The 144179-nt window shown below is 38.1% G+C and overlaps 2 protein-coding genes across 3 annotated transcripts in view; both read left to right on the top strand.

Annotated features, from left to right (window-relative positions):
* Nucleotides 1–12534: 12534 nt before the first annotated feature.
* SCYL2 (SCY1 like pseudokinase 2) lies at nucleotides 12535–82497 on the top strand. 2 transcript variants are annotated; one of them, XM_043562297.1, is made up of 19 exons: nucleotides 12585–12785; nucleotides 29086–29284; nucleotides 38192–38349; nucleotides 42204–42348; nucleotides 48447–48596; nucleotides 49910–50131; nucleotides 51410–51526; nucleotides 52101–52226; nucleotides 53043–53219; nucleotides 55131–55142; nucleotides 55254–55376; nucleotides 59793–59906; nucleotides 63571–63703; nucleotides 65516–65634; nucleotides 76040–76140; nucleotides 77719–77785; nucleotides 77921–78016; nucleotides 78997–79116; nucleotides 80418–82497. In XM_043562297.1, the coding sequence occupies exons 2-19, from the start codon at nucleotides 29108–29110 to the stop codon at nucleotides 81060–81062; spliced, it is 2802 nt and encodes a 933-aa protein (XP_043418232.1). In that variant the 5' UTR covers nucleotides 12585–12785; nucleotides 29086–29107; the 3' UTR covers nucleotides 81063–82497. The 2 variants fall into 2 exon arrangements, with proteins under 2 accessions (XP_043418233.1, XP_043418232.1); XM_043562298.1 differs by lacking the exon at nucleotides 55131–55142 and having other exon boundaries at nucleotides 12535–12785.
* Nucleotides 82498–95381: 12884 nt separating this feature from the next.
* The window catches only part of SLC17A8 (solute carrier family 17 member 8), a 50213-nt gene continuing 1415 nt past the window's right edge, over nucleotides 95382–144179 (top strand). Inside the window, exons 1-12 of the mRNA XM_043562299.1 lie at nucleotides 95382–96133; nucleotides 111560–111812; nucleotides 119652–119770; nucleotides 121622–121736; nucleotides 123850–123937; nucleotides 127923–128009; nucleotides 128603–128742; nucleotides 128869–129018; nucleotides 129987–130119; nucleotides 136571–136681; nucleotides 141271–141398; nucleotides 143411–144179. The exon at nucleotides 143411–144179 is cut by the window's right edge and continues 1415 nt beyond it. Coding sequence (XP_043418234.1) covers nucleotides 96033–96133; nucleotides 111560–111812; nucleotides 119652–119770; nucleotides 121622–121736; nucleotides 123850–123937; nucleotides 127923–128009; nucleotides 128603–128742; nucleotides 128869–129018; nucleotides 129987–130119; nucleotides 136571–136681; nucleotides 141271–141398; nucleotides 143411–143755 — 1770 coding nt within the window. The 5' untranslated portion in view covers nucleotides 95382–96032 and the 3' untranslated portion in view covers nucleotides 143756–144179. The remainder of the gene's footprint in view (nucleotides 96134–111559; nucleotides 111813–119651; nucleotides 119771–121621; nucleotides 121737–123849; nucleotides 123938–127922; nucleotides 128010–128602; nucleotides 128743–128868; nucleotides 129019–129986; nucleotides 130120–136570; nucleotides 136682–141270; nucleotides 141399–143410) is intronic.

Genomic DNA, 144179 nt, shown 5'->3' on the forward strand with positions numbered 1-144179 from the left:
TCATGTCTTTTGCCCATTTCTTCACTGGATTATTTGTTTTTTTTTTGGGTGTTGAGTTTGATAAGTTCTTTATAGGTTTTGAGTACTAACCCTTTATCTGATATGTTGTTTGCAAATATCTTCTCCCACTCCATTGGTTGCCTTTTAGTTTTGCTGATTGTTTCCTTCACTGTGCAGAAGTTTTTTTATTTTTATAGGGTCGCAATAGTTATTTTTGCTTTTGTTTCCTTGCCCCTGGAGATGTATTGAGTAAGAAGTTGCTGTGGCCAAGATCAAAGAGGTTTTTGCCTGCTTTCTCCTCAAGGATTTTTAAAATTTATTTTTTAATGTTTTTATTTATTTTTGAGAGAGAGAGAGACAGAGCATGAGCAGGGGAGGGGCAGAGAGAGAGGGAGACACAGAATCTGAAGCAGGCTCCAGGCTCTGAGCTGTCAGCACAGAGCCCAACACGGGGCTCGAACTCACGGACCTGATCATGACCTGAGCTGAAGTCAGATGCTCAACCGACTGAGCCACCCAGGCACCCCTCTCCTCAAGGATTTTGATGGCTTCCTGTCTTACATTTAGGTCTTTCATTCATTTTGAGCTTATTTTGTGTATGGTGTAAGAAAGTGATCCAGGTTCATTTTTCTGCATACTGCTATCCAGTTTTCCCAGCACCATTTGCTGAAGAGACTGTCTTTATTCCATTGGATATTCTTTCCTGCTTTGTCAGAGATTAGTTGGCCATATGCTTGTGGATCCATTTCTGGGTTCTCCATTCTGTTCCATTAATCTGAGTGTCTGTTTTTATGCCAGTACCATACTATCTTGATGATTACAGATTTGTAATACAGCTTGAAGTCTGGGATTGTGATGCCTCCTGCTTTGGTTTTCTTTTTCAAGATTGCTTCGGCTATTTGGGGTCTTTTCTGGTTCCATACAAATTTTAGGATTGTTTGTTCTAGCTCTGTGAAGAATGCTGGTGTTATTTTGATAGGGATTGCAAAAATCAGGCTTATTTTAAGGAAAAATCAAAACACACCTAGTTAAAGGTCTAAACAGTCCCCATTGCAAGCAAAGAGGAACTCTGCAGAGGACCGACCTGTGGGAAAGAGCAACCAAAACACAACAGCAAGATGCACACAGCATATACCAGTAACACTTCCTGAAGCAACAGGCCATGGACAGTGTATGACCCCTTCTTAATATAGCATTACTCTCAGGAGCAGGAAACATAACAAGCTTTCAAAGCACACAAAAGACAGAAACCTAGACAAAATGACAAGATGGAGGAATTCTCCCCAAAAGAAAGATCAAGAAGAAATCACAACCAGGGATTTACTCAAAACATATATATGTAATATATCAGAACAAGAACTTAGAACAGTAATCATAAGAATACTAACTGGGCTTGAAAGAAGCATAGAAGACACCAGAGAAACCCTTGCTGCAAAGATAAAAGACCTAAAAACTAGTCAGGCTGAAATAAAAAATGCTATAACTGACATACAAAACAGACAATGTAATCACAACTAGGAAGGAAGAATCAGAGGAATGACTATGTGATAGAGAAGATAAAATTATAGAAAATAATAAAGCTGAAAAGAAGAGGGAAAGAAAACTATTAGATCACAAATACACACTTAGGGAACTCAGCAATTCCAGAAAGCACAATATTATCCATATCATAGGAGTTCTGGAAGAAGAAGAGTGGGGAAAAGGGACAGAAGGTTTATTCGAACAAATTATAGCAGAGAACTTCCCTGATCTGGGGATGGAAACAGTCATTCAATCCAAGAGGCACACAGAACTCCCTTCAAAATAAACAAAAACAGGTCAACATCAAGACATATCATAGTGAACCTTGCAAAATATAAAGTTAAAGAGAGAATTCTGAAAGCAGCCAGGGACAAAAGGTCCTTAACCTACAAGGGTAGACACATGAGGTTAGTAGCAGACTTGTCCACAGAAACTTGGTAGGCCAGAGGGAGTGGCATGATATATTCAACATGCTAAATGGGAAAAATATACAGCCAAGAATACTTATCCAATGAGGCTACCATTAGAATAAGAGACATAAAGAGTTTCTAAGACAAGTAAAAACTGAATGAGTTCATGAACACTAAACAAGCTCTGTGAGAAATATTAAAGGGGAACCTTTGAGCTGGAAAGAGACCAAAGCAAATAAGACTAGAAAGGTACAGAGACAATCTACAGGAATAGTGACTTTACAGATAATACAGTGGCACTAAATTCATATTTATCAGTGATTACTCTGAATGTAAATGGGCCAAATGCTCCAATCAAAGGACATACAGTATCAGAATGGATTAAAAAAAGAAGACCTATCAATATGATGCATACAAGACACCTCTAGATTGAAATGGAATGGCAAAGCATTTATCATGCTAATGGACATCAAAAGAAAGCTGGAATACCCATACTTGAATCAGAAAACCTATATTTTAAACCAAAGATTGTAACAAGAGATGAAGAAGGGCACTATATAATAATAAAGGGGGGGTCTATCCAACAAGATCTAACAATTATAAATATTTATGCCCCCAACTTGAACACCCAAAAATATAAATCAATTAATAGCAAACATAAAGAAACTCATTGATAATAGTGTAATAATACAATAGTGGGGACTTTGGGGCTCCTGGGTGGCTCAGTCGGTTAAGTGTCCGACTTCTGCTCAGGTCATGATCTCGTGGTTCACGAGTTCGAGCCCTGCATCCGGTTCTGTGCTGACAGCTCAGAGCCTGGAGCCTGCTTCTGATTCTGTGTCTCCCTCTCTCTCTGACCCTCCCCCCCATTCATGCTCTGTCTCTCTCTGTCTCAAAAAATAAACGTTAAAAAAAAATTAAAAAAAAACCAACAATAGTGGGGACTTTAACACCCCACTATGGCAATAGATATATCATCAAAGCAGAAGATCAACAAGGAAACAATGGCTTTGAATGACATACTGGACCAGATGGACTTAACCGATATATTCAGAGCATTTCATCATTAAGGAGAAGAATACATATTCTTTTTGAGTGCACATAGAACATTCTCCAGGATAGATAACATACTGGGTCACAAATCAGGCCTCAACCAGTACAAAAGGATTGAGATCATATTATGCATATTTTCAGACCACAACACTATGAAACTTGAAGTCAACCACAAGAAAAAATTTGGGAAGACCACAGATACATGGAGTTTAAAAAGCATCCTATTAAAGAATGAATGGGTTAACCAGGAAATTAAAGAAGAAATAAAAAATACATGGACGCAAATGAAAATGAGAACATGATAGTGCAAAACCTTTGAGATGCAGCACAGGCAGTTATGGGAAGTATATAATAATATAGGCCTTACTCAAGAAGCAAGAAAAGTCTCAAATACACAACCTAACCTTACACCTAAAGGAGCTGGAAAAAGAACAGCAAATAAAGCATAAAGCCAGCAGAAGAAGGGAAATAATAAAGATTAGAGCTGAAATAAATGTTATTGAAAAAAAAAAACAGAACAGATCAACGAAACTAGGAGCTGGTTCTATGAAAGAATTAAAAAAATAGATAAACCCTTAGTCAGACGTATCAAAAAGAAAATAGAAAGGACCCAAATAAATAAAATGAATGAAAGAGGAGAGATCACAATAAACAATGCAGAAATGCAAACAATTATGAGAGAATATTATGAGCAATTATATACCAACAAATTGGGCCATCTGGAAGAAATGAATACATTCCTAGAAACATAAAAACTACCAAAACTGAAACAAATAGAAAATTTGAATGGACCCATAACTAGTAAAGAAATTGAATCAGTAATAAAAAAAATCTCCCAACAAACAAGAGTTCAGAACTGGATGGCTTCCCAGGGGAATTATACTAAACATTTAAAGAATAGCTAATACCTGTTGTTTTGAAGCTTTTCTAAAAAATAAAAATAGGAAGGAAAAGTTCCAAACTCATTCAGTGAGATAGCATTACCTTGATTCCAAAACCAGACAAAGACCCCCTTTAAAAGGAGAACTGCAAACCATTATCTCTGATGAACATGGATGCAAAAATTCTCAACAATATATTAACAAATCGAATCCAACAGTACATTAAAAGAATCATTCACCACGATCAAATGGGATTTATTCCTTGGCTGCAGGGGTGCTTCAATATATGCAAATCAATCAACGTGATATACCACATTAATAAAAGAAAGAGTAAGAACCATATGATCCTCTCAATAGATGTAGAAAAAACATGACAAAATACAGCATCCTTTTTTTTTAATGTTTATTTATTTTTGAGAGACACAGAGAGACAGAGCATGAGTGGGGGGAGGGGCAGAGAGAGAGGGAGACACAGAATTCAAAGCAGGCTCCAGGCTCTGAGCTGTCAGCACAGAACCCGATGTGGGGCTCGAACCCATGAACCGTGAGATCATGACCTGAGTCTGATGCTTAACCAACTGAGCCACCAGGAGCCCCTACAGTATGTATGTATGTATGTATGTGTATATATGTGTGTGTGTGTGTGTGTGTGTGTGTGTGTGTGTGTGTGTGTGTGTATTGGGAGAAAGAGCAAGGGAGGGGCAGAGAGTTCCAAGCAGTCTCCACGATGTCAGTGTGGAACCCGATGCTGAGCTCTAAGTCATAAACTGTGAGATCATGACCTGAACCGAAACCAAGAGTTGGATGCTTAACCAACTGATCCACCCAGGCGCCCCTTTATAGCATCCCTTCTTGATTTTTTATCAAGAAAGTAGGGGGGCGCCTGGGTGGCGCAGTCGGTTAAGCGTCCGACTTCAGCCAGGTCACGATCTCGCGGTCCGTGAGTTCGAGCCCCGCGTTGGGCTCTGGGCTGATGGCTCAGAGCCTGGAGCCTGTTTCCGATTCTGTGTCTCCCTCTCTCTCTGCCCTTCCCCCGTTCATGCTCTGTCTCTCTCTGTCCCAAAAATAAACGTTGAAAAAAAAAAAAAAAAGAAAGTAGGGATAGAAGAAACATACCTTGCCATCATACAGGCCACATATAAAAGACCCACAGTGATCACCATCCTTAATGGGGAAAAACTGAGAGCTTTTCCTCTAAAGTCACCAACAGGATAGGGATATCCATTCTCAACATTGCTATTGAACATAGTACTGGAAATCTTATTAGTTTCAGCAATCAGACAACAAAAGAAATAAAAGTCACCCAAACTGGCAAGGAAGAAGTCCAACTTTCACTCTTCCCAGATGACATGATATTCTATGTAGAAAAACCTAAAGACTCCACCAAAAAAAAAAAAAACTGCTAGAAGTGATATATGAATTTAGCAAAGTCACGGGATATAAAATCAATGTACAGAAATTGGTTGCATTTCTATACACCAATAATGAAGTAGGAGAAAGAGAAATCAAGGAAATGATCCCATTTACAATTGCACCAAACCCCAGAAAATACGTGGAATAAACCTAACCAAAGAGATAAAAGATCTGTATGCTGAAAACCTTAGAAAGCTTATGAAAGATATTGAAGACACAAAGAAATGGAAAAACATCCCATGCTCATGGATTGTAAGAACAAATATTGTTAAAATGTCTACACTACCCAAAGCAATCTACACATTCAATGCAATCCCTATAAAAATATCAAAATAACAGCTTTCCTTCCCTACTGTGTCTTATTTATTTATTTATTTATTTATTTATTTATTTATCCTTCTAAGTCTCAGTTTCCCCTACTATAAAATGGGAGTTTTACCTCTTACTTTATAGGCCTATTGTTAGATTATAAACAATACATATAAAATGTTTAACAAACTGCTTAAGAAAGGGAAAGGGCAGGGACGCCGGGGTTGCTCAGTCGGTTGGCTCAGGTCATGATCTCATGGTTTGAGTTTGAGCCCCATGTCAGAGCCTGGAGGCTGCTTCTGATTCTGTGTCTCTCCCCCACTCATGCTCTGTCTCTCTCTGTCTCAGAAATAAACATTAACAAAAGAAAGGGAAAGGGCCAATGACTGGAAATTATTTTATTAGCATATTTACTGATAAATTACATCCATCTGTAGTTGGGAATTTCTAGAGGTACCCTATATCCTCAGGGGAAAGTAATAGGACAGTTGGGTTTTTCATTTGTAGTAGATAAAAATCACTTTTGTTTGGCTCTTCTTCTGCCTGTCCACTGGTCTTCCTCAGAGTTATCTTCTAGTCCCTTTTCTCTTCTTATTACCTTTCCTTTGGGCCCCTTGTCTTTCCCTTATCACACTTTTCCTAACTGCTGTTGATATCTTCTGCACCTCCAAGGTGCAAATTAGGCTTGTCTTGCTTCTGTCATGGTTTGACTAAATGCAGTAAAAGATGTAACCATTAATGAATTGGGTATGTATCCCTTCTGACTGTCCTGGGGATGGGGCTCTTCTTTGCACCTTTTGTGTCATCAGAAGGAGAAAAAAACCACAAGTAAGTAGGTGAAGTAAAAAGAGAAGAGGAGTAGAGTAACAGGTTGCCTATTTTTTTTCCTGAAAGGTGAAGGTTAGGGAGATGTTTGGGAGGGAGGATGGAATGGAAAAAGTAAATGCTCACAAGAAGATGGTCTAGGATTATAAATAGTAAGGAGTCTATATGTCTTTTTTTCTGGTAGTATAGACTGTAGCACCTCCAGTTAATCTGCTCATGGTCATTGTAAAAAATAAATGTTATTGGATCTATGTTGCCTCACCTGTCTTGTCTGATATAATCGCTAGGTAGAAGGAAACTCTTACAGAAGAGCAGAAAATCAATACACCAAACACAGTACTTTTATCATATCTGAAAAGTCAATTCTTGGAGATCAGTGGTTACCAGGGGTTGGGGGGAAGGGAAGGATGAATAGGTGAAGCATAGACTTTTAGGTCAGTGAAACTATTTCTGTATGATTCTCTGATGGTAGATACATGTCATACATTTGTCAAAACCCACATAATATAAAACACAAAGAGTGAGTACTAATGTAAACTATGAACTAATGTAAACTTGATAATGATGTATCAATGTATGTTCACAGATTGTAACAAATGTATCTCTTTGGTACAGGACGTTAATAGCGGGGAAAATATACTTACGGGGGCAGAGGATATATGGGGACTCTACTTTCTGTGCAATTTCTGTGCACTTTTTCTGTGAACCTAAAACTGTTCTTTTTAAAAAAATTTTTTTTAATGTTTATTTATTTTTGAGACAGAGAGAGACAGAGCATGAACGGGGAAGGGTCAGAGAGAGAGGGAGACACAGAATCTGAAGCAGGCTCCAGGCTCTGAGCTGTCAGCACAGAGCCCGATGTGGGGCTCGAACCCATGAACCGTGAGATCATGACCTGAGCTGAAGTCAGACGCCCAACCGACTGAGCCACCCAGGCGCCCTTGAAACTGTTCTTTTTTTTTTTTAATTTTTTTTTCAACGTTTATTTATTTTTGGGACAGAGAGAGACAGAGCATGAACGGGGGAGGGGCAGAGAGAGAGGGAGACACAGAATCGGAAACAGGCTCCAGGCTCTGAGCCATCAGCCCAGAGCCTGACACGGGGCTTGAACTCCCGGACCGCGAGATCTTGACCTGGCTGAAGTCGGACGCTTAACCGACTGCGCCACCCATGCGCCCCTGAAACTGTTCTTAAAAAAAATAATTAAAATATCAGTTCTTCCTGAAAAAAAATTATGAAAATGAAATTACCTTCTTTTGAAAGTGAGAGAACAGGTTTGTCACAGATTTGTGATATTTGGAGGTATAACCACATTTCCACTTACTGTATGGATAATTTCTCAATTATTTATTTTTATTTATTTTTAATTTGAGAGAGGATGGAGGTGGTGCAGAGAAAAAGAGAGAGAGAGAGTGAGAGAATCATAAGCAGGCTCCACACTTAGCTCAGAGCCTGGTGCTGGGCTCAATCCCACAACCCTGGGATCATGACCTGAACCAAAACCAAGAGTTGGATGCTCAACTAATGGAGCCACCCAGATGACCCAAGTTCCTCAATTCTTGTGCTATAGGATTCCAAATCATTTCATCTCCTGGTCTGTTAAGAAATAATATGTGGACTTTTCTATTATATTGTATAAGGGATCAAAATTTCAAATATATGTTTTAACTTATTGAAACTTATTTAGACATTCCCTATTTTCACAAAGGATTTCATGGGGATAAAAATAAAAAACACAAGTAATACATTTATTAGATAATAGGATATCACCAAAAGAGGACCAAGTAGGGTTGTAAATAAAGAGAAAGAATATATGCTAAATGTAAAGTTAACATTTTTGCAATGATTGAATAGAAAACTTTTGTTCTGAGTTCCCACATACTGTTGGCTCTTTTTACTTTGGCTAAGTCATGTTTCAAAATTATAAAGCATACAATTCATCAAAGAAGGTAAAAGTTTTTCCTTCTATAAATTCTGAAAAAAATTATGTGGTAATGTCTTCCACAGCAGTTTTAGAGCAGACATGGACATAGATTAATTTCTACACAGCTTTTCTTTTTTTTTTTTTTTTTTTTTCAACGTTTATTTATTTTTGGGACAGAGAGAGACAGAGCATGAACGGGGGAGGGGCAGAGAGAGAGGGAGACACAGAATCGGAAACAGGCTCCAGGCTCCGAGCCATCAGCCCAGAGCCCGACGCGGGGCTCGAACTCCCGGACCGCGAGATCGTGACCTGGCTGAAGTCGGACGCTTAACCGACTGCGCCACCCAGGCGCCCCTACACAGCTTTTCTTTTACTGGCTTCTGAATAAAATGGAAAGTATAACATTGAAGTTTAACTCAATGAAGACTGTTCTGTCAGAGTCTAAATACAATATATTATAGTATTTTGGTTAACACTAACCTTAAATATTTCTTTGCTCTTATTTCATCAGTTAACCCATTCCCAGCATCCCAGCATGCTTTTTTCTTTTGCAAAAAAAAAAAAAAAAAAATATATATATATATATATATATATATATATATATATATATTTGATGATTTATTGCCTAGAAACTTGTTGGGACTACTGTTTTAATCTTCAAATTAGAGTTCCTTTTCATTTTTCAGTAGCTTCATTCCTACTGGTTCAAGTACTTGATGATTCGTTAGAACTTGGGAAAGACAAACTCCTTTAAGAAGAGAGGTGTCATTACTACTTAAGCACATGTTTTGCATAAGATGACTTGATGCTACATCAATAGCATCAGAGCCAGTAAAACAGTTCTTGTATGTTTGTCAATGATGCTTCTTTTTTTATTTCCACCTGAGTCTGAAGGGAGTGAATAATATCATCCCATAGCTGAGTAGCTTGAAAGGACTAGAGCATCCTGAAAAGAAAAGAAAAAAATGAATAAACAGGTTTCTTACAATTTAGATTACACAAAAATATGTAAGTTTCCCAGTTTTGACAACCTTATGCTTTTGTGTGGCATATCTGTTGCCAGTGTCTCTCTTGTTTCTTCTCCTCCCATCCTATGTAAACCGTAATTTATTTACTAACCCTGCACCATGTTTGTCTGCCAATAAAAACAGAGTAAATCTAGGAACTTGCTTTACTGATATCAAATGCATTATTATGTGAATTTATATAGCCTTAATATTACATGATGACTAGCTATACTTAATCTTGAAGAATACTTTTTAATTTTTTTTTACATTTATTCATTTTTGAGAGACAGAGAGAGACAGAGCACAAGTGGGGGAAGGGCAGAAAGAGAGGGAGACACAGAATCCAAAGCAGGATCCAGGCTCTGAGCTGTCAGCACAGAGCCTGATGCGGGGCTCCAACTCATGAGCTGTGAGATCATGACCGGAGCCGAAGTCAGACGCCTAACTGACTGAGCCACCCAGGCGCCCCTGAATAATACTTTTTTAAGAAAATATTTAAAAGGAATGCACACACACATTGGAGTCTTAATTATGACAGACCTGTGGCTTCATGAGGCTCTTTTCTTTTTCTTTTTGCCTTTTTTGACCAATGGCAAGCCCTTCATGAAAGAGATCTAGGGCAAGCAGCTGAATAAAACTAATTGATTTATCTGCCAGTTGATCTGTAAGAAAAAAGTTTGTGAGAAATAACGGAAACCTGAAAACAATAAAAATGTCCATCACTTGGGGAACATTTAAATAAATTATGTCATAGCCTCACTGTGGAATATTTAACAGCCAGTTTGGAAGAATGAGATTTATAGCATGGAAGGATTTCATTAAATAGAAAAAAGCAAAACAGGGGCGCCTGGGTGGCGCAGTCGGTTAAGCGTCCGACTTCAGCCAGGTCACGATCTCGCGGTCCGGGAGTTCGAGCTCCGCGTCAGGCTCTGGGCTGATGGCTCAGAGCCTGGAGCCTGTTTCTGATTCTGTGTCTCCCTCTCTCTCTGCCCCTCCCCCGTTCATGCTCTGTCTCTCTCTGTCCCAAAAATAAATAAACGTTGAAAAAAAAAATTTAGAAAAAAACAAAACAAAACCAAAAAAACTTGCTAGTTTTTTTGGAGAATGTGTATACCATCATCTTAGTTATATATAAATGAATTCTTGAATTACATACAAGTATATGTAAATAAATGGAAAGGTATAGAAGGCTAACCTTCAAACTATTAACCTTTGGGAAGTAGGTTTATAATGAAAAAGAATGTTCACTTTTTATTCTATTTATTTGTGGGCTTTTAAATAATATACATACTTTGTTCAATTAATTGGAGACAGTAAAATTTTTCATTGAGATAAACTCACATACCGCAAAATTCACCTTTATTTCTTTTATTTTTTAATTATTATTATCTTTTAGTAGGCGCTAATGCCCAACATCGGTGTGTACTCACGACCCCCTGATCAAGAGTCATGAACTTTACCAACTGAGCCAGCCAGGCACCCCAAAATCCACCCTTTTAAAATGCACAATTCAATGGTTTTTCAGTACACTCACACAGTTGTGCAACATCACTATTATCTAAATCCAGATCATTTCATCACTTCAAAAAAAAACCTCAGACCTTAGTAGTCACTCCTCATTCCTCTCTACCCCAGTAAAAATTTTAAAATAACTTTCTTTTGTTTTAAAAATTTTAATGTTTTATTTATTTTTTAGAGAGATAGAGTACGAGCGGGGGAGGGGCAGAGAGAGTGGGAGACACAGAAATGGAAGAAGGCTCTGGGCTCTGAGCTGTCAGCACAAAACCGGAAGCAGGGCTTGAACCACCAGATCATGACCTGAGCTGAAGTCAGACGCTTAACCGACTGAGCCACCCCAGCGCCCCTACCCCAGTAAATTTTTAATTAAACAATTTTAAGAATGATAATGGAATAAGTTGAAACATCTAGATTGTTGTTTCTAGGTCTTTTGTTGTTAGAATCCAAGAATTTAAGCTGTCTCCTCCTTTGGAAACAGGATGCCCAATTTTGCATAATAGTCTGATGTTTATGACAAAATGACAGAAATAAAAGTCCATCACCTTCAGGGCGCCTGGGTGGCCCAGTCGGTTGGGCGTCCGACTTCAGCCAGGTCACGATCTCGCGGTCCGGGAGTTCGAGCCCCGCGTCAGGCTCTGGGCTGATGGCTCAGAGCCTGGAGCCTGTTTCCGATTCTGTGTCTCCCTCTCTCTCTGCCCCTCTCCCGTTCATGCTCTGTCTCTCTCTGTCCCCAAAAAATAAATAAACGTTGAAAAAAAAATTAAAAAAAAAAAGTCCATCACCTTCAAATGCCTTTAGTAACAGAAGCTGTCTGTCCTTGAAATATTAGCCCAAGACCCTGTGGACAATGCGGAGACAGGAGTAGGGGATAGGGGGTGAATAGTGGAAAGGGAGGAATTAGAGGAAGAGGGGACCAGGGAGTGATGGGCGAGTAGGGACGGGGGTAGGGTGGAGTGGGGCGGGAAAGGCTAAGTCTATGATCGGTGCAGACAAGGGTGCGGCCATCTGCTTCTCTAACTTTCATTAAATAAGTAGTCTAGGTTAAGAAAATAATTCTCCTGATGCCACCTTGTACTTTAATCCTTTGTTCTTCTGAGTGCAGCCTGCTGACCAGCAGCAGCATTGGCGTCATCTGGGAACTTACTAGATATGCGGAGTATCAGACCCAATCCCTGAATCCAAACTACATTTTAACAAAGTCCCCAGATGATTCGTGTGCATATTCATGTTTGTGAAGCACTGCTTTCGTGGACACCTTGGGCAGAGTAGCTCCGGAAAAAGCCGAATAGCGAGCGATTCTTTACCGCGGACCTGACAGCAGGTGGGCTGAGAAAGGGGCGGGGTCAGGAAAGGGCTGGCCCTCTGGAGGCAAGTCCAAACCACCCGCTCCTCTCAGCTGCCGTTCCCTTCAGAACATATTTGGTTAGTATCTACAGGGCTACCTGTCCTCCTTTTCCGGCAGAAGCCACCTTTAGGGCTAACGAAACTCTGCTCGCTCGGTCCTGGCCCCGGAAGCCTACTCCGGCTGCCAAGGCTCCGGAATCGCGGAGTCAAAAGGACCGCCGTCAGCTAGCGCTCGGGTTCCTCCCCTAGCTCGTAACACCGCCCCCACCTGGCACTCGGTGGGCGGGGCCCAGGGAGCGTAGGCCCCGCCCCTCCAAGCCTGACGGAAGTGACGTCATGCCCTGGCCGGCTGGTCTTTCGGTCTTCTTCCCCCTCCCGTACTCTTCCTCCCCAGTCCCTCCCCTCCCCTCCCCCTTCCCTCCTCCGGCTCCAGCCTGTGAGGCCGCGCGGGTGGAGAAGGCTATGGAGTAAGCCGGCGGCCGCGGCAAGGCTCTGAGGCTGAGCAGGGGCAGCCAGGAAGCGTTTGGGGGGGCGGGGGAAACGAGCCCCAGCACCGCCCCTCCCGGGAAAGAGGGAAGAGGTGAGTGACCGCCCACGGGCACAGGGCGATCTCCTTCACCTGCCACACTCCCATCTGGGCTCTCTAGGCCAGCAAGGAGGGAACGGGGAAGGACCCGCACCCGGGGTAGGCCTCCCAAGGCCCTTGGAGCTGGTGACTGTTGCCTGGTGACGGGCCTGCCGGCTGCGGGCCGGGACGGTGGACGCCCGTGTGTAGCCGAGCTGGGGGACTGGCGAGCTCCGGGGAGGGGATCCGAGAGGCCCGAGTTCCCCGAAGAGGCCTTGAGGCGACGGGAGACCGGGGCCGGAGCCATCTGTGGGAGGGAGAACCCTCTTTCAGGCCTTGGAGCTCGGGTTTCCGTGGTGGAGATCTTGGTTCCCTTTTGGGAAATTGGATACTACTCCGCGACTGGGTGAGACCGCTCCAGTCAGTTCTGAGGTCTGCACCTCATTACCTGGGTTACCAAACAGCGCCCTACGGCCCGGCGTCCTTTTCAGACAGTAGCTCTAGTTCTGGAACGGAAGGTTATTGTGGGTGAGGTGGGTGGGGCAGGTGTTTTGCGAAGACTAACACTCCCCTCGGTGGCTCCCTCTCTTCTTTTTCTAAGCGGGAGAGAAAGGGTGGAGGAAGGTTTAGATCCGTAAAGCTTGCAAAAACTTCTTGGGATCCGACTGAATACATACCAGTACTGTCAGGTCAGCCCTTATGACAGTCATTTCATGAGACACTGCACTCGAGCCACTTAAAAGTGCCGTGTCAATAGTGACTTAAAATTGTAAGTGCAAACTAGTTTTTTGTAGATCAAATTCAGGAATTATTTGTATGATGACTTTTTTTTTTTTTTTTTACAATTTGGATTCTGTGAATAATAATTTTTTAAAGTAGCTTTTGCATCCCTCTCCATTCCGGAAAATTAACATAGTCTAACGAAAATGCTCCAGACCTGCCTGTCACTTTAAAAGCCAGTTGTATTCTGGTAATGGCTTGAAAGTCAGGTACTTGAAGCTTCCTTCTTTACAGGCTTTTTTTTTTTTTTTTTTTTGGTTTGGCATTTGTCTTATTCTTTAATATAAAAATATTAATTTTAAAGTTTAAATATGGTTTGTCATTTTTAAACTAGTCGTAAAAGAAACTTTTGGAGGATTGTTGTCAAGGAAAGGAACCTAATGGAAGGTAAGGACCTTCATTCTTTTCAGATCCACTTTACACACATGCTGAAACCTAGTCTTCTAAGATCCGTAAACATGCAACAGAAACAGACATGTATCATAGAATACTTCTGAACAAATCAATTATCATTAGGAATACCTACCGAACTCACATGTTTGAAATTCATTATTTACCCCCCGTCCCCCCAAAATAGGTCCTCTTACTGTGTTTAACTCAGTGACTAGCTTCATCATCCATCCCTTTTTTGTAGGAGTAGAGTATGACATCTTCCTGTCTCTCATGACTCATATCACTCTCTCTTGATGTCCTGTTAATTTGGCTTCTTGAATGTGTCCACTCTTCATCGTCACTACTAGTACTCTCATTCCAGCCATCATCATCTCTCATCTGAGGTATAACCAGCTTCCTCATTATGGTCTACTTGTATTTTCTGTGGCCTGCTCTGTAGTTTTCCACACCAGACTGAGTGACGGTTTCAGAATGCAGATCTAATCACATTGTCTTCATGTTTAAAACCCTTCAGTGGTTTCCATTGTTTTTTAAGAGAAACTAACATCCTTAACAACCTGTTTGGCCTCCCAGTTGCCTTTTGAACCTCATCTCCACAGTGCTTTCTGACATTCCTTTCTCCCCTAGTCACCTTGTTCTTTCTGTTCTGCTTCAGGTACATGGCTTTTGGTTATGATGCTTCCTCTGCTTGGAAGTGCGCTTCTTTTCCTTTTCATCCAGTTCAGGGAAGACTTTCCTGGTTCAGGGAAGACTTTCCTGGTTAAGGTAGAGTCTCATAATTATATGTTCACATGACCCCATTGCAGAGTTGCCATATTTATTAATACTTAATAAATTAATGAGATGTTTCTCATCTGATACTGTGTAAGTGTTTAATAAATGTTTGTTGAATGAGTGAATGAATGAATGAATGAATGAATTCAGTGCTTACTAAATGTGCCAGGAATTGTGTTAAACATTTTATGTGTCATCATCTTTAATCCTCTGAACAACCACATGATATGTGGGTGGCATTTCCCCCTTTTTATGGATTAGAAATAGTGTTAGGGAGGTAGTTGGTGGTTACAGTGCTAGTAAGTATTAGAACAGGCATTTGAACCCAGGTTTCCTTGCCACTGAAGATTGTGTACTTAGTCATATCACATTTAATTCTCACTCTGTGCATCAGAACACCTGAGGAGCTGCTCAAAATACAAATGCTGCCCTGACTGCACATTTATAGGTTCTGATTCCAAAGGTTTGAGACGGTAGATAGGCATCTATGTAATTAACAAATTATTCAGTCCTTTGGATGTTATTAGATGAATTTAGATGTTCATCAGAGTTTGAAAACTGTTGCCTTAGACAACAGTTCAGTGCTTTATGAGTTTCAGTTTTCACACATTTTACTCCATTGTATTTCAGATTTTGTATATTCTTAAATCAAGAAAGAACTGTAGACGTAAGAAAGTGACCTTAGTGGTCATTTAGTCTGATTTCCTACCTGATTATTCCTTTTCCCCGTTCTCTAGCTGAAGGGGCTGAATAGTGAGATGCTGCCACCCCAGTGCTGCTACTTTTTTGAAATTATGGTAATTTCAAGAATCTGCTTGACTTCCTGTAGTAAAAACTACACTAAGTACATGGGGTTGAAGTGCCTTCACAAGAATTGGATGCAATCTCTCCTCAGATCTTACTGTTTAAATTGCTGATTTGATGTTTAAACATATATTGCCTTGTAATTTCTTATGTTGTTTTCAAAGGCTTATTGTACAGTGGTCTTAAGTTTGTAAATAGTGATGGAATGTTTTACTTCTTGTTTCTCTTACTGTACCTAGTATGGTGCTTTCTACCTGGTAGGTAACCACTAATTTGTTGAACAGATGTGTGCATCATTGTTCATTCCTAAGTCTCTTTAGTGTTTTATGTTTTTCCTAAATCAGCTTGTCTCCTGTAAGTAATCTGTTCTAGCTCAACTGATAATAATTAGATACTTTCTGTAGTTGTAAAGAGAATGATTATACTCTGCTTGTGTAATCTTTGTTTTCTGAGTAGGATTAACCATGATGGAAAGGCTAAAGAATAGTGTCAATCATTTTTTTTTGAAAACGATATCTTTTTAAAGCTTGTAGTGATCTCTGAGTGTTCTCACAAGAAAAAAATGTATTTCAAGAATATATCTCAGAACCATCTTACTTTAGATGTAAACAGATACACATTGCATATGGGAGTGTAGGTACGACATTTTTTCTCAAATTTTATCAATCATTTTACCAAAAGCATTTGTGTCATGTTAATGTAATTCTTATTTTGAATTACAAAATTTCATTTTACGAATACCTAACTGTATAAATCACTGTATAAGTGGTATTCTTTTATATTCAGGCATTTATATGGAGAGAAATCTCAGACCCTTGTGCTTCTTTAACGAATAAAGCAAACTATTTTGAGTTCATTGGTATTTATTTGTACTGTTCACTAGTGGTCAGTGTGTATTATTTTGTGCTTATTGAAAGTCTCGTTTCTGCTAGGTGCCGTGAGACTAACAAGTACTAAACTTTATTTCATTATCAGATGTAATTATAGTAACTTTTAAATTTGCATTACAGTATTTACAACATAAGTGTGAGCTAATTCTACTTTTTGATATTTTATTCTTGGGGAAGTAAGGGATTCTTGGCAGTTGTGTTACTTGAAAATGTAGGAATTTTTTTAAGTTTAAATCTAATTTTACCTACTCTATTCCTGCTGTATCTAGAGTTTGTAAGTAGGCAGAACTGAAAGAATTGCCAATTCCTTTCAGCTACCTGTACATCAGGTGCTGTAACAGTCAACCCACTTTCTGCCAGCTGCTTATAAAATCTGGTATTATAGCAGATTTACCTTCTAGTTCTACCAAAAACCAAGTGATGACTGAGCCAGATACAGGGAGATATAATCTTGGAATCATAATTAAGTTGTCCCAAATCTTATTTTGCCTGGATTCAGGAGGGAAAGATGAGTGAATTTCACATGTATTCTACTAAATGGTATACAAGGGGAAATGGCTTATATGAATGGATATTTCTATCATTTGTAACTATCTTTTGAAAAAAATACTGGCTATTTTTCTTTATTCAACAATCAAGTGAAAATTTGAAAAGCTAACATTTTAAGAAAAAGGATATTTGGGCTCTAGTTTACTTATATGTCAGAGGAATATTGCTAATAATTCAAAATCTCATTTAAGTTCAGGTCTTTTTTTTAAAGTTTATTTTTAAAAAAAATTTTTTTTTTAACGTTTATTTATTTTTGAGACAGAGAGAGACAGAGCATGAACGGGGGAGGGTCAGAGAGAGGGAGACACAGAATGTGAAACAGGCTCCAGGCTCCGCGCTGTCAGCACAGAGCCCGATGTGGGGCTTGAACTCACGGACCGCGAGATCATGACCTGAGCCGAAGTCGGCCACTTAACCGACTGAGCCACCCAGGCGCCCCATATTTTGAGAGAAAGAAAGAGAGTGTGTGAACAGGGGTGGGGCAGAGAGAGAATCCTAAGCAGACTCCACACTGTCAGTGCAGAACCAGATGTGGGGCTTGAACCCATGAACCATGAGATTATGACCTGACCGAAATCAAGAGTTGGACGCTTAACCTACTGAGCTACCCAGCTGCCCCGGGTTCAGGTTTCTTTCTTTTTTTTTTTTTTTTTAAATTTACATCCAAATTAGTTAGCATATAGTGCAACAATGATTTCAGGAGTAGATTCCTTACTGCCCCTTACCCATTTAGCCCATGCCCCCTCCCACAACCCCTCCATAAACCCTCAGTTTATGAGTCTCTTCTGTTTTGTCCCCCTCCCTGTTTTTATATTCTTTTTGTTTCCCTCCCCTTATGTTCATCTGTTTTGTCTCTTCAAGTCCTCATATGAGTGAAGTCATAAGATTTTTGTCTTTCTCTGACTAATTTCACTTAGCATAATACCCTCCAGTTCCATCCACATAGTTGCAAATGGCAAGATTTCATTCTTTTTGATTGCCAAGTAATACTCCATTGTATATATATACCACATCTTCTTTATCCATTCATCCATCGATGGACATTTGGGCTCTTTCCATACTTTGGCTGTTGTTGACAGTGCTGCCATAAACATGGGGGTGCATGTGTCCCTTTGAAACAGTACCCCTGTATCCCTTGGATAAATGCCTAGTAGTACAATTGCTGGATTGTAGGGTAGTTCTATTTTTAGTTTTTTGAGGAACCTCCATACTGTTTTCCAGAGTGGCTGCACCAAGCTTGCATTCCCAAGGTTTCTTTTAAAAGCTCTCTTTGGCAACCTTTTTCAAGCTCACAGCCTTAACTACTGTACTGCTTTATAAGCTCATGGTGCCCAAAGTTTAGTCTTCAGTCAAGACTTTTTTTCTAAGTTTTGGCCTATATATCTAAAAACCTACCAGATCTATCTCCATGTGAATGTCATTCAGGCAACTCAACTTCAAAATGTCAAAAATTGAATTCTTCCTCTCAAAAACAGAGTTATCTCTTGTAAGTCTTATAAGCCTTGGTGAATGGCTTCACTCTCCACCTAGACTCTGAAATGGGAGACCTGATTGGGATTCCTAGTTTTGTCCCTTTCCTTTATCTAATTGGTCACAAAGTTCGCTTAGTTCTAACTCGTACTTGTTTTTTTTTTTTTTTTTCTTTTCCTTCCTTACTGCTATTATCTTACTTCAGCAACCTCTCCCTCTGTTTTTTTTTTTTTTTTTTTTTTTTTTTTTTTTTTTTTTTTGAGAGAGAGAGAGAGAGAGAGAGCAAGTAGGGGAGAGGGGCAGAGGGAGACAGAATCCCAAGCAGGCTCCATGTTCAGTGCAGAGCGATATGGGGCTTGATCCCACGACCCTGGGATCATGACCTGAGCTGAAATCAAAAGTTGGACGCTCAACCAGCTGAGCCACCCAGCACCCCAACCTCTCCCTCTTTTAAAATTTGTTTAAAATTTGATGTATGTAAAAGTGCATAGCAAAGTTTAATATGTAGTTATAAAATAAGCATCCATATAACTAACACCTTTGAAACATCCCCTCTTCCTGCCATCCCTTCCCTGTCTTCCTTGTCCTTATTTCCAGGTGTCCTTGTCCTTTTCTTTGTTTTCTTGCTTTGTATACATTGTAAATTATATCATCCCTCACTATGTTTTTAGTTCATCACACTGATGTTCCCTTTAGTCTTGCCATATTCCCTCCTTCCACTTCCTAGTATATCTTTCACTTTGCTTGATAGAGTGATTGATCTTACTCATGCTTGAAACCCTTCTGTGGCTTATAGCTTGATTGCTTACTACTAATTGCTCTTGGTGAACTGGCTTTTATAAGTCTCTTCTGCCATACTTCCCTGTTTCCTCCAGCTTTATCTGAACTGCTTTGTTTTTACTCTTTGTCTTTACTCCTACACTTCTCCCATTCTCTACCTAGTTCATTCCTATTCACCGTTAGAGACATCTCTAGCTTTGCTTTACTGTTTTGGGAAAACTTCCTTCCCTCTGTTCCTGTTTGTGTTTTGTTTTGTTTTTTGATTTTTTTTTTTTTTTTTTTTTTTGCTATGTAAGACTTTGTATGTGTATTCTGTAGCATTTTATCACTGTAGGCTAATGCTATGGATGGTTTACTTCTCTGTCTCTTGGCCCTTTGATGGTAAGATCTTTCATGGCTTATTTTTCCTTCTTTCTCCCCCACTTTCTTATATGGTATCACGTACACAGTGGGTACTCAATAAATATTAAATAATTTACCAGGTGAATTTCCATGTCTGTTCTCATCATGTGTACACACACTAGTTTTGGCTCTGTTTGGATGATGGATGGGCATCTCAAGTTTGAATATTACCTCTGAAAATATCCTTTGTTTTCATACTGAGCTATTTGTAGTTCTCAAATCACATCATGGTCTTGCTCCTCTCCTGGAGCATGGCACGTATGTCTTGTTAATTGCTGTAAACCTTTGCAGGTTTGAGTTAGCTACAGGACTGAGTCCCTAAAGAGAGAAGTGTTTCTATTTACATCTGCATTTCCAGTGTATAACCAGCACATGGCATATAATACGTAGCGACTTAGGCAGAGTTAGAGGAATGGGTATGTAGGTTTTAAATAGGGTTTTTATGTCCCTTCACCTCCCCCATCAAAATCAGCAGCAGATGTTCATAGAGAACAACTTGGCATGCAATAAATATTTTCATAATGCCAACAGCAACATTTTCTAACTGCTTATAGAAATGCATTAAATTAAAAAGGGAAAGTGAGTCTCTATTTCTGTTTATAGATACTTCAAATCTGTCATGGAAGAAAGTAGGTCATATTTACATCAACACAATTTAAATTAACAGAGAAAATTAGATATAAACTAGTGCTGCCTTAGTCCAGTGGCCTTCCAAATATTTTTGCTTGTGTGTTCTCTAAATAATTTTGAAAAGCAATATACTCCTTTGCATGTTTTTAAGTTGATGGTATCTGAAATTTTTGTCAAGAGTTTAGATAGTTACAGGGCACCTGGATGGCTCAGTTGGTTGGGTGTTGGACTCTTTGATTTCAGCTCAGGTCGTGATCTCATGGTTTATGGGACTGAGCCCTGCATCAGGCTCTGTGCTGTCCACACGGAACCTGTTTTGGATTCTATCCCTCTCCCTCTCTGCTCCTCTCCCCCTCTCATGTGCTCTCTCAAATAAACATAAAAAAAAAGAGTTTCAGTTGTTAAAAAGGATCTAATTTCTAGACTTGCATATTGTGATTATGTTTTACTTTTATCAAAACCTTGGAGTTTTTGCCTGTTGATTGAAATTAGCTTGTTCTTATATATCCCTATGACAGCCATCTTATTTCTTAATTGTAAATCTGTGATAGATAAGGCATGGGGTCTTGCTGTTAATATCTGGGCTGGAAGGAATAAAGCACATACATCCTCTTTAGTATTTTTTCCCGAACTTATTTTTGCATTTATTAAAAAAACTTTTTTTTAATGTTTATTTATTTTTGAGAGACAGAGAGAGAGAGTGCAAGAAGCAGGGGTGGGGCAGAGAGAGAGGGAGAACAGAATCCGAAGCAGGCTCCAGACTCTGAGCTGTTAGCACAGAGCCCAATGCCGGGCTCTACCTCACGAACTGTGAGATCATGATCTGAGCTGAAGTCGGATGCTTAACTGACCGAGCCACCCAGGCGCCCCGATATTTTTTGCTTTATTCTTAAGGGACTTTCAGTATTAATGCATTCTTGAATTGCATTTACCCTACTCTTCAAAGTTTTTTATATCCAGGGAAATGCCCTATAATAAGACTGGGATAGCTGAGAAAATACTTTTCTTTGGTCAAGTAGGAGAAAATTGTAAGGAAAAGTGTGGGTTAAGGAAGATTTGTAGGACACAGACTTTGTCAGGCAAATCAGTTTTAGGAAGGAGTAAACACAGAAGTTGAAGAAAGCTATAGGGTTTAGACCTCTTTTTGTGCCATGGACTCTTTGACAATTTAGTGAAGCCTGTATCCTCAAGAGTATTATTTTTGCAGTCAAATGTTCTACCACTGAGCTTTACCCCTACTCAAGAGTTATTATTTTTGGTTCAGCTCATCAATTTCTACAAAAGCCTCAGGGATTCCACTGGGATTACATTGAGTATATAGATCAGTAGGGAAAATTGGTATTTTAACATTATTGAGTTTTTCAATTCATAAACATAATCTTTCCTTTTTTTTTTTTAAGTTTTTTATATTTATTTATTTATTTATTTATTTATTTATTTATTTATTTAGAGAACATGCACATGCATATGCATGGAGGAGGGACAGAGGGAAAGACAGAATCTTAAGCAGGCTCCACACCGAGTGAGGAGCTGACATGGGGCTCAATCTCAGGATCATGAAATCATGACCTGAGCCAAAATCAGTAGTTGGTCGCTTAACCAACTGAGGCACCCAGGTGCCCCCACAATCTTTACTTTAAGTCTTCTTCAGTTTTTCTCAGCAGTTTTTGTTATTTTCATTGTACAAGTCTTATATATCTTTTAAATTTAGATAGGTGTTTCATGTTCTTGAGATGGTATTTTTGAAATTTCAGTGTTTGTTTCTAGTATAGTTTTTAAAAAAATTGTTTTTAATGATTATTTTTGAGAGAGACAGAGCGTGAGTGGGGGAGGGGCAGAGAAAGAGGGAGACACAGAATCTGAAGCAGACTTCAGGCTCTGAGCTGTCAGCACAGAGCTTGACTCAGGGCTTGAACCCGTGAACCATGAGATCATGACCTGAGCCGAAGTGGGAGTTTAACGAACCAAGCCACCCAGGTGCCCCAGAAATAGTCTTTTTTAAAAAAATATTCCATTCTTACATTCTACTGTAATGCTAAACTCATATTCTAGTAGCATTTTTGTAGATTCCTTCTGACTTTCATTGTACATGATCCGAATACCTTTTTATTTTGTTCTCTTAATTGCTTTGGCTAAGACCTCCATTAGAATTTTGAACTGAAGTGGTAAAAGTAAATATTTTTACTTTAGGAAGAAAGCAATCAATCTTTTATTTTTATTTTTTTTATTTTTTATTAAAAAAAATTTTTTTTTCAACGTTTATTTATTTTTGGGACAGAGAGAGACAGAGCATGAACGGGAGAGGGGCAGAGAGAGAGGGAGACACAGAATCGGAAACAGGCTCCAGGCTCTGAGCCATCAGCCCAGAGCCCGACGCGGGGCTCGAACTCACGGACCGCGAGATTGTGACCTGGCTGAAGTCGGACGCTTAGCCGACTGCGCCACCCAGGCGCCCCAATCTTTTATTTTTAAATATAATAGTAGCTGTAGGTATTCAAAGATTCTATTTATCAGATTGATGAAGTTCCTTTCTTTCCTTCTTTACTTCCTTCCTTTTTTAAAGTAGGCTCCATGCCCAATGTGGGGCTTGAACTCACAACCCTGAGATTAGGAGCATCATGCTCTATCAACTGAGTCAGCCAGGAGCCCTGAGGAAGTTTTTTTTTTGTTTTTTGTTTTCCTGTTCTAAGCTGAGAATTTTTATTGTGAATATGTATTGAATTTTGTTAAAAATCTTTTTTTTGCCTTTATTGAGATGATCATACGCCCCTCCCCCATTATGTAGTTAGTATGGTGAATTACATGAATTTGTTTAAAAAAAAATTTTTTTTTAATCTTTATTTTTATTTTTTGAGAGAGAGAGAGAGAGAAACAGAGCATGAGCCGGGGAGGAGCAGAGAGAGAGAGGGAGACACAGAATCTGAAACAGGCTCTAGGCTCTGAGCTATCAGCACAGAGCCCGATGAGGGGCTCTAACTCACAAACTGCGAGATTATGACCTGAACTGAAGCTGGACACTCAGCCTACTGAGCCACCCAGGCGCCCCTACATGAATTTGTTTTGAGTGTTAAATCAACCTTGCATCCTTAGATAAATCTCACTTGGTTATAGGGTTGGGTTTATTGGATTTGATGTGCTAATATTTTGTTAAGGATTTTTGCATGTTGATGAGAAATATTGGTATGCAGTTTTCTTGGGTCATTAGTTGTTGGTATCAGGACAATACTGACTATATAACATGACATGAAAATTGTTCTATGTTCTAGAAGAGCTTGTACAGGTCTGGTTTTTATTTTTTCCTTAAATATTTGATAGAATTCAACAGGGAAGCCATTTGAGCCTGGAGTATATTTTGTGGTAAAGGTTGTAGTTATGAATTGGATTTCTTTTATGTAGGACTATTCTGAGTTCCTGTTCCTTCTTAAGTCAATTGTTTTGGCTTTCAAGGATTTTTTCCATTTCATCCAAGTTGTTGAATTAATTGGCATAAAGTCACCTATAATACGTTATTGTTTAAAATCTGGGATTTATATAGGATTAGAATCTGTAGGATTTCCTCTATTTCTGATATTGGTCATTTGTGTCTTTAAACATTTTCTTAATGTAGCTAGTGACTTTTTAAAGCCATAGTTTTTGGCTTCATTGATTTTTCTTTTATTTCTGTAAAATAGAGTGTTACATTAAATTCAATGTGTTTCATTGATTTCTACTCATTATTTTCTTTTTCCTACTTAATTTGAGTTTAGTCGTTTTTTTGTTTGTTTTTTTTTTCCCCTAGCTTTCTAAGATGGAAGGTGACAGCACTAATTTTGGTGTTTTTCCCCCCTCATATAAACATTTAAAGTTGTGTATTTTCCACTAGTCACCAGCTTGCCTACATCCCACAGATTTTTACTTTTCAGTCACCTCAAAGTATTTAAAAATTTCTGTGACTTATTTATTTTAGCCCTTGGGTTATTGAGAAGTATTTAATACATATTTGAGAAGTTCAAATATGTTTTGCATTTTTTTAAAAAGATATTTACCTACTACTGATTTCTAGTTTAATTTCATTGTGGTCAAATAATGTATTTTATATTTCAGTAGTTTTACATATGTTGAGATTTGTTTTATGGCCAAGAATATAGTTAGTCTTTTTTTTATTTTTAAAAAATTTTTAAATTAATTTTGAGAGAGAGAGAGAGAGAGCAAGCAGGGAAGGGGCAGAGAGAGGGAGACACAGAATCGGAAGCAGGCTCCAGACTGAGTGCTCAGCACAGAGCCCGACGCGGGGCTCGAACTCACAGACCGCGAGATCGTGACCTGAGCTGTATTTGGCCGCCCAACTGACAAAGCCACCCAGGAGCCCCAAGAGTATAGTTAGTCTTAATTAATGTTCCATGTACACATGAAAACAAAATGCATTCTGCTCTTGTCAAGTAGGATATTATGAGTCGGTCATGTTGTTTGATAGTGTTGTTTATGTCTTCTATATCCTTACTGATTTTTTTTTTTTGTCTGCTCAGTCTATATCCATTTACTTCTGAAAGAGGATCCTTGAAGTCTCTAAGTATAATTATGGATTTGTCTGTTTCTTTCAGTCATTTTTTGCTGTCTTTATTTTAAAGCTCTTATTCAGTATGTACACATTTAAGATTTTATGTTTTCTTGATGAATTGACATCTTTGTTATTATGAAATGTTGCCTATTCTGTTTGTAATTAATATAGCCACTCTTGCTTGGTATATTTTAACATTTTTTCAGTTTTAAGTCATCCTGTAATGTGGACTTTTTTTTTTTAATGTTTATTATTTATTTTAAGAGAGACAGCAAGAACGTGCATGAGCTGGGGAGGGGCAGAGAGAGAGGGAGAGAGAGAGAATCCCAAGTAGGCTCCAGTGTGGGACTTGATCCCACGACCATGAGATTATGACCTGAGCTGAAATCAAGAGTCAGACACTTACCCGACTGAGCCACCTCGACACCCCTGGAGTGGATTTCTTGTTAGCAGTACATAGTTGGGTCTTGCTTTTTAATCTAGTTTGACAGTCTCATCTTTTAATTGGAATTTTAAATCATTTACACTTAATGTAATTATTTATAGGGTCAGATTTAAATCTACTCTCTTGCTATTTGTTTTCTACTTGTTACAGTTGTTCTTTGTTCCTTTCTTCGTCTTTTCCTACATCTTTTTGTATTCATCTTACTTTAGGATTCCATTTTATTTCCATTATTGACTTTTTAGCTGTATCTATTATTTTACTTATTAGTCTAGGATTTAATGTGTTTTTAATTTGCTATAATCTATTTTCAAGTGATGTTATATTACCTGAAATATAATAGAAGAATCTCTCAAATATATACTTCCATTTCTCCTCTCCTGTGCTTGTTTTGTTTTGTCATATTTTTTACTTCTACATATACCTATATATATATATATGTGTATATATATATATATATATATATATATATATATAGGTATATGTATTTTGTTTTTTTGCTTTAAATGATCAGTTATCTTTTAAAAATAACTTGAGAAGTTTTTTTTATAAACCCACGTAATTTTTATTTCTAGTGTCCTCCATTCTTTTTATGGATTCACATTTCCATCTGGTATCTTTTTCCTTCTGTTTGAAGGACTTCTTTTAATATCTCTTCTAGTGAATATTTGTTGGCAACAAATTCTCTCAGATTTTGTTTTCCTGAAGAAATATTTCACATTTAGTTTTGAAAGTTTTTTTTTCCCCTGCCTTATAGAATTCTAGGTTGACAGGTGTTTTTGTTTTTTTGTTTGTTTTTTTTAGCAGTTTACAGACCTCCATTCAGTTGTTCCCTGGCTTGTATATTTTCTGATTAGAAGTCTGGGGAAAATTCTTATCTTTTTTCCTTTCTATGTAATTTTCCTGTTCCCTCTGGCTGCTTTTAGATTTTCTCTTACTGACTTTTAGCTATTTAATATGACATGTCCAAACATGGTTTTCTGTTTATCCTGCTTGTGGTTTATTGAATTTCTTGACACCTTGTATAGTTTTCATCAAATTCAGAAACATTTTGGCCATTATGCTTTCCAATATTATTTTTCCCTTTTCCTTCTTACTTTTGGGATTCAGTTATATATGTTATTACTGTGATATTGTCTCACAGGTCATCAAGACTTTGTTCATTTTTTTTTCCCAGGCTTTTACTCTACCTTCAGGTTTTACTAATTTTTTTTCCTACTTTCTCTAATTTGTTAATCATATCCTCTAAATTTTTTATTTGAAATATTTTACTTTTTATCTCTAGAATTTTCATTTGGGTTTTTAAAAAAAGACTCTATTTTCTTCATTATGTTCGTGTTTTCCTTGAAATACTTAGATATGTGATAGATTTTTTTTTTTTAAGTTTATTTATTTTGAGAGAGAGTGAGTGAACAGGGGAAGGGCAGATAGAGAAGGAGAGAGAAGATCCCAAGCTGATTCTGTGCTGCCAACACAGAGCCCAATAGGGGGCTCAAACTCACGAACTGTGAGATCATGACCTGAGCCTAAACCAGGAGTTGGATACTTAACCAACTGAGCCACCCAGGTTCCTTTATGATAGCTTTTTAATGTTTTTAATGTCTATAATCTATCATTTTGGAGGATTTATTGACTGATTTGTTCTTGATTATGAGCACATTTTCTTGCTTCTTGGCAAATCTAATATTTATTGATTGCATGGTGAACATTGTGAATGTTACATTGTTAGGTTTCTGAAATTTTTTTTGTCTTTCTTTCATGAGTATTGGGTTTCATTCTGGTCAGTTAAGTAATTCATGATTAGTTTGATCATTTGAGGCTTACTTTTAGTTTTTTAGGGCAGGTTTAGAGTAGATTTTACTCTGAGAACAGTTTTTCTCACTACTAAGGCATGGTTCTTTTGGGGTTTCTACTGAATGCTTTTGGTTGAGCATTGAGTACTCTACTCTAGCTGGTGAGAAATTAAATGAATTGCAGCCCTGTGTGGACTCTGGAACTATTCAGCTTACAGCTCTCTAGTTGGTCCTTGCCTGACCTGGTGGAGTTTCATACCATGTGTGGGCATCTTAGTGTTCAACAGTGTATCAGATTTCTCTGAAAATTTCTGAGCTCTTTCTTAGCATAGTTTCCTTCTCTCTTTCTCTTTCTTTCTCTCTTGTTCCCTAATTTTCCCCTTTCTCTTTGAAATTGTATCCCAGAACTCCTAGGCACTTCTGCATCCTTGAACTCCAATTTGTCTCAACTCTTTTTTAAAAAAATTTTTTTTTTGTTTTAACATTTACTTATTTTTGAGACAGAGAGAGACAGAGCATGAACGGGGGAGGGTCAGAGAGAGAGGAAGACACAGAATCCTTAGCAGGGTCCAGGCTCTGAGCTGTCAGCACAGAGCCTGACGCGGGGCTCCAACTCATGAGCTGTGAGATCATGACCTGAGCCTCAGTTGGACGCTTAACCAACTGAGCCGCCAAGGAGCCCCTCTCCTCAACTCTTTAACTCAGCTAGACCGCTGCTCAGAATTCTGCTCTCTACTCTGTGGTTTGCAGTGTACCTCTAGGCAGAAAGCTGGAGCAATCCTGGGGTTCACCTTGTTAGTTTGCTTTCTCATTGGGATTACCTACCTGTGCTGCCTGAAAACATTTATTTCATACATTTTGTCTAGCTTCTAGCTGTTTAAGGTAAGAGGATAAATTCAGTCTTTGTTCCTACATCATGGCCAGAAGTGTGTAAAATTTTAAAAATATTTTATGAGGGGTGCCTGGGTGACTCAGTCCGTTAAGCATCTGACTCTTGATTTTGACTCGGGTCATGATCTCACAGTTTATGAGTTGGAGCCCTGCATTGGGCTCCGCACTAACAGGGTAGAGCCTGCTTGGGATTCTCTCTCTGCCCCTCCTTCCCTCTCTCTTTCAAAAATAAATAAATATTAAAAGAAAAAATATTTTATGACTTACTGCTTGTGCATGTTTTACTGTCCTTTTGCCATCAATGCTTTTCTTTTAGAAGATATTCTTGAGTGATTTCATAGGTCAACAGTAGTTATTTTACTTATTTTTAAAATTTCTCCAAATGCTTCTCTTTGTCTCTCTTTTTTTTAATGCTTATTTATTTATTTTGAGAGAGAGCGAGTGTATGCAGGCATAAGCTGGGGAGAGGGGCAGAGAGAGGGAGAGAGAATCCCAAGCAGGCTCCATGCCCAGCACAGAGCCCAATGTGGGGCTTGATCCTATGACCATGAGATCCTGACCTGAGCTGAAACCAACAGTTGGATGCATAACCAACCAAGCCACCAAGGCGCCTTATATCATTATTATTTTTTATTTTTCTGAAGTTTATTTATTTATTTTTGTAATCTTATACCCAACTTGGGGCTCAAACTTACGACCCCAAGATCAAGAATCACAAGTTCTTGTGACTGAGGCTGCCAGGTGCCCCTCAATGATTATTTTATTAGTGAATGAAACTTGTATCAAATACAAACTTCTTGTTTAGTATAGATAGCATTAGCTCCTTTCAGGTTTTATATGGCTGTTTTTAGTCTGAAGAAAGATTTGGGCCCTCTAATACCCTTAAAGTATTGAGGGTTCATGTTATATAGTTGAACAACATTCATGTCAGCGTCAAGTGTCTTTTCTCTTCCTGGTCTATAATAATTGAGGTTGAAAGAACAGTTTGGTTCCTAGATTTAAATTGCATTAGAATGTATTGGGTTCTTTGAAGACAAAGCCAACATGTAGCTTTTATACTCTAGAATTGTTTCATTCCCTTTTTGGGGTATATTAAGTTTTCAGACTAAATAATGAATGTTAAGTGCTGAAACAAGTAAAAACAAATGATCAACGTTCCCCCGTTCCCCTGTGTTTCTAGGTAACTACTCAATATTGCAGCCATGGAGTCCATGCTTAATAAGTTAAAGAGTACTGTTACGAAAGTAACAGCTGATGTCACTAGTGCTGTAATGGGAAATCCTGTCACTAGAGAATTTGATGTTGGTCGACACATTGCCAGTGGTGGCAATGGGCTAGCTTGGAAGATTTTCAATGGCACAAAAAAGTCCACAAAACAGGTAAGTTTTAATTCAGAGTCCATTGGCAAAAAATGCACATGTTAATAAGTAGTATAATGTGCATATATGTTTTTATGTTAAGAAATGCCAAAAGTAATGGGTTCTTTACTTCTCATTTCCATCTAATGAAGTCATACAAAAATAAACGCTTTTAAACATGCCCTGAATCTCCTGGTTACAAATATATTGTTTGATATATCACCCCATCTTGTAATTTAATTTTGATTACTTAATAAAATAAATGTTTCTGTTGAGTAAAGGAGCATATTAGATTTTTAGCAAAGTATTTGTTTTGGAATAAATATTGTGTTCCTTTTCAAATTTGTCAGTAAGCTATTGGCAAAATACTCAGTTAAATTTTCCAACATTAAATGCATTCTTATTTAGTGCATTCTTATTCCCCTTTTATTTTATATAAAATAAAAGTCTATTTTCTGGAAAATAGACTTCTGTAACATTCTTTTGTGTTTAACTTGATTTTATTATCAGAAGGGGGTACATTTGTGGAATAGTCGGTAAATGTGTTTTGAGACATACTGATTTCAAAGTTATTTTAAAAGTAACTGTTCTTTTAGCAGAGTCATTTGAATGAGTTGCATTTTTATTTTTTATTTTTTAATTTGACTTAAGAGAGCAACAGATGGTTCTCAGAAATGTGGAGGATTGTTAGTGTTAAATTTTACTAACAGTTTTCTGTTGGAGTTTTTAAAGGATTGAAAAACCTCCAGGTTTAAAACCTCTGTAGAAATATATTCTTTAAAAATAAAAATTACTGTTTCTAAAAGTACTTTTATTTCTCTACAAGTGAAACATATGGATTGTAAGGCGTTTGGGATTTATTACACATATTTTCCAGTAACTGTCACAGTCATACAGTTGTGGATATACATTACTTGTGACTTTTCCAAAATCAGCTTATTTGCCAAACAAGTATATTAAAGACTCAATTGGCTTTGGTTATCCTTTTATGAAGTAGGAACCTTGGTCTTGTGATAGATTGCTGGTATGTGGTATGTATCTGACTGTAAATCTTGTTTTTATTGCCATTTGGTTGGAAGTCTTTAAGTTCAGAGCTGATCTTATCTTAAATGCTGATTGATTTGTCATTTTTCAACATTGTTTTCTCAGTTCACCAAGCTCACTAAAAAATAAGTGGTTTCTGGAGTATTGAATGCTTAAGCTATTAATGAGGCCACGAAGTTATGTAAATGATCAACCTCCAACACTAGCTTTTATAATCAGTTATATTATTGGCAAATCAAAGAACACCAAATGTACTAAATTTTGCATTATTTATTAAGGATGTAACCTAATAGTGTCTTTGTGCTTAACCAAAAGAGTTTCTAGGTGTTTGTGTTTATATCAGCAGTTCATATGCTGAAATTCTCTGATAATGTTGAAGCTTCTTTTGTTGTTCATAGAACATGAAAACCAGGCACAAATAATAGGTAATTAATTAGATATTGCACAATAATACAGCCATTCTCAGTGCTCACTGCCAGAATTGGGTTCTCTTAGGAAACCACTATATTCCCCACCCCCCACACCCAAATTTATTGCTTTGTGGAAGAAGATAGTTTTGGAATGTATTTGTGGTTTTGTAGATGGATCTACATTCTTGGATGTAGTTTTGAATCTTCTTTCTTTGCCTCTTTCAAAGCCACCGTGTTTTAAACTGAGTATCCTATCTGGACTACTGGCTAGTTCCTTAAGGAATAGCTACATCTGTAACCACCTTGGAGTTGAAGCCTCATTTTAATTTTTCCCTTACTCGAAGTTTTAATTCTTTTTTAGTTATCTCATTTTTTATTAAAAGGGAATCATAGAAGATAGATAATCTGGAGCTGTGCTATCCAGTATGGTAACCACAAGCTACATATGCCTATTACAATTCATAAAAATTAAATTTGGTTGCAGTAGTCACATTTGGAATGTTCCTTAGCAATATATGGCTAGTACTACCATATTAGACATCGCAGGCATAGAACTTTCTATCATCACAGAAACTTATGTATGACAGTGTTGATCTTAGAGAAGCCAGGAGAAAAATAATGAAAAGGATATTCTTCTTGGTCTTTTTCCCCCCACATAAAGGGACACTGAGACTGAGAGCTTTTTTTTTTTTTTTTTTTTTTTAAACTCTCTCAGTCTTTCTTGATCTAGCATACAGTGTACTTGATTGAATTTGTGTTTTATAGCAGATTATACGATCTTAAATTTGACTTTGAAGTAAACATCAGGTTAGGTACTAGGGCTAGGAGATTCTCTTTGTGTACTTTTTGCCAAAGTTATTTGAAGTTCACAACAGTACACGATGAATTATAATTTCGGATCATGTACAACTTTTGACTTTTTAACCTAAATGAAGGTTTCTGAGAGGAGTGGAGTAGTAATAAAAGCACCTACAGAACAGATGAAAAAAAGTACATATTTATGAAACCTGGAATGTAGCAAGATAAAAAGAATTGGTAAATAAAAATTTACTTGTGTGCATGGTAATGTCATTGTACCTGATTGGATGTCTGTTATTATTATTATTCTGGCTTTATGCTTCCAAAACCAGTTTTTGCTAGTTTTTATTGTTTTTCAAAGACATTCATTGAAGAAACATCTCATAGTGAGTAATTCATGAAGTGCAATGAACAATTCCTAAGAGTTTCGAGAAAAGTGTAAAGTTGATTTTTTTTTTTGTAACTAAATAAGGTGTTTAGGCTAGGTTTGTATGCAAAATTAAGATTTTTAAAAGCTATTATTTGGGTAAGCTTAACCAAACACAACTTGTAAACATGTTAAAATGGATAATTAATTATAGCTTCTTAACATTTGAAGCTACTATTTAGACTTAAATACTATTTATTTTTTACTAGTATTTAGGCTAAATACTAGTAATACTAAATACTAGTAAATACTAAATACTAGTAAAATACTAATAAATACTAAATTTACTAGTTTTTAGACTAAATACTATTTAGTTCCTAACCCTTACTCTTTCTAGAATCTCAATAGAGACGTAAGACATTTCAGGGTGACATTTATGGAATGAAAATTGTGCCTATTTAGAGTTTTAAATATAAATGTATTTTTAAGAACTTATGCAGAACAGTGTACAAATCATGAGCGTATAGCTTGATGAATGTTCATAGTGAGCACACCTGTATAACCAGTATCCAGATCAAGGAAACATTGCTAATATTCATATCTTCTCGTAGTCATTATCTCTCCCCACCTTCTCTCTAGGGGTAACTGCTATATGGTCCTTTGACACTTGAGAGTAACTTTTCCTGTTTTTGAACTTTATTTAAATGGAATCATGGTATATGTGCTCCTGTAGTTTGGCTTCCATTCCTTAAATGTAAGTTCATGGGATATATCTATGTTGCTGAACATAGCAGTTTTTCATTAATATATGGGGAACTGCTATGAACATTCTTAATGTGCCATTGGTATATATGACACATTATCTAGACATGGAATTGCTGGGTAATAGCGTTCGTGTTTGTTCAGCGTCAGTTTTTCCAGAGCGGTTGTATCCATCAGCATTTATAGTTTCTTCACATTCCTGCCAAACTTTTTTGTAGTCTTTTTTTTTTTTTTTTTAATTTTTTTTTTTTCAACGTTTATTTATTTTTGGGACAGAGAGAGACAGAGCATGAACGGGGGAAGGGCAGAGAGAGAGGGAGACACAGAATCGGAAACAGGCTCCAGGAGCCATCAGCCCAGAGCCTGACACGGGGCTCGAACTCACGGACCGCGAGATCGTGACCTGGCTGAAGTCGGACGCTTAACCGACTGCGCCACCCAGGCGCCCCTGTAGTCTTTTTTATTTTAGGCTTTCTGAGCAGAGGATCTACTTTTATCTTATTTATTTAATTTATTTTTTAGCGAAGTATAGTTGATACACAATGTTAGATTATTTTCAGGTGTACTACTTAGTAGTTCGACAAATCTATACGTTTTGATGTGCTCACCATAAGTGTTGCTACCATTTGTCACCGCACAATGCTATTTACCATTGACTATATTCCCTATGCTGTACCTTTTATCCCTGTGATTTATTTATTCCATAACTGGAAGCCTGTACCTCCCACTCTTCACTCATTTTGCCCATCTTCTCATCTGGCAACCATTAGTTTGTTCTCTGTATTTATGGGTCTGTTTCTGCTTTTTGTTTGTTTATTCATTTGTTTTGTTTTTTAGATTCCACATATAAGTGAAATCATATGGTATGATTTTCTGGTCTGACTTATTTCACTCCTCATAATACCCTCTAGGTCCATCCATGATGTCGCAAATGGCAAGATCTCAGGGTCATTTAATTTTTGAAAATTCAGTGAAATATTCCTTACTCCTCTACTTCTGAAACTTTTATGATGTCTGATAGGTAGTTAATTACTGGGCATTGAGTTTGTTCTGCTGTGTTTCTGTTATAACTTTATAACTGACTTTGTAGTTCTGCAGAGTAGCATGTTTAGGATTAAAATGGTATCTAAATATAGGTGTTCTTTTCAAACATATTCTTATTTCCTTTATAAAAATATTTATTTTAGAGAGATTTCTGAGATAAATGCCTTTAATTGGATTTCGTTAACTTTTCTAGTTTTTAAATTCTACTTTATTACACAAACCATTAAAGGGAAATCTTTGGCCAAATTATATGTATCAATCATAAGTGAGAAATGGTTGCTTTGTGTGTGTGTATATATATACACACACACACACACATATACATACATACATATCCCTTAAAAATTGAAGTATCATCACCATCTCTGTTAGGTAAGAATATTATAACTATCAAGGCTGCTATTATATTTAATTTATAATAAAAGCACTATATAAATATAGTTTCTGTCTCACCAGTATACCTTTTACTTCCTTTGAGTAGAAAAATAACTCTACATTTTGAAAAATCTTTCAATTCTACTGTATCAACTTCGGGCATTTATTTTGGGGGAAGATTTTTTTTTTTAAAAGAAATATTTTAAAAATATTTTTTAAGTTTATTTATTTATTTCGAGAGAGAGAGAAAGCACAAGCTGGGGAGAGGCAAAGAGGGAGAGAAAGAGAATCCCAAGCAGACTCCATGCTCAGGGCAGATCCTGATGTGGCACTTGAACTCACGAACCATCAGATCATGGCCTAAGCTGATGTTGGATGCTGAACCAAGTGAGCCACCCAGGCACCCCGGGGGGAAGATGTTTTTAAAAAAGAGTGTATATGTGGGTGTGTTTACTGTTTAAACATTCATTTATTACTATTAGTATTTCTGTTTATTTTGACACAAGATTCTCTTGCCAGGAGACTACTCTTAAAATGAATTTAACAACATTTATTAATAGTCTTCTAGTCTCATATTTATGATTATTTTTTATCCAGTTTCAGAATAGACTTTTTTTTTTTTAAATAAGTCAGCTGTAATCTTATTTTTGTCTTAAAAGTTACATTTGCTGCCCTGTTTCTTTTGCTTTGACAGCTGTGTAAGCTTTAAAACACCCTCAGTTAAATGACTCTTCCTATGAAGATAATGAAGATAGACTGATTTAAAAAATATGTAATAAATATTTAACTGATATTCATTATTCTAGCCGCTCTACCAAATGTAGACTTGGACATAGTCACTTCCTTACTGCAAAATCTACATTATGTTATACAAATGCCAGTATTCATGGGTGAGGCTTGCTGATATTGTGTAGGCAAAGGCATAATTAAATTATTATAAAAAGTTAAATGATAATAAATAAAAGTTTTAAATAAAATAAATGATTGTAGAAAGCTGAAAGTGTTAGTCAAGTTGCTTAGGTCAATAATGACCATAGACTATCTTTAACAATTTTAAGGTGTATATCTTGTTATCTCTGAGTCTTCTTAAATAACAAGTTGTTTTTAATTTAATCTAAATAAAAATTAGGTTTTGTTTTATCATTTTGAGAAAGGAACATTGTCCCCAAATCATATGAAAAATACAGTGCATGATGGTTGTCACCACTGACCAGTCACAAAAGATCTGTAAAATAGAGATTCACAGGGAATATCTATGTCTCAGAAACCATCCCTGGTGGCTTTGAGGGATAGGTTACTGGAGGTCATGATTACTATTAGGAAATCCTAGACACATTGGTGTATATCTACTTAGATTTTTATTACTTAAGCTGTCTGGTTTTCAGCAAGAGTTCAACTTTGTAGTTAGCAAAATAGCTTTAAAAAATTATAAATTCGGTTTGTATCAATATGTAGTTTACATTTTGACCAGTAGTTTTTAGAGTAGGTTATTTTACAGCCATTTTTTGCTTAAAGATAGATAGGTTGTTGAGAAAAAATACTTTTGAGTAGGTAACTTTCTTTGCCAATCTATTTTAAAGAATATGAAGTGAATAAGTAAACAATAGAATGCAAAAGATTGTCTTACATTTTGTTTTAGTAATTTTTGTATAAAAAAGAGCCTCAAAATTTAGAGTTAACAGTTGACTCTTAAGTGGAAAATATCCACTTAAGATACCTTTATCTTTTCTCAGCTTTTCTATATATTTGAAACTTTTCATAATGAAGAGTCAAAAAAGGTTTTAATTTAGGACAATAATGGAAAGCTTCCAGTAACTGCTTATCTTTATTGACCGCCACGGGGTAATAAACATCTGAGTGTCTTCTAGGTGTAAATCCTGTGGTGGATACAGAGATGCTTAAAGCATGGTTTCTTTCTTTTTTTTCTTTCTTTTTCTTTTCTTTTTTTTTTTTTGTTGGCATGGTTTCTTTAATAAGCTTCTTTGAGAAGCTTGTAATACTTCTAAGGTGAGAGGACTTTAACACAAATGATGTCTTAACAGGGTGGGTAGTGAAGTAGCAGAAGGAGAACATAGAAGTTAGGTGATTGTCTGTTCTGAAGAAAACTTTTGATGTGCAGGCTAAGAGTTTTAGGAGATCAGTATGAGGTCTAAGTGTTAGTCACAACTTTGTTGAAACTGGTTAATTTCAATTGATTGGAACAAAGAGAAAATCGTTTTAATATAGTTGATAATCTATTCTGATCTATGTAGAAATCTTTTATCTGTGACCTAAAATAATAAATGAATGTCTGAGGGAGAGAATTTGGTGATGTGTCTTTTTCTCTTGAACTGTAGTGTTTTTCCTTAAGAGCGGTGAAATTGCAAGTGCTCAAAGAGCCATTTCATGTGATCTTTTTTTTAAGGACTCAAAACATCTTGAAAAAATAAACGCATTAAATTAGATGCATTTATAAAATGTGTTATAGCAGAATACTTACTAAAATAAGATTGTGCTCATGAATAGTGAGATAGGAACTTGAACTTCTAGGTCATTTGTTTTTAGTTCAAATTAATATTACATAATGCTCTTAGCTCTTTCTTGACAGTTCTGTGTCTTACAATGATCAAAAGCGCTAAGATTATGTATTTATATATGAGTGCTATTTAAATCTCTTAAATGATTGTTTTCCTGAAGGCATGTGTTATGTTTTACTGGGGTACTCTGTGTTTATTGGCTCTATTATTTCTGGGGAGACAGAATGTGGCCCTTAGAGTTAAAATGACTGGATTCAAATCTTGATGTTACCAATTGTGAGATCTTTAGATAGTACATTTATCTTCTCCACAGTGTCCTCATCTGTGAAGTGAGGGTAATAACTTGTAGGATTATTGTGAAGAATGAAACAATTCCTTAAAAGTACATAAATGCTTTGGGAATGGGATGTTCAAGTTGAGTTACTAAATAGTCCCTTTATGTTATCACTTTTCAGAGACTTAATCCTCTAAAACCTTTAACTTATTTGTATACATTTAAGGAGCCTCCGACCTAAAACAAGTTGTGTTTGAGAAATTGATTGGTTTGGGATTCTCCAGTGAATCTCTGTTAGGTAATTAGGTTGCCAGGCTAACTTGTGAAAAACAGTAATCCTAATGTAGCAGAAATAATGAGGAGAGAACAATAAAATGGAAAGATACTGTCTTAGATATTGGTAGTTGAGCAGTAGTAGGTTTAATTAGAGGTTTTTGAAAGAGATTTCTATAGACATTCTGAAAGTCATTCAAAATCTTGCAAAGAATTTTGGAAAGCTAGCATTGATTCTTTGCTAATTTTGCTTCCAGCTTTATCATTTTTCTTTCCATTTAGGATGGAGATGTAGCATCACTGATGCATTACACAATGGTAATATATCAACTATTAATACAGCTATTTTTTGAGTGATTTGTTAAGACTGGGTAACTGGATGGGAACTATTTTTCCTTGGATAAGAGAGAAAATGAAAGGAAGAAGATAGTTAAGTACAAGATGTGCTTTTAATATTGTAGATAATAAGCTATAAATGATCTCAGAGTCACAGTGGGTGAGCAGCTTCCTGTACTCGTCCCATTCATTCCCAGTTACTACCCATAAGATGGGGATAGGGTAGAAGGAGAGAGTGAATATAGGTTATTCATATGTGAAAGGTGCTTACAAAATGGGTTTTTGTGTAAACAAGCATTTCCTGACATATATAAGCTTTCTTTCAAAAAGTGATTCAAGATTTTATAGTATACTCCAGGATTATCATTATGAATAGCATTTCGAATTTTTAAACATTTTAGCTTTTATTTGAATTCTCGTTAAATAAGAGATTACTACATGGGATATAACCCATTACATGCACCTTTTGTGTACCAGAGTTCAAAGATGGAGATTTTCCTATGTTCTCCTTAGATGAGGGTTCTGGGTCTAATACTTTTAAAAACATTTAGATTTACTAAGCATGAAGAAACCAACTTTTTGATATCAGGGAAGTATTACAGTGGTGCTATAATTTCTATGACATTAGATTTTAGTTATTTCCATTTGTAGACTATTGTGACACTCGGGTAAAGTTTTATTACTTCTATATACTCTTGATTAAAATTAGATACACTATTCTTTTATTAGGAAGTGGCTGTTTTTGTCTTTGATAAAAAGCTGATTGACAAATATCAAAAATTTGAAAAGGATCAAATCATCGATTCTCTAAAACGAGGAGTCCAACAGTTAACTCGGTTACGACACCCTCGACTTCTTACTGTCCAGCATCCTTTAGAAGAGTCCAGGTAAATTTTTATAAAAACTTCCATAAAAGACTTGTTTTGAACAAATACTTAAAAATAATTTTATATTTAAATTCTGTCTGTACGGCATACTATCAGTGACAAATTCTTATAAACTGAGTGTTGAGCTCTTATGGATTTACTATTTCCCTAAAATTTACTTGTATATTATGTGTATTTGCCTCTTTGGAATTTTCTTCACATTTGCCATCAATCTGCATTTGCTTACTTTGTGCTCAGCACTGCAGTAGTCAAAGTGGAAGATGCAGAAGGATAGCATACAGTCCCTGCCTGAAAGTAGCTCTCCTTGCTAATTTGCTAGAATTTTTTGTATTCTTTGCATTTATTCCATATTTGCAGGCTATTTTTATGTATGTTTCAGGTACTTTTCTAGACATTTAACTTTCTGATATGCTCAGCATATCAGTCCGTAGCCCTCGGTTACTCTACCATTTGTTTTTTTCAAGGATATCTTGGGAATTGTTGCTGAGAATGACAAGAATATGAAATTAATGTTGTGTAGTCTTAACTGGATCTTCAAGCTTATGGTGCTTTTAATGATACCCTAGCTATATAAACTTTTTCCACATTAGTCATAACCCCTAATTTTTCTTCCTTCCTTCCTACCTAGCAGAATGTATTCCTCTCTCTAAATTCAGAAGATCTTAACCAAATGGTTTGCCAGTTGTGTTCTGTGGATCCTGGAATTTTAAGGATGGGGAAGAACAGGCAGGTAGAGGAACAGAGCTGGCAGAGTTCCAGGCTTCCAGTCCACCTTCAGCCAGGACACTTTTGCTTTTATCTCTTCATATATATTGGATTTCTGTGTAATTCTTACTTTGGAATCTTCAGTAATCCACTGTCACTGATCCCTCTCCCCTCAAGAGCAGAAGATACTTTCTTTCAACCCAAAAGAAAAAAACCTAATATTTACTGTGAAAACTGTACTAGATACTTTACATTTGTTTAACTTATCCAACTCTCAAAATTATGTGGAAGAACTGAGGATCAGAGACATTACTTAAGCCACATACTTATGACACCTTGATTCTTGAGCCCATATTTTTTCCCCACTGTACCATGGTGTACCTATCCAGATATATGCCCATATTTCTCTTATCACGATAATATTTTCATTGCTCTTCTTTTCATGAATAAACCCAGAAGAAAAGTGTAGTTGTTGACTCTTATGTAACATTTACTATTGTGAACTCTGTATCCCAAAGTGGACTAAGTTTTGTTTGCCATGCTTGTCCTGAGCTTTCCTAACTGTGTGTTTTCCTCTAGAGTGTATTCTATCAGCCTCTACCATGTCACCTATTAGAATCCTGCCCATATTTGTTATTTTAACTTGTATCAGTGTGTCTTATAGTTCATCGTTACATTTTAAGTCTCTTGAGGGGAGAAGCTCTCTCTGTAGCTTCTTTTGTAGTGACTTAAATATTACAGAAGGGATTTGTGGGCAGTCATTAAGAGAGACAATTCAAAGGTTACTTTAAGACATCTTCATTGTTAGGTTGTAAAACTGTAAAATTGATAGAAACAGGACAACTTTAGGGTAGGAAAAAAATAACTTCTAGTTTTTAATGAATTAATGTAGAAATAACACTGGAGTTATCCAAAAGAAATGTGCTATATAGTAAAGTAATCCAGGTGAAAGCCCAGAGTTGGTGATGTATATTAAGGGTAACAGAGGCAGTAATTAAAACTATGAATAAAAGAATTTTTCAAGAGCATGAGTAGAAAGAGCAGAGTACTGAGGATAGAACTTAAAATGTAGAGGAGAAAAAAGAGTGAGGGAAAGAAATGAGCCATCATTGTTACATAGCAGGAGAAAAACAGCACATCATGGGAGCTGAGGGAGGGACTAGTGGTCCTAGTCACTGAGGACCACTGAGTAAAGAGAAAATAAGGACTGAGAAAAATTCATTACATTTGACTAGTGAGAGGTTATTATTGATAATCAGTAATTTCAGTAGCAGGAAGGCAGTTTGGAAGCTAGAAAATAGGTACAAAGGAGCCCAGTAGACAAGACATCATGTGAATAAAGTCCCATAAGAGGAATTCAAAGGAAATTTTAGAATGATGGTTTAATCACTAATATACTGAGGTAAAGTTTAGGGAAGTGAGGTCATTCATGTTAGATGAACTTTATGCTTTTTAAAGTAGAACATGGATAATAGGTGAGTAATGGGGAAAGGGGGCCATGGAATAAGGAGCTAAATGAAAGAACTATAAAGGAATGTCCTTGAATGCTGAAAAATAAAAAGAGCAAGGTTGAAGTACATTATGTGACTTAGTACTGAATGTAAAAAGACTGGGGTTTTCTATTTCTTTCCTCTGCCTATGACATAAGGAAGAGAGTAGAAGAAACTTGTAATGATTATTAAAGGATTCATAAGGGTTTTTTCAGTAAAGGGTAATAAAGGGTGATGGTTTATTGTTGAGATAGTTGGGAGAAAGAAAGGAATCAATCGTGTGTGGTCAGGACTCAATACTTTGAATTTGGTGAATAAAGATGCCAGTGAGCTAGATTTGGTGGAAGTAGTAAAGGGGTAGGAGATAATGTCTAGTAAGTAGCTGTGGCTGGGAGGTGGTTCTTGGGAAGAGGATATAGCCCTTCTCACATGTAACTGTAAAAATGATGGATGGAAGTGAATATGCTTGAAAAAAATAAGGGGGCTTCAGCTGGAGGAATAATCATATGGGTGTTGATGTGACCAAGGATGATGTTGGGGTCAAGACAGAGAGGAAAAAAAAAATAAGAGTAACTCAAATACATGAATCCTGGGAATTACAGAAAACTGTAGGAAAGACTTTAGCGTATTTGATCAGTTTTCCTCCAGTACAGTTCAGCAGATGAAAGCCTGGTGTCCACTGTGTTAATGAGCTTGATGAGGGAGTAAAGAACAAGGTAGCATCTTTGTTGATGAGTGAGCAGGTGTAACTCTCTCCCTCACCCTAAGGAGCTTTGTGTTAATCTCTCATGTATATTGAGCTTCTGCATTTGCTTTTACTTGAAAAATGAGTTTAAGGTGAAAGAAAACGTACACAGGAATAGGAGGAAGATGAAACAGCAAAGGGCATACTTGCCATTAAGCATTTACAATCCAGGTGCAGAAGTTTGGTTTAGCTTTGTTACCACACTACCTTGTAGTTCTCCATTGCCAGAGCCTAAGCCCAAGTCGTAAAATGTTAGCACTTGAGTCTCAAACACTTGGTAACGATAATAGCAGTGGTAAAGACTTATGGAGTTTACATGCTAGTCACTGTGCTGTGTGCTTTACATTCAATATCTCCTTTGATCTTCGCGTAACCCTTCAAGCTGGTTTTTTATCAGCATTTTACGAATGGGCAAAGTGAGTCTCAGAGCTGAGGTGTCCAAGTCACGTAGTCAGGGGATAGGGATGCTAGGACTTGAAGTTGGGTATTTGTCCATCTTCAAAGCCTGAGTTCTTTATAATTACTCCATAAAGCCTATTGAATGTTAATATCTAATGTTTTCTGAATTTCTAAATATTCTTATATATCAAGGAGCAGTAATTTAAAATTTTAAAAATTGTGACACCTTTTAAAATTATATATAAAGTAGGTAAAAGCAAAGCTGCTCTGATTGAAGTAGTTATAGAGGCCCCTGGAGCTGTTCTCTGTGCCCTTTTCTGACTCCTCTTGCTCCAGGGTGGTCTGTGGGAAACTTGCAGGTTCCTTTGAGCATATTCTGAAAATTGTGTATTATATTAATGTTGAAAATAAATCTAAGTCTACTTTCTTGTTGACCACTAATATTTTATGTACATTTGATTTTGATAATGTGGGGAAAAATGGTGATAAATAAATCTTTTTCTTTTTTAAAACAGGGATTGCTTGGCATTTTGTACAGAACCAGTTTTTGCCAGTTTAGCCAATGTTTTAGGTAACTGGGAAAATCTACCTTCCCCTGTATCTCCAGACATTAAGGATTATAACCTTTATGATGTAGAAACCAAATATGGTTTGCTCCAGGTATGTATTTTTGTTCGTCATGTGAAAAGAGTTTTTTCTTTCAAAATTGTTTTTTGGCTGTTTCAAACTTATTAGCAATATAAACTGCTTCAGGTAAACCTTTGGATCCTTTCAGTAATTTAAAACTATTTCCGTATTTTGTAGTTTTTCTACAGTTTGTTGTTAGGTTTAAATTATATTTTATTTTTTTTACTTTATTTTTTTAAAAATTTTTATTTATTTTTGGGAGAGAGAGAGAGAGAGAGTGAGTAGGGGGAGGGCAGAGAGAGAGGGAGGCACAGAATCCGAAGCAGGCTCCAGGCTCTGAGGTATTAGCACAGAGCCTGATGCGGGGCTTGAACTCACACACCCATGAGATCTTGACCTGAGCTGAAGTCAAATGCTTAACTGACTGAGCCACCCAGGTGTCCCAAATTATATTTTAAATTTATGAAACATAACATTGGTAACCTTTGTAGAAGGGCACTTACTGACTGGTGGTTGGGGTGGTTCCATTTTTATCTTTTTGAGTTCTAAACCTCGTTAATGCATTTCATAAACAAACTATTAAGTTGAAGTACTTAAGTATTTAATAAAAATTAAAAATTACATCTTTAAGGAAATTATTTAATAGGCATCAAGAGATATTGTTAGCCTTTTCTTATATGTCCACTTTTTCTAATTTTCCTTTCCCTGTTTACCAAAATGAAATATCTTCAACTCTATAGAGTAAATTTGTGCAGTAGAATTTTAGTTCCTTGGGGACAGAGATCATTTTATGATTTTTTAACAGATTTATTAAGTTATTAATTGGTATACAATAAACTTTACATATTAAAATACTATATGGTTTTATAAATTTGACATATATACCTGTGAAACCATCGCTGCAATAAAAATAATGCACATATTCATGACCCCCCAAAGTATTCTTATACCCACTGTAATCCTTCCCTCCTACTTCTTGCTATCTTTCTATCTCTTGTCCCAGGAAACCACTGACCTGCTTTCTGTCACTATGAATTGGTTTGTATTTTCTACAATTTTCTAACTGGAATCATTTTATATGTACTCTTTTTTTTCTGCCTGGCTTCTTTCACTTAATTCTTTTGAGATTCATCCATATAGTTGTGCATATCAATAATTTTTTATTGCTGAGTGGTAGTCCATTGTATGGATATAACATAGTTTGTTTATCCATTCATCAGTTGATGGTCATTTGGTTTGTTTCTGGTTTTGGTTATTACAAATATAGCTGCTGTGAATACTCATATACAAGTTTTTGTATATGTGCTTTAATATATACAAGTTTTTGTACTTATCCTTTAATTTCTCTTTGTTAAGTACCTAGAAATGGGATGGCTAGATCAAATGGTATGTATACATTTTGGTTCTTTGGAAACTTCAAACTCTTCTAAAGTGGTAACACCATTTTACATTCCTTTTTTAATTTTTTAAATTTCTTTTAATTTTACATTCCTATTGCAGTGTATGAGAGTTCCATTTTTACCACATATTTGCCAGAAGTATGGTTTGTCTTTATAATTTTAGCCATTCTAATCAGTATGCAGTGGTATTTTGTTGGGGCTTTAATTTGCATTTCCCTGATGAATAATGATGTTGAACACCTTTTCATATACTTTGCCCTCTGAATATTTTTTGGTGAAATGTCTATTCAGCTCTTTTGCCCATTTTTTGAATGGGTTTTTATTATTGAGTTTTGAGGTTTCTTTATATATTGTGGACACAAGTCTTTTGTCAGATACATGAGTTACAGATATTTTCTTCTAGTATCTAGTGTCTAGCTTATCTTGTTTGCTTAACAGTATATATTTTTTAATTGTGATAAAATACACATAATGTAAAATTTACTGTCCTACCATTTTCGAGTGTATAGTTCAGTTGGATTTAGTACATTCACATTGTTGTGCAAACATACCATCATCCATCCCCAGAACTCTTTCACCTTGGAAAACTGAAACTGGATCCATGCAACTGTAACTCCCCATCCCCCAACCCCACCACTCCTCAGCCCCTGGCAACCAGTCTACTTTCATTTTCTATGAATTTGACTACTTTAGGTGCCTCATATAAGTGGAATCATGCATTATTATTTCTTTTTGACTGGTTTATTTCTCTTACTATAATGTTCTCAAGGTTTATCTGTGTCATAGTGTGTATCAGAATTTCCTTCCTTTGTTAGGTTAAATAATCCATTGTATATATTTACGGAATTATATTTATTCATTCGTTTGTCTGTGGATACTTGGGTTGCTTCCATATCTTGGCTATTGTGAGTAATACTGCTGTGAACATGGGTGTAGAAGTTTCTCTTCAAGATCTTGCTTTCAAAGTTCTTTTGGGGATATACCCAGAAGTGGAATTGCTGGATCATATGGTAATTCTATTTTAATTTTTTGAGGAACTGGCATAATGTTTTCCATAGTGTTTTCCATAGCTATACCATTTTATATTTCTACCAGTAGTGCACAGGGTTCTAATTTCTCCATGTCCTCACTAACATTTGTTTTCTAGTTTTTGATAGTGGCCATCCTCATAGTAATGAGATGGTGGATTGTTGTGGTTTTGATTTGCATTTTCTTAGTGGTTAGTAAATTTAAGCATCTTTTCATGTGCTTATTATCCATTTGCATATTGTCTTTGGAGAAATGTCTATTCAAGTCTCTTGCCCATTTTTGAATTAGGTTGTTTGTTTTGTTGTTGAGTTGTAGGTGTTCATTGTATATTCCAGATATTAACCTCTTATCAGATATATGATTTGCAAACATTTTCTCCCATTCTGTGGATTGCCTTTTCACTCTTTTGATTTTGTCCTTTGATGCACAGAAGTTTTTTATTTTGATATATCCAATTTATTTTTTCTTTTGTTGCATTTGGTGTCATATTTAAGAAGTCATTGCCAAATCCAGTGTCATGAAGCTTTTCCCCTGTTTTTTTCTAAGAGTTTTATAGTTTTAGTCTTATGTTTAGGCCTTTGATTTATTTTGAGTTGATGTTTACATATGGTTTAAGGTAAGGATACAACCTCATTGTTTTGACTATGGATATCCAATTTTCCCAGCACCCTTTGTTGAAACTTCCATCCTTTCCTCATTGAATGGTCTTTGTACCTTTCTCAAAAATCATTTGACTATATATGCCATTCTGTTCCATTGGTCTATATTTCTGTCTTTACGCCAATGCACACTGTTTTGATTACTGTAGCTTTGTAATAAGCATCTGAACTTTTTTTTCCCCAACCATAAAATGGTTCCAAAGATTAACTGAGATAATTATATAAAAGTATCTATCAAATTAATGCCTGAAATATACAATAAGCATGCATAGGGGTTTCTTTTTCCTTGTAAAGTTAGGAAAACTTTTCTAGACTGATAAACTTTGTATATTTTATAAATTAAATTTGAGGAATAAGCATTTTTTAAAATGCAAATCTTATATGAATTTCGTGGGTTCGAATGTGTTAGAACTAGAGAACATTCATCTGAGAAATATTAAGCCCCTAATTGCTTATTATACTAGTTACTCAGGGTAAATATCAGGCAGTTAGAGGTAGCACATCGCGTCTCAGGGAGTGATGAAAAATGAAACTGAAAAGATAGAAAAAGACCTTTTTGATGATGGGGAACACTGAAGGATTTTAAGCAGAGTAAATGACCTGGTCTGATAAGCATTTTAGAACTATCATGCTAGAAGAGTAGAACTTGGGGGGTAGGGAAAATGTATGGGAAATAATTCTTACCCTATGGGGTTATTTTCAGAGTCAAATGTGTAAATTTGTAAGTACTTAGCATAGTGCTTGCCGGTAAAAATAGTTAATGATAGTTAAAAAGTCTTGGTCAAAAATCATAGGAAGTACTAGAGGTATAGAGTGATGTTATACAGAATTAGAATAGGCCCAGTTGACTGACTACGGGGATGGGAATTGAGAATGGTATGGAATCTTATGATTTCCCACACTTATTAAGAGGTTAATATGCCATTATTTGAAGTAATTTACCATCTGGGACCTACATAGGTTCAGTGACTTGCTCAAAGTTGCAAGACTAGTAAGTAATGAAGTGGGGACAGGAATTCAGATATCTTCTAAAATAGTACTCTTTACATTCTTTACTGTTGACTTGTCTTCATGTTGAAACTGTAAGGGATTTTTTTTTAGAGAATTTGTTTTTGTATTAAATCATTAAGCAATATTTATTGGATAGCTGTATGTGTGGCACAGTTCTGGATGCTGAAAGTATGGCAGTGAAAAAAACAGACACAAATTCTTGCTTTTCAGAACTTACATTCTCATGGGGAAGAGAGACAATAAAATAAGTAAATATATTAGATTATGATAAGTGCACATGGAGAAAAAAGGTGAAGAGGGAAGAGGATGGTTTGGATGTGGAGGGAAAGTTTGCACTTTTGGATGGAGGTAGTCAGGATATCTATAACTGAAAAGGTGACATTTGAGTAAAGACCTGAAAAAAGCAAAGAAGCGAACCATATAGATATGTAGGGAAAGAATGGTCTGGGCAGAAAGAACAGCAAGTGCAAAGACCCTGAGACAGAATCATGCATGACATGTTCAAGAGGTAGTGAAATACCTGGAGTGGTGGAGAGGAGTAAATAAGAAGGTGAGTAGTAGGAGACAAGGTCATGGAGTTAATGAGCGGTTAAGTCCTGTTATGGACTGGAGTGGTGGAGTGGTGGAGAGGAGTGGTGGAGAGGAGTAAATAAGAAGATGAGTAGTAGGAGACAAGGTCATGGAGTTAATGAGCGGTTAAGTCCTGTTATCCCTGAGAGCCAGAGAAATACTTTGAATTTTACTCTGAGAGAAAGGAAAGGTCTTTGGAAGTCTTTGAGTAGGAAAGTGACTTGGCATGGTAGCTACTTATTGAGAATTAAACTATGTAGAAGAGTAAGAACAAAAACAAAGAGGTGAAGTAGGTGACTGTTATAGTAATACAGGCCAGAGATGATGATGGTCTAGAGTAGGGAAGGTGGTAAGACAGGATCAGATTCTAAATGTATTTTAGTAGTAAAGGTATTGGGCTTTGCAGATGGCTTTATCGTATAAGAAAAATAGAGTAGTGCAGGATAACTCAAAAGTTTTTGAAAATGGAAAAATGAAGTGGCCATTAACTGATACAGGGAAAAGACTACAAGAGGAGAGAACAGAATTGTAGGGGAAGCTCAGTTTCAGATTCTTCTAAGATTGAAATGCTTGTAAAACATTCCAGGGAAAGAAATCGAGAAGGCAGTCAGATAATCAAGTCTGGACATTAGAAAAGAGGGCCAGGCTGGAGAGAATTTGGGAACAGTCAACATATAGATGGTATTGAAAGGTATAAGAAAACTGAGAAAGAGTACATGGAAACTTCAGATGTCCAAACATTGAGTCCAGGAGGTTGGGGTACTGAGGAGGAACCAGCAGTGTAAACAGACTGAAAAGCAGCGGCCAGTGGAGTTGGGGAAAAACCTGGGGGAATGGTGTCTTGGAAGTCAGGGAGCCTTAGTTTGCCAAAATCTACTCCTGGAAACGGAAATCCAGTCTTCATTTTTGGTTAACAGATTCCATAGTAGTCTCAGGTACAGATATAAAAATTGCCTGATACTAATCCAGCCTGAGAATGAGTGAGCATCAATTAATATTTGAAAACAAAGCACAATACTTTTCAGAAAAACCGAACTTCAATATGAAGTGTGAGTATGTAAAAATACTAAGAATTAGAATAAAATTGACAAAGGTGTCCCTTGATACTTACTATCTGTATCTTGGGAACCAAAGATTCCTTCATTTTTCAAACATAGGAACTTGATAAATTTGGATAGCAAAGTGCTTTTAAATTCTTTTCTTTTGCTTATATGGATATAGAAAGGAACTTTAATGAAGAGTGTATTCTGGTTTTATAAATGGGTTTTCCCACTAATGCTTTGATCGTTGTGGCAACTGAGAATATCTTCTCTTTTGCATTTATGATTAAATTAATGGTTACCTGCATGTAAAAAAATCTTCTATTGGGAGAAGCAGCAATTATGATTTTTAAGAGACATTTTATTATTGTACTTGAAAGGAATTTTATTTAATGTAAAAGTCTTTTTCCCCCTGTTTACAGGTTTCTGAAGGATTGTCATTTTTGCACAGCAGTGTGAAAATGGTTCATGGAAATATCACACCTGAAAATATAATTTTGAATAAAAGTGGAGCCTGGAAAATAATGGGGTTTGATTTTTGTGTATCATCATCCAATCCTTCTGAACAAGAGGTAATGAAGGTTTTAAATCTTCTAATTTTTTAAAAAGATTTTATTGTAAGCAATCTCTACACCCAACATGGGGCTCGAACTCACAACCCTGAGATCAAGAGTCACGTGCTCCACAGACTGAGCCAGCCAGGTGCCCCAGTGTTCTAATTTTTTTTAAAGCTATGGAAATTTGTGATGCATCTGGAATGGACTAGAGAATTTGCATGCCTGATAAATGTGTAGAAATAGGCTATGTGGTACAATGTATGTTTAAATGTTTAACTTTATAGAAATTTCTAGTGTTCATTTTACCTAAGAGTATTCTTCAGCTTGGTAATTCCATAGTAATGTTACTTGAGTAAAGGATGCTAGAGTTAAACAAATCTGAGAACCGTTGGGTTAAGTAGGCTTTTTTTTCCTTAGGATGTCAAATACACTAACAAACATTGTGAATCTCTAGTAGTGTTTTCCTAATTTATTGGACTACAGAATCTTCTACAGGGAGCATGATAACAACAGTAGCAGTGATAATAATAGCTAACGTTTATTGAAGCACTTTACTAAACACTTTTTATGTATTTTCTTAACCACAGTCGGTGAGATACAGGAATAATATAGATGACTAAATTAGGCTCATAGAGTAAAATAATCTGCCTAAGTTTAGGCAGGTGGTTAAGTGGTAGAGCTAGGATTTGAACCCAGTCTCTCTGGTTCCAAAGCACCTGTTACTTAGTGATTATCGTATCTGCCTATTTATACTTAGGAAATACTGTAATATTTCAGGTTTTTAATATATGTAGTTGTTAAAGGGATCCTGATTTGACCTAAGATAGATTTGTAATTGAAGTAAACTCTTAAAGGAAGCAGAAAGAATTAGTATTGGTTGAATATACACTTTGGGTCAGACACTTTGTTAGGTTCATTTTTCCCCATGCATTTGTTTAATCTTACAACAACCTTTTGAACTTGTTAACTAAATCATGCAGCTAGTTAGTGAAAGAACAAGGCTTCAAATGATAATCTGAGTCCAGAAAACTTGAAGCTTATGTATCATAGAACATAGGTTCTACCTTTTCATATTCATATTGCATCTTATAGTGATAATTTGTCTTCTGGAAGAGAGGTCCAATCATCTGAAAGTTGCAAGAGTTCTTATTCATATCTCTCAGTTTGTCTAGTGTCCTTTCCAGATTGGGAATTTTAGGATTGAAGGTGGTAGTGTTTTTACTTGCATGACTGAGTATGAATGTAAAATTAGGTTGCTACGGTTTGATAGTGGTTTGCCTTAATTTAAAATATTTAATCTTTGTAATCCCTTTTCTGTGTTCTTATAGCCTAAATTTCCTTGTAAAGAATGGGACCCAAATCTACCATCATTGTGTCTTCCAAATCCTGAATATTTGGCTCCTGAATACATACTTTCTGTGAGCTGTGAAACAGCCAGTGATATGTACTCTCTAGGAACTGTCATGTATGCTGTATTTAACAAAGGGAAACCCATATTTGAAGTTAACAAGCAAGATATTTACAAGAGTTTTAGTAGGCAGTTGGATCAGGTAATTTGCCTTATATATAAATATTTGCTTGCATTAAAAATGTATTAAATTTTTCTTTGATTTTTAAAAATGTCCCCAGAAAGGGGCGCCTGGGTGGCTCAGTCGGTTAAGCGTCCGACTTCGGCTCAGGTCATGATCTCATGGTTCGTGGGTTTGAGCCCCGCGTCGGGCTCTGTGCTGACAGCTCAGAGCCTAGAGCCTGCTTCAGATTCTGTGTCTCCCTCTCTCTGACCCTCCCCTGTTCATGCTGTGTCTCTCTCTGTCTCAAAAATAAATAAACGTTAAAAAAAAAAAAAAAGTCCCCAGAAAATTCTGTAAAGTGAGATGATTGTCTCATATTTTAAGTTTGCATAAAATCAACATAAAAAAGGTAATTCTATAAATAATGAGGATCAAAGTTTGTTACCACAACTTTAATTGTGGCATTTATTTACTAGAGTGAATACTGAAATATGATCTAAAATGATGGGCATTTTGTTTTTGTCATAGAAACAATTTCAGGTATTGAAGATAAGTGTTTTAATTATCTTGCCACAGTAGAATTAGCAGTTTGTTCAGTGTAAAATATATTTTTGAATAAACTTAAAAAAGGTTTTTTTTGTTTTTTGTTTTTGCTTTAATTTTAATTTTTTTTTAAAACTTATATCCAAATTAGTTAGCATATAGTGCAACTGTGATTTCAGGAGTAGATTCCTTACTGCCCCTTACCCATTTAGCCCATCCCCCCTCCCACAACCCCTCCATAAACCCTCAGTTTATGAGTCTCTTCTGTTTTGTCCCCCTCCCTGTTTTTATATTCTTTTTGTTTCCCTCCCCTTATGTTCATCTGTTTTGTTTCTTAAAGTCCTCATACGAATGAAGTCATATGATTTTTGTCTTTCTCTGACTAATTTCACTTACCATAATACCCGCCAGTTCCATCCACTTAGTTGCAAATGGCAAGATTTCATTCTTTTTGATTGCCGAGTAATACTCCATTGTATATATGTACCACATCTTCTTTATCCATTCATCCATTGATGGACATTTGGGCTCTTTCCATACCTTGGCTATTGTTGATAGTGCTGCTATAAACATGGGGGTGCATGTGTCCCTTTGAAACAACACCCCTGTATCCCTTGGATAAACGCCTAGTAGTGCAATTGCTGGATTGTAGGGTAGTTCTGTTTTTAGTTTTTTTGAGGAAAAAAAGGTTTTTTAAATAGACTGTTGACTGTAAATGCATTATCTTTTTGAATATTTTATATTCATATTTAATAGTATTACTCTTTTGAATAGTTGAGTCGTTTAGGATCTAGTTCACTTTCAAATATACCCGAGGAAGTCCGTGAACATGTAAAACTACTGTTAAATGTAACTCCGACTGTAAGACCAGATGCAGATCAAATGACCAAGGTGAGTACACATGGATTCCTGCCTTAGGTGGAAGAGAGACAAGGAGTTAAAAGTAGATTAAGTGCTTCTAAAGCAAGATTTAGCCAGAGGCCCCAGATAACATCTGTATTCTCAAATGTGTTAAATATGCAACTTCTTTTAATCTTTAAACAGTTAAATAATTTATGTGTATAATTGCTGTGATATAAAATAAGATTTCAGATAATTAGAATCCTAATAGTTATACAGGTGTAGAAATTCTGGACACCCCAAGAATTCATGGCCTTCTAATTTACTCATGTAAGCATGGATTTTAATAGTGCTCTTTATGCCTTCAAGATATTAAATCTTTCAGCATTTATTAGTTAGGTAAAGAAAATGTTACTGCCTAGGGAACTCACAGGTACCAACTGAAAAATTTGAACCTGAAAAGAAATTTGGTTATTCCTTATTTTGATTTTTATAATTAGAACTATTAAGTGCTTTTTAGTATTTTGCTAAATGTTTCTAAATTTTTTTTTACTATATTATGGCAGTTTCAGGTATGAGAAGTACTTTAATATTTACCAAAATAATTTTATTTCCCTATTTTTAGATTCCCTTCTTTGATGATGTTGGTGCAGTAACACTGCAGTATTTTGATACCTTATTCCAAAGAGATAATCTTCAGAAATCACAGTTTTTCAAAGGACTGCCAAAAGTTCTACCAAAACTGCCCAAGGTTTGTTGTTGATCAGTTTTTTCTTACAGACAGGATTTTCATTTACTATAATAACTCTTCCAGAGAAATAAATAGAACTTTTGCCTTAGGTGCATAAATGACTATAGAAGGCTGCAGACTGAAGCTAAAAGTTTAGTGGACCTTTTTCGTGGGGTCCAAAAATCATCTAAAAAATTAGGTAAAAAAATTAGAAGAATACTACCTATGCAAAGGTAGTGCTTGCACATTAAATGTCAGAGGACAGGTCCATAAGCTGTCATTGTGGAGATCATTGCTTCACCAGCAATTAAGCGATACTTCTGTATTGATACTAGCCTCTCCAGTTCCTGTAACTCTCCTTCTCTGGCTTATTAAATCATGAGTGTAATATAGTCTAAAATATGTTGGTGAATGCCATAGAAGTCAATGGTTGGAAAACTGGTGATTCCTGCAAAAATATCTCCAGTGTTTAATCTGCCGATACTCTTTGATTATTCACTGTTTGTTTAGTTAGCCCTTTACTTAGATGCTATGGAGAATAAAGAGGAAACATAAATATTGTTCTTGCTCTCAAGGCTCTTTCAGTAAGTGTAGATAGAGTCAATATGCATGAAACAACAATTAATAATACAGGACAGTTTTTAAATTGTGTGGTATGAATCATAAGTAATGAAGAGGAGAAACAAATTAGTGAAGACTTAATGAAGGAAGGTTTCCTGAGGGAAATCATATGGTCATCTTCCCCAAAGGGATTGGACATTTTAGACTGTAACTTCAATATTAACACTAAAGACCCGAAGTCAAATTTAGTTTTATGAAAACATTTTTGCCTTTCAGCGTGTCATTGTGCAGAGAATTTTGCCTTGTTTGACTTCAGAATTTGTAAACCCTGATATGGTACCTTTTGTTTTGCCCAATGTTCTACTGATTGCTGAAGAATGCACCAAAGAAGAATATGTCAAATTAATTCTACCTGAACTTGGCCCTGTTTTTAAACAGCAGGAGCCAATCCAGGTATGTATGTAAATACTCTTTCCTATTTGTTTTCTGTTACTTAATGATATTAGTCAATGATGACTATCACTGAAAACAAAAGAAATGGATGTGTGACTTTTTAAAAATTGAGGTAAGTATAAGAGACTTTTTTTTCTATTAGAACCTATTTTGCATATGTTTGAAATGAACCATTCCTAAAATTATAATTAAACTTTGCAAGTAAATGTTGATAGCTCTCCGTAAGTTACCACCTCAGAAAATAAATTATATTGAGATCTGGCATACTGTTCTTATTGGACTTATTGAAAGTTATTGGTTTGTGAAAAGAAGTATTTCTTTTTCTTCTGTACTTTTAAATATTTGTTTTTGTTTTTCTTTTTGTTATTTAGGGTCTTTAGCTTGTAGATAGTTTATGCCAGTTGTTTCTCTTTATTTTATTGCTGATAAATAGTTTTACCAGGAGGAGGAAAATGCTTACAGCACCATGGAAATAATGTGTGTGTGTGTATTATAAGTTAAAATGTAATTAATTTCTGATGTTAGACTCGATTATAATATTTGTCAGATTCAAGGTAGTCTTGGGTTTTTAAAAAAATTTTTTTAGGGGCGCCTGGGTGGCTCAGTGGGTAAGCGTCCAACTTCAGCTCAGGTCATGATCTCACAGTCTGTGAGTTCAAGCCCCGAGTTGGGCTTTGTACTGACAGTTCAGAGCTTGGAGCCTGTTTCAGATTCTGCATCTCCCTCTCTCTCTGCCCCTCCCCCACTCATGCTATGTCTCTCTTTGTCTCTCAAAAATGAATAGATGTTAAAAAAAATTAAAAATTGTTTGTGAGAGAGAGACATCATGAGCTGGGGAGGGGCAGAGAGTGAGGGAAACACAGAATCCGAAGCAGCTCTAGGCTCTGAGCTGTCAGCACAGATCCCGATGCAGGGCTCGAACTCACGAACTGTGAAATCATGACCTGAGCCGAAGTCAGATGCTTCACCAACTGAGTCACCCAGGCGCCCCAAGCCGAAGTCAGATGCTTCACCAACTGAGTCACCCAGGCGCCCCAAGGTAGTCTTGGATTTAAGAGCAGTAGGGTCACACACCTGGGTTTGAATCTGGTCTTCTTCATCCTTATTAGAAGGATGACATGGGCAAGTCATTAGACTCTTAAAACCTTAGTTTTGCTCATTTCTGAAACAAAAGGGGTTGTTGAGATTAAATGAAATTTCTAGACACATAGTAAATATTACTACATATTTCTGCCATTCCATGGCAGTAGCATATTAATAAACCATCAGCTGTGTGATTTAATGGTTTTATGAGAGGCTATTTGCGGTCCTTCCTTTAAAAGGAGGGGAACAGAAGGAAGTCTGTGGTGGTGAAGCAAGAGTTCCTATGGCTAAGAAAGGGCAGATGAGGGAACTGTAGGCTTTGAAGCAGAGTTCCCCAAATATGGTCAAGATGTTAGGAGTGAAAGTGGCGGAGCCACATGTTCACTCATGAAACACTCATGTAGTCTGCATGAATAGAAGGGGCCATTTTTTCCTTATAATCTAGGTATGTGTGGCAACTAGGTGAGAAAACATGATTGGAGACTATTGAAAATGTCTCTTTTTAGAATTTTTCCTGACAGACCTTTTCATTTCTGTACCTTTTCTTCTGTTCTTAAACTTAGAAGCCAAGTGAACTACTTCTTTGGGATATCTGACTTTGCTGTTCTCAGGCCTTATTTATTTATTTATTTATTTATTTATTTATTTTTAAACCCAGTGGATACCCAGATAGCGGTACTTACAGGTGAGTAATGTATTGCCGAAGATATGTGAGAGTTAGGAAATTAGTCTTCACTTAAATGTTTAAACTGAGAGCAAATGTTAAATATTGTGCTTCCAGAAATCTAAGAAACTTGATTTGTATGTTTTTGTCTTCCATGCCCTCAGGCTAGCAACATGGTGAGTGTCAAAATACAGAACTTACTTTTTTGAAGAGACTTTAAATTTTGTCATATGTGAAATCTTATAAAGATTCTAGGCTTTAATACATTGTTCCTTTTTTCTACACAGATTTTGTTAATTTTCCTACAAAAAATGGATTTGCTACTAACCAAAACTCCTCCTGATGAGATAAAGAACAGTGTCTTACCAATGGTTTATAGAGCACTAGAGGCTCCTTCCATTCAGATCCAGGTATAATATTTGATTTTTTTAAATAATGATTTTGATTTTTAAAAAAAAGAAAGAAGTACATTTTGGGTTTGAATTATAAACTCTTTTATATAAAGCTCAATAGTGATCTATATTATTAATCCATTGAATTGCATTATATACTGTTACTAAAATGTATCTGCTCCCAACTAATTTAAAGAATGTATTGACAAATATCTGTATTAACGAAGTAAAAGATTCATTGCTTTTATTTATCAAAAATGTTCTATTCTGGGGGCGCCTGGGTGGCGCAGTCAGTTAAGCGTCCGACTTCAGCCAGGTCACGATCTTGCGGTCCGTGAGTTCGAGCCCCGCGTCAGGCTCTGGGCTGATGGCTCAGAGCCTGGAACCTGTTTCCGATTCTGTGTCTCCCTCTCTCTCTGCCCTTCCCCCGTTCATGCTCTGTCTCTCTCTGTCCCAAAAATAAATAAACGTTGAAAAAAAAAATGTTCTATTCTGAAAGATTTGATTTCTTATAGTTGAATCATTGTATATCTTCTTCCTAAATGAATAACTAACATAGGAATGAAATGTCAAAGATACATGTGACTTTTTTAATGAAAACATTAAATATTCCCATATTCCTAATTTTTTTTCATGCTTGATAACTTACTTTTCTAAGTGTTCCTTCTATACTGAAGTTAATTTGTGTAGCAAGTAGATAGCAAACCAGACAGTAATTTAGTGTGACCATTCCTTTTTTTTTTTTAATTTTTTTTTCAACGTTTATTTATTTATTTTTGGGACAGAGAGAGACAGAGCATGAATGGGGGAGGGGCAGAGAGAGAGGGAGACACAGAATCGGAAACAGGCTCCAGGCTCCGAGCCATCAGCCCAGAGCCTGACGCGGGGCTCGAACTCACGGACCGGGAGATCGTGACCTGGCTGAAGTCGGACCCTTAACCGACTGCGCCACCCAGGCACCCCTAGTGTGACCATTCCTAATGCATTTATACCTATTTCTGTGTGTCATAGAGGTTATGTTAAAACATCATGTACTTTGCCAAGCTTAGTTCTTTAGCTTTGCCATTAAAATTTTGGTTCTATAGGGCTGTCTGGCAAAAAAATTTTGGATTGCTGTTAAAAGTATAATTTTTTCCTTTTTTTTTTTTTTTTTACTTTGGAAAATAAGTACCTATGTTAAGAACATCTCATTGCATAAATGGTTTTATATTTAAAGTTTCTTTGCCAGTATAGAAATTCTAGTAAAGAAAAACAGAATTTTAATTTTTAAAGGTTATTGACCAAAGCCTTTTTTTTTCTAATGTGAACCTAATACCAGGGACACCTGGCTGGCTCAGTCAGTAGCGAATGCAACTCTTGATTTTGGGGTGTGAGTTCAAACTTCATGTTGGGTATGGAGATTACTTAAAAATAATGTGAACCTAATACCACATGTATAAGGTCACTTTTTTGACTCATTTTAGTCTTTGTCTAGGTTTTTGCTTATTCAAAGTTGTGAGGTTCATGTTATATTTTTTCCATATAACGTCATGCCTTCTTAAAGGTGAAGATATGCTGGTTTTGTCCAAATGACATGGGACAAAGAAGTACTTACTTTTACTTTTTAGGCCTTTCCAAAGGAGTTATGAATTATAGCTTCTTAAAACATTCCCACAGGCCCTGTGTAGCCAACCTGGTTTTATGTTCACTGAGATTAGGAAGGAGAGAAATGTTGAGTGATGTGAAAGCTAATTTTTCTTCATAAGGGGGTTCATTTGGCCAATACACATCAGCCAATAAGTATTTATTGAAATAGTTAATATTTAAATCAGATTGACCTGTGCAGCTTTGCTGAATTTTAGAAACCCACATTTCTTGTATCATTCAGTATGTCTTTAGTCACCAGTCCAATTAATTAGTATCGTCATTGCTTGGTAAGAGTGTTAAAGTTAAAAGACTATCTGATCTTTGGGAGAATACTAGAATAAAAGCAAGAAACAAAAGTCTTTATTTAAATGTTTATTTATTTTGAGAGAGAGATAGAGAACGAATGGGGGAGGGGCAGAAAGCAAGGGAGACAGGATCCCAAGAAGCCTCCACACTATCAGCACAGAGTCCAGTGTGGGGCTCAAACTCTCAAACCATGAGATCATGACCTGAGCTGAGACCAAGAATTGGACACTGAACTGTCTGAGCCATCCAGGCACCCCAAGAAACAAAAGTCTTCAAGTTTCAAGCAAATGGAAGGCTGGAAAGTAACTTTGGAAATTCATTTTTGGAGTGATATTTTTTATTTAATTTTAATTTTTTTTTTTTTTTTTTTTTTTTTTTTTTTAGAGAGAGCACAAAGTGGGGAGAAGGGCAGAGGGGGAGAGAGAGAGAGAGAGAGAGAGAATCATAAACACAGGGAGAGAATCTCGACTCAGTGTGGAGCCCGACTTGGGTTTCCATTCCACAACCGTGGGACCATGACCTGAGCTGAGATCAAGAGCCTCCAGGTGCCTCTGGAGTGATATTTTTAAAATGAAGTTTGATTAGAAATATTTAGGAGGCTAAAGGGGGTTCAGAAGTACATTTAGGAAAGTAGAAAATGATGTACAAAAATTAGGGTGCTTAGAGGCTTGAATAGAAATGTATATGTGAACCAAATAAAAAATTTTTACCTTTAAAATTAAACTTAGAAGCTATGCTTTTTCTCCTCTCCCCACCACCAGTTATAAAGTATAAACTAAGAGGCAGAAATTCCTGAGAATGAGCTAATGACTTCCTTGAGTTTTGGTTTGTTTCAGTCTCCTGTTTCTAGGTTCTTCATTGTATTTCCTTCTTGGAAAAGAGCTCTTCCTCCCCACTTTTAGCTAAATGATTTAGACATAATTTAAGATTTGCCTCTTTATAACCTATTGCTAGGTTATACAGCATAGTGCACATGTATGCTTGCTCTCATGAATTAAAGGCTGACCTTCCCTACAGAGGTCCCCTCTGGTAACAGGAGTACAGTATCTTATAAACTGCTCACTCTTGCCTATTCTTGCCCATCTTTGGAAAATGGGCATCCTTAAACGTAGCTTGTACTTCTTATCCTCAAGTTATGTCACACTTATTAATTACAATTCCGAGTGGATGCAACTCTTAATAGCTGCTTTTTGGAAATTGGGAGTAAAGCAAATAAAATACTTGGCCATTATTTTGATAACAGATTGTTAGTAGTTAATTTATTTCTGTTTGCTAACTACAAATGAATGTCTTTAAGTATACCGAATATTGTCTAACTCCTTCCCTGACACACAATTATGCCTCCATTTTCTTTAGTAATCCCTTCTTCTTTGCTTTGCTACAAGGAACATTCTGCTCTTATAAGGTATCTGAGATATATGTTCTTGAGCCAGTTAGTTCTCAAGCCATTTCTTGTTCTTTTCCTTATCTCATTTAGTCCCCCTTTTCCTCTGTTAGCCTCATTCAGAGTTCCCAGTTATAGTCATTTACATTGTGGCCAATATTAGTTAACAATGTTTTAAATAACTTTTTCCTGTTTCTATGAGTTATACTTGCTTAAGTTTTAGAATTTGGAAGTGCTTAAACATATAAAGAAAATTAAAATCCTCTCTCAGAGATGCCCATAGTTAACATTTCCATATCTATCCTTGAGTCTTTTTCCCTAAGCCTGTAGACAGACACATATGCATACATGTTTTAAAAACTGGGGTTACATAATAGTGTCTTATTGTATTTCTCCCCAATATTATAAAACAATCTTTTAAAATATGTTAAAGAAAATGTTTGTATTCTATTTTATGATAAGCTAAGAAATCCCTTATTTAAGAGGAATAGTTCTATGTTACTTTGTATTTAATCCTTATTGTGAAAGATAGCAAAACTTAGGTGTTCCCATTTTTAAATAATAAATGATGAATTGATGAATTGTGTTATCATGGAAAGAAATTAGGAATGAAGACCAAGGACTGTTGTTACCATAAGCTAGTTATATGACTTTGCATGATTTTGAGTAAGGTCCTTTTTAAATTTTTTAAAAAAGTTTTATTTATTTTGAGAGAGGGAGAGAGAGAGCATAAGCAGGGGAGGGGCAGACAGAGGGAGAGAGAGAATCCAAAGCAGGCTCTGCGCTGTCAGCAGCAGAGCCCGATGCAGGGCTCAAACTCACAAACCATGAGATCATGACCTGGGCTGAAACAAGAGTTGGACTCTGAACTGACTGAACCACCCACGCGCCCCTTGAATAAGATCTTTTGAGTCTGTTTTCTCATCTGTAAAATTGAAAATTAGTGACAACTCTTCTTTCAACTAGTTGTTGAAAGGAGCAAATGATAAAACACAAATAAAAGTTTATTTCAAACTATGTGACAAATTAGCTATGTAAATGCAAAATGTTTTTAATGTGTGGGAGAAAGGATGAAGAGAGTCTTTCTCTAAGATTGAATCAGTGTATTTTCTTAATAGGAACTCTGTTTAAACATCATTCCAACCTTTGCAAATCTTATAGACTACCCATCCATGAAAAATGCTTTGATACCAAGAATTAAAAATGCATGTCTACAGACATCTTCCCTTGCTGTAAGTAATTGCATATTAATTTTTGCTTTTCTTTCACTTCTCATTGTTTTAAATCATTTTCTTATTATTAAATAACCCTTTTAAAAAAAGGTTTATTTATTTATTTTGAGAAAGGGAGATATAGTGAGCAGGGGAGGGGCAAAGAGAGGGAGAATCCCAAGCAGCCTCCACACTGTCAGTGTATTAACTTCAACAAACTTCATTTATCTTTTTTTAAGTTTATCTTATTTATTTTGAGAGAGAGAGCATGCACATTTGCATGGGGGTAAGGGCAGAGAGAGAGGGAGAGAAGAAGAATTTCAAGCAGGCTCTGCACCGTCAGCATGAAGCCTGATGTGGGGCTCAAACTCAAGAACCATGAGATCATGACCGGAGCTGAAACCAAGAGTCGGATGCTCAACTGCCTGAGCCACCCAGGTGCCCCTAAATAACCCTTTTGTAATTTGTTCATATATTTCATCTTGGCTATAGGTAACCTATATAATATAGTACTATAGAAGTGAGCAATAAAAAAAAAAAAGTGAGCAATAGCTTTAGTTTTCCCTGATACATAATTTTGCATTATTACACCCCTGACCTTGCTCCTGTCCCCTAACTTTGAGTGCTTCACTAGAAAATCTGAGTAATTTTTCTTTCTTAATACTTTTCTGCTTTAATTCCCAATTTATTTTGTTGGTAGTTTTGAAATAATCATGAGAGTTTAATTGAGTGTATAAGCCTATAGTCATTCTGAATAGCTTCCTTTTGTAAACTGCCTTTATTATTAGTAATCTATCTCTATATTTTTATATCCACCACTTACCTACTTTAAAAAAAAATAAGGGTACAATAAAACAATACATTAACAAGAATACAAGTGGCGGGAAATAGTTGTACTCAAAAATCTTTGCCAAAGGCAGTTGATTCCTTTGAATACAGAATTTTTAACACTTAGAGTTGTTGGTCAAGGAAGTAGAATAAATAACAGTTCTCATTATCTCATATTGAGAGGCATATGTATTCTCAACCTTTTCTCTAACAGTAGATCATAAGAATTTATCCCAGAAATAATTCTTTTAAGAAGTAACATTGAATATTCTCTTCAAATGGCAGCTTTAGAAAAGAGGGAGACATGTTCTTCATTCATCTGATCAGTTCTTTATATTGTTGTTTGATAATGGTCATTAAATTTGCATTTTGTAAATATAGTTCTTTGGAGATCTCATTCATCTTTATTGGGTGAAATGTGAATTTAAATAAATATAAGCATTTGTAGCTTAATGGAATGATAGGCAAAAGCAATTTAAATGAGATGATTTTACCTTATTAAAATGACATGATTTACCTAATCCATTTTAGTTTATGTTTTTTTGGTTCTAACGGCTCTGAGATAGAAAACAATACAAAAATAGGAAAAAGTATCATTGTTTACCAAAATGAACAAGTATGAAATGAGGTCAAGACACCTGAGTTCTTTCTTATTCTGACTCTGCTACTAACTCTCCTGTGCCACTGGGCAAGCTACTATACCCCCCTGAGTGTTTTTCTTCATCAGTATTAAAAAGACTTGAAATCCAGTTCTTTTCTCTGAAATTTTCTAATTTTTTTGATTGAATTTTCAAAATAGATGAAGTAATATACAGCTTAAAATTCCATTTTCTTTTTTTTATCTTTTTTCCTTTTGATTTATTTATTTATTTATTTTAACATTTATTCATCTTTGAGAGATAGAGACAGAGCATGAGTAGGAGAGGAGCAGAGAGAAGGAGACACAGAATCTGAAGCAGGCTCCAGGCTCTGAGCTGTCAGCACAGAGCCCAATGCAGGACCCGAACTCACTGACTGCTAGATCATGACCTGAGCCGAAGTCGGACGCTTAACCGACTGAGCCACCCAGGTGCCCCTAAAATTTCATTTTCAAAATGCCTTTTAAAAATCTGGGAGTACCTCGCTGGCTCAGTTGGTAGAGTATGGATGGGACTCTTGATCTTGGAGTTGTAAATTTCAGCCCCATATTGAGTATACAGATTAAAGTAAAATAAAAAAAAAGCTTAAAAAAGGAAAAAGAAAAATCATTTAAGTCACACTTTTATTTTATGGTAGCATACATTTATTTTAGCATACATTTTGTCAAAGTGCATGTTCTACTTCAGTTCCATGTATGTATGAGGTGGGAAGCATAGGTACTTAAATGATCTGTATTAATGCCTGGGGATGTTTATATCTCATTTTAAGATGGCAACTGAGCCCTCAAAGGCATGTTTACAAAGAATTATAATGAATGCATTTAGAGCAGTAACTCTGGAATGGATTTGCATTTTATATACCATGTATGATGCTCCTGCCTTCAGAGGGGCAAATGTGAATTCCTGAATTGCATTCATGGACATATGGTTAAAAGATTCTAACTGGGAAGTTCCTAAAATGTGAGTCATGAGTTAGAATTGTGGTTTAATACTGTTTAAATAAAGAAAAAATAAATTCTACACAGAGGTAGGTAAAATAAGAGCTCTATTTCTTCATGACTTACATGACTAATATTTTATATTAAAAATAAAAATAAAAGTAAACTAGTACTTCTAGGTTCTCTTCACACACACACACACACACACACACACACACACGGCAATTCCTTTTAAAATACTGATTCTAAGAGCAAATTAAGACTTTAGCTATCTTTTTTTGAATTTGTAATATTCCTTATTTTTGAATTTCAGAAAACAATTGTATGTTATTTTTCAGATTTTTTTCTATCTTTCTTGTAGAAGTATGGTGTTTTTTTAACCAACTAAATTATTTTGTTTTTCTTAGTTTTTTTAACTGGAATTTTATTGATTTTATTCTTTTTTAAAAAATTGAAATGTAATTAATATCCAGTGTTATATTAGTTTCAGGTGTACAGTATAATGATTCAACAATTCTGTACATTACATCAAATAAGTATATTCTTAATCCCCTATATTTCACTCAATTCCCTACCCATCTCTCTTCTGGCAACCACCAGTTTTTGTTTTTGTTTTTGTTTTTTTTTTTGGTTTGTCTCTTTTTTTCTCCTTGAAGTAATTATCTTAATAAATTCAAGCCAAAAAAATAGGGTGTGAAATATTTATCAAAATAGTCAAGCAAATATAGATAGAATTTTGGTGAAAGAGTTCCTAAGTATTAGGTTTTAATGTCTGTATTAAAGATATATTTAGAAATAGAAAACTTCAGGTAGGGTAAAGTATAGATAATTTTCACATGTTGTTGAAATATTTAAGAATGAATTAAACCTGAGTTAGAGAAAAGTACTGGAAGCCTAGTAAACTTGATCACTTGGTAGGAGAATGTAGTCCTTTTTATAATTCAGATGTCCCTCCAAAAATATTGTTAATAAACACATATATAGTAAAGCTTCTCAAATCCTAATCACTTCATTTAAAAGGATACAAAATTGAAGTCATTCCTTACCTTTAGCTAACTAGTGTCCTGGTAAAGAAATCATAAATTCTTCCTGAAACAAGTCTAGGGGAGTTAGTAAATAGATGGATTTCCTATGTTAATAAAGGATGAGAGCTTTTAAACCTCATCCTACTTCTATTTTTGAGATTTTAACATATCTACATGAAGATTAAATTTATACTTAAACATTTTGTTCTAGATTGCAAGACTTTAAGTGACTAATGCAATTTACCTCTCTTAATAGGTTCGTGTAAATTCATTAGTGTGCTTAGGAAAGATTTTGGAATACTTGGATAAGTGGTTTGTTCTTGATGATATCCTGCCCTTCTTACAACAGATTCCATCCAAGGAACCCGCAGTCCTCATGGGAATTTTAGGTAGCTGAAAACTTAATGTTATTTGATGCTACTTTATTGTTTTATAGTCACACAAATGAATTTTCCAAATTATAAAACCTTTGTATCCTTTTTTCAAGTATATAGCATTCAGTAATTGAAGAATGATGGGATAAATACCATGATATAACTTTTCTTTGTGTTAATTTTAGCAAATTAGACATTTGGGAATCCTAGCTTCACAAATACCATGATAGCATGTAGTTTTCCCTATAAAATGATGCCAAATAAGAGAGGCAAACAAAGCTACATGACATGCTGATACCAGTCTTAATACTAAAATTTGATAGTTATTTGGTACCCAATTTGTAAGAGGCACTGTGTTGAGTATTTTCTTTGTGTTATCTCTTGTCCTCTCCAAATTCCAATGAGATAGCTACTGTTATTTCTGTTTTACAGTACAGAAATTGAGGCTCAGGGTTGAAGTAAGTTATTCAAGATAACACAACTGAAAAGTGGTAGAGCTGGTTTTTAATTTATATATGTTTAAATCTTAACCAGTATGTTTCACTGCTAAGTGATGTGTTGATGAAGCATATTAGCTTTATAGCACATTCTGTTCTATTAGCATAATTACAAATTACTCTGTCAAGAAACTGAAATTGTTTGTAAATAGTTACAGTTTTGATAGTCCAATCTGGAAATGCTGGGGTCTGCTATACTAATGGAAACAGACATACTTGTAGTATCACAAAAACATTAGCAAGTTTAGTTTTTACTGAAGTTAAAGTTTATTAATTTTAAAGAAAAATGAAATTACTCAGCCGTGTATTTTTAACACTTACTAAAGTACTAAGGTGCCTGGTCTATAGAAAGCCCTCAGTAAATATTTGTAGGAATGGTCAGCAAGTAATTTATTGTAGACCTTTGTAGACATGGTATATGGTATGAGACTTTTGGGCTCAAATAAATTAGTCTTCCTGAAAAAGAGTTTAGCATAGTGGAAAGAGCCCTAGCTTCTGTCCTGGCTGTGTCAGTTCCTGGAATGACTTAGAAAAATTTCATCTGTCAGATGAGGGTAAAAATACATCATTATAGGAGTTTTATGAGAATTCAGTGAGAAAATGGGCAGGGAGAAGTAATGAGCATAGTGCCCAGCAAATAAGCATTTAATAGGTGCTCAGTAAAGTTACTCTTTGAGTATATAAGTGAAATTTACATTAACATGAAAATAATAACATATGGTGTGTTCTAAAGCTATGGATTATATACAAAACATTTATAACACAAGCATTCAGAGAATGAGAAACAAATGTGCTCAGTTTACCAACTGAAGGCTTTGTGGAATAGTTGTAATACGCAGTCTCTGGAAGTTTGAGTAAATAGGTGAGACACTAGGAAAGGATTGTGTGGAGTTGAATTAAATTATTAAAGTTTTAAACATGTTAAATCTGGTTAAAGAAGTGAATAAAGGTGTAACCTATACTCACATACTTGTGAAATAGATGTCTCGAGTTTGGGTGAGAAGTCTCAAATATATATTTAGGTGTTTTCAGGAGAGAGGATCATTCTGTAACCTTACTGTTGCACTGTAGTAAGGCTTTTAGTATTATACTAATATTAAATGTGCTCTTAAGCCAAGCAAGTACAGGTTAAATATGTCATGGTTTAAACTGATGATAAAGCTGAAATCATTCTTATCCATATTTAAGAGCATCCTCATTCTAGGCACTGATAAGAAAAAATTTGTAATTAAACTGATTATCAAGAGATTTCATATAGATACAATATTTTCCTAGTATCTATGAATTTGTGGTATTGGATTATAAAATTTGTCTCATTGTTTTCTATCAGGTATTTATAAATGTACCTTTACACATAAGAAGTTGGGAATCACCAAAGAGCAGCTTGCTGGAAAAGTATTGCCTCATTTGATTCCCCTGAGTATTGAAAACAATCTTAATCTCAATCAGGTAGGAGTATTTTGTGTTTTATTCAATTAGTCCAGTTTATTGTTTTCTTGGAATTAAATAAATAAATATATTACATTTAAATGTTGCTAAAACAAGGAAAAATATGTCACAGAGTTCAATAAAGAAAGTTGTGGGTTCAAAGTAAGGAGTATGTGAGTTGGAAGGATGGATTATTGAAGGCCTCATTGGAAGATAGTAAATGACTAGAACATTGAAAGATATGTAGGATTTTGGGCTAATTCAAATTTGGGGCTGGAAAGTTGACATGAACAAATTAAAAATGAATGTGATGTGTCTGGGGTGTGTATTTCTTATTTATTGCTATATAACAAATCACCACAAACTAGATGGTTTTCATAGTTTCTGTGGGTCAGCCAAGCCAGGGCATGGATTCTCTGTTCAGAGTTTCTCACAGTGCTGCAGTCAAAGGCTGGGGCCTCATCTGAAGGCTCAAATGGGGGAAGGACAGATCTGCCTCTAAGCTTACTTACATGGTTGTCAGGATTCAGTTCCTTTTAGGTTGTTTGACCAGGGGCCTCAGTTTCTAGCTGTATCAGCTCTCCTTGCTTCATGGGTCTTCCAACATGGCAACTTGTTTCATCAAAGTGGGAGAGAGAGTCTGCTAGAAAGATGGAAGTTACAGCATCTTATATTGTAATCAAGAAAATGACGTCCTATTACCTTTGCAAGTCAGGACCAGCAAGGTCCTGCCCACACTCAAAGATAGGGAATTACACAAAGGCCTGAGCAGCAGAATGAGGAGATAATTGGGAACCTATTTAGAGTCTATCAACCACAGAGAATGAATAATCCAGTTTGACTGAGAGATACCTGTAAATCAGGGGAGTAATGGAAGAGAGATAAATTGAGACTAGAACAGGTAGACTTTAAATGGCTGTCTGATTTAGGTGTTTGCTTTTTGTTGTTGTGTTTGTTTTTTATTTTAATTCTAGTATAGTTAACATACAGTGTGATATATTAGTTTCAGGTGTACTTAGGTATTTGAACTTCCAAGATGTGGTAAACATTTGAGCAAAAAGGTAATGTGTTCAAACATTATTATACAATTATCTCTCTGTATACCTCTATCACTGTAGTTGTCATAGGTATTGTCTGCCTTTCCCAGAAGGCTGGTTCCCAGCACTTAAATGCAGTGCCAGAAACAAAAATATTTATTAAATTGAGAGAAAATTTGAGTGACCGAGTAATGACAAGTCATTTTGTTTACCATAGAACTGGTGTTTAATGGAGTATGATGGAAAAATACTGGGATTAGTTGGTTACTGTTTAATAGGGAGTGTCAGAAATGGATAGGCAGGCAAGATTGGGAATTAAGTACTGAAAGTGAATTAGAGCAATGAAGGAAACAGAAGCTGGAGTTAAGCAGGAAAGCTTTTGGCTTATAGGGGAGAGTGCCTAGGGAAAGGAGTTTTGGAGTTAGAGAAATTTATAAAATTAATCAGATCTAAAATTCCCTATGAAGTGGTTGGGTAAGCCTCTGAAAGTTTGTGTCCCTAAATTTCAATTTTTGGCTTGATAGTTTCTTCATATCTTGGGTGGCAGGGTTGAGGTTACAACTGGCAAAAAGGGAAACAATGAATAATATTGAGGAAAAATAGGATGATGATAATGCCTAAGATAATCCAGCTTTTGGTCATTTCTGTTCTTAGTTCTCATATATATGATCTAGCATGTTTTTAAATATTCCCAAATGCTTATATCAGGATATATAATTTCATATGAAATGTGGTATTTATTTTCTTCAGCTTTATGGTTGATATTTTTAGGGACCTATTTTCATCAACAGAATACTTTGATTCATATCTTCTGGTATTTTGAGATAGTTAACATGGGTGTGGTCTGCTTTCCTATTCATTTCATGGACAGGGTTCCTGATTTAAGAGTGCCCTCAGGGCACCTGGGTGGCTCAGTCAGTTAAGCATCCAACTTATGCTCAGGTCATGATCTCACAGCTCTTGAGTTCAAGCTCCACATCAAGATATCTGCTATCAGCGCAGTGCCTGCTTTGGTTCCTGTCTTCCTCTCTTTCTGTCCCTCCCCAGCTTGTGCTTTCTCTCTGTATCAAAAATAAAAACATAAAAAAGAAAAAAAAGAAAAAAGAAAAAAAAAAGAAAGAGTGACCTCTTCTGTAAATTCTGACTTAAAATAATCTAAGTGTATTTTGCATTATGTGAGAAAGATAATGTGATTTAGGAAAGTACATTTTTTGCATTTGATTGTAAAATAGCAAATACCAAGCAACAGTCAAAACACATCACAACTTATGTTGAGTGGGGGTTCCAAAGACCACCTTCGGATTCATTGATTCACTAGGAGTCCTCACAGGCCTCAGCATATAGTTGTACTCGTGGCTATGGTTTTTATGGCAAAAGGGTATAAAACAAAATCAGCAAAGGGAGAAGGCTTATAGGGCAATGGCTGGAGGAAATGAGATTCAAGCTTCCAGAGTCATCTCCTCAATGTACTTATTTTCCCTGGTAATGAGCTGTGACAGTACAAGTGAAGTGTTGTAGCTCCATCTGCCTGTCATGTACTCAAATTCCAGACATCCAGAAGTAAAGCAGATGCTTAGCATAAAACATAATCTTTGTTTAGTTTAGTGAGCCACTGTCATCAATTAATGGTGGGAACCCTCATAAAATCTGAATTTCTGGACACAGGCCAATGGCCAACCTTGCAAGCAGGCCTTTTCAAAGATGGAAGTTCAGGCCTACTATGTTAATTCTTCTGCACCAACTACATACAACAATATGGATGAATCTCACAAACATATATTGAGCCAGTGAAGCCAGACACAGAAGAAGATCTACCTAATGATTCTATATAAAGTCCAAAAAACAGTCAAAACTACACTGCCAGAGGTCAGACTAGTGTTTACTCAGAGGGTAAGGTGGTGGGAAGTACCGAGAAGGGGGCACAAGGAAGCCTGTGGGGTGCTGCCAATGTTCTTTTTCTGCATTCAGTTTGTGAATTTTTTGATATGAGCACCTATATGTATACTTTTCTGCTACTATGTTTTACTTCATTGCAAAGTAAAAAGAAAACTAATCAGCAGAGAATATGTCAAAGTAAACCGCTAAGAAAATAATACCTTTTGTTAACTCTCATGGTAAGACAAAGGATGAACAGATGGTTGAGCATGGTGAGAAGCAGGGTCATGTAGAAACTAGTACAAGCTCTGGAGACAGACTTTTATGAATTCCAATCCTGCCATATGTTATTTAGTATCTCATACTAAGTGCTTTGTCTCTCACTAAGCCAGAAGTTCCTCATTTATAAGATAGAGATATTAATAAACCTATTTTGAGGAGCACCCAGCACAAAAATAGAAGATTTGGGAGGGGAAGAACACAGTTTCTGGATTCTTCCTGTAATGTATGGTATTATTCAAATAAATTGTTCATGATGATCGGAGGCACTCTAAGATTAATCATTTAACCAAAGCCTGAACCACATTATGGCAAAGTATTAGATATACTTTAGGAACTTTAATTATTTGAAAGTTAAACTAAATACATTTAATATTTCTTTGTAGAAAGCAGATTTATTTTAGCCAAACATGTCTTTTTTGTAACAATCTGAATAAACTAATTTTTTTATTAAGTATTTTTTTTTCAGTATATGAAGTTTATTGTCAAATTGGTTTCCATACAACACCCAGTGCTCATCCCAAAAGGTGCCCTCCTCAATACCCATCACCCACCCTCTTCTCCCTTCCACCCCCCATCAACCCTCAGTTTGTTCTCAGTTTTTAAGAGTCTCTTATGCTTTGGCTCTCTTCCACTCTAACCTCTTTTTTTTTTTTTTCCTTCTCCTCCCCCATGGGTTTCTGTTGGGTTTCTCAGGATCCACATAAGAGTGAAACCATATGGTATCTGTCTTTCTCTGTATGGCTTATTTCACTTAGCATAACACTCTCCAGTTCCATCCATCTTACTACAAAGGGCCTTATTTCATTCTTTCTCATTGCTACATAGTACTCCATTGTGTATATAAACCACAATTTCTTTATCCATTCATCAGTTGATGGACATTGAGGCTCTTTCCATAATTTGGCTATTGTTGAGAGTGCTGCTATAAACATTGGGGTACAAGTGCCGCTATGCATCAGCACTCCTGTATCCCTTGGGTAAATTCCTAGCAGTGCTATTGCTGGGTTATAGGGTAGGTCTATTTGTAATTTTTTGAGGAACCTCCACACTGTTTTCCAGAGTGGCTGCACCAATTTGCATTCCCACCAACAGTGCAAGAGGGTTCCCGTTTCTCCACATCCTCTCCAGCATCTATAGTCTCCTGATTTGTTCATTTTGGCCACTCTGACTGGCGTGAGGTGATGTCTGAGTGTGGTTTTGGTTTGTATTTCCCTGATGAGGAGTGACGTTGAGCATCTTTTCATGTGCCTGTTGGCCATCCGGATGTCTTCTTTAGAGAAGTGTCTATTCATGTTTTCTGCCCATTTCTTCACTGGGTTATTTGTTTTTCGGGTGTGGAGTTTGGTGAGTTCTTTATAGATTTTGGATACTAGCCCTTTGTCTGATATGTCATTGCAAATATCTTTTCCCATTCCGTTGGTTGCCTTTTAGTTTTGTTGGTTGTTTCCTGTGCTGTGCAGAGCTTTTTATCTTCATAAGTTCCCAGTAGTTCATTTTTGCTTTTAATTCCTTGCCTTTGGGAATGTGTCAAGTAAGAGATTGCTACGGCTGAGGTCAGAGAGGTCTTTTCCTGCTTTCTCCTCTAAGGTTTTGATGGTTTCCTGTCTCACATTCAGGTCCTTTATCCATTTTGAGTTTATTTTTGTGAATGGTGTGAGAAAGTGGTCTAGTTTCAAATCTGCATGTTGCTGTCCAGTTCTCCCAGCACCATTTGTTAAAGAGACTGTCTTTTTTCCATTGGATATTCTTTCCTGCTTTGTCAAAGATGAGTTGGCCATACGTTTGTGGGTCTAGTTCTGGGGTTTCTATTCTATTCCATTGGTCTATGTGTCTGTTTTTGTGCCAGTACCATGCTGTCTTGATGATTACAGCTTTGTAGTAGAGGATAAAGTCTGGGATTGTGATGCCTCCTACTTTGGTCTTCTTCAGAATTACTTTGCCTATTTGGGGCCTTTTGTGGTTCCATATGAATTTTAGGATGGCTTGTTCTAGTTTCGAGAAGAATGCTGGTGCAATTTTGATTGGGATTGCATTGAATGTGTAGATAGCTTTGGGTAGTATTGACATTTTGACAATATTTATTCTTCCAATCCATGAGCAGGGAATGTCTTTCCATTTCTTTATATCTTCTTCAATTTCCTTCAGAAGCTTTCTATAGTTTTCAGCATACAGATCCTTTACATCTTTGGTTAGATTTATTCCTAGGTATTTTATGCTTCTTGGTGCAATTGTGAATGGGATCAGTTTCTTTATTTGTCTTTCTGTTGCTTCGTTATTAGTGTATAAGAATGCAATTGATTTCTGTACATTGATTTTGTATCCTGCAACTTTGCTAAATTTATGTATCGGTTCTAGCAGATTTCTGGTGGAGTCTATCGGATTTTCCATGCATAATATCATGTCATCTGCAAAAAGTGAAAGCTTAACTTCATCTTTGCCAATTTTGATGCCCTTGATTTCCTTTTGTTGTCTGATTGCTGATGCTAGCACTTCCAACACTATGTTAAACAACAGCAGTGAGAGTGGACATCCCTGTCGTGTTCCTGATCTCAGGGAAAAAGCTCTCAGTTTTTCCCCGTTGAGGATGATGTTAGCTGTGGGCTTTTCATAAATGGCTTTTATGATCTTTAAGTATGTTCCTTCTATCCCGACTTTCTCGAGGGTTTTTATTAAGAAAGGTTGCTGAATTTTGTCAAAGGCCTTTTCTGCATCGATTGACAGGATCATATGGTTCTTATCTTTTCTTTTATTAATGTGATGTATCACATTGATTGATTTGCGAATGTTGAACCAGCCCTGTATCCCAGGAATGAATCCCACTTGATCATGGTGAATAATTCTTTTTATATGCTGTTGAATTCGATTTGCTAGTATCTTATTGAGAATTTTTGCATCCATATTCATCAGGGATATTGGCCTGTAGTTCTCTTTTTTTACTGGGTCTCTGTCTGGTTTAGGAATCAAAGTAATACTGGCTTCATAGAATGAGTCTGGAAGTTTTCCTTCCCTTTCTATTTCTTGGAATAGCTTGAGAAGGATAGGTATTATCTCTGCTTTAAACGTCTGGTAGAACTCCCCTGGGAAGCCATCTGGCCCTGGACTCTTATTTGTTGGGAGATTTTTGATAACCGATTCAATTTCTTCGCTGGTTATGGGTCTGTTCAAGCTTTATATTTCCTCCTTCCACGTTTTGGAAGCGTGTGGGTGTTTAGGAATTTTTCCATTTCTTGCAGGTTGTCCAATTTGTTGGCATATAATTTTTCATAGTATTCCCTGATAATTGCTTGTATCTCTGAGGGATTGGTTGTAATAATTCCATTTTCATTCATGATTTTATCTATTTGGGTCATCTCCTTTTTCTTTTTGAGAAGCCTGGCTAGAGGTTTATCAATTTTGTTTATTTTTTCAAAAAACCAACTCTTGGTTTCGTTGATCTGCTCTACAGTTTTTTTAGATTCTATATTGTTTATTTCTGCTCTGATCGTTATTATTTCTCTTCTTGTGCTGGGTTTAGGCTGTCTTTGCTGTTCTGCTTCTATTTCCTTTAGGTGTGCTGTTAGATTTTGTATGTGGGATTTTTCTTGTTTCTTGAGATAGGCCTGGATTGCAATGTATTTTCCTCTCAGGACTGCCTTTGCTGCATCCCAAAGCATTTGGATTGTTGTATTTTCATTTTCGTTTGTTTCCATATATTTTTTTTTAATTTTTTTTTTCAACATTTATTTATGTATTTATTTTTTTGGGACAGAGAGAGACAGAGCATGAACGGGGGAGGGGCAGAGAGAGAGGGTGACACAGAATCGGAAACAGGCTCCAGGCTCCGAGCCATCAGCCCAGAGCCTGACGCGGGGCTCGAACTCACGGACCGCGAGATCGTGACCTGGCTGAAGTCGAATGCTTAACCAACTGCGCCACCCAGGCGCCCCTGTTTCCATATATTTTTAAATTTCTTCTCTAGTTGCCTGGTTGACCCATTCATTCTTTAGTAGGGTGTTCTTTAACCTCCATGCTTTTGGAGGTTTTCCAGACTTTTTCCTGTGGTGGATTCCAAGCTTCATAGCATTGTGGTCTGAAAGTATGCATGGTATGATTTCAATTCTTGTATACTTATGAAGGGCTGTTTTGTGACCCAGTATGTGATCTATCTTGGAGAATGTTCCATGTGCACTCGAGAAGAAAGTATATTCTATTGCTTTGGGATGCAGAGTTCTAAATATATCCGTCAAGTCCATCTGATCCAATGTCTCATTCAGGGCCCTTGTTTCTTTATTGACCGTGTGTCTAGATGATCTATCCATTTCTGTAAGTGGAGTGTTAAAGTCCCCTGCAATTACCACATTCTTATCAATAAGGTTGCTTATGTTTGTGAGTAATTGTTTTATATATTTGGGGGCTCCTGTATTTGGCACATAGACATTTATAATTGTTAGCTCTTCTTGATGGATAGACCCTGTGATTATTATAGAATGCCCTTCTTCATCTCTTGTTACAGCCTTTAATTTAAAGTCTAGTTTGTCTGATATAAGTGTGGCTACTCCAGCTTTCTTTTGACTTCCAGTGGCATGATAAATAGTTCTCCATCCCCTCGCTCTCAATCTGAAGGTGTCCTCAGGTCTAAAATGAGTCTCTTGTAGACAGCAAATAAATGGGTCTTGTTTTTTTATCCATTCTGATACCCTGTGTCTTTTGGTTGGTGCATTTAGTCCATTTACATTCAGTGTTATTGTAGAAAGATATGGGTTTAGAGTCATTGTGATGTCCGTAGGTTTCATGCTTGTAACGATGTCTCTGGTACTTTGTCTCACAGGATCCCCCTTAGGGTCTCTTGTAGGGCTGGTTTAGTGGCGACGAATTCCTTCAGTGTTTGTTTGGGAAGACCTTTATCTCTCCTTCTATTCTAAATGACAGACTTGCTGGATAAAGGATTCTCAGCTGCATAGTTTTTCTGTTCATCACATTGAAGATCTCCTGCCATTCCTTTCTGGCCTGGCAAGTTTCAGTAGAGAGGTCCGTCACGAGTCTTATAGGTCTCCCTTTATATGTTAGAGCATGTTTATCTCTAGCTGTTTTCAGAATTTTCTCTTTATCCTTGTATTTTGCTAGTTTCACTGTGATATGTCATGCAGAAGATCGATTCAAGTTATGTCTGAAGGGAGTTCTCTGTGCCTCTTGGATTTCAGTGCCTTTTTCCTTCCCCAGATCTTGGAAGTCCTCAGCTATTATTTCTTCAAGTACACCTTCAGCACCTTTCCCTCTCTCTTCCTCCTCTGGAATACCAATTATGCATATATTATTTCTCTTTAGTGTATCACTTAGTTCTCTAATTTTCCCCTCATACTCCTGGAATTTTTACCTCTCTTTTTCTCAGCTTCCTCTTTTTCCATAATTTTATCTTCTAGTTCACCTATTCTCTCCTCTGCCTCTTCAATCCGAGCCGTAGTTGTCTCCATTTTATTTTGCAGTTCATTGCAGCATTTTTTAGCCCCTCTGGCTGTTCCTTAGTCCCTTCATCTCTGTAGGAAGAGATTCTCTGCTGTCCTTTATACTGTTTTCAAGCCCAGCGATTAATTTTATGACTATTATTCTAAATTCACTTTCTCTTGTATTGTTTAAATCATTTTTGATCAGTTCCTTAGCTGTTGTTATTTCCTGGACGTTTTTCTGAGGGGAATTCTTCCGTTTCGTCATTTTGGATAGTCCCTGGAGTGGTGCGGCACTGCGGGGCACTTCCCCTGTGCTGTCTTGAATAGCTTGCGTTGATGGACAGGGCCACAGTCAGACCTGATGTCTGCCCCCGGCCCACCTCTGGGGCCGCAGTCAGACTGGTGTGTGCCTTCTCTTCCCCTCTCCTAGGGGCGGGATTCACTGTGGGGTGGCGTGGCCCGTCTGGGCTACTTGCACACTGCCAGGCTTGTGGTGCTGGGGATCTGGCATATTAGGTGGGGTGGATCGGCAAGGTGCACAGGGGCGGGAGGGGCAGGCTCAGCTAGCTTTTCCTTCGGAGATCTGCTTCAGGAGGGGCCCTGTGGCACTGGGAGGGAGTCAGACCCGCGAGAGGGATGGATCAGCGGAAGCACAGTGTTGGGTGTTTGTGCGGTGCAAGCAAGTTCCCTGGCAGGAACTGGTTCCCTTTGGGATTTTGGCTGGGGGATGGGCAAGGGAGATGGCGCTGGCGAGCGCCTTTGTTCCCCGCCAAGCTGAGCTCTGTCGTCTGGGGCTCAACAACTCTCCCTCCTGTTGTCCTCCAGCCCTCCCATTCTCTGAGCAGAGCTGTTAGCTTATAACCTTCCAGATGTCAAGTCCCGCTTGCTGTCGGAACACACTCTGTCCGGCCCCTCCGCTTCTGCAAGCCAGACTTGGGGCTCTGCTTGGCTGGCGGGCCGCCCCTCCACCCCGGCTCCCTCCTGCCAGTCCGTGTAGCGTGCACCGCCTCTCCTCCTTTACTACCCTCTTCCGTGGGCCTCTCCTCTGCACTTGGCTCCGGAGACTCCGTTCTGCTGGTCTTCTAGCGGTTTTCTGGGTTATTTAGGCAGGTGTAGGTGGAATCTAAGTGATCAGCAGGATGCGCGGTGAGCCCAGCGTCCTCCTACGCCACCATCTTCCCAGGATCCTCCAATTAACTAATTTTTTAATGCACTATTAAGTGGGTTGTTTCCAGATAGGCACAAATTCAGATGGTCACTTTTGGATTATTCTAGGAAAGTCAATATGTAATAATTGGTGGGGGTAAATTTATAAGACCCCTGAATAATAGCTGTTAGACAACTCAGGCTAGAAAACCCATTGAGATATGTTTTCTGGAAGTTAGAAGCCTCATCAACCTTAAGCTTGCTGTGATTGCTGTGTTTATTTAAAAAAAAATTTTTTTTTTCAACGTTTATTTTTGGGACAGGGAGAGACAGAGCATGAATGGGGGAGGGGCAGAGAGAGAGGGAGACACAGAATCGGAAACAGGCTCCAGGCTCTGAGGCATCAACCCAGAGCCTGACGCGGGGCTCGAACTCCTGGACCGCGAGATCGTGACCTGGCTGAAGTCGGACGCTTAACCGACTGCGCCACCCAGGCGCCCCAAGCTGAGTTTAAATATACTATTCTTATGACATCGGTACTCTGAGTGGGTCGTATACTGGTAAAAATGGGAGTGTTATGATTAACTTGTTAAGTTCTCTTATTACATTACATTTGCTGCTAACTTGAAACATTGTAACTGTATCAATTTTTTATTACACCAGTTCAATTCTTTCATTTCCGTCATAAAAGAGATGCTTAACAGATTGGAGTCTGAACATAAGACTAAACTGGAACAGCTTCAAATAATGCAAGAACAGCAGAAGTAAGTAGGTTGCATATGAATTGTACATGGCCCAACAGTGACACCAAAGTGACCTCATGATTGATTTTCTGGAATAAGGACCCAAAAAATTGATGGATTCCTGTTTTTTTAAATGAAGTTTATTTTTTTGATTCCAGTATAGTTAACATACAGTGTTATATTAGTTTCAGGTGTACAGTATAGTCATTCAAAAATTCTATACATTATTACTCAGTGCTCATTATTAATCCCCTTCACCTATTCTACACATCCCCCCATTCATCTCCCCTCAGGTAGCCATCAGTTTGTTCTGCATAGTAAAAAATTGATGGATTTCAATTTGATCACATGTAAAACATTTAAAAATTTTCCAACATGTTAAGTTGAACTGAGTTAAAATAGAATATTGTGGAAAATCCAGTGTCATTTCTGAGTGCAAAAGTGTAATATGATAATCTTAAGATTTTCTATACGTAAAGAAAATTCTATTGCTGAGAAAGTCTCTTGTCAGCATTAGCTACTAGTGTTGTAAATTCAGAGTGCTAATCACGAAGAGCACCGCTTACAAATATTTTTCAAATCTATGAAACCCTAGTATTTTGATCTCACCCTTTTTCTTTTCTCTGATTCCAGAAACATTTATAGAGCATTCATTTCATATTTAATACCACAACATTCACTTCCGTTTCTGTAAGGGAGGATTTTCCAAATTATTTGCAAAATACTAGTTTTCAAAGAAAGAAGGGAAAGATAAAATTACTCACTGGAGAATGCCGGTTTATTAAAATAAAATCACTATATTTGTTTCCCAGAAAAAAACACGTGATTTTAAGATGGCTGTTAAATCCTGAGCCAAAAGACATCAGATACTCACTAAAATTTATACCAATTATGAGCAAGGTCCCCACGTATAAAATTTTTTAGGTTCTGCCCCAGAGTGAGATGAAGGCTTATGGAAGCAAATACACCAGGTGTAGGATGACTTGAAATAGCCCCTTGTACGCTCTAAATATTCTATTCTCTAAACATTCAATGACGTAGATATTTATGTCATTTCGTGGGTTGACTGTATTAACACAGGAACCCTGAAAAATAATTTTTAAAAATTTATAAGAGAAAATTTTAATATCTAGTATTTGTACTTGAGGTGTAAACAAACTCTTCTTTTTTCTTTTTCTTATCTAAATCTTGCCTGGTTTTCAAGGCATGGATCTGGCCCATCACAGTGATTGTAGCGTTTATTATTAGAATCAGATTCTGAATTTAATCACATCAAGTCCTACATATCATACCTTGTCTCTCAGTGATCTATAAGCTCTTTGACAGTAAGAATCATGCTTGCCTGATTTTATGAGACTGAGTAAATTCTCCAGTAAATTTTGAATATTGAATTAAAAAAAAAAGACTTGTTATGCAAATGTTACTGTTTTTGAGCAAGCAGACATTAATTGTAACAAATAATGAAAAAGATTATGACTGTCCTGAAAGAAGTTTGTTTAGGTTACAATAACCCCCATGTGGAAGAACCATTTTTTGTATGAGTATTTTAAAAATAAGCATTTCTTTTCACTGCTTTGTCATAATTCAACTTTCCTGCAGATCTTTGGATATAGGAAATCAAATGAATGCTTCTGAGGAGACGAAAGTTACAAATGTTGGATCTCAGGTAAGACATTTAGATTATTTTAATTTTTGTAAAAAGAGTTTGACAGTGTGCTTCATTTGAGAGGCTTTTGCCCTTTAAGCAGTAAAATCACAATTTTTTGATGTCATTCAGGTGGTTTGACATTTTTCTTTTCAGCATATTGACAAAGTCTTTAACAACATTGGAGCAGACTTTCTTACTGGCGGTGAATCAGAAAATAAAGAGGATGGGTTACAGAATAAACATAAAAGAGTAAGTTTCTTCACTTACTCCTGTAGTGTACTTATTTATATTATAGGACTTCCTATAAATTATAGATTTTGTTGGGAAATACTGTTCAGCATCTTAACAAGAAACATTTTTTAATATTTTTATGAAATTTAAAAATTATCATGGGAACATGACCTGATTCACACTGAGAATATACAGACTTGAGAATTTTAACTTCTTTTATTACTCAGCCTCCCACATGGTAACTTCTAGATTGCCTGCCTCCTTTGTCCTTTCTGCTGGACTTTGCCAGTCATACCTCTTGATAAATGTCACTGTGTCTTGACTCTGCTTCTGATTTTGAATAATAAATTATAAAATGATACTTTCCAATTGGAATATTTGTTAATATTCAATATAATATGTTAATTTTGAATTTCTCCTGGGGGCAACTTTTCTTCTATTCATTTGACAAAAACGAGTACCTATATGTGTAAAGCCAAGGAGCTACCAGGCATGGTTTACAAAATTTTAAGAGAACATACTGTGAGTTTATAGTTTAGCAAAGTTGATAAAGGAAAAAGACAAATGTCAAATTTGATGCAGACCTTTAGCAGTGAAAGACACTGTTTATGTTTTCCTTAGCTTCTTGGTGAGTTCCTAAAATATTTTTGGAGTGAGATAGGGTTGAACAGGAATCTCCCAATTTTATAAAATGAAGTCATCAAGTCATATTCTCCTTGTCTGGAAAAAAGTCATTTTGATGAATGGTTTTAAAACAATAACTGTTTTCATACTGGAACTATTTTAGCAGAGATTTTGTGAGTTTCTACTTAAAGTAAAAGCTTATAATAATTCAAAATATAATGTACCTGTGGCAATCACTACAGGAGTAATTTGCAAATTATTTGCTATCGTCAAACATACTAAGACATACCTTACAAAAAAGAAGTCTTCTGTTTTATAAGTGGAATTATGAAATTGCTCATTGATATATATATATACTTTTTTTTTTTTCTGAGGCATCACTTACACTTGAAGAAAAACAAAAATTAGCAAAAGAACAGGAGCAAGCACAGAAGTTGAAAAGCCAGCAGCCTCTTAAACCCCAAGTACACACACCTATTGCTCCAGTCAAACAGGTAAGAATTGATTTCTCTTGCAGAATTTCAAGCATACTTACTTTCAGGTTATACTTGTGTATAATTTCAAGCGCACGATACTTAAGGAATATATAACTTAGTCTACCTATTAGTGTTTGTCTAAAAATATATTTCTAAGAAATTTCAATAATGCAGTTTCTAAGAACTATGGGCATAAAGGATTTTCCAGCCACTCCTCAATAGCCTGCCCTAATGTATAATATTTTGAGATAGTGTTTGTTACCAAACAGAAAGCTAGATAAATACCAATAAAGAGAAGGCAATAATATTCTTAAAAAATATTAGGTTTCATAGTACTGATTAACTCTGTTCACCTTGAAATGATCAGTAATATTATGTTCAGGCATTTATATATTTTTGACCAAAAAGTAATTTTTAATTTTTGGTGTTTCAGTTATAGCCAGGCCTGTAATTTGATTTAGGAATACTTACCAATATGTCCTGACCAGTATTTATTTCTTATTATGTACCAGACACTGTCCTAGGTGGTAGTGCTATGGCAGGGCTTAAGGGTCTTGCTGGTAGAGAGTTCAAACTCATACAGACTGCAGAAATAACTTTATCTTAAAAGCTTTTCTTTAAATTATTTTTTGTTACCTCTTTTTTTGTGAGAAAAAAAAAATTTATGTTTACTTTTGAGAGAGACAGAGTACGAATGAGGGAGGGGCACAGAGAGAGGGAGATAGAGAATCCGAAGCAGGCTCCAGGCCCTGACCTGTCAGCACAGAGCCTCATGTGGGGCTTGAACTCATGAATGGTGGGATCATGACCAGAACCAAAGTTGGACGCCCAGCTGACTGAGCCACCCAGGCACCCCTTTTTTGTTACCTCCTAATCACTAAAATTCTTCTTCAGAGAAAAATCTTTATGGGCCAAGAGGCAAAATCAAAAATATTTTGTAGGTATTTATGTAAGAGAGAAAACAAATTTCTACAAAATTGTGATGCAATTCAAAATATAAAAATTAAATAGAGTATCATTTTTGCAATGCAGATCTAATGAGAAGAAGGAATTTCTATTTTGGGGAGTGGTGGGCGGAGCCAGCATTTTATTTAATTGGAATTCAAAGTTAGTGTTCCCTGTCATCAAATTGATTGCAAATGTTTATCTGTAAAAGTATGTGGCAGGCTGTATTTCGCCTGTGAGCTGTGGTTTGCCAACTTGGTATAGACTGTTGAACTTAATTTGGAGTTGTCATTTATAGTACAACCTGTCAAATGTTACTGATTGTAAAGAATTTGGCAATCTTGGAGGTAAAGTAATTCCCTCATATTTTTCAGACTAAGGACTTGACAGACACATTGATGGATAACATGTCATCTTTGACCAGCCTTTCTGTTAGTACCCCTAAAATTTCTGCTTCAAGTACCTTCACTTCTGTTCCTTCTATGGGCCTTGGCATGATGTTTTCTACGCCAATTGATAACACCAAGAGAAATTTGACCAACGGCCTAAATGCTAACATGGGCTTTCAGACTTCAGGATTCAACATGCCGGTTAATACAAACCAGAACTTATTCAGTAGTCCAAGCACGCCCGGAGTGACCAAGATGACACTGGGAACACCTTCCACTTTGCCAAACTTCAGTGCTGTGAGTGTTCCTCCTGCTGGTGCGAAGCAGACTCAACAAAGACCCACAGATATGTCTGCTCTTAATAATCTCTTTGGCCCTCAGAAACCCAAAGTTAGCATGAACCAGTTATCACAACAGAAACCAAATCAGTGGCTTAATCAATTTGTACCTCCGCAAGGGTCTCCAGGTATGGGCAGTTCAGTAATGGGAACACCAATGAACATGATGGGACAGTCTGCCTTTGGTATGCAGGCTAATCCTTTCTTTAGCCCGCAGAACTTTGCACAGCCACCAACTACAATGACCAATAGCAGTTCAGCTAGCAATGATTTAAAAGATCTTTTTGGGTGAGGTGTCTTGCTCTGTTTTTGAAGGATTACTTCAATTTTAATCATGGGTAAGCGAATTTACATCTTTGTATAGTTGGCTTGGAGGAACTACTTCTATGGGAAAGTGAATGGTTCCATGACAGAAAACACCTTGTTTCCATGCCAGCATAGTAATTGTATGGACTTGTAACAGTTGAGTTTTTTAAAGCATTGAGGAATTTTTTCCTCTTACCACCTCCTCTTCCAAGTTTTTAAAAGACCCAACCCTTACCAATCTCTAAGAGAAAAAAGACACCTGAGTATCTTGAATAGCAGAATTTTTTAATCAAATGTTTGTTTATTTTAGCTTGTAAATCTTGGTTTATTTAAGAAATTTTGAGTTGATGCTTAATGCAAGTTTCATATGTTAAATACTACATGGTACACAGTCTGCCTTCACAAGTCATTAGTCTTTATTTTAATGTGTGAAAAATCCTGATGTTCTATTGATTTGTTTGCATTTAGTATGACTGAAGGAGATAATGATAAACATAATGAAAAGGATCAGGTCACTTGCTTTTTCCAATCTTATTTACTTCACAGATGAACTAATGTTCAATACAAAAGACTGAACAAATAGTACAAAATTTAACTTAATGTTGATTTCATTGGTTCAAACTAAAGGCATTATTAACCATCTTAAATGCAAACTAATCATTGTAAATTATATTTTAGCATGGTCTGCCTCAAATACTAATGTATTTTTCTGCATTTACTTGGATATATTTAGAATCACTTTCTTTCCTGCTGTCTGACAGATAGAAGAATATGTACTGATTTGTACAGATATTTGACAAAGCCCTCTGATGTGATTTCCCTGACTCTTGCCTTCATATTTCATTTTGAATTCAAACTTCTGAGGTTGTAGCACATATGAATTGCATTTTCAAAAGGATATTTGTAAGAAACTATATTTAATGAGTAAACTTTTGAGATTTCTGCTGTATCGTTTCAAATGTAATAAACTTTACTTCTCTAAAAATGAGCGGTTGTATCTTCTCGCTACCAACAGATTAACTTTCAGTTTACCATGATAAAGTCTGACCTCATCAATTACTGCAACTAAAGTTTAATTGTGTTCTAGAAATTTTAGGAAACTTTTGTTTGAACATTTTTATGTCCACAATTAGCTATTGTTAGCAAACAAAAAAAAATTCTTCTAATAGGAAATCTGCTTTATTTTTAAAGTCTTTCTCTGATATTTTTCTTTGATGTGCTGATTATTCAACCACAGAGCCTTATGCTGTAAATGTTATTTGTATTTTGTTTAAATTATATTCCACCATTATCTGATAACTTCAAAATGATCTTTCAGAGAACTATATATGCATTATAGTTGCTGCCATAGGGTTTGTGGTTTTTAATTCTCTGAAACCAGCAATCATTTAAAATAAATCACATGAAGTTTAGTGTGCTGATACCAAGCTTATTCATTGAATTACACACACACACACACACACACACACACACACACACAATATATACATTGAATGTACAGTTCTTGATTATAAAATGTTATTTGTTGATAATATTGCTGGCAGTATTCAGTAAGGGGGTACTTTAAAAAATAAAAGGTCAGCTTTACATCTGGTTTCTGTATGAGGTGTACTTTGTTACTGCATGGTTTTATAAAAAAGATTCATAGGAATGTTGAAGAAATTTATCCAAGAAATGAAAGGCACTAGGAAGATCAAATGTTTTTGTCAAATACGTTCACACTCTGACCAGATTACTGGTCTTATTTGTAACACAATATTAATATTTCTCTTGAGAAAAGTTTACATATGGAATAAAATTAATGTTGAAGAATTTTCCTTAGTAACAATTTTGTAGTAACTGTTTATTAGGAAATTGCTTTTTATTTTGTAAAATAACTTGATGTCAGTGTTGAACTCCTAATTAGAAGGAAAGTTGAATATAACAACATATAATTTGAACTTCTAAATATAAAAATAGATTATTTGAAAGAATATAATATATAATTCTTAGGTAATTTTTACATCTTGAAATGTGCTCATTCATTGAGGTAATGGTGCTACAGTTTTAGAAATCTTTTCATATAGTTTTTCTGTTTTCTTGAAGAAATATTTTCCCTAAATCATGTCCATCAATTGAACTGTTACCATTCCCTTTTTCTATTGAGAAATTGCATCTGATGGGTGCCTGGCTGGCTCAGTTGGTAGGGCACGCAACTCTTGATCTCAGGGTTGTGAGCTCAAGCCCCACTGGGCATACAGCTTACTTGAAAGAAAGAAAGAAAGAAAGAAAGAAAGAAAGAAAGAAAGAAAGAAAGAAAGAAAGAAAGAAATTACATCTGAAATATAGTGCCATTTTTAGGCTTGTATTTCTGTGTGAACAAAATTTTCATAATACTAGATCATCTTAAAATTATTTCAGATATTGACAACATTTAAGTCCTTGTGCTTAGAGTAGAAAGTCGATGGGTTAAAAAGTACCTATAGACAAAAATTACAAGAAAGATTCCTTTTATTTGAGTTGGTTCCTTATTCTCCTAATGCTAAAATGTGTGATATATATAGAGAGAGGATGTATAAAAGGAAATGGAAATAGACTGTGTACTTGGCTGGTTTTTGTTTGTTTTTGTTTTTGTTTTGGAATGCTTATAACCCTCTTTTCACCTGAAGAAGTTCAGGAAGTAGGTTTTTGTTATTTTTAACCTGTAAAATACCTCACATGGTTGCTTTTACAAGACTAAAAGAAAACCTATATGTGACAGTACCTGATAGCAAGCACAGAGTATGCACCAAATAAATTTTAGCTTTGATAAAAATCTCTATATTAAGTTGTGATTTTATGCTTTGTGATTTACTGGTCTTGAAATAATTTTTGAGCAAAATGAATCTAAGAATTTAAGCTATATAGGATTTTAAGAGATAATCTACATTGGTGGCTTTCAAACTGTAACTATGACACTCAGAAATACATGTTACACTGGAAACCAGCATATGAAATATATACCTGAAACAAATGTTTTAGAAAATGTCTTTCATACATGTGGAATATTCTGATTTTTTTATTCTATCCTATTCATTAAAAAAAAAACAACACCTTTGCAGTCTCAAAACAATTTCATGGTGTAGTGTGGATAAAACTGGAATACTTCAGCCCTTTCTCCAAGTTACAGAAATAGCGGGCCAGATACTTACATGGCCTAACCCAAGGAGGTCAGAGCCCGGAATAGAAGCTAGATTTTTTTCCCCCTAATCTGCAGTCTGATGCTCTACCATGTTGCATCCTTTATTGTATGAATTCTTCTGCAGTTGCTTTTGTTGAGAATGTTCTATGAAGCAATATGTGTTCAGTACTCATTTGATACCGTAAGTATATTTATGTTGGAAAAATTGACGTTGAAGGAGAAGGAGGTGACGAAACAAATGTTTATGGTTAAAATCAGCCTCTGGGCTGCTTCTCTGAATTGTGGGTGAGGAGGGCTGGGGAGCCGGGTTAGCAGTGCTTGTGGTATCCAGACATGAAGCAGAATTAAAGTATGTAACCCTGAGGAGGAGGGGGTGCAGTGGGAAAAACCATTTCACCAAAATGGAGCTTGTTGGATATTAAAAACTTTTTCTGTCCAAAGCAGCCAAGTTTCTCCTGCCACTCAAGGGAGGATTATCTCCAAGATGTAAGCCACATAAGTAATTCAAAATTTTCTAGTAACTTCATTAAAAAGTAAAAATTGGTGAAATTAACGTTTAACTGAATAAATAATTCAGAGCCAAAGTATTTCAACATAGAATTTATATAAAATTTAATGAGATATTTTACATTTTATACCTAGTCTTTGAGCTCCAGTATATATTTTACACTTAGCACACCTCAATTCAGGCTACTCACGTTTCAGATACTCAGTAGCCCCATGTTGCTAGTAGCTACTGTATTACATAGTGTAGGTGTATATGGAAGAAGCTAAGCAGCCATAGGGGTGAACCATGGCAGTTATCAGCTTAACCATCTCCCAGCTCCAAATCCAACCTTTTCTGTCCTACTTTGTGATGCTGGAGCCTGGACCTTATAAATTTCTCTCTTCCGTGAACTTAGCAGAATGTTAGTCTTCATTGATAGAGGGCCTTGAAGTGGCCCTGCAAAAAAGCAAGAGCATCAGGAAGACACTTCACTTCTGGGTCCTGGTTCTCTGTTTTAATTTACTGTTGGAACTCAGGAGCCCAGCAGGAGAGTTCCAGCTGTGCGTGGGGTTAGACTCTCCCAACCTTGCTGTCCCTTTGGAACAGCTCCAGGGATCTACTTCCGGGACAACTCAGCAGCTGTCTCCCACTCTGTGGTCCATGAACTCTGACAAATTTCTACAATACTGGCAGTCTGAAAGTCCCTGTGGAAACCACACCCACTCCAGAGAAGCTTGGCGCTCAGCTTGGGGGGTGGGGGTCGGGGTGGGGAAGAGAGCCTCTCTTGGTCTTTAGTTACTTAATTTTTTTCACTTCCTCTCAGCCCAGAGGTAGTAGCTCCTTTTTTTCCTGCAACTGCTACTTCTGTACTCAGGCCTCTTTTGTGCCTTTAATTAAATTAATTAACCACCTTCTACTAGTTAACAATTATTTTATTAAAATTTCCTCATTCAAATACCTGGTGTGGGTTCTGCCTACTGACCTCACTCACTGATAGATCCTGAAAGTACTATGCCATTTTATTTAAACATTTAAAAATATTATTAAAATCTTTGTATTGAAGTATAAAGTTGACACAATGTTACATTAGTTTCAGGTGTACAAGGTAGTGATCTGACAACTATATGTTACTAAGCCGTTTAAAAATGGGGCCATATGATACATATTTGCTGCTAGCAAAAGTGTTAATGGGGTTGATTTTTATATACCTAGCCTATATTAAAACCTTCTAAAAGTTCTTTTTAAATGTGCTTGTGGGGGAAATATGGTTTAGCTACTTTAATTATACCTAGTTGATGCAGTTCCAATTATAATCTTTTTTTTTTTCCTTCTACTTTTTGCATATGTTCCTTTGTTGGCCTAGGTTGTTAGGAAAGCCAGTGTTTGACTTTCATATAAATAAGTAAATGAAACTGAGACTTTAATGTCTAGAGTCTGAATATAGTAATCAACATTCATTCAGGTCTCTTCCAAGTCTCTGTCCTTAAGATTGCCAGTTTTTCTAAATGCAGTGATTAAATGAAAGTCTGATATGGGGCATTTGCATGGGCACACACTAGAAGCATACAGAGTGCATAGGACTTTGGAGCCAGATAAAGTTGGCAGGCTTTTTTGTTATGTTTTTAGAATTTTTCAAGCTAAAATTCTAGCATTCATGCTGTAAGGAGGTGGCATGATTTATATGTTTGTTCATGTGTTGAAACAGATCCAAACTTGTTTTTAAGAAAATCTTGTCTCTCACAGTAGGTACTCTTAAGATCACTCTTGTGAAGTGATGGAAAGGCCTCTCCCTGAAACAATATCCTCATTAGACTGGTCCACTTTCAGAAGGGATGTTCTTTCTCTCCCCAGCACCAGTGATTCTATGCACCTGCCCTTGATCAGCAATAATATCCATGCCCCAGGTACCTGTCAGAGAAAGCCTTTAAGTCTATTGTCCAGCATTTAAAATCTCACTTTTAAGAAATGTTTATGGAAGAAGCATATATTGAGTAATCAATCCAATTCTCTAGAAACTAAGCCTTCTAAATGGAGGCCTTTGTGTCTGGGGTACCTTTGGTTACACATCAAGTTCCTTTACCACACTTAGTTTTGGACTGTATAGGGAAACTGAACATCCATGCCAGGGATGACGCTGGTTCACTTTAACATACAACAGTTTCTTTGAGAACCCATAGGAGAAATGTCAGGTTTCAGTTCAGGAGTAAATGTGCTTCTAAGCAACTGGTTTGCCCTAACCTTTAAAAGATAATGTCTCTGAATAATGTAAAAAATCACATATTAACAGCTTGGAAGTTCAGCCAAATTTGCAGTCCACTTGTAGCAAATGTATAGGATATTGATAGGATATTGATAGCAAATGCATAGGATATTGATAGCAAATGTATAGGATATTGATGTATAGGATATTGTAGCAAATGTATAGGATATTGCAGTCCACTTGTAGCAAATGTATAGGATATTGATAGTATGCACTGTTCAGTGTTTACCTTCTGGCTTTATCTGATTTTTTAAATTCTTATTTCTCCTTTGTTCTGGTTTCCTTTTTTTTTCTTCAAAGTTTTATATCATTTCTTTAGAAATTCTCATTTTGGAATACTGTATAAATAAACACACAGAATGAATGGGTTTAAATCTTGTCTCTTTCGATAGCTGACTGTAATATGTTTTCCCAGCCATAAATTGAGGATCATGCTTTGCAGGCTTATTAGGATTAAATGAAATAAAGTGTGTGAAATATCTGGCAAGGCTCCAGGTACATGGTAGCTGCTCAATAGATATCCTCATCTTCCTTATGATGGACATAAGCCTCTAAAATAGTATCTGTGTGAAGAAGAACAGACACATCACCTAGCGTGATTTGAATTCATTCTTCAAAAAATAGGCTATAGGTTTGGCAAAGTGAGATTCTTGGGACACAAATAGTTATGAGATAATAGGCCTTGCCCTCAAGGGATTTGCACTATAGTTATAAAGGTAGCGGAGTAAGCAATTATAGGATAGTAATGTGACAGATATACGCAGGAGGCAAGCACAACCTAGACTAGGAGTGGGGAAGGCTTCCCAGAGATGGGACATGAGGTCAGCCTTGCATAGTGCCTTTTTAAAATTGTTTTGGATGCTATCACATGATTATTTAGGGATTGTATTTCCCCAAATTAAGCTGGTTACATTGGGAAGGGGAATAGAGCACTGGTTTTTAAAATTTAAGATTATATGAAAAATGCTTGAATTAAGGAAAGTCTGGTTAAATGACTTTTGATTACCAGGAAAAGTGGAATTAACATTGGCTGCTTAAAACCTTCCATATTAGATGAACCTAGGGATGACAAGGCAAGGAGCAGGTGAGCTATAATGTCATTTTAGCTAATTTATGTTTCATTCATTTCAGAAATTTAATGATTCACACTTATGGGTACAATAAAGGTATACCAAAAGATAAGTAAATCTATTCCTTTAAAACAGTGGCTGGCTTCCAGGGAAAAAGTTGTCTGGCATAAATGTATTTAGTCTATAAACTACCAGAAGATGTCACTGTCTCCCAATTAATGGTCCATGACACTGGCACTTTTGCAGGTACGTTTTTTGAACACCAGCAGGCTGTGATAGACTGATAAGAAAATTTGGCTTTTTGTATTTAATTTATGAGGATAGGACCTCACAAGAAATATGTCTCCAATGTGTGTAGGTTTGTTCCGTTTTGATTCTTTATGTCCTAAGTATGAACCCTGTTAGCTGCTCCATATACTGAAATTATCTGGACACTTGGTTCCATCTGCACTTGAAGGCGAAGGTGGTGAAAAATTCTTCAAAATATCCTCCCTGATTTTACTTTCTCTCACATCTTTAGGTTGCATTATGATGCAACTGTACTTACTAAATTATCAGATTTCCTAGGATATTTTGGCCTTGGACACGACCTAAGATAGCACTGAATCTTTTTTTCAAGCTACCATTCATGGTGTATAAAGCAGAACTGGAAAGTGTTTTCCATGGGTGAAATGAACCAGTATTTTCCCAATTACTTACAAATAGGGACACCAGACTGAGTCTGAACCAATATATACTCAAGAGTGTCCAGGCAATAACACATATTAAAGAAAAATAAATTCTCTGGTCTTTACAGCCAGAAAATAAACTTGAGAGTTGATAATTAAGTGTCTTATGCTGGGTGCTGTGGGGAATGGATTTCTCCAAGATGAAATGATAAATAATTTGTTAAAGGCATCTAGTGACAGCCATCAGATGACTATATGGGTATGATTTCTAGTGAAATTCTGCCCAGTACCTCAAAAGAATTAAGTGCTTCATTGGTTTTCTCCATGCCGTTGGCTTCAATGGTAAAGTGGGGGTAGTCTGCTATTTGGTCCTCTAGGTAGTTATAAGGCTCAAAACAGCAGTTAAGAATGAAAAATGCTTCATAAAAATAAGGAGTTCATGTTATGAATGAATTCTTCTATGAAAAATGTGAAACACTTAGAATTTATGCAGGGGTACCTGGTGGCTCACTCGGTTAAGCATCTGACTCTTGATCTCAGCCCAGGTTTTGATCTCATAGTTGTGAGTTCAAGCTCCCTGTTGGGCCCTGCAATGGGCATGAAGCCTACCAAAAAAAAAAAAAGAAAGAAAGAAAGAAAAAAATTATTCTATGCTATGTGGACATCCTGTAATTCTATATTTTGATTATTTGACTTTCTTTTACATTTTCATTAACTGGGAAAAAAGTTAATGACACCCAATATTTAGGCAGTTACGATGATGAACCAAAAATAGAACTTGTTATGTTTCCAGGGTGTCTATACATGCCACGTTATGTTTGCAAAGTATATGGAGATGTATTTTATTTAATAATGGTATAAAATTATATTCCTATTATTTAGGAACATAGAGCTAAATTATTTGAATTCTAGTACCCAACTCACAGTGAGCTGAAATATAATGGGAGTAATAATGCTTTATTGGTGTTCTGGAAGCAGCATGGTATAATGAACATTTGTAGTGAGGTTTAAATCCTGGCTCCACCACAAACTATGTAACTTTGAACAAGTTCTTGAGTTTCAGCCTGTTTGCTGATTTTTAAGATGGAGAGATAATATCTGTTTGGTCATTCTACTTTGTAAGAATGAAATGATATCAGGAAACTCAAGTCAGAAAAGACAAATAAGGAAGCAATTACTACAGAATGGGCTAAAAGTTCCCTGTTAGCCTTAAAAAGGATATCTTGTCAGGCTTGGGTGGATAGTGGCAATCTTAATCCAGGGGCAAAAAAAAAAAAAAAAAAAAAAAAATCCAGGGGCTAGTACATCAGTATTTTATGTCAGTTTCTCTTGATTTTATTATTGATTGGCCCTTCTTTTTAGTGGAACTTTTTAGTGAAAGCCAACAGCTTAGTTTGTAATCTTAAAAACCAGCACCCAGTCTTATTTATTTCTACAATTTCCACAATAGCTCCACAAGCTTACCTATAGTTAGGTGCTCAATGACATTAAAAAAAAAATTTTTTTTTCTTAACGTTTATTTATTATTGAGAGACAGAGAGAGACAGAGCACAAGCGGGGGAGGGGCAGAGAGAGAGGGAGACACAGAATCTGAAGCAGGCTCCAGGCTCTGAGCTGTCAGCACAGAGCCTGACATGGGGCTCAAACTCCCAAACTGGGAGATCATGACCTGAGCCGAAGTCAGATGCTTAACCGACTGAGCCACCCGGGCACCCCTCAGTGACATTTTTGAAGGCATAAGGATTCAGACTACATCTTTCCTGAGTTATGTTAAAGGCATTCTTTAGTACCCATGGGATTATAAGATCACAATGTACTGTGTACTGTGGTATTGCAAGCTCAGGAAATGGGTGTAAGGACCTACCCCCAGGTCTCCACATTCTAATAGCCAGGTTACCTTGGGCAAAATTGAGTCTTGATATCTGCTTATGTGTTCCACAGGGTCGTTGTGAGAATCAGATTAAATACTTGAAACTGCTTTGTATACAAATTTGACTAATAGAAGAATGAATGTTAAATATGGAAATGCAATGAAAAAATCATTTTATAAGTACAAATGATAATTATCAACAATATAATTTAAAATGTTTAAAGATTGAGAGAAGTAAGTGCTGGATAAAATAGAAATTTTTGTGCTCATCCCTGAGAATGAGGAATTGGGGTTACTGGGCTATTATTTCTAAAGACGTCGTAGTCAATATTTTCTCTAATGGAAGAGGCTTTTTTTTGGTATAGGATGACAGGAAGTCATCTACTATATGTCAATGGCTAGAATTTTTTCTAGTAAACGTTCAGTCTACATATCCCAAAATGGACCAAAGTTTTAGTTCATGGCCCTCCGGAGGTTCTGCTCTGCACACAATCTCCTATATCTTTGCACCATTTGATGTTTTGAGATGGGGATCACATGTTTAATAACTAAAGTCTATAAAGCTCAAGACCTTCACTCTGGCCCTGTTTTGTACCACACGGCACACTCACCCATCTCTGAAAGTATACGCGGTTCCCTCAGATGTCATGCTCTCTCATGTAAGTCTTTGCTCCTACATTTTTTTCCTCTTGTTTGCCTCACTCTTGCTCATTCCTGAATGCTTACACTATCATCCTCCTCATCTAGGAAGCCCACTCTATTCCCCATCAGCAAGGCACAGGAGGAGCCCTTGCTGGTGCTCCCATAACTCCATACACGGGGCTCACTACACTGAAAGGACTCATTCATTTTTCTGATTTCTTTGTTTCTTCAAGAGGAATATCACATCTCACCCTATCACAGTGCCTCAAAGGGGCTGCCACATAGGAGGCCTTCAAGAATAGTAACAAATGAATAAATAAAATGAGCCTCAATTCTTTAAAGTCTGGCTTTTTATTTTCTTGTCTTATCAACAGTTCTAGTGTGGAGTTTAAGAGTACAGGCTCTAATGCCGGGCTTCCTGGGTCCATATTCCATTCTGTTTAGTTTCTTAGCTGTGTGCACTTAAGCAAGTTTACCTAACCTCTCTTTGCCTCAGTTTCCTCATCTGTAGATGATATAATGATGGTGCCTACCTTGGAGTGTCATTGTGGTGGTTAAATGAGTTGAGTGCTTAAAGTCTGATACCTAGAAACTACTTCACAAATGTTATCACCATTATCAACTATCTCAATCACCACTAAGAAACTTTTGTAGATTTAAGTATGTTTCATGAGCAAAGGGAACACTCTCGCACCGTTGGTGGGAATGCAAACTGGCGCAGCCACTCTGGAAAACAGTATGGGGGTTCCTCAAAAAGTTAAAAGTAGACCTACCTGACAAGCCAGCAATTGTACTACTACGTATTTATCCAAAGGATACAAAAATACTGATTTGAAGGGGCACATGTACCCCAATGTTTATATAGCAGCACTATCAACAATAGCCAAATTATGGAAAAAAACCAATGTCCATCAACTGATGAATGGGTAAAGAAGATTATACACACACACACACACACACACACACAAGTGAACATAGTGGAAGGGAAGGAAAAATAAAAAAGATAAAAACAGAGAGGGAGGCAAACCATAAGAAACTCCTAACTGTAGAGAACAAACTGAGGGTTGCTGGAGGGGAGGTGGGTGGGGGGATGGGCTAAATGGGTGATGGGCATTAAGCAGGGCATTTGCTGTGATGTTATATGTGGTGTTTTACGTCACTGGGTTTTATATGTCACTGGGTGTTATACAGCAGTGATGAATCATTAAATTGTACTCCTGGAACCAATACTATATGTTAAGTGACTTGAATTTAGATAAATACTTGACTCTTAAGAAAGAAGAGTCATGTGGTCTTTGCCTAGTAGTGCTTCCAATGTGTGCTCTAAGAGATAAGTACCTAAGAGTATCTGGGGACTGAAGAAGGTTAGAAGCTCTACCAGTGGATGCTTTCCATAGCAAGAAGGTATGTTTGTCATATTTTGATTGTATTTGCTTTTGATGAATAAGTGAGCTTTTTTGGAAATGGGTAAAGACTTGGTGGTGGATTGATTAGATGTGTGATGTGCTGGGGTCTTAGCATTCTCAGCCTTGAGGGTTTATAGGTGGCAAGATTGGTGGCCAGAAACTATGCCTTTTAAAAGCATGGGGCTGACGGGAATTTTTGTTATACTCTATATTAAGCTATAGTTAGGACAGTGTGATACTGGCACAAAGGTAGACATGAAGGTCAATAGAAAAGAATTGACAGTCTAGAAATAAATCTTTATGTTCACCTGATTTTTTTTGCAAAGGTGCCAAGGATAGCAATTAATCCAGGATAGTCTTTCTAACAAATGGTTTTGGGACAACTGGATATTCACATGGAAAATGTTGAACTTAGATGTTCGCCTCACACCATTATATATAAATGAACTCAAAATGGATCATAGACTTAAATGTAAGAGCTGAAACAGTAAAACTTGTAAAGGAAAAAACGGGAGAAAATCTTCAAGACCTCAGGTTAGTCAAAGATTACTTAGATATATGAACAAAAGCACATTATATAAAAGAAAAAATAGATAAATTGGACCTCATCAAAATTAAACATTTTTACACTTCAAAATACAACATGAAGAAAATGAAAAGACAAATGGCAGACTGAGAGAAAATATTTGTAAAACGATCTGAAAAAGGATTGAAAATCTATGCACCTCAATAATAAGACAAAAATCTCATTTAAAAATGGTTAAAATATGTGAATAGTAATTTCACCAAAGAAGATATACAAGTAGGCAATATCCACATGAAAAGGTGGTCAATATCATTAGTCATCAGGGAAATGCAAATTAAAACCACAATGAGATACCATTTCATACCCACTAGAATGGTTATACTAAAAAAGACAGCAAATATTGGTGAAGTTGTGCAGAAATGGGAGTCCTCATACATACTGTGGGAATATAAAATAATGCAGCCACTTTGGAAAATAATTTGGCAGTTTCTTAAAAAGTTCAACATATACTTACCATATGACCCAACAATTTCACTCCTAGGTATTTGCCCAAGAGAAAGGAAAAGATGTCCACGCAAAGACCTGCATGGGTATATTCTTGACAGTTTTCTGCATAGTACTCAGAAATTGGAAACAACCTAAATGTTCATCAACAGGTCAATGGATAGACATCATGTGGTAAGTCCACATATTGAAATATTCCACAGAAAAAGAAAAAAGAAGGAACAAACTACTGATATGAGCTGTGACTTGGACAAACCTCAAAATTATTATACTAAGTGAAAGAAGCCAGGAACAGGAGACCGTATATTGTATGATTCCATTTATACGAAGTGTCCAAAAAAGACAAATCTATAGAGAAAGAAAGTAGATTGCTGGTTGCCTTGGGACAGGGGGTGGGGGTGGAAGATGGGGATTAACAGTGAGTATAAGGGATCTTTTTGGGGTGATAGACATGTTCTATCTGCTTTGTGCTTTAGTGTGATGGTTGCACAACTTGGTAAATTTGCTAAACATCATTGTCCACTTGAAATGTGGACATAAAGTCAGAGGAGGCAATGTGAAGGGTGTGATGGCGGAAGAGAGAGACACACACAGAGAGACAGATGAGAATGGCTGGAGCCAGGCTGTTTGGATCTGAAACCTGGCAAGTCTAACCTCTTTGCCTCAGCTTCCTGTTAGTAAAATTGGGAAAAATAAGTTACTAATCACAAAACAGTGTTGGAAAGATTTGATAGTACATGAAGAATACTAAACAGAATTTGGACCATAGAGAGGACTCAATAAAATATTAGCCATAATAATAATTAATAATAATAATAATAGTTATTATTGATAGTAGTAGTTAACCTACCAAGGATCCAGCTCTGATTTAGATAACTTAATTCAAACCTTGGAGAAGGATTGGAATGCAGCTTGCGGTTGGCAATTACTAGTCCTGTGGACATGACTTTTGGGGTATCTGAAAGGCTAAAACACAGGATTTGTCAGGCACATGCAGGCTGGGGGATTGGAGCACTGGAACCTTGCAGACGAAAGCTGCTTTTTCATGACAGCGTCGTATATAGAGGCATTAGCTGCTGCCCATAAACATGGGAGCAACGTGATATTTTAACCCCAGTCCAACAACTTTTTAGGTTATATCCCACAATGGAGCAGGTCCTCCTGGGGCAGAGGACAGGTGATTTGGAGGCATGGAGGAGGGATGCTTTGCCTAGGAGGGTTTCTAGAGGAAGAGACATCTCAGTGAGACTTAAGAATCCCCTGACATTTCCCAGATAAAGGGTGAGGAGAGTTACCCAGGCAGAGGATATAGCTTGAGCAAAACTCAGAGGCGACATGGAGCTTGATGAATTCAGTAAAGGGCTGATATGAAGAGCAGAGTAATAAGAAATAAGGCTGGGGTCCCATGGAGAGCCTTGTGAGCCATGATAGAGAATAAAGAATGTGGATTTCTCCTGAGGACAGTGAGGATCAGTGAAGAAGCCTAAGCAGGTACTAGGACCAGCTCAGATACCTTCAGTGAGGTGGTCCCAATGGCACCCCCGCACCACACCTTGAGGGATCCTGCTCTGTTGATCAGGAGAAAATAAATGCCTTCCTAGATGTTTGCCTTTAGCCTACTTGAGCGCAAGTGCCCCTCCAAGGACCACATCCCTACTAGTGTCTGGCAGAAAAACTGTTTCATGTTTCCCACGAGGGGCATAAAAGGCATCATGTGGTGGCTGAGAGCCTGTCTGTAAGGCCAGACCTCAGAGAAGCAAAGGACTTGTAAATGCTTCATACACTCCACCCTGGGTGTCTGCTCTGGCTGAGAGCCCATTAATAAGCCCCAGCGGCTGAGGGGCAGGTATTGTGCCGGTTACTATAGCATCACCTTGGAAAGGATCACTCGGTGAGAGCCACGGGCTGAGTGAGGCAGGAGGGGGATGTGGTCAGAAGCAGCAGGAGGGGCTGGAGAAAGGCTGCAGTTGCTGTCGCTGGTCTCAGGACACCTCGTGGGCTGGAGCCCACTTCAGCTTCTCCAGCTGCAGCCCCAGGGAGGGAGTGAGGCTGCGCTCAGCCTGAGAGTGGCTGCCAGAGACAGCGCCACAGGCTGCTGCTGAGCTTGTAGCTTTCAAGGGACTGAATTCCCAGCCAGACACTACTTGGCCTCTTTTTGCGGGGAGGGGGAGCGGTTTGTCTCTTCTTGAAAGATCTGGGCTGGGTTTCATCTCCTTTTTGATTTTAAGTAGTTACCTCCATGAGAACTGACTTCAGGGTGTTCATCGAGGGAAGCAGAGTGGTCCCCATGCTGGAAATGAGAAAGCATGACAGTTTCTGAGACTTGACTCTTAGTGCTCGGAGGTCCCCCATACCCATTCAAAATGCCTTTTAAAGCATTTGATACCTTCAAAGAAAAAATTTTGAAACCTGGAAAGGAAGGAGTGAAGAACGCCGTGGGAGATTCGTTGGGGATTTTACGAAGGTAAAGTTTGAATGCAAACTTTAGGTTTATTTCTGACTAGTTTCACATTGCCAATGTTTGAGAGGCTTTGCTTCATGTTTTAAAAGCCACATTTTTGAAGAGGAGTGGGTAGGTCAGATTAGATGGCTTCTGGATCCCCTTCCAGCTCCAACACGCTGCGTCTGGAGGGGAAAAGAAAAAAAGATGCATCAAAAGTATAGGGTTGAATTAAGAAAATACCGAGATAGGCGTTCTGCTTATATGGTAGTATTGGTACTTACCAGAGATGGTGATATTGCATATTGTGTGTTTGGCATTCAATTGGAAGAGGTATAGGGAGATAATATTTCATGTTAACTCAATAATAATGACAAAATCAGGAACCACTTTATATTGTATACTTTTGGTTGAGATAATTTTTAGGAATTTTTCACTATAAATCAAAATTAAGTATGTGTTTAGATTGTTATATAAACTAGAGGGGTTGCTGATTGTGTGGTTTTGAAAGAAAAGAATAGTTACACAGTAGTTTAAAGATAGTATCTTTAAAAATTAGTATTTAAGACAAAAAGCCTTACATGGTTACAATGGGAAAATATTATGTACTATCATTAAAGTGAATGTTTTTGTCCAAACCAAAAAGATAAATCTTTTTTAAAGTTAAATATATTATTATTAGAAGGAGAGTGTGTCACAAATGAATGAATTGATGTGACATTTTAATTTGTGATTTTTTTTATAGACATAGTAAATGCCTTTCTAGGTTTTATAGATGAATTAATAAGCAGTCCTTATGTACAAGGTAAGACAACTTCTTTAATCCCTCTGATATAAGTAAATGTGAAAAATACTCCTGATAAGATTTTTATATGTTTGAATGATTATTTCTAATCCTAATGAGTGAAATGCCATCTGGCATCTCCTTTTAACTTGTATATGTTATCTCTTCAATGAAAAAAAAAATTTAGTATTCAAAGGACTATTTCTAGTCACACAGAGATGCATTCCATTCCTTGGATTTTATAACACAGGGGCTCCTGTCAGTGTGAAATTTTCCACTATATCACTCTTGATGAGCTTTCCTAGTAAGAGAGCTGGGGTCAGCCCCTCATTAATTTAAAAGTTAAAAACGAAGAGGTTTCGATTAGACCTACACTGAATTATCGTGTATAGGTAAAAACCTAGCTGACAGCAGGATAAACCAACCAGATATAGCAAATGATTGTAATGACCTTTTCTTTGAAGAATGTTTTATCCTTGTGTTGCACACTCCCCGGGTAATGTCCATCTTACTGTGGTGGTGTTCATTTGATTAAAAATGGAAAAAGAAGGTACAGTGTCTTGAATGGCATATTCAAGTATAATGACAAAGGAATCTGACAAAGTCAGGCATAAAAACCAGAGTTGACTACAATCACCATTATAATCACCAGACTCTGTACCTTAGTTTATAAAATATTTGACAAAGAAGTACTTAGGAATTTTCTTTCCAACGTTAAGTTGAATTGCTTTTTTGAAATTTAATCACTTTCTTTGGTAAGAGACTATTGTAAGAACTGGTTTTGCTATGTTTGATTGGATGATCCTCTTGAAGATCTTTTTGTTTGCCAGATTGGTTTGCTTAGGAATAGAACAAAATTCATAATTTCCCAGTTGTGCGACCTCAGCCCTAAACAAAGCTATGTGTTTAGGACTCTGAATGGTTTCCTTGGAACTGAATCATGACACAATAGAAAAATGGCTAACACAGGGCTAGAGATGCAGAATGCACTAAAATGCATGCTAGATGTTACCACTGTTGTCTTAATTGGAGAATGACTTGAGAAAAAATAGAGCCAAACTAGAACCCCTCCTTTAAGTGATTCTAGAAAGAAGTTATTGATAGAGGATGGTTAAAAAAAAACAACAGGCATTAATTGACCAGCAAGCCAAGTTCACCCTAAGCTCTAGCAGTCGTTGAACAAAGCTCCAGAATTAGGGCTCCTCCAGCGAGACCAACTCTGCCACACACTTGATGTTGACCTTGTCTTAGAGGTATTTATATATAAAAGGCCTTGCCCAGGGTCTGGTATATAATGACCATTCCCTCCACTTGCTAATTTTTCACCTAAAACCAGTTGGCAGAATCCAATGGGGAAAAAAAATCAGAAGAAACTGTTTTCTGTTTTGTAAGGAACAAGAACATTTGGAAATTAGAAACTCTGACTTCCTAACTTACCAAGCAGTATATAACTCACTGTCTTGTAATATTTGATACTGAAATCATCATCTAAATGGAATTCTTGGGGTGCTTTTTAATTACTGAGCATTCTGCACAGTCAGGGGAGTGGCAAATGCATAGGGAAGCATTTGAAGTTTGCACCTGGGGCTGATTACAGTCAGGCATTATTAGCCTTCCTGTTACTCCTAGAAGAGTTATTGATAAAAAGGAGCTGGACAATTTAATCAGCTAAAAGTACAATAATATTTCAGAAGTGTAGGAAGAAAGAATACATTTATTTATAGTCCAGTATTAGAACAGATGACATAGAAGGCATTAAATTTGGAAGTTAACATCTACAAATTGACATGTAGATTTGTTCAACTTACATGACAATATGAGTGTCCTCTAATTGTCTATGTGTAATAAAATGATAATGGCAAACATTATATATTCCAGGCACTGTAAACTCATTTACTTGTATTAAACCCTATGGGGTGGGGGCTATTACAGTTACCATTTTACAGATGAGAAAGCCAAGGCACAGCGAGGTTAAGTAAGTTGTCCAAGGTCACACAGACTATAAGTGGCAGAGCTGGGTTTCCGACCAGACCTTCTATGACCACTATTCTTACTCATTACACTATGTGACCTCTCTAAGTGTCTTTGCTCTTCCCACTTACTGACTTGAGACTTAATGACTCATGTAGGCTTAGGGAGTCACTTGGGCCGCAATGTAGCCAGCAACCTCTGGATCTTATGGCAAGTATGGGCTTTTCTCCTAATCAGTTGTAGTATGTAGTATTGAAGACTTCCCCCAAGGGAAACTGAAGGGGTGCCTACTCTCCTTATAAATATTTTTATCTTCCCTTTAAAGAGATGGACCAATCCCTGGGTATTGTGTCCATCCTCAGCATTCAGTGCCTGTGATTTCAACATATGCACCAGACATGCCCCGTGTGCTCCATTGATAAACACAAGTGCGTGAGAGCAGGCTCTGAGGTCAGGTGGGCAGTTCTAATTGCTGTGACATCATTTACTTTCTGCCTGTACAACCTTAGGCAGCTTGGCTTCCACTTTTGCAGCCAGGGTAATTCTAGAAAAACAAAGTCAGATCACATCTCTCCTCTGCTCGAAACCTCCCCATGGTTCCCCACCTCTCTCAGAGTTAAAGCAAGCATCTTTTCAATGGCCTTCAAGGCCCTACATGGGCTGTGGGAACTTGAGAAGTCTGGCATTTCTGGCCTTCTTTCCCTGCCTCATTCTGCTCCAGCCATACTCTGCACTTTTATTGGAACTCCCCAGACCCACTGTCTTCCCAGACCTACTCTTGTGCCAGATGATGCACCCTATCTTTTTCACCCTGAAAGCTTTTCTCTCTAATAGGCTGATGGTTTGTTCTCCCATGTTCACGTCTCTCATCAAAGGTTACCTTCCCAGGGAAGACTTTCCTGACCATCCTATTTAAAGATAAAGCCCCCCTCCCCCATTCCCTGTTTCTCTTCCCTGCTTTATTTTGCTCCATTTCTACCTCTAAAAGCAGAGCCTGAAACAGGGATTTGGAGAGTCTAGGATATGATTTATTGGGGGTGAAGTTGGGAGGGAGTAAATCAGGATAGTAAAGGAGAACACCAAGCAAAGATGTGATCTTAGGTAATGCACAGGGGTTGGAGCGGGAGGATCTGGGGCATAACTGGCACTGAGTTGTCCGTTTAAGCAAAAGAGCCAGTCTTTTATGTCTCTGCATCAGTCAGTCATTGACTGTGGGCTGTCCCTGCTGAGGATTAGGACCAGTTCAGGACCAGTCACCCATGCCACTATGGTGACCTTTGGCGTTGCTTTTTGGTCTTGGCCTGAGGACACCAACATGACTGGGCAGCAGTTATAACTATATTTAATGGAATTTTCATTGCATTCCCAAGTGGAAGAATTCTTCCTTGGGCATCAGAACTCCTAAACCCAGTGGGTCTAAAATTGAAGAGGTGAGATATTCCAGAAGTGGGTTACTGGGAATGATGATAAATGGACTACTTCTACTTTTATCCCTTCTTTCTCAGACCAGTGTATTCCACCTGTTGGGGACATAGCACTATTACAATAACTATCAGTTTATGGAACATACTGCATCCTGAAGGATGGTGCTCTATCCTAGCGGGCATTCCTCTCTGAACTGATGCCTCAGTGGCATCTTTAAGAGGCTTCCTCAGCTCTGGCAGGCTACCCTTCTGCACACTGCAGCTTGTGGTAGGTCCAGTGGATGCCATTGTTACGCGCCCCCTGCTATATTTCCTTTGCCATAAATTGGGTGTCTTGGTCTTAGGTGATGTTATGTGGGATTTCATGTTGGCTGATCAAGATTCTGTGAATCTTCAGATAGTGATACTGGCCAAGACTTGCAGGCTCATATATGGAATATATGTCAGCCCCACCCACTCAAGATGAATTGCTACTCTTTCCAAGATGGAAGGAGTCAGATATAAATAGTTTGCCACCAAGAAGCTGGTTTCTCCTGAGGGATTGTGCCATAGCAGGGACTCAGCATTGGTTTTGGTGCTGACAGCAGTGGTAGCCACGTCAGTCTTGGTGAGTGGGATCCCAAGCACAGTCTCCAGCTCTGCTACCATGGCCACTCCACGTGCCACTGCTCTAGAATTGGGCGGCTGAGAGCAGAAGCTGGCTAATATCCACCAGCCAAGCCAGCCGTCCATTGACCGTTCAGTTCCCTTTCCAAAGGGAAGGTCTGTGATGTGTGTTTATGAGCGGCCCAAACATCTCACACTCTGTCCGTACTCTGTGTTCATCCTCTTGGCTGTCAGTTGCTGTGAGTCAGATCCCTCAAACGCCATTCTGACCTTGCTATCCTTCTCTCTGATCTTGAAGTGCTGCCATTGGCCTCTGCTACTGCCAGATTCTAGTGTTCTGACTGCCCCGGGGAGCCCAGTTCTGGAACAGTATCCCCTGCTCTCAGACGGGATCTGCCCAGGACAGCCACTGCAGAGAGGCTCACTGGTGCTGATGGCCCCATGACCCTGCATTCCTTATTGCCTTGGTAAATGGAATGTGGTTCCTCTGGCTTCCTGAGGAATATAGTTAGCTTGTGGGTTTTCTGCCTTATCTAGTAAATACATATAGCATATCTCCTTTTTTGAGACTTTCAGTCCCTTTCTCTACAACCTGCCATAATAGTTCTGGCATTTCTCCTAAAAAACAAAAACAGTTGGGGTTCCTGGGTGGCTCAGTCGGTTGAGTGTCCGACTTTGGCTCAGGTCATGGTCTCGCAGCTTGTGGGTTCGTGCCCTACCTTGGGCTTTGTGCTGACAGCTCAGAGCCTGGGGCCTGCTTCGGATTCTGTCTGCCTCTTTCTCTGTCCCTCCCCTGCTCGTGCTCTGTCTCTCTGTCAAAAATAAATAAACATCAAAAAATTTTTTTGAAAAAATAAAAAACAAAAACGGTTAAAGGGACACCTATTTATTGACGATTCTGATTGACATTGAAAATATGTCATGAATTTTTATTCTAAATAACAGACCTCAAAATTTTAGCTAATTTAATCCTCACTAATTCATCTATATGGGCCACTCAAATTTAGTAGTCACTGTAATAGGCATTAAAAAATGAAAATAGGCCTATAATTTAGGTTTATCAGACAAAGAAGGAAAGGAGAGAAAGTAGGCCCCTGAACCCAAAGAAGAATATTCTTCTGGCCTTGATTATTCTCTCTTTGAAATGAATCTGAATGGCAAGAGGAATGATGTTGGACATGCTTATTTTTTTTTTTTAATTTTTTTTTCAACGTTTATTTATTTTTGGGACAGAGAGAGACAGAGCATGAACGGGGGAGGGGCAGAGAGAGAGGGAGACACAGAATCGGAAACAGGCTCCAGGCTCTGAGCTGTCAGCCCAGAGTCTGACGCGGGGCTCGAACTCACGGACCGCGAGATCGTGACCTGGCTGAAGTCGGACGCTTAACCGACTGCTCCACCCAGGCGCCCCTGGACATGCTTATTAAACCATGACCTGACTTCTCCTGGTCCCTATCTTTATGTTCTTATTCAAAGGGTGAAGCCATTCATGGTCAGAAGTCACTGATAGTCAAATCCACTTCAACAATCTGCTCTGCTCAATTATTGACCCACAAGAAACTCTTGAGTCATTTTTTTTTTAAAACGTGAGAGTGGCCAATCTCTGCCCACAGTGCAATAATGACCAGAAATTAGTACATAATTATTCTTTTTAAACGAGAGAGAAATTGTCAGGCTCTTCTTGGCATCTCTACTTTGTCTAAACCTCTGAGAGCCATACTAGTAGCTCATTAGAATTATTTCTTCTGGCCTTTGCCAGGATGTTAAATCCTGTCTCAAGGGAGAATACCCCTTGCATTAATTTTTCCTAAGGCTGCTATAACAAAGCACCACAAACTGAATGGCTTACATTTATTTATTCTCTTACCATTCTGGAGGCCAGAAGTCCAAAAGCAAGGTGTCAGCAGGACCACACTCTCTCTGAAGACTCTGAGGAGGATTTATCTCTGCCTCTTCCTCGCTTCTGGAGGCTGCTGGTAGTCCTTGGCATTCCTTGGCTTGTAGACACACATCACTCCAGTCTCTGCGTCTGTTGTCACATGGCTTTCTTCCCAGAGTTTCCGTGTCTATCTGCTAATTCCCCTATTTTTATAGGGACACCAGTTGTTGGCTAAGGGCCCACTCTGATCCAGTATGACCTCGTCTTAACTTGACTACATCTGCAAAGACCCTATTTCTAAATAAAGTCATATTCACAGGCACTGGAAGGTTAAGATTTGAACATATATTTTTGTTTTTATTTGGAAGCACTGTTCTGATTTTTAAACTCTGGAAATTAGGGGCGCCTGGGTGGCTCAGTCGGTTGGGCGGCTGACTTCAGCTCAGGTCACGATTTCGCGGTCCATGAGTTCGAGCCTCGCATCGGGCTCTGTGCTGACAGCTCAGAGCCTGGAGCCTGTTTCAGATTCTGTGTCTCCCTCTCTCTGACCCTCCCCCGTTCATGCTCTGTCTCTCTCTGTCTCAAAAATAAAAATAAACGTTAACCTCTGGAAATTAATCCAAATTCTAAAAACCCATACACACACCAAACCATAAACCGAAACCTGTCTGTGGGCCAGACTGGCCTTTGAGCTGTCAGTTTGTCACCTGTAGCTTAGGCTTTTGGAATAAAAAAGCCATAGAGACCAAGTCTTTTTTTTTTTTTTTTTTTCCTTATGATCTATCTTATCATGTCCTGATTAGGTAACAAGAACTGACTCTCTCCTTGAATGAGGGGACAGGAAAGGTTGAAATTACCTGGAGAAAAATAAAAACAAGTTAACACTTCAAAATTTGTGGAAATGTGCTAGGTGCTAGGGATACTTGGCTCCTGACTTTGAGCTTATAGTCTACTGGAAGAGGGAGATATTAATTTGAAAAATTACAAAAATACAGGTACTATGACATTATTGATTGGGTAGGAGTTGACCAGGTGCATTATTTTGAGACCTTTTTGAATCTGATGTCCTGAGAGCCACACTCATGAGATCCTATTTCAAATCCCAAACTAGCTCTGGGAGTCAGATTTTAAATCCCTCCCCCCCTTTCTTAAAACTTATCATTTCATGGGGTGCCTGGGTGGCTCAGTTGGTTAAGCATCCGACTTTGGTTCAGGTCACAATCTCATGGTTCATGAGTTCGAGCCCTGCATCGGGCTCTGTGCTGACAGCTCAGAGCCTGGAGCCTGCTTCAGATTCTGTGTCTCCCTCTCTCTCTGCCCCTCCCCTGCTCATACTCTGTCTGTCTCTCTCTCAAAAATAAATAAGGCATTAAAAAAGAAGTTATCATTTCATGATTATTTATCAAGTGCTAGGAATGATACTGAGTGCTTCATAAGTTTTATCTCATTTAGTGCTCACAATAGTTTTGTTCAGAGAGGTCTAAGTAACTTGCTCAATTTCAGACAGCTAATAAATACCAAACTCAGCATTTGACACAGGACTGTCTGACTCTAGAGCATGTTCCTTCAATCCCTCTTCAGTGTTGCTTCTCAGAACCTTTAAAAATGTTTACTTAGGTGAAGCACTTGATATTTGTAAGGTTCTTTCTGGTTAGGTCCTGCAGCATTCTAGAAGTAGGCCTGATATCAAATCTGGGTTGTGTTTTCACTTCACCCATTGCAGCTGGGTGACTCTTGGGCAAGTCTCTTTTCCTTTTTAAGTGTTTTAAATGTTTTTAAATGTTTTTTTAAATATTTATTTATTTTGAGAGAGAGTGAACTCAAGTGGGGGAGGGGCAGAGAGAGAGAGTGAGGGTGAGAGAATCCCAAGCAGACTCCACACTGTCAGCTTGGAGCTTGAGGTGGGCTCAATCCTACGACTGTAAAATCACAACCTAAGCCGATATCAAGAGTCAGATGCTCAATCAACTGAGCTACCCAGGCACCCCTTGGGCAAGTTTCTGAAATGTTCTGAGTCTCTGTCTCCCAAGCTGTAAGAGAGGAATAAATTCTACTTCTCAAGATTGTTCTGAGGATTAAGGGAGATATTATATATACACATATATATAATACCTCACCCTGTACTAGTGTAGGATGTAGTTGATATTTTTCAATTCCCTTGCTTTTTCCAGTAGAATAGCAACTTAATGATTGTGTAAAAACCAGTCTGAAGTAAATGTGACCCTTCTGGAAGGTAAATTAGAGTACCACCTTAGTCTGCTTGGGCTGCTGTCACAAAGTACCAGAGACTGGGTAACAAATTTAGCAGAAATTTATTTTCTCACAGTTTTGGAGGCTCCAAGTCCAACATATTACCTCTTTAGGGCCCTTTGTCCAAATACATTCTGAGGTCCTGACGGTTAAGGCTTCAACATAAGAATTGAAGGTGGGAACCGTGGGGACACAGTTCAGCCCATAATACATACTTACCAGGGGCACCTGGGTGGCTCATTTGGTTAAGGGTCTGACTGGCTCAGGTCATGATTTCGTGGTTCTTGAGTTACATTGGGGTCTGTGCTGACAACTCAGAGCCTGGAGCCTGCTTTAGATTCTGTGTCTCCGTCTCTCTCTGCCCCTCCCCCGCTTACGCTCTGTGTGTGTGTGTCTCTCTCTCTCTCAAAAAATAAACATAAAAAAAAATAAACACTTACCATAAGTGAGCAAGTGAATGGATTTTATTATATTTTAATGTTTGTTTATTTTTGAGAGAGAGAGAAAGACAGAGAGAGACAGAGAGCAAGTGGGGGAGGAACAGAGAGAGAGAAAGAGAATCTGAGAGAGAGAGAGAGAGAGAGAGAGAGATAGCGAGAGCGAGAGCAAGAGCGAGAGCAAGAGCGAGAGCGAGAGAGAGAGAGAGAGAGAGAGAGAGACAGAATCCGAAGTAGGCTCCAGGCTCTGAACTGTCAGCACAGAGCTCAACGCAGGGCTCAAACTCACAAACTGTGAGATCATGACTGAACTAAAGTCAGACACTTAACCAATTGGGCGCCCCAGACGCCCCACAAGTGAATGGATTTTAAAAGTCATAAAATGATCTGTAAGTCTGTTTTCTTTGTGCTCCAAATGTTGACCTTACTGCTTACCAGACCAAATCAAACCAAACCTGCTCCATAATTACTGGATACATTTGAATTCTTAAGTAAGTAAGCAGTTAGACTCCTGGGGCTGAGCTGTTTACTGGACAACTGTTTGTGAACAGTGAGCTTGTACTTCTCTAGTGTGTAAGGAGCCAGCAGCCCACAGATAGCAGCTCTCTGTATTTGGAGAGACAACAAGACAGACGTTGCCCTGGCAAGAATGAAGATTCTTTGATCTTATAGACCAAGCACAGACAAACACCTAAAAACCTAATATGATAAAGAGCTCTTTAGGATAATTAAAGCTCTCCACTTCTGAAGAAAGAAGTCCCTTTTTCTTACTCTTATGACCCCACTCCTCTTTAGAAAAACAAACAAACTCGTTTCTGGGCAAGGGTGAATAGATCTTTGTTCCACTATTTAACTGTTTTTAAAACAACTCAAACCTGACTCTGAGGCCCTAGCCTGGTGTAAATGAACTTTCAGTTGATATGGGTGGGCCCCTCCTGCCACAAACAGATTGTGCAAAGGACCCACATACAACTCAGGAGGTCCCTCTAGTGGGGGTGATCCATGTTTGGGTCTGGTTCCATGGTGGCTTGAAGTCTGGTGACTCTGCTAGTACTTAAGCAAGGGAAACTGGGACCCAGGGCCCAGGCCTCTTCTCCACAGCTCCCCGTATCCTATCTCCAACTCAGGAGAGTGCTGTAAGAGGTGGTTCAATTGAGGTGAGGCAGCTATAGGTCCTGCTACTTGGGGAGCCCACACTTCTTTCCTTGTGGTATATCTTCCTGTTTACCACACTCCTCTTTCCTTTCTCTCTGTCCCCCATACTGTTGTATCCTTTCTCTGGAAACTCTCAGGACACCCAAGATGGCATCATGCACACAGAGAGTGCTTGTGTTGGTTCAGGTCCTCCAAGAAGGAGATGCTAGGACAGGAACAAATTCTCTAAGGGAAAATAGGGAAAGAGCTGAGGGGGGCTGGGAGAGCATTTGGACTGCAATGCTATCTGTGTAGGGGAAAGGGTGGGGAGATTTTGTAGAAAGAGTCTCAGACTACACCCCCGTACTAGAGGATTTTGTAAGAACAATGGGGAGTCCTGGAGCCAGTTGCCTATCAGAGGCATCCCACCTCTTGCAGGAAAGGGCCTGCCTTCTATCCCTGCTGTGTTCAGTGTTTGGTGGGAAGCAGCCTGTGGGAAGGTAGTACTCCAGCCAAAATCCTGGTGCATTCAGAGCATATCAGCTGGGATTGTCTTTAATTAAGCTCCTCAAGACTCCATGGTGCCTGAAAATGTTAGTCTGTGTTACTCTTCATCCAAAGCACGTGACTGATTATAGAGAAATGCTAAGCTTATAGCTTGTAACAATTTTATTACTAGCAGTAATAGTACTTACCATTTACAGAAAGCTCTTTTATGTACCAGGCACTGCACTAAATAATTTACGTGCATATTGTGTCATTTAATCACTAAAACAACCCTATGAGATAGCTATGATCATTAGCCCATTTTAGAAATGGGTGTTGTTATGGACTGAATTGTGTTCCCCCCAAATTCATATGTTGAAGTCCTAACCCCCAGTGCCTCAGAATATGACTGTTTTTGGAGATAGGCTCTTTAAAAAGGTAATTAAAAAATCATTATTTCACTATATGCTAACTAACTTGGATGTAAATTAAAAAGTAAATAAAAAAAAGGTAATTAAAAAGAGAGAGAGTGAGAGGGAGACTCTTAACTATAGAGAACAAACTGATGGTTACCAGAGGGGAGAGTGGGAGGGGGAATGGTTGAAATAGGTGAAAGGGATTAAGCATACACTTATCTTGATGAGCCCTGAGTAATATATAGAATTGTTGAATCACTATATTGTACACCTGAAACTAATATGACACTGTATGTTAACTATACTGGAGTCAAAATGAAAAGCTTAGCAAAAGAATAAATAAAAGAATGCAGAGATAAAACAAACAAAATAATACAAAGATTAAACAAACAAACAAAATAGGTAATTAAGTTAAAATATAGTCTTTAGGGTGGGTCCTAATCCAAATGACTAGTGTTATATGAAAAGGACATTTGGGCACAGAGATATGCAGAGGGAAGGTAATGTGGAGACAGCCATCTGCAGGCCAAGGAGAGAGGCCTTAGGAAAAACCAATCCTGCCGACACCTTGACCTTGGACTTCTGGCCTCCAGAACTGTGAAAAAATAAAGTTTTGTTGTTTGAGCCACTCAGTGTGTGGTACGTTGTTATGGCAGCTCTGGCAAACTAATACCAGCATATTGTGGCTTAGAACGCTCAAGTGGCTTGGCCAAAGTCACAGGCTAGCACATGGGAGAAATAGCACTCAGTTGCTTTCATTCCAGAGTCCATTCTCTTACTTTCCTCTACTTGGGTTGTTCAGGGTGGCTTGGGCAAGGGCCACAAAGTCATGGAATGTAGATGGCAAGGTGACTCAGGAAGATCACTGAGGCAGAACATAGCCTGGCAAGCTGGGAACACCCATGAGAGGGAATCAGGAGACCTGATAGGAGAAAACCTTTCCCCTTGCCTCTACCCTCTTCTGGCTGTGTGGTCTTGGCCAATCCACTCCTGCTTTCTGGACTAGAGTTACATTTGTGCCAAATGGAAGTATTAGCCTTCCTATGTCTCACTGAACTGTTTTAACCATAATGAAATCATGATATGAAAGTGTGGGGAGAGAGAACTGAATTTGCTTTATACAAATATTAGTGTGGTTGTATATTATCCCTGTTTTAGCAAATACTAAGAGTACTATAGTAATGCTCTGTCAACATTAGAGCATTAGTTTTCCATGCTATTCAAATTATATATGTTCTGATGCCAGAAATTCATGGAGAACACTGGGGCTGCACATTATGCAGAGTCCTAGGACTCTTAGACATCAGTGTAAATGGCAATACATGGCATCAATGCTCAGTCTAGCAGAATGGACTATTAAATGTTTGTGAGGATTAATATAATAAAAGTAGCTGGTATATATTGAGTTTTTACATGTGTTAAGTTCTGTTCTACATGATCTAAATATAATAATCCACTTATGACAATCCTGAGCAGAACCCCACAAAGAAGAAACTATTTTTATAATTCCTAGGTTACAGATGAAGAAACTGAAGCCCAGACATGTTAACTAGGCCAAAGTCACACAGTTAAGTAAGTGGAAGTGTAAATATTCAAGTTAAGTCACACTGGCTCCTGGATTGGATATGGGGTAGAGAAGAAATGAAGCATGCAGGATGGCTTCAAGATTTTTGCCTGAGCAACCAGTGGAACAAAATTATCATTTCTTGGGATGGGAAAGATCTTAGGAATTAATATTTTTGGGGGAAACTCAGTTTGGGTATGTTAGGTTTGAGATGTTGATTATGTGTCCAAGGAGATGTCAATTAAGTCTCTATATGAAAATTGGGATCTGTCAACATATGCATTGTATCTAAAGCCCACAGATGGAATAAGGTCATCTATAGAGTATCAATAGAAAACAAAAGAGATCTGTGGGCTGAGTCCTGGGCATCCCAGTGCTTATAGGTCAAGGAAGTAGGGAATCAGTCTAAGGGGACAAAACAGAGGGAGTAGTCAGAGCATTAAGAAGAAGAGCACATGAGTGTGGTTTCCTGAGAGAAAATAAAGAAGAGAGAGTAATCAGTTGTATTAAGTGCTGCTGATAGGCTGGCTACATGATGACCAAAGATTGGGGACCATGGGAATGAGCTGATGACCTTAAGAAGAGCAATTTTCTTGGACAGGTTGGGGGATACCTGGTTGGAGTGTGTCCAAGACAGAATGGGAGGAGAGGAATTGAGGACAGTAACTTCCAATTTTTCTAAAAAAGGAAGATGAAAAATGGGAGGGAGAGGTAGCTGGAGGAGAAAGTGTTTTTATTTTAAATTTTAAGGTGGGAAAAATAAGAGCATGTTTGTAGACAATAAGAATGATCTAGTAGAGAGGAGAAAATAATTGATGAGATATTGGAGCGGGAATTTCTGGAACAATATCCTTGAGTAGATGAGAGGGTGTGAGATCTGGTTGGCCTTGGGTAGAAGCATGGATAATTACTGAAGAAAAGGTAGAATACATCAGTATAAGTGCAGTTAGGTAGATAGGTACACTGAGAGGTTGTTGAAGTTCTCTTCTGGTTTCTTCAGTGTGCACACATTTATTAAGCTACCACTCTGAGCTCAGTTAAAATTGAAAGTTCCTTCCCTTGTTTTATCATTGCTCTTCACTTTGATTTCAATAAAACCTGCATCATCCAGTAATTATAGCTCCCTGTATATGTGTATTTCTTCCTCATCAGCTTAAGAGATGAAGGAGGGCAGAGAACATGTCACATTCTTCATTGTTCCCTAACAGTTGGCACAGTGCCTGACACACAGTACTCACTGAATAAATACTTGATGAATTGAATTGAATCTAGCTTACTTGTTTATCTATACATATACTTTAGACCTGATTTTGCTTGAGAATTAAGAAGCTTCCAAGATCATATTCTCTACGGATTGGTGGGAAAATTATTCCTTGTTTCAATCTATTCTGTTAATCATTGTATTAGCTACTTATTACTGAATTTCATATTCATGGAAACTTACAAGGTTTGCTCATTTTTACAAAAACTTGAACATTAATTAGGCCTGGCAACATCCTCAAAAAGGTTACAATATATAAGAAGATACAAATAGCTCCTTTTATAATTGACATAGTGTTCAGTTTGCCAAATTACTTTTTTTTTTTTTTGAGAAAAGGGTAAATTCACTATAACTGACATACCATAATCTGAACCTATAGAAGTCAATGAAAAATCCTACCATCTGGTTAAAAGGTGCCAAAGGATCACCTCCTTAGAAGAACCACCTAGGAAGAAAGGATATACAACCAACTGGGTACATGTTGTGAGAGAAAATGTACTTCCCTACCTCTAGCTAAGAAAAGAATCTGCAGATGGGTTGATTTTCCACTGTGTATCTTTAAAAAATTTTTTTTTTCAACGTTTATTTATTTTTGGGACAGAGAGAGAGCATGAACGGGGGAGGGGCAGAGAGAGAGGGAGACACAGAATCGGAAACAGGCTCCAGGCTCTGAGCCATCAGCCCAGAGCCTGATGCGGGGCTCGAACTCACGGACCACGAGATCGTGACCTGGCTGAAGTCGGACGCTTAACCGACTGCGCCACCCAGGTGCCCCTCCACTGTGTATCTTTTTAGCAAACTTTAGGTGACACTAAATTGAAGGTCAAGTGTGATAGTTAGCTGGGTCATTCAATATAGTTGAAGTCTGTCAATACTCTTCCAGCAAGAAATTCAGTGAAGCATATTGTTGAGGACACAGACTTGGACTTGACTTGTATCCCACCTAGTATGACTTAGTTTCCTGATCTGTATAATGGCAAGATAACACTATCTACATCATGGAGTTGTTATGAGATTTAAATGATTTAATGCCCATAAAAGTGCAATACAATATCCAGAATATCAGTAATTTTAGCCATTATCATTTATTTTAATGACAATAACAACTTTTAGAAATTCAGGCCACATCCTACTTTGGTTTTCCCTTTTTCTTCTTTGGTATACTCTTCGTGACTAGTACACTTACTTTTTTCTCTAATCCTGGTCTTTCTTCTCTGACCATTTTTCTTCCACTGTAGAAAAATCGATGGGACCAATGATGAAGAAGATAACACTGAGCTGAATGAAGAAGGAAGGCCAGTGCAGACTTCCAGGCAGAGGCCCCCACTCTGCAACTGCCACTGCTGTGGCATCCCCAAGCGTTACATCATTGCCATTATGAGTGGGCTGGGATTCTGCATTTCCTTTGGGATTCGCTGCAATCTTGGAGTTGCCATTGTGGAAATGGTCAACAACAGCACTGTATATGTTGACGGAAAACCAGAAATTCAGGTCAGAATGTGGTGGGGGCTCTTTTGGCCATAGCTGTGCAAATGATTTGTTATAGGAAAGAAAGCATGCACCTCTTCCATTGATGTGACAAAAATGTAGAATGGCTAGAATGGCTACCACCTGCCAGTCACTGTGTAAGGTGAGGGGAATAGAATGGTGAACATCACAGGATGGGCGCTTGCCCTCATAGAGATGTACAAGTAAGTAATTATAATTCATAGTTTGGGACGCCAGGGTGGCTCAGTTGATTAAGCTTCCAGCTCTTGGTTTCTGCTCAGGTCTTGATCTCACAGTTCATGAGTTTGATCCCTGCATCAGGCTCTGTGCTGACAGTGTGGAGCCTGCTTGGGATTCTTTCTCTCACCCTCTCTCTGCCCCTACCATCCGGGCACTGTCTGTGTCTCTCTCAAAATAAATAAGTACACTTAAAAAAAATTCATAGCTGTTGGTGCTAAGCTAAAGGTGTTCAGAATGCTGGGTGTCATATAGGAGAACTCTACACCAGACTTTGATATTTTGAAAGGATTCCCAGAGGAAGTGATGGCTGGCTTCGAAAGATAAGGAGGAATTGACAAAGAGTGTTTGGTGGGGTGGGAAGAAGAGTGAAGAAAAAGGAACATATCATGTGTTAAAGACTGTCCGAGAGAAGAGGGAGGGAGGGAGAGAGAAGGAAAGAAACAGAGAGAGAGAGGGGATGGTGTTTGGGAACTGAGATAGAAATCTTCATCTTCATCTTTTCTGTGCAAAGCCAGGTCCCCTTTGGCAACCTGTGGTAGATTTTTAAACACTTTGTCAAAACAATGTTTTAAATTCTTGCAGTAAAATGCACGTGATTATAAAGGAAACTAGTTATAATAGGACACATGTCAAAGTATTTAAAAAATTTTTTTAATGTTTTTTTTAAATTTATTTTTGAGACAGAGAGAGAGACAGAGCATGAGCAGGGGAGGGGCAGAGAGAGAGGGAGATACAGAATCTGAAGCAGGCTCCAGGCTCTGAGCTGTCAGCACAGAGCCTGACGTGGGGCTTAAACTCATGGACTATGAGATCATGGCCTGAGCCAAAGTTGGACGTTTAATTGACTGAGCCACCCAGGCACCCCTCAAAGTGTTTAAAAATAAAATTCATAATATAGAGACATATGGACTTCTTTATGAACACATCAGATGATAAAATCTAGTAATGGGTCTAATGATTGCTGTAGCTTTGAAGTTTGAAGTATAAACCATAGTTTAAGATAGTGGTGACAGTTGTGATGCAAACAAATTTATAATTTCCACTAGTGATAGAGTCACAGGTAGTGATAACTACTGTGGTTTGTTGCCTACATTCATGATCACAGAAAATGCTAAATTTCAGCTAGCAGTTAGTCAAAATAAAAATGATGATTTTTCCCATCCAAGTTCACAGATCAACGGGATTCCATCCTTGGACTCCAGGCTGAGAACCTCTGTTAATATAGTAGAGCATTAGAGTGAACATCAAGACAGGGAGACACCCAGGTAAATAAGGGTTAGGCCAGGTAAAGCCTGTTAAACCATGTAGGGAGTCGTAGGTGGGCTTTAGGCAGAAAGGTGGTATGATCAAATCCACTCTGGAATAATTGCTGTCCAGCCAGTGATCTCCCGGTGGACTGGGATAGAAGTGAGCGGAAGTAGGAGGCAAAGTTCAAACCAAAGCTGTTGTAGTCATAAGCAAACATACTCTGATGTGACTTAAAAGCATTGTTTTTATGAATCACTGGAAAGATACAATCAGGCTTGCTTCTTAAGTAGTGGGCCTAGAGAAGTATGGAGGCTATGGGGAAAGAAAGGAAAATGTATATGCAGTAGATACCCAATAAACACATACTTCATTGTATTGAACACACACACTGGAATAACTCATGTGGAAATACATACATATTGTAGAGAGGCATTAATAGTTGTCTGGTCCTTGCCCATATGTGGAGAAACATTTAGATCAGAGTTTCCCAAACTTGTGTTTGGCAAATCACTGTTCTGCTGGCTCTGCTGTGAAGAAGGTGTTATATGAAATGGGGGCCTTTACTGTGCTGTGTCCTGTGAGAACTCCAATTGTGGTGTGTGTGTGTGTGTGTGTGTGTGGCATGTGTGTGCATGGTATGCATCATTTCCTGGACTTTACTGTAGAGCACTCTCTTTCATGCCACATCTATTAGCATTACCTGGAACAGTTCCTGCCAAGCACTGATTTGGGAAAATTTGATTTTGATCCATTAAAAAGAAGTATTTAGATGGCTCTGCAAGTTTGTGTGGTTTTTTGGTTTCGTTTTGTTTTGTTTTTAGCTAAGAGGTTATTCTGCCAGATGAAAAGAGCACAATGGAGAGTCTTCTAGCCTCTTTTTTTTTTTTTAATTTTTTTTTTCAACGTTTATTTATTTTTGGGACAGAGAGAGACAGAGCATGAACGGGGGAGGGGCAGAGAGAGAGGGAGACACAGAATCGGAAACAGGCTCCAGGCTCTGAGCTGTCAGCCCAGAGCCTGACGCGGGGCTCAAACTCCCGGACCGCGAGATCGTGACCTGGCTGAAGTCGGACGCTTAACCGACTGCGCCACCCAGGCGCCCCTTCTAGCCTCCTTTTGATACCACGGCTGAATTTGTTCTAAAAGGATATGCTAGTTGTTTATTTTTTGGTGGGGAGGGAGTGCAGTAGAAGTGTGATGGGGCAAGCCATGCATTTTTTTAAATAAAGGATGACGTATATTAGTGAAGTTTCAGATGTGTATCACATGCATTCTCCCAGCCTTTTGTGAGCAAGGCCAGCTAATTAAAACTTGTCTGCCGAGGCCCAGATCAAATGAGATGCTGGTTTGCATTTGTTTGTTGCCTGGAAAGATAGGCCTAGGTCAACAGAATCTGCTTTGAGGCATATGGAAAAGACATTTTGATAAACCTAAGGAACAATGCTAGTGTGTGCTCTCTTGTGTCTACGGTTTTCCCTTTGGAGTCTTAGAGACACTGACTGAGATATAAAATATGCTTTGCATCATTTTTTTCTGGTCTCAAAAACAGGAGTTTGTAGCATTTTGGAAACTCTATGGCAAATCCAATTTATAGCAGGCCATTTCCCTTTCACTCAAATAGAACAAAGCTTACATATCAGGTGAACATGTTCAACCTGATGACAAAGATTTCACTGTTTTAAGAAAGGCTCTAAATGGCTGGAATTTTTGTTTATTTGGTTTTTCATTTTATGGGGGGATAAAACTAGATATTTTTTACTAAAATATTTTTAAATACTCATTTTCAAAAGAGAGAGAGAAGTAAGCAGTATAGATATGTAGGTCTGGCAAATAAGTGTCGTGTATTCTACCAAAGGTACACAGCGTAGTTTTAGCTGATGTGTGAATATTCATTTTTAGTTTAATAATTATGAATTTTAAAACATGCAAATCACTTAAAATAGCGTCTGGCATATGGCAAGCAATAAATGACTGATGTTTGAGAAACTTTGCAATCATCTCTTTTTACCCTCAGGATAAGTCCAAACTCCTTCCCATGAAACATGAGTCCTGAAGAGTTAGGATAGGCTTTGGAATTGGCCAGACCTTGTTTCAAACTTGACTTCTGGGACCTTAAATAAATTGCCCTTATGTCCTGGTCAGGAATTGCTGGTTGCAAGGAGTAGAAATGCAGTGAAACCAGGTCAAGTTAAAAAGGGAATTATGGTAGGGCTGTAGGATCTCATGAAAGTGAAGAGCAGAAAGCAGGTCTGATGTATATATTTGTGCAGTCTGTGCCCTGGACACTGGGGTCTGTGCCCTGGACAGTGGGGTCTGTGCCCTGCAGTGGGACTGAAATCTAGTCTGTCTTCCTGAGGGGCAGAAAAGGAGTCTTTACCTAATTCTTTCCAAGGCATAAACAGAGGCCCTGCCAGGAAGACAGAGTAGAGCTGACCCTACTGGGAACTAGGAAATCCTTAGCTCAGGTCTCCAGCTTCCTTGTTCCACATGGTCCCTAATCTGCTTCTCTCTGAGTATGCTCTACTGTCCCAGGCCTCTCCATGGACTGTCTTCTCTCCTTTTCCATGGCTTCTCACTGCACTTGAAAGCTGAAGTGCCTTGCCTGGGACCTGATGTACTTGGTTGGCCTTGACTCCAATGAGACTTGTTTTCAGTTCAAGTGTTCAATGTTTTCTAAGTACAATTTCTGGGTTCAGAGTGGAGAGAGATGCAGAGAGACAGAGAGAGACAGACAGAGAGAGCCTGATTGGCCACTCAGGAGTGGGGAGGCCCAGGGTGCCGAGATGGGGGGCAGGGGTGGGGAATGTTGTCTGAAGGAAATGTGAGCAAGGAGGCAGGAACCTGGCATTTCTAGCAACTCTTTGCTGACCCTCATTGTAAAATGGGAATAAAAGGCCTACTTTGCAGATCAAATGAGTTACTTTGGTGCTGATATATCAAGTGCCTATATTAGTTTCTTAAGGCTGCTGTAACAAATTACCTCAGACACGGTGGCTTAAAACAACTGAAATTTATTCTCTCACAGTTGTGGAGACCAGAAATTTGAAATGAAGGTGTTGGGTTACCTGGGTGGCTCCTTTGGCCTAGTGACTCTTGAATTCATCTCAGGTCGTGATCCCAGGGTTGTGAGATGGAGCCCTGTGTCGGGCTCTGTGCTGACAGCATGGAGCCTGCTTGAGATTCAGTCTCTCTCTCCCTCTGTCCTCCCCCTTCTCACGCACGCATGCCATCTCTCACTCTCAAAAAAAAAAAAAAAAAGAAAGAAATGAAGGTGTCAGCAGGGCCACACTCATTCTGAAGGCTCTGCAGAAGAATCCTTCCTTGCTTCTGCCATCTTTGGGGGCTCCAAGTGTTCCTTGGCTTCCTTGGTTTCCTGTCACAAGTTGTTACGTATTTAACATACATACACATAACTCTAATCCTACCTCTGTTTTCATGTGAGCTTCTTGCTGTGTGTCTTCTCCTCTTCTGTCTCAAATCTCTCTCTGCCTTTCTCTTATAAGAACATTTGTCATTGGATTTAGGGCCCAGCTGGATAACCCAGGATAGCTCATCTCAAGATCTTTGATTTTATCACATCCACAAAACCCTTTTGCCAAATAAGGCAGCATTCATAGGTTCCACAGATTTTGTGTGTAAATCTGGGGGCCATTGTTCACCTAACACAGTACCTGACAAGGTGGTTGGCTTATAGTAATGGTGCATACATGGGGCCATTATGATTCTTTTTTTTTCTTAAATTTTTTTTTCAACGTTTATTTATTTTTGGGACAGAGAGAGACAGAGCATGAACGGGGGAGGGGCAGAGAGAGAGGGAGACACAGAATCGGAAACAGGCTCCAGGCTCTGAGCCATCAGCCCAGAGCCGGACGCGGGGCTCAAACTCACAGACTGCGAGATGTGACCTGGCTGAAGTTGGACGCTTAACCGACTGCGCCACCCAGGCGCCCCAAGGGGGCCATTATGATTCTAATGGGGTTCAAGAGATGATGGAAATCAGTTCTCAGCAAGCCTACATGCTCTTTGTCATGTATCATCTCCTTTGGAGAATAGACCTAAGCACCATTCCCTCAGAGAAAAGTATGAACAAAGGTCACTGTGAGTGATAATTAGCTTCTGGATGAAGCAGATCCCTCTGTCTTGGATCCTTGGTTCCTTGGGTTATTCCATGAATGAATGGCAAAGAAGTCTAATCTCTACTTCTTAGTAAGAAAGTCAAGTCTCTACAAGTAGTGCAAAGAAACATTGTTTTTTGGGTCAAGAAGATAAGAGGTCCTGATCTTGACTCTCCTTATAACTAGTTGTATGACCTTGGGCAAGTAGCTTAATCTCTCTAAGCCTCAATTTCCTCATCTACAAAAGAAGAGCCAATAATTACCTCCAGGTGTAAGAATGAAGGGAGGAAATATATAGACAGTGCCTTAACAAAATCATGTCCCTCTTCTGCTCCTAGCTTCCAATGGTTTCCATTCCTTTTGCATAAAAACCAAGGTCCTTATGGTGATTTAAAGGGCCTTTCATCATTTGAACCTCTCTTACTTTAACTCCTACTCTCCTGTCCTTCATTCACTACCTTCCAATTATCCCGACATCCTGCTATTCCTCTAACCTTAGGGCCTTTACACTTGCTATTTCTCTGCCTAGAAAGTTCTCTCAGATAATGAAGAGCATGATTTGCTCCCTTCTTTCTTTTATGGCTTTACTCAAAAGAAGCCTTCCCTGGCTCCTCTGTCTAAAATTGCACTCTACTGCACTCCTATCCAGCCCTCCCTGTTGCCTTCCCTGCTTTATTTTTCTCCTCATCCCTGATCACCATCTAACACAGTCTGTACTTGTTTACTATCTTCTGTCCTCACTGGCATCTTTGTGAACAGCAATCACTGTCTTCTCCAGTGCCTAGAACAATGTGTGGCACATAGTAGCATAAAATAAAAATTCACTGAGCTAATTTGAATTAATGATTGTTACTTTCATTTTATTCTTTTTTTATTTTCTTTAATTTTTTTTTTTTTGAGACAGAGAGACAGAGCATGAGAAAGGGAGGGGCAGAGAGAGAGGGAGACACAGAATCTGAAGCAGGTTCTAGGCTCTGAGCTGTCAGCACAGAGCCCGACGCGGGGCTCGAACTCACAGGCCGTGAGATCATGACCTGAGCTGAAGTTGGACGCTTAACCGACTGAGCCACCCAGGCACCCCTTTTTTATTCTTTTTTAAAAGTAATCTATACCTAAAGTGGGCTTGAACTTATGACCCCAAGTTGCATACTCCACCAAATGAGTCAGCCAGACACCCCAGTTTCATTTTGCTCTTAAACTTCAACTTCTGAATTGGCAAAATGGGAAATACAGCATAGAGGACAGGCCAGTGTTACATGGACTGTGATCTCCTACGACACGAAGGCAATTCTTGTTTGAGTTAGTATTTACACTATCTAGCACCTGACCTGGCACACAGGAGGCACTAGGTGAATGTTGAATAAATGAGCAAATAAATACGTAACAACTTGTGACAGGAAAATAAACCGATGAAAATTTATAAGGCATACTATCTTGATAATTAAGAATCCTTCCTCCATAATAGGAACACCTTACATTTTGATATCAATGCTTTTTTTTTTAAGAGTTTATTTTTAAGTAATCTCTGCACCCAGCCTGGAGCTTGAACTTACAACCCGAAGATCAAGAGTTGCATGCTATACAGACTCAGTCAGGTGCACCAATGCTTTACGAAACCATTCATGTATTCACTCATTTGGCAAATATTTACTTGTACCTTCCAGGAATTTATTTTAGGTGCTAAGGCTATAAAGTCAAAAGGACATGGCTGCCACCTTAGAGTTGCTTGCCACCAGTGTGGGAAATGTATGTGTGAATGGCTAGTTTGAGAACAGCATGTTGCACTGGCCATGTCTGTAAGAACAGAGGTCTGTGGGACAAGTGCAGGAAAAAGTGACCCTTCAAAAGGGAGTTGGGGAACTTTTTCAGAGGAAGGGACATTTTCAAGGAGTCTGAAAAGAATGAGTTTTTCTTTGGGAAGAAAGTAAGGAAAGGGAGTCCAGCCCTGGAGACTCACATTTTCAATGGCCTAAAAGTTGTATCATTACTAAATACATATGGGTGTATTTAAGTTTGTACATAATATTTCCTTGCTCTCACTAAAAGGGAAGCTCATTGAGAACAGGGAATTTTTTGCATCCATTGCTATATCCCAAGCATCTAAGAAGCCCTCCAGAAATACTTGCTGGATAAGGGAAGGAAAGAAGGGCCTTGTGGGGTTACTATGCAAGATCATCAGTGAAAAATGATGGCCAAATGTTTTTTTACAAACATAACTATATCTGATTTCTCATTTCAGACAGCACAGTTTAATTGGGATCCAGAGACAGTGGGCCTTATCCATGGATCTTTTTTCTGGGGTTATATTGTGACACAAATTCCAGGTGGTTTCATTTCAAATAAGTTTGCTGCTAACAGGTAAGACAAACTGACATAACATGAATGCAGTACAGATCATAACATGGTTTTGTGTTTTTACAAAATCTGCACAGTTGGCTCTCAATTTAGAGTTGCAGAATGAGAGACAGGAGGCATTCCAATAGATGTGATTCACAGATACTGATCCCATATGATTCTGTTCTTGAGAGTCTCCTTTTATTTACTTTCTTGTCTAATTTTAATTTATCTTTCAATTCCTTTAGTGATTATGTAGTAAAATTAGCAATTGAATCTGAGTCAGGAGACTCAGTTATTTAGTTCCTGGGCCCTAAATAACTCACTTGGTAACCTCTACTGAGTCACTTTTCTTCCTTCTCTGGGTCTTTGTTTCCTCATCGGTGATATAAAGCATGGTTTAGATTGTGTTTGAGTTCTCTCTGACAAGTGACATTCTGTGATCCTATATACTATGTTAATATAGTCCTGTACCATAAAGGTTTTGTCATGTGGGTAGTAGGGGCTTGCCTCTAGATTGCAAGATGTCTTCAATGCCCTTGAGATTCTGTAATAGCTGTTTGAACAATTAAATGTGTCCAAGATGGAATGAGCTGCCTCAAGGAGCAGTTGAGTTCTCTGTCAGTAGAGGTATTCAAGCAGAAGAAGATGGCCACTTGGAGGAGATGTAGGGTGTATATGTAGCAGAAAAGGAGTATACTAAATATTTCCAGCTTCTTTCCAATTGTATGTCCTGTGTGATTTGTACATATATGGAATTCATGAATTGTACATTTTCTAAAGTGGTGTTTCTCAAGCTCTAAAACACAACTCATTAGATGATAATGAAAGCAACATAGTGATTTACCAATGAGCATTTTCTAAGAAAAGAGAGAAAAATAGAAGAGAAGATAATCAAATAAAATAAAACAGAATAGAAAATATCTTAGTTCACTGCACACAAAGTAGTGGTTGAGAAACTTGTTTTAGTTACATTTGTGTATATGATTATGTATTGGATTCAATATAAAATATATTTTATTTTATAGGTCAAGGTCAAAAAAATTTGAAAGTCACTACCATAAGATCTAAATATGTACAAGCATGACTGTATTTACCCATGTTCTTGTCAATTTGTGTCCTTCATTCATTGTCACTTATCTATTGTATTCTTTTCAAAAAGTGATAGAATATTGGCTCATATGGTCCTCGAGTTTACTGCTTACACTTCTGCCATAAAAAGAAATCACACATGATATTTCCCAGCATGTTAAAAGTGCTGAGGCATCATTAATGTGTGAGAAAGGAAGAAAATGCTGCCTGCTCTCTTTTCCCAGAACAGTCTGGTCCAGGCAGGGCAAAGAAAGCAAATGACACTGGGCAGCAAGTTGGGGACTAAGACAGAGTTACACAGCCTCTTTTGTGCTTGGCTAATCTTATGACACAGCATGCTTTTAGGTAGGGTGGCCTTGTAGTAAAGTCAGAGCAGGATTGCGAAGCAGGAGACACAATCCAAATGTGCAGATGTCATGTGGTAATAGAGTGAGTCAGTTGGGTAGAACCAAGCAGAATGGTGCATCTCCAGCAAGCTCACCTCCTGTTGGTCAGTTTCCAGCTTCAGGACCTCATTCAAGAAGGGCATCCCTATACTGCCAAAAACCTGTCTGTAATTGGTCCAGGGATGAGCTCAGGTATCAAAGTAAAGAAAGGAAAGGAAAGGAAAGCAGCCTAACAGTACAGCTTGGGATATACCAGATCCTAACATAACATCTATTTCTCTTTCTATTAATTTCCATGGTGATTTTCCATGAATGGTGAGGTTCATTCCTGATGTGTGACTAAAGTACCACATCGATGAGTGGGCCTGCCCACTAATACAGTGTTTTGGTCCCTCAGGGTCTTTGGAGCTGCCATCTTCTTAACATCAACCTTGAACATGTTCATCCCTTCTGCAGCCAGAGTGCATTACGGCTGTGTCATGGGTGTCAGAATTTTGCAAGGTCTAGTGGAGGTAGGAGTTTCTTTCCTTAATGGTTTTTGATATTGCTAGATAAAGTATGGTCCTTTAGAAAATTCAGCTTCTGAAGAAAACCTGCTTTGCTTAGTTTTCCAATCTTCCACATTGTCCTGCTATTTTCACTCTCTGGTTTTGACTACAGTTATGAGTACTTTAATGAAAATGCCTTGCGTGATTACAAATTTGTACACAATAAAGAACCATTTCATGGAGTGCAGAATTTCAGATGAGCCAGGAATGATCTTAGAGATAATCTAATCCAACCTCTTTCCTTTAATAAATGATAGGACCGCAGCCCAAATCCTTTAGTTCACATCGCAGGGTCCCTTTCCGCTAAAGCAATTTAAATGGATTTATTAATAAATATGTAAATTTGTAAATATGTAAATATGTAAATTTCCATATCTGTGTAGTGTTACGCAGAGATTATGTAAATATGTAAATTTACAAATCTGTGTAGTGTTACACAGAGATTTAACTCAGAGAAAGAGGTAGCATGGTAGAGAGCCAGAAGGTAAATATTTTGGACTTTGCCATATGTTCTGTGGGGCAACAACTCAACTCTGCCATTGTAGGACAAAAGCAGCCAGAGACAATATGTAAGCAAATGGGCATGGCCAAGCTTTAATAAGACTTTTTGGACACTGAAATTTGAATTTCATATGATTTTTACATGCCATGAAATATTATTCTCCTTTCAATTTGTTTTTACTCGCTTGAAAACCATGAATGCTGAGTAATGTATAGAACTGTTGAATCACTATATTGTACAACTGAAACTAACATAATACTGTATGTTACTGATCCTGCAATTAAAAAGAAAGTTTTTAAAAGAAAATTTTTAATTGTTTATTTATTTGTAAGAGAGAGGAAGAGAGAGAGCGTGGGGGGCGAGGGGCAGAGAGAGAGGGAGGGAGAGAATCCCAAGCAGGCTGTGCACTCTCAGTGCAGAGCCCAACGGAGGGTGTGGGGGGGAGGCTCAAACCCATGAACCATGAGATCACCTGAGCTGAAGTCATGAGTCAGATGCTTAATCAAGTGAGCCACCCAGGCACCTCTAAAAAAAAATTAATGAAAAAATAAAAAATAAGAAAATAAAAATGTGAGTTGAGAAAAAAAATGTGAAAACCAGTCCTTCCTCATGAATAGTACAAAAACGGATGGTGTGCTAAATCAGGTCATAGTTTCTCAAGCCCTGATGTAGAGCAGTGTTTCCCAAGCTCAGTCATTCACCTCTAGCCTTTGTCACTTTTGTCATATCCATATACAATTTGTACTATTATTTACCTACAGTGTTTCCCTAGATCAATTCATTAAAAAAAAAAACCCACACCCCAAAAGAACCTCATCATAAGCAACAATATCTTTGAAATCATGGGTTTGATGTGCCAGTTACATTTTTTTCTAAAACCTGTTAGAATATACATCACCAATTATGATAAAAAACGTAGGTTGTGGGGCGTCTGGGTGGCTCCATTGGTTAAGCATCTGGCTCTTGATTTCGGCTCAGGTCATGATCCCACAGTTAGTGGGTTTGAGCCCTGCATTGGGGCTCCGCACCGACAATGTGGATTGGGATTCTCTCGCCCTCTCTCTCTGCCCTTCCCTTGCTTGTGCTCTCTCTCTCTCTCTCTCAAAATAAATAAATAAACTTAAAAAAAATGTAGGTTGTTGTAGCAACTCAAATATAACTCTAGTCCCACTAGAGGGACATATACTGCATTTTAGAAAATAATGATGGGTGGAAAGAATATGCTATTAACAGCCATGAAGACTAGAGTGTAGTCACTGAATGCTTCTTAACCTCAGGTTCTGTATCTTGAAATAAGGGGATGGATCAACTGATTGCAGAAGTCCCTTTCTATACTGATATTCTATAATAATATGAAATATAAAGACCTTTTCCCCATTCCCCACCATTCTTACATTTGAACTGATATTCAAATTTCAGCATCTGTGCTGTGAGTTAAAATAGCTGACACAGGCTACTTGGTATTTATGAATTAGGCTTTTATGTTGTAGCCTGTCTTAAAGAAGCAGGATCTATATTTTAAACAAACAGAAACTGGAGTCAAATAAAATAGTCTGTTTTCAACTGTTTTGCCAGGGTGTGACTTACCCAGCCTGCCACGGGATGTGGAGTAAGTGGGCACCACCTTTGGAAAGAAGCCGACTGGCCACAACCTCTTTTTGTGGTAAGTGTATTAGAATAGCAAGTTTTACTTAGGAATGCTTTGGCTTCAAGTAAAGATCCTACTAGGTACAGTCTATTTTTTTCACATAATAGAAGCCCCAGAGTGACGCAATTGGCCCTAATTGCATCAAATGCTTTATCATCTACAGAGGCAGCTAGGAAAAGCTAGCTTTTCCAGCACCTTTAGTAGAGAAAGGTAAAAAAGAAGGATGTGGTTGTTGAATTAGCCAACAAATGATATTTGCCAAGATCAAAAGCAGAAGAGAGAGAATCATCAAACCTTTTGCTCCTCTTCTTTTTACAGATGGAGAAACTGAAATTAAAGTTTATAGTTTAGTTTCATTGAACAGAAATTAAGATCCAAGTTTACACGGGGTATGGAAGGGGAGCTAGACTACCTGATTCTTCTTCTTCTTTTTTTTAATGTTTATTTATTTAGTTTTGATGGGGGGAGGGTCAGAGAGAGATTGAGGCAGAGGCTCTGAAGCAGACTGCACTGACAGCAGAGAGCCCAATGTGGGGCTGGAGCTGAAATCAGCAGTTGGATGTTTAACTGACTGAGCTACCCAGGCACCCCGTACCACATGGTTCTTAATTCAGAACATTCCTCACTGCATTACTATGTACACATTGTCACAGAGGTCTTTTAATTAATTTTTGCCATTACATTCCAGATGAAAATGGAGGCCATCCATCTTACCTGAAAGTATGTTAGTGGTCCTTAAGTAGTGATGTGACTTTAATTCCTGGGTCACCAAACCTCACCTTGCTAAGGTTGTCTCACTCCAGGTCATGTTTTGGGGACTGGCCCTCTATGAATTTCTGAAATAATCGGTGTTTGAAGGGTCTACCTTCAATAATTGAACAAAGACAGTGCATGCTGACACCATCAACACAGTTGTAAAATATATTTTCATACATATATTATATTATATATATATATATATATATATATATATATATATATATATATATATTTTATGTGGGAAGAGGCCCAGGAAGACAAAAGTGCTTTAGACCATGAAAGTTACAATGGGGACTCAGCAAAATTAGAATCAGAATTTAGTTCTGTCTAGTTTTTCAAGCTAGTGTGCCTTTCCTAAGAGAAACTAACTTGTATTCCTTACCTAAAGGGAGAAATAAAGTTTCCTCTTAATTTCTGTGAATCTTTTAATTTATTTTTCCCTTGCTGTTTCTCTTTACTTCCTTAAATAATAATAATAATAATAATAACAACAACAACAATAATAATATAGAATCTTTGGGACTTTGGTGTGAATATTCACCAATGTACCTATTATATGCCCAGTTTGGAACTACATGCAAAGTCGAGATGTCTTTGTATTTTTAGCCTCTCTTGTCCTTAGAAACCATTTTTCTCCTCTCACATGTAGTTCAGGATCATCTCCCCTTCCACTACTGACCTTGAGCCAGCTCTAGAAGAATATAAGATTTTGACCTTGTAAACTGTCAGATCCTTGACTTTATTTTCTTTGGATGGTTTATTTATAAGGCTTTTCATTTTGATTTGCCTGCAAAGCAAGAATCACTAGCTGCCACTCTCCATTCTTAGTGTCTTTATAACCCTCAAAGGGCTGATTTGAGAAATGGTTTGACTCTCAAGGAAAGTTACCTGATCAAAGTTATAGGCTTTATTGCTTTTCCTGGCTAAGGTGTAGCCTTGGTTTGAAAGAACAGCCAAAGAGAAATGTCATTAGAAGGAAACCCAGATTTGGGGTTAATTGGTTCTTACACAAAAAATATTGGAGTTGACAGGGACTTAAGGAAATATCGAGTCAAGTAAGTTCTCCCAGCTAGTGAGGACAGAACTGGGGACTCTCCTACCCTTAATGGCTATTCCACCTTCTCCCACCATTCCACAAGCATTGGAGGGCTCCTCTGTCCTCCACTGCCAGCCCACAGAAGGATCAAGGTACAGTCAGCTCCCCTAGGGCAGTTTGGGTGGTGCACCCTGTGGGGGTATGCTCAGAGGCTGTGGGCGTGACAGGAGATGACACTCAGCCATGTCCAGAAGGATGAGGGAGAGTTTGTCTACTAGACAGGGAAGGACAGTTTCAAGTGTAAAATGTCCTCTATGAAAGAATGCTTCCTAGTATGAGGAAATAATGGGCATATTTAAGTGGAGGAGGCAGGACTGAACTATTAAATAGTTAAGGATAAAGACTCTGGATTCCTGTCACTCACACCTGTGTGACCTCAGACAATTTACCTCCCCTCACCCAGCCTTGGTTTCTCCCATAAATGGAGATGATCTTGGTACCAATGCCAACAGGTTGAAAAAAGGGTTAAATACAATCTTGGGTCTAGAATCTTCAACCTAGTAGAGGGCACACACAAAGCATCCAATGCATCTTAGCTGGTGGTGGTTATTCCCTGACCTTCCCTATCCCTAGCATTTCCCTACCCCTCACTTCCAGGAAATTTGGCCCAGGAAAGACCACCTTCTCCACACCCACAGCAGAGTTAGGCCTGCAGCTCTTTCTAAACAATTGCCTTGGAATACTTGTCTTCCTGGTTTGAGGAAGTCTGAGGTTGAAAAAAAATACATTGTCATTCTGTACATTACAATAGCATAATAGTTGGCGTTTGTGCAGCTCTAATTACAGCTTACAAAACGTCTTCACAGACATGGTTTATTTGATTCTCAAAATGACTATGTGAGATGGAGATTTCATTCCCATCTTCTATCTGAGGAAAATGATTCCCACAGATTGAGAGACTCCCTTAGGTGTCATGATGCTCAGATTCGAGATTCCAGGTTGGGCCTTTCCTGTCCAGTCAGTCCCAGCTTGGAAAGATGGAATTTAATCTCTTTCTCTGGGAGGATTCCCAAACTCCCATTTCCTGAAGGTCTTCCTTAGCACTGAAGTCTGAGATATAGAATATCTTGTTGCTACTCACTTTTTCAGAGCAAGAATTTTTTCATTCACAGCCCAGAGGGAATTTCAGGTAGTAATTTTTTTGTTTTTTTGATTCAGTTAATACTGATTAGGAGTTTTCAGGGCTCATGTTTCTACAGCAGATATCACGGAGCTGTAAGGCATAGCGGACACCAGACCTCTAGCCTTCGTTATCTTGTCTAGACAAGATAAACAACCACATATAGGTATTTACAAGGTTAAGTATTTACAAAGAAATAAACTTAAACATATGCCCATTCTGGAGGTAGGTGGAGAGAGCAGTCATCCTGTTCCTACCGCCATCCTGGAACAGAACTGTTTCCTGATTAAAAAAAAAAAATCAAAACTCTAAAAACCCTGATTTCTTAATAGTTTGAAGTCCTTCATTTAAAGACCTAGGTGATAATTCTTCTGAACTGTGAACTCTGAAAGGAAGATCTATTTGTGCCTTTGATTGCTGTCTTCAGTACATAATATTGTACCCGGTGGCTGGGTGGCTGGGTGGCTGGGTGGCTCTCCCAGGGGCCTGGGTGACTCTGTTGGTTGAGTGTCTGACTTCAGGCTCAGGTCATTATCTAGTGATTCATGGGTTCGAGCCCCATGTCGGACTTGGGCTCCCAGCTGTCAGTGTGGAGCTGGCTTTGGATCCTCTGTCCCCCTCTCTCTCTCTGCCCCTCCCCTGGTCACACTCTCTTTCTCTCTCTCAAAAATAAAATAAACATTAAAAAAAAATATTGTACCTGGTTGAATTTTTCAAATTTCTCTGAGAGTTTTCTCACCGCTTTGTTCTATTTTTTCATGTAATTCCAAATTGCTGTGCCCAAGCAATCTTTGTCTCATTCCTCCATGGTACCTGGATGTAGTTAAAGGGTACCTGGATGTAGTTAAAGGGTGACCTTTCTCTGCTGGAAGCCCTGTGGTAAGGCACCCTGGGAGTTTGTCCTTCTGCACAGGTGCATTGTGACTCTCGCTCCGTTCGATTCATCATCTCAGCAGGAACTTGAGATGACCTGAGGCGGCATGAGTGACTGTTGCTAAGTTTCCATCCATGTTTCCTTGTTCTAGGTTCCTATGCGGGGGCAGTGATTGCCATGCCTCTGGCTGGGGTGTTGGTACAGTACATTGGATGGGCCTCTGTCTTTTATATTTATGGTGAGTAATTTGACTTTATGAGTTCCCATGGTTGACTCATAGAGATGGAATTTTATTGTATATTGGGATTGGCTAAGAATTTACTGTATGAATGGAGTGCCTGTGTAGCTCAGTTGGTTAAGTGCCTGACTTTTGATCTCAGCTCAGGTCATGCATGATCTTTCCATTAGTGAGACTGAGCCCTGCGTCAGGCTCTGTGCTGACAGCATGGAGCCTACCTGGCAATCTCTTTCTCTCTCTCTGCCTCTCCCATGCTTGCTCTGTCTCTCTCTCTCTCTCTCTCTCAAAATAAATAAACATTAAAAAAAGAATTTACTATATGAAAATAGAGATTATTAAAACAAGTTTATCATGTAAGTGGAATACTTGTCTGTTTATGATTCATTTAATGCTTGTATTAAAGTTACTTTTTAATGGGAACAATATTACCTTTCTTTAAATACAAGCTAACAACAACAACAACAACAGGAAAAGCAAAGAAATACTTCTTTCTAGATGAAATTCATGCTATATGGCAATATTTTGAGATTTGGGAAATTTAGAGACAAAAGACCAGGAAACCATATCATTAAGCCTTTTGTTTTTTACTGCAGGTATGTTTGGGATTATTTGGTACACATTTTGGCTGCTGCAGGCCTATGAATGTCCCGCTGCTCACCCAACAATATCCAGTGAGGAGAGGACCTACATAGAGACAAGTATAGGAGAAGGAGCCAACGTGGTTAGTCTCAGTGTAAGTAGAGATGGACAGATGAAGACTTGCCTCTTTTCTACTTCTCTTAGTGATTGTGTTGTCCTCTCAAGAAAAAAAATATGTCAATATAGTCACTAAAAATCTCCTGGTATTTTTACTCTCTAGAAATTTAACACACCATGGAAAAAATTTTTCACATCGTTGCCAGTTTATGCAATCATTGTGGCAAATTTTTGCAGAAGCTGGACCTTTTATTTGCTGTTAATAAGTCAGCCTGCTTATTTTGAAGAGGTCTTTGGATTTGCAATAAGTAAGGTAAACACATAGATGCTTCTAATGTTCTTTAACCTTAAATTTCTTGCTTCTACTGAGAAAATCTTTGCATGATAAAATAATTAAATTGCTGATCAAAATTCATAACAGTTCTGTGACACCTAATACCCTAGAGGTCAGACAAGTTGTACATTCTGGGCACAGTATACATAGCTATTTAATTTCTTCTTTGTAAGGATCAAAGCTGTTTTAAGCTGCTTTTAAAGATTTATGTTCTATTCTATCTCAAAGGTTTTTTTGAAGCTAAACTCATGAACTGCATATTAGGTAAGAATAAAAAGATTTGAAGGCAAGAAGGTTTTTTTTCCCCTTATAATGTACTTGGTGAGTAGCAGTAAGAGACTTAAAGCTTGTTTTGCAGACCACCCTACTCTCCATAATGGTAGTTATAGTAATAACAACCATTGGCTTGTATGGTTTAGAAAAAAACCTCCTTCATTGTCTCCAGCCACTGTGATTAGATTGTCTGCGTTTCAGGGAGGAAAGGTGTAGATGGTGAAATATAGCCATCATCATGAAAGAATTAACCACCTTCCTACAGGAAAAAGACAGCGGCCTAGTAGAGGTAGATGTTTTCATAGCCCCAGGTACTGTCCGGGGTGACCATGGAGGAGCTATATATATATATATATATATATATATATCCATGAAGCCATCCATGAATGCTCACTTTGTGCCAAGTGTTTACTATGTGCTGGGCCCTTTGGCAGGTGCTGGGGCCTCTGTGATGAATACAAGTCAGGTCTGTCCTCAAGGAGCTTCCAGTCTGGTGGGAGAGACAGGTCTATACTTAAAATCATTCACTCGTTCATTATTTATTATACAATTCAGGCCTATCTGGGTCTCATATAATTAGATGATTAAACTTGGTGGGGAGTGGGCAAGGAATTGGGGAAGTGCATCTGTCTGAAGCAGCTAAAAATAGCTCATTGTTTTTTATTTCTCTCCAGGTGGGTCTCTTGTCAGCAGTTCCACACATGGTTATGACCATCATTGTGCCGATTGGAGGACAATTGGCTGATTATTTAAGAAGCAGAAAAATTCTGACCACAACTGCTGTCAGAAAAATCATGAACTGTGGAGGTACTGTGGATTTCATAGGTGGCTTAAGTAGCCTTTACAGAATGAGATGAACTGCAGAGCATATTTTGGGGGTTCTGTGTAATCATTAGAAAGGATCTTAAAGGCCCCTGAATCCATCCCCCAGCAGATACTTGAGTGTCCATCATACCCCTGCTAACTGGTCATCCAGCTTGTGCAGCCTGAAATAGGACAACTTAGTTGATAGATCAGTACTACCTCCAACTGCAGAAATGCTTCTTTCATTTACTCTTAAGCCAAAGCAAACTGATTTCCTGTGACATATCTTTATTGTTTATCCTTCCCATATATTCTCCCATACACATAATCCTTTGCTTTTGTAGTTTATTCCCTTATCCCTTTCTGTATGTACAGGTTTTGGTAAGAAATACAAGAAAAATATTTCCTCTGAATAGTCTTCTTTCTTAACATATGCATGTGCACGCGTGCACACACACACACACACACACACACAAACTCTTTTCTGTTTTATTTAGTTTCTGCTTTATGTTTTGATTTTGCAAAGACAAATTAGAAGCTGGGTGATTTTCCTAAAGAGGGAGGTAAAGGTAATCATGAACCCCTACAATGTTTATGACTGCTCACCTTTTTTAAACCTTCTACTTTTTTTTAAATCTTTTTTTTTGTTTTTGTGTTTAAATTAGCATTTATTGGATGCTTTCTGTGTCAGACACTAAGCTACGTCCTCACTGTGGTTTACAGTGAAGAAACTGGGGTAAAATAAAGTGACTTGTTCACATGGCAGATGCTGTGCAAGATCTCTGTCTGAGCTCATTGTCCCAGTCACTGAAGCTACTCCTCCAGGGCATTGGGGTCAGGATGGGCAAGCAGGAGGTGGAGAACAGTGCCATCTATGGGTGAAAGGTCAGAGCTGCAATATTAAGTTGGAAAGGAGGGAAGGGGTGGACGGTCACTCTAGATTAGATGGGCCAGGACCACTTAAAAGTGAAGATTATATGAAGGCTACACAAGAGCAGACATAATCTGATCCAACAGCATTTCAGGTATAAAGTCTGACCAGGGAGCTTGGGAATAGCCTATTGGCATCAGTTCTCCCAGCAGTTTGACTGCTGGTCCCAGGCAGAAATGTTTGGCCCTGCCATTGATGTGAACTTCTCTATAGGAGACTGAAGGTTGGCAGGTGTGGATCTGCTCTCTGGAAGGTGAGAGTGAATCTCTGAGGCACTGCATTCAAGGTAGCTGAGGTAAACAGTATAATGGTCCCCCAAAGATGTCCATGTTCTAATTCCCAAAATTTGTGCTTATGTTTCCCTATATAATAAAATGAACTTTGCAGATATGATCAAGTTAAGGACCTTGAGATGGGGAGATGATCTTGGATTATCCGGGTGGACCCAGTGCAATCACAGAGTTCCTTATAAGAGGAGGCAGGAGGGACAGTCAGAGAAGGAGATATGATGGTAGAGGCAAATATCAGAGTGATGCGGCCACAAGCCAAGGAGTGCAGGTGGGCTCTAGAGGCTGGGAAAAGCAAGAATGGAGTTTCCCTTAAAGCCTCCAGAAGGAACACAGTTCTGTAAACATCCTAATTTTAGGTCTCCAGGACCCATTTCAGTCTTCTGACCTCCAGCACTATACAGTAATAAGTTAGTATGGTTTTAAGCCAGTAAATTTGTGATGATTTGTTACAGCAGCAATGAGAAACTCATACAGGAGCCACTCCTCTGATTACCACATTGTGCTCCAGCTGAATAGCCCTCCACAGTAGGCCCTGGATATCCCTTTCCACCTCTGACTTTGCCTACTCCCTTGCTCTTGACTGTGAGTTATGCTCACCTTCACTTCTCACCCTAGTCCTATCCACACATCCTTCCACATGAGTTCATCCTCCTTCTTGTGAAGTCTACATCAGCCTCCAGTGACTGCTCCTGCCCATGCATGCACTTGATTGGTACCTTATTATACCTCTTGCAGGAAAGCATTTTAGGCAGCAGTAATAGCATGTGCAATGGCCCTGAGGCAGGCATTAATGTGGCATGTTAGAGAGCAGAGGGAAATTCAAAATGGCTGGAGCTTAAGGAGTGAGGTGGAGAGTGACAGGAGATGGGACCAGAATGCTTGATGAGGGCCAGATCTTGGGAGGCTTTGTAGACACATGCAGAGCTTGCGTTTTATTTGAAATGCCCTGGGAAGCAAGTAGAGGGTTTAAAACAGGGAAAGTGACATGATTTGACTTATATTTGCAAATCTGAATAGAATGTAGAACACAAGAGTAAAAGAAGGGAGAGCAGTTAGGAGGCTATTTTGGTTACTCTTTCAAGAGAAGATAGTAACTTGAACTAAAGTGGTGTCAATGAAGGTGGAGAAAATTGGGTGGATTTTTAAATTCTCTGAGCCCAACTTTCTTCTTTAAAATCTGAATAATCATATTTTCTTTCAATGATTATTACAAATGTTAAATGAGACAATGTACAAATGCACCTAGCATGGGTCCAACCTATAGAAGGTTTTTGGTAGATAATGCATTTTTCCTCTCCTGTGTTTAAGACACTAACAAAATAGAAGTTTTTCTAAGGAGGCATTCAATAAGTATTTGCTATTCAAGTGTATTTCCCATGGCCAAAAATATGCAACCTCTTAACCTGGAATTTGAAAGAAAATTCTCGATTTCAATTCCACTTGTACAAACTTTTCTAAAGCCAGATGTCTTGGAGACTCTGAACATACTTTATAGGAATGTCTTGTTTGTGTTTAATTTTGCCCCAATCACTTCACCCATTGATCCTCCACAATCGATAGTGTTGGCATTGGGAGGAGGGGTGGTGAGAATTCTCAAAGATTTTAAAGTGTTAACAAAGTGACTGTTGAAAGCAGATCTCTTCCCCCCACCCCACCAAAACTAGAACACAAACATAGAACCTTCCTAGCCTCTCTCCCATCTTAAAGAACAAAACAAAACCCCCAAAACCTCTTTGCATATCTTGTCATGTCATTTTATATTTTGAAATAGCAGGACCAGTGAGTTCTACACAGAATGTTTTAAAAAATAGTTGTCTTATTTTGTTTATATACAAAGATGCTAGACTAGAAATAAATACATGAAGAGAGAGTTTTGTGCCATCATTGAACCAGCCAGATTGATTTGGACATAATGAAGCACTTGCATGATCTTATAGGTAATTTTAGTTGGTTTCATTCTCTAAGAAGAAATATAGAGGACATTTCTCATCTGAGAAGGATCGCACATTTGCTAGAGTCTGTCACTTTCTTTTCTTTCCATAGGCAAGGGATGTTTGCTGCTAGAATCATTTAAAACAAACAGATCACCTAAGACATGAAGGTCTGTTCTAGTTCATTCTCAGTCAGGGCACATTTCCAAGATCCTCGAAAACAGATGTCAAATCCTTGTACTTCCCTCTATGGTACTTGTTAAGTGTGACTGAGGTAAAAAATTCTAGTCTGGCTCCATCAGTTGCCTGTGTGAACTTTAGATTGTTTTAATATGAAGTGAACATTTTTCTCAGACCTTTAAATCCTAGTTCTATTTTTCTGGTCAGCTCTGAATAGGTTCACTTTCAAGGTCTTTTGATCACCTCTGACGTTCAAATTTTATCCTTAAGCTCCTGGAACATAGTCGTCCTATCTCTAGCATTTTTCACTATAGACAGAAACTATTTAAGCTCTTAAATGTTTTCCCACCCTGCCCCCCACCCTGTCCTTTGGAAATCTACTAACTATTTGGCAAAGATCATTTCTTCCCCCTTATGGATGAACCAGTGTGTCATTTGTAAGTTTTATTTTTCACAAAATGTCTCCATTCTAATTCTTTGGGGGAATTAATTTTTCCTTACAACCTTTGTCTAGAGTACTAAGATAAAAGAAGTTTCAGCCAAAGGCACCTGGGTGGCTCAGTCGGTTATGCGTCAGACTCTTGATTTCTGCTCAGGTCATGATCTCATGGTTTGTGAGCTCGAACCCTGTGTCAGGCTCAGCGCTGCCAGCGTGGAGCCTGCTTGGAATTCTCTCTCTCCCCCTCTCTCTCTTCCCCTCCCCTATGGGCTTATGCACATTCTCTCTCTTCCTCTCTCTCTCTCTCTCTCTCTCAAAACAGATAAATAAAATTTAAAAAAAAGTTTCAGCAAGATGCCTTGCTATTTAAAATGGGCCACTTCAAAAGCACTTTTAGTTAGTATATAAAATACTAGCAATTTTTCCCTATGTATAATTTAAAATCTTGAAACAAATTAACAAGTAGTAGTGGTATAAAGCCCCCAGTTGAAAAGCACCACTGTTCCCCATTTCATCTGATTCTCTTTGAATGGCCATCTAAAACAATTACTGATGCTTGCTCTATTTCTATGACAGTTTTGAGAAAACGAACTCAGAAGGTAAGCAATTCACCAAGTTCTACAAAAGGTATTTTAGCTTGTATTTCAATCTAACTGTCTTGATTCCGGGTCTCATTTTCTTCCCTTTACATTAATTCATTAACCATTATTTATTGAGTGCCCGCTACATGCTAGCCAGGCTCTGTGCTATATACTTGGTATCTTTCTGGATAATGTCACAGTTTGTGGCAGAGGCAGAAACATAAATGAAAAATTACAAAGCAATGTTGAAAGGTTCTGTAATATGAGGAATAAAAAGATGTCAGCTTCACCAGTGTGGGGAAGGGCAGTGTTGTCAGAGACGATTCCTAGAAGTAATATTTGAAACGGCCTTTAAAGGATAGTAAGGTTGCTCCAGAAAAAGAGAAATAAGTGGCTGGAGAAGAGTATCGCAGGCAAAGGAAGAGCCTATAAAAATACGTCAGGGGGATGAAACAGTGTTGTGAGTAGGAAATGCTCATAGATTTATGCGACTACAACAGAGGGCTTTATATGGGGCAGGGGCAAGGTGGTGAGGGCTGGCAGATGAACCTGGACCAGCAGGAGGGTTTATTATAAGTGCTATACTGGTAACGTGTGACCCTTGACAAAAGTTTTAAGCAAAAGGGCAATGGAGTCAATGTGTAGTTTAGAGAGCTAGTGATGTGGAGAACGGGTCAGAGGAAGAGGTGGGGAGACCAATAAAGGAGCTACTGAATTTGTCCAGGTGAGAAGTAGTGGGACCCAGGACTGAGACAGTGGAGGAGGATAAAAAGAGGTCATATTTGACACCTACAGATTTGTATGTGAAAGCTGAGGAAGAGTGAGAAGTGTCCAAGATGATTCTGTGATTTGAACATTTGACTTTTGGTTGACTTTTTTTTTTTAAAGTAATCTCTACACCCAATGTGGGGTGTGACTCAAAACCCAAGATCAAGAGTCACATGCTCCACTGACTAAGCCAGCCAGGCATCCCACTTTTGGTTGACTTGAGCTGTGCTCATGTGACAGGGACTGCACTTGATGCCTTATATACCTAATTTTATTTACTCTTCCAGCATCCTACAAGGTTGTATCATTAGCCCCATTTTTGAGGATGAGGCATCTAAGGGGTGAAGGGACTTGTCCAGGGTCACATAATTAGTGGTTTCGTGGTAGAACCGGAACCCAGGCTTGTCTGAATCTAAAGTCTGGGTTATAAACATAGGTTGATAGATTAATTCTATCTGTTATGGTCTTTGAGGTGACTACAGGACAGTCAGGTGGAGATGTCTGGAATCAGCAGAGTCTCCAGAATGAAGCATCATTGTCTTCATATACCCCAGGGAACTTCATATACCTGGAAATGGCACTTACATCTTCTTTCTGTCTGCTGTTGGCTGAACTCGAGTGTATGTACATGTGTGTGTGAGTATGTGTGTGGTGTGTGTTTTGTGAGAAGGAACATCTTCATAACTTCTTCATCCTTTTTTATTGTACTGGATTCAGTTATTTAGAATGAAAGGAACAGAAAGTACTTTTGTTCTGCTTTATTCTGTGCAAATGTCTCATGGCTTTTATAAAGAAGCTTGAGAGCTTGGTGAACTTCTGAAAGGGAAAATTTTTGCCTTATGCTTTACAAGAGATGAAGATCTGCTTTTTGTTTCTGATATTCTCTACAGTGTTTTGGTCATTTCTGGTGATATATATTCGAGTGTTGTCATTGTATTTTTCTGTGAGAGGCCATAACTTACATAACCAAAGAGGGGATCACTGACAGTATATAAGAGAGTTTTAGTATTTAGAAATGGCAGGGGCAACTACCCATGAAGCAACTGATAGTAAACATCCCCCACCCCAGGGGCATCATTGGAATGTGCTGGAACTTCTCAGTATTCAGCGTGCACCAGGACACATGTTGGAAGGCTCACGGAACACTGGGGTAATATTAGCATAGTCATGTAGTGATGAAGCACGCAGGTAATATTGTAAGCAATGTGCCAGAATGTACATACTAAAAAATTAGGCCCATGGAAATATGAATAGATTCTTATTTGATAAATTTGTAAACTGAGCTGACTGACATGAAAACAATATTTTTTTTTTCCTGCTGTTTGCATTTGCAGGTTTTGGCATGGAGGCAACCTTACTCCTGGTGGTTGGCTTTTCCCATACCAAAGGGGTGGCCATCTCCTTTCTGGTGCTTGCTGTAGGATTTAGTGGCTTTGCTATTTCAGGTGAGGTGTCCTTTGGTTTTCCAAATCTTTTCTACAGATTCAGCAAGTCTTGGGAGGAAGGAAGGAAAAAAATATTGTATTACTTTCCTTTAGTAGCCAGGCCATTCCCAAGGAGCAGACTACTGGCTGGAGAATTTCATCATGTGGGAATGACTTTGTAAGATCATTGAGGACTAGGCTTAGGAGCCTAGGCAAGCTGGAATTGTCCCTACCTCCCTGCTTTGAAGAAGACACAAAGTGCAGGCAACGCCCCTGAGCTGTGGGCAGAGGCACAAGCATGTGTCCTGGGTTAAGTGCCACTTGATACTTCAGGACCAGGTCACTCTTCCTCACAGAGGCTTTTGATTTTCTATCCTCCCTCTAACTAGAGATGGCTAATATTAGCTCAAAAGTCACATGATGTAGTCACTTGACATAGTCCCATAAAGTCAGAAGTTTTTTTAGAGTGGAAAGCATCTTTAGAAGCTTTTGTCTTCTCCATGGCTTTCATTTTCTAAAGAAAGAAATGCAGAGGGGAAGTGACTTTCCCAATAGGCGAGAGTACATAGTAAGAATAATAATGACGACAGTGAGAGCTAACTTTGACCAAGCACAACTCTGTGCCTGGGACTGTTCAAAGCCCTTTGTGTAATTCTCACACTACCCTAGGTGGCATCAGTCTCTTTGTTTTACAGGAGCAGAGACCAACTGCGTGACAGGCCAGGGTGCTATCATACCCTGTCTTATGGGCTTCAGAAGCTCCCTATGCAAAACTGGGTGAAAAAGTAAAATTTAGTTGTTTTTTTACCCTTAAAATATACTATAACACTGACTGTGATCACTTACAGGACAGTTTACAAATATCATGTGTATCTCACAGCACTGTGAAGGAAGTGGATAATACCACTATTTTACTGATGAGGTACCTAAAACTCAGAAAAAGTATTTTTCTACTGGCATACAATTGGTGGCAAAGGAACAAGTAAGGTGCATTTCTGGCTGTCTCCATGTTCGTGCTCTTTTTACCATTCCAGGCTGCCTGAAAGATCAGAGGACGAATGTCCCAAGACAGGGAAATGTGGAACATCTGGTAGTTTTCTAAACTACCCTAAAATAAAGATGTGATCTTTTCAAATTAATAGAGCTGTTAAACAGTGAAATTAGGGGTGAAAACCCTCTATTTAAAAAATTTTTTTTTCAACGTTTATTTATTTTTGGGACAGAGAGAGACAGAGCATGAACGGGGGAGGGGCAGAGAGAGAGGGAGACACAGAATCGGAAACAGGCTCCAGGCTCTGAGCCATCAGCCCAGAGCCTGACGCGGGGCTCGAACTCCTGGACCGCAAGATCGTGACCTGGCTGAAGTCGGACGCTTAACCCACTGCACCACCCAGGCGCCCCAAAAAACCCTCTATTTTAAAAGTAGCTTGCAACCAAGAGCTTGGGTTTGGTGGTACATAGACCTAATTAAAAAAAAAATTTTTTTTAACGTTTATTTATTTTTGAGACAGAGAGGCAGACTGTGAGTGGGGGAGGGGTAGAAAGAAGGAGAAACACAGAATCTGAAGCAGGCTCCAGGCTCTGAGCTGTCAGCACAGATCCCAATGTGTGGCTCAAACCTACAACCACAGGATCATGACCTGAGCAGAAGTCAGACACTTAACTGACTGAGCCACCCAGGTGCCCTTGCATAGACCTGATTTTGAGGTTTCTCTTTACTACTTGCTACTTATAAAAGGAAAAGTTGGCTAATTCATTTAAATTCTCAAGCCCTGGTTTCCTCACTCAGAAATTGGAGAGGTATAATGACAACCTCACAGGGTTGTTGGGAGATTGCAATGAACTTCAGATAATTCATGCATTTGCTCATACTTCCTATGAGCCAGGTGCTGTTTTCAGCACAAGGGATATTGCAGTGGAAAAAAATCAGATGGTGTCCTCATAAAGTTTACATTCTAGTGGAAATAAAGCATTTGAAACCCCTAGCAGTGCCAGATGCACAACAAAATTAATAAGTATTCAGTATTGTGAATCGTGTTGTTCAGTTATTATACACTTTAGCCAAGGGCTTCTCAAACTTTCATGCCCACACAAATCACCCTAGCATCTTACAGAATGCAGATTCTGATTCAGCAGGTTCAGGTTGGGGCCTGAGATTTAGCATTTCTAACAAGCTCCTCAGTGATGCTGCTGCTGCTGATCTTTGGTCTATACTTTGAGCAGCAAAGATAGGGCAATCATGACTTATTTCCAGTAGATGTTGAGGAACAACTTCCCCTGATAGCTCTGTGATGCGAAAGGGATTCATATCCTGTCCTCAGCAGTAATGAAATATTTCACATTGTTCCTGGATTGCCAATTATGCCATGATCAGAAGGAGAGAAACCCCAAATACTAAAAAACAGTTCTGCGATTTTTTTTTTTAGCACTTACTCAATGCTAGCAACTTTTTGACATATCTCCTTTAATCCTCCTGACAAGCCTATGAGAAGGATATTGCTATATCCATTTTACCAGAGCGAAGACACTGGGGCTTAGAAAGGTGACTTAACTTGCCCACATAAATTGAGTAGCTAGGATGGGGGTGGGGTGGGGGGAAGTTTTATCTGACCCAACAGTGACACTGTGGGAAGGACTATGGCCCTGGGTGGATGATGATTCCTCAGGACCTACTATCTGCCAACTTTATAAGGGGTTTGGGATGCTGGGAAGAGAGGTACCATTAGGGAATTGATTATCAACAAGAGAGCTGAGACAGGTGAGATTAGGAAGGGTGATACTTACTTTAAAAAATGTCCTATGTAGAGAAGACAGACTCTCTCAGCTTGTGTGTTTTTTTTTTTTTAATCCACTACAAAATAATCTATCAATAGCTCACTTTCTCAATGAATTTTTTCTTCTAAACACCAGGATTGTGCAACTAGAAATCTAAGTGGCTTTTCTCACATTATCTTTAGCTGAGCACAGATGCCTAGGCTTTGTATCAGAATATAATACTCAACGATCATATTAATTGCTTCTTATCTCTGGGTTATTTTCTAATAAAGTGTTTATCGCTTGCAAATCAACAGTAAGATTAATTAATCTTGCAGCTGTTTTATATTCTGATGGTCTGCCACTTGGTTCTGAAAGGAAGGTATATTTATTGCAAAAAAGTTTTTCTCAAAATTCTCCCTGAATGGAGGTAGGGAAAAACAACTAATGTGCCAGATCAGGAAAAAAAAATTTTTTTTAAATCCTATTTTCAGGTTCTTTGCACAGAATAGAGAATTAAAAAGCAAGGCAAAGGAAAACAAAAACATGAATAAACAAAACCTACAATCCCCTGCTGTAATTTCAATGGCTCAAATGGGTAATTAAATAATTATTTATCAAGTGTGTACTATGTACCAAGCACTTTTCCAGTTCAGGGAAGATGGTGGTAAATGATACAGATGGGTAACCACCCATAAGGAACATACATGTTGGTTTTTACCTGTATGTACCATGTATTTAACATATGTTATTTAACTGAATTCTTACAACAATTTTATAAGAATGATTATTCCTGCTTATCGATGAAGAAGGAGAGGTTCAGAAAGTTTAAATCCTTTGTCCAGGTTTGCATCTCAATTGAGCTGCCGGAGGCAGATCTGTTCAACTCTAGAATGCACGCCTGGGCACTACTGATAGAGTTGGTTCCCAGGGCTGGTGGCCTCCTCTCTCAGAACCGAGCCCCTTCCCCTGTCTTCACTCCTCCCCCTTCATTCCACTCATTCTTCTCTATTGATAAACAGGTAAATAGTGAGGTGTTGGAAACTTATTATTTTACCCCTCCTAGCAGCATTATCTTTTGATAGAAGACCTCAAAAGAGGGAGACACTTAGCCCAGTGGCAGCAGTGGGTGGAGTCCCAGGTGTAGTGGTCACTCGTTAGCAGAGCTTAGCTGCTTGCCAAGGGCTTTTGCATACGCATTTCCTGAGGCTCATCTCACTGCATCTTTATGCATTAGTCATTTTATCCCCATATTAGAGAGGAGAAAACAAAGGCCTAAAAATTACTTAAGTGGTAGAAGTAATACTCGGATCCAGATTTACAGACTCCAGGTCAAGTATTATGTGAAAGTCTCTTGTAAGTTACAGAGGATTCCACCAATGTTTGTGCAAATGTTTGTTATCAAAAAAGTACCTTTTCCACTGTGCCATGCAGCATCTAAGACAGGCTTACCTTGGGTGGCCTTTTGGGAGTGAGTTGAGGACTGGGAAGGAGGGTATTATGAGGTCCCCTCTGGTTCTAATCAAACTGTAAACAGTGTGATTGTTTCCTCTAAGTGTGATCGTTCAATTTTTCAGTATTGCCCCAAACACGGTTACTTTGGAGTTCCAAACTTACAAGCACAGGTGTCCTAATTCTCCCCACGGAGAACCCATGGGAGCCATTGCTAATCAGTCACAGCACATCTTTCTGTGCTGTGCAGACACAGCCTGACAATCCTCAACCCAGCCCTCTCGGTAGAGGTATCCATTGGTCATATCACAGAGGAAACCAAATAGATTGATGAGAGTTGGGAAAAGCTGTGTAGTTCCCAAAATGTTCTTGACTCTGATTTTGAGGTTTTGGCTTCACTGTAGGTTTTAACGTCAACCACCTGGACATTGCCCCGCGCTATGCCAGCATTCTCATGGGGATCTCAAATGGAGTGGGAACTCTCTCTGGAATGGTCTGTCCCCTCATTGTCGGTGCAATGACCAAGCACAAGGTAATGTTCTCTTTTGGGGCTGTGGGTTGCAGTATCAGAGGACTGAAGTACTATACAGATTTGAGATCTCAAGGCCCTGCCCCAGACTGTAAATGTGTATGTCCTTGACCTTGGCTGAGTCATTTGAAGTTCTTTTTTTCTTCCTTCTTATTTTTTTAAAAAGTTATTATTTATTGATGGCAATAGGGCTGATTGATGTTTGTTTCCACATTTTCTCAACAGAGAAGTAAAAGGGGCATGTGTTGGGGGGCGTGGGGGAGGGAAGCGATCATCATAATGACTATTTAGAGACACAAAGAAGAAACTGAGGCAATAACTCAGGATAAATAATTTACCCAAGATTGCTTTATAATTCTAAGCAATTAAACTTTATAGCCTGTTTCCATCTATTACTTAGCATGTTCCAGCGTAAAGATATTAGTGCTGTTAGACTTCCTTATTATGAAGAAAATGAACAATACATTAATGGCCCTATGTAAGAACTACAAGGGTGTGGCACTCAGTCATTACTGAGCCTTTGTGTGTTCAGACGAGGGTGGGTATAGAGGAGGAACCCAGATCTATCCAGAGTTCAATCACAGGCCACATGGTTTCTTAATCTCTGTCGTTGAAAAGGTTTTAGGATGCTGCCTTCCACAAATAAGAATTTTTTGATTCTATGGAGTTTTTACTCAACTATTTTCTTAGTTGGATTGTCTATTACTAATATGATTTCAGAAAATCTTCCAGCTTCTTGGAGGAGAAAGTGTAGGTTAACTTTTCTTATTTTTTTGATAGAAAATGAAGGTGGATTGGGGATTTTAGAGGCAGAAGATCTAGGTTCTTCCTCATTGTTCATGAGATCATGGGGTGGGTAACATGACTAATAAATCTCAGATATTAACTTCACCAAACTTTATGTATTTTTTAAAGTTTATTTTACTTATTTTGAGAGAGAGAGAGAGAGAGAAAGTGCACGTGCAGGCGAGGGAGCACGGGGGAGGGGCAGAGAGAGAGGGAAAGAAGGAGATTCCTAGGCAGGTTCTACACTGCCTAGTGCAAAACCTATTGTGGGGCTTGAACTCACAAACTGTGAGATCATGACCTGAGCCAAAAGCAAGAGTCAGATGCTTAACAGACTGAGCCACAGAGGTGCCCCAACTTCTTCTAACTTTACACACAAATTCCCATTATTTTTTGATTTACTGTATTTACACAGAAAATATGATTATAAGTAAGTTATTGACAGCTAAGAGTCGGCATTTTCATGGTTCAAATATTGTTATGTATCCAACAGCAAGCAAGAAGGAGATGTCTGATATTTAAAATGGTGGTTTCTAAAGCAAGCTTAATTTAAACTACCATGTGAAGGGAAACCACATTGTATATTTAAAAGACCTGTGAAATGGTGCTGCATGGATTTTTACATATTGTTTATATTAAAAAGTATTTTTATAAATTAAAAAAAGCACATGTACTGTAGTCTGTAATTTTTATATTCATTGTAGTGTTAACTCTAATTAAAAAAAAATTTTTTTAAGTAAACTCTACACCACACATGGGGCTCAAATTCATGGCCCCAAGATCAAAAGTCACTTGCTTGGCCAACTAAGCCAGCCAGACGTTCCCTTAACATTCATTTTCTAAACACTCAAATTCTGTTTGACTCCTGGGCATGCTTCTGACTTACGTCTTTCCTAGATGCATAGTATTGCCTTTGGGGTGGGCAGGAGTTTTTGTCCCAGTGAAAGCCTCTAGAACCTACTGTTAATCTCTATTTTTGGTTAAGGGGTGCCTAGGTGTCTCAGTTGGTTAAGTGCCTGACTCTTGATTTCGGCTCAGGTCATGATCTTGTAGTTTGTGAGATCAAGTCCCGCATCGGGTTGTGTGCTGACAGTGCACCAGTCTGCTTGGGATTCTCTCTCCCTCTCTCTCTGCCCCTCCCCTGATATCATTCTCTCTCAAAATAAATTTTAAAAAAAATTCTATTTTTGGTTAAAACACATTAATTGGTACTGTGTTTCCTTGCTTAGACTCGTGAGGAATGGCAGAATGTGTTCCTCATAGCTGCCCTGGTGCACTACAGTGGCGTGATCTTCTATGGGGTCTTTGCTTCTGGGGAGAAACAGGAATGGGCTGACCCTGAGAATCTCTCTGAGGAGAAGTGTGGAATCATTGACCAAGATGAGTTAGCTGAGGAGACAGAACTCAACCATGAGAGTTTTGCAAGTCCCAAAAAGAAGATGTCTTATGGTGCCACCACCCAGAATTGTGAAGTCCAGAAGGAGAAATGGAGAGGACAGAGAGGAGCGACCCTCGATGAGGAAGAGCTGACGTCCTACCAGAATGAAGAGGGAAACTTCTCAGACACAGCCTAGTGTCTGAAGGGCACTTCCATCTTCTCCTCACCTTAGAACCAGAAAGTATCCATACCTATTACCTTCCCCATAGCCTGGCTTGCCGGAGAGTCAATATGGGGACACTGGAGGTAGGAGGGGGAGGAAAGGAAACCTGACCAGCAATAGAGAAGAGAAAAGAAAAATATCTTGCAATGACACTTATGGGTATGGAGCTTGCTCTCAGTTGACAAAATGGGTATAAAAATATAATATTTTTGGATTGTCAGTAGACTCTTCTCAAAGAAGAGTTCTCAAAGTTCAGTTCTCAAAGCTCTGAACTTATTCAGAAAGAAATGACTAGAAGAATAAGGGAGACAATACCATGCTATGCAAAGAAAAATCGAAGGAATTGAGCATATTTGGCCTGGAGCAGAGAAAACAAGAGCTGTCATCACATTTCTGA

This window comes from Prionailurus bengalensis, chromosome B4 (assembly GCF_016509475.1).
Source record: "Prionailurus bengalensis isolate Pbe53 chromosome B4, Fcat_Pben_1.1_paternal_pri, whole genome shotgun sequence".
NCBI classification, from domain to species: domain Eukaryota; kingdom Metazoa; phylum Chordata; class Mammalia; order Carnivora; family Felidae; genus Prionailurus; species Prionailurus bengalensis.

Bases quoted from the DNA above. Each gene is read 5' to 3' on its own strand.
- SCYL2 (XM_043562297.1), top strand. From the start codon at position 29,108: ATGGAGTCCATGCTTAATAAGTTAAAGAGTACTGTTACGAAAGTAACA. The intron at 48,597-49,909 runs GTAATGAAGGTT...GTGTTCTTATAG, and splicing joins CCAATCCTTCTGAACAAGAG to CCTAAATTTCCTTGTAAAGA. The intron at 65,635-76,039 runs GTAGGAGTATTT...TTATTACACCAG, and splicing joins ACAATCTTAATCTCAATCAG to TTCAATTCTTTCATTTCCGT.